Source organism: Falco punctatus, assembly GCF_963210335.1.
Source record: "Falco punctatus genome assembly, chromosome: 3".
NCBI lineage: Eukaryota > Metazoa > Chordata > Aves > Falconiformes > Falconidae > Falco > Falco punctatus.
Genome location: NC_137582.1, coordinates 81,783,691 through 81,927,869, shown reverse-complemented (window position 1 = coordinate 81,927,869; position 144,179 = coordinate 81,783,691). Strand labels below are relative to the sequence as shown.

The following is a 144,179-nucleotide window of genomic DNA, read 5'->3' as shown; positions in this document are numbered from 1 at the left end:
AAAAATAACGTTACCTGCTGGTTAAACCAGTCCAGGGTCTGTCCCAAGGAGTAACTGGAGATCATTATGCCCAGAACATAGCTCAGGCAAGGACCAAAGACCCAGGCTGAAGCTTAAATGAGGCCCCTGGACCTGTAGGGGGAATGAAGACAGTGGGTTGATTGACACTGATAATACGCAGCTATGGCCTTGCTTTGACAATGTGCAGCTGTGTTCCTACAGCAAAGTGGTTAAATAGCTCTCAGGAGTGTGAGAGAAAAATCCAGATGAAGCAGAGAAAAGGAACAGTGTGGTCTGATCTCTGGAAGATGGGGAAACAGCATAGACAGTAGAGTTTGACCAATGGCAGAGTTTTTTTGCTGCTTGCTATTTTGTTCATGTTATGTTATTTTCTGACAGCCATAACTCAATTGCAACATGGACCCACTGGCAGAAGAGATGAGTGAAGTCCCCAAGTGAGGCTGGTAAGGGCCATTAAGGCTTACTGATGCTCTTGGGGCCTTGAACATCCAAGAGGTCAGATCTTGTAGCAAGGAAAGTCATGTTTCCCCTTCAGTTTTAGGCAACATTTTCAGACAAAACTATTCTATGCAAACTTTTGGTTATGTTTAGGTCCCTCAAACATGCATATTTTAGCAAGTGAGCCATTTAAAATAACATTCAAAACTACTCAACTCTGCCCTGAATACAGATAGAACCTTTCGATGATGCTGAAATTAGCACAAAATTACCTTGTTTTAATTCAATGAGTTTTGACCACAACTCTTCAGAAACTGGAAGCTGTTAGTGAATGGCTCTACTTCACTCATAAGTTTGTTTCTTTTTAGAAGAGTCTATATGTAGTTGTTTGTGAAATCTTTACAATGAGTCTCCTGATTGCAGGTTGGGGGTCATATTTTTCAGCTCAGCCCCAACTGCTTGAAAATTGAAGTATTAATTTTCCATTCTCTGTAGCTGCGTAGACAGTAACTGAATGATGAAGAAAAAACTATTCCTTGTGACTTAATTTTCCAGGCATACATATCACCTACAGGGAAGCTTGTGATGAAGTGCAGTAAGGCTAAGTTATTTGTCTTATTTCAGGGACATACAAAAAACCTCACTGTGAGGGAATATCCGTTCATGAGATACTAACAAGTGCAGAAGCAATACACCAATGTGTGAATAATAAAAATTATCTATCAAGATAGACTGCATGATGTAAAGGCAATTTGTTATTCAAGACAGTTTAAAAAATCCAAATATTTTCTTTCCCTTTTTTACAGGTACTTTTGCAGAGTAAAATATACAAAAATCGACAAAGGAATCAGGTTTTTTCTTTATTATTATAATTTAAATTTTTGATTGGATTCTGTTCTGCTGAGCAATCCCATTCTTAGGCAAAATACTTTTTCAAGACAGTTTGCTAGCAAGATGGCATTGAAAATTTCTCTTCTAGTTCACAGACAATATACTGTGAGTACTTCAGGTATTTCACATCTGTTCACAGTTCTTCATCTCTATTACCCTCAACTCCTTCCTCTGTAGATATATGGTCCGAAAAATTTGTAAGCCCTGGATGATGCTTTCAAAAAAAATTTTATGGCTTATTTGGTTCTTCACCTTTCCTACTGCCTATATCCAAAATCATCACAAAGTGCAATTGCCTTTGGAACACACTCTAACTCTTTGCCAAGTAAATTTGTTGACTTTCATCCTTTTAAACATCTAGTTTTCCTTTTCTAGCACATTCTAGCTGATATGTTGATCAAATAAAGTCTCCTAACCTTTTCCATGAGAAGGTGGTAATGGAGAAACAAAGGCAACTGAGAATCTGGAACTATGAAGTTAATTCTTAACCCAAAGGCTGCTTCCAGTCAATCCAGCCATGAATGGATGGCATCAGAGACCACAAGAGGTAAGGCTACAGGTAACATTATGTAGACTTTGACTACAGAAACCAGATGTGTTTTGCCATGTTGATGCAAAGAGTCATCTGGGTTTGGATGTATCACTGGTTTGTTGACTAGCTCAAGGACTTTGGTAGACCTTCTTTATTCAGTGTCAAACAGGCAGTGGAGAGATACACATGCCCTGTATTTTAGATCCATAATGAGTAGAGAAGAAGTCCTGAGTGGATAATGAGGCAAGGCAAGGAAGCCACAATGATTGCCTTGGTATTTTCCATTTACCCACTGTTGGCTTCCCCGGGAGCATTACCTTGTCTCAGTGAAGATGCATTGCCCTCTGGGTGAAGTTCGCTTGGTTTTGCCAGGAGTGTTAGTCCTGATCTGAGTGTAGATGATGAAATTCAGTTCCCCTGGTTTGTAGTTTTGCTGTTTATTTACTTTTAAGGAGGATACCTCCTCAATAATTGAGCTCAACTTTTCTTGTTACTTGTGCCAGCTGGAAGAACCACTAGAATTTTACCACTTGTTAGCTCATTAGATTTCATTGCCAGATTTTCATTTTTCCCCACTGAAGAGGAGGAGGATGTGATCACTGTACTTGTTTCTTGAGGGCATAGTCTCTTATAGGAAAGGACTGCAATGTTAAGAATCTGTCATGTTTGATTCTGGCAACACCTGACTTTCCTGTGTGTGATAAATCTGGAATTCAGCAGTAGGATGCTTAAACATGCAAAAATGCCTCATTACTGAGTTCTGTCTTGTTGGAAGAGATGTCCTTCAGGATGCATAATTAGTAAATCTCTGGGGAAACTGATAAGTCTCGAGGTTTTTTGTGTTGCCAGTTACATAGATTTTCAGTTTGTACAAAGCTTTATGTCAGAATGTATACAAGAAAAAGAAATTACAGCATAAAATTAGACAAATCTTTTTAATTTGGTAATAGTTACATAAACACATGCTTAACTCTGGTTAATATTAGTCTCCAGCTTGTCATAACAAATGAAATTTTCAGATCACCTAGGAGTTGAAAACTAGCTGTGGATACATGCATGCCTGGTATGTACACTGGAGAGTGAAGCAAATGAATGGTTCCTTTTAATGTTGCTCCTTGTCATCTTTCCTACTGAACAGCAAAACCAAAAGGCTGTTGTGGTCCTTAATGAGTGGAATATTTTGTTTTAAAATTGAATAGTAGTTTTCAATGCTATTTTCAATGTTTATTGCTACACAATTTTTCATCTCCATCTGAATTTAAAAGTACAATTTTTCAGCTGACTATTAAAGTCTTACTTTGCTGCCAGTTTATTATATATAATCTCTTCCATCTATGTCATCTTCTTAACTGTTAGCATACATCTGGAATCCTTCAGAAAATTTAGGGAGAGTGTCAGAGTAGACACTGTTAAACACTGTCCTTATAATGAATAATAGCTCTTTCATCAGACATAAGAAATCATTTGTCCCTTGTGGATAAATAATAAAGATAGGCTAAGTCAATTTCTGAGCATTTTCTCTTTGTGAGATGAACAGTTGGACCACCTCAACTTAATAAAGTCATGGTTTATAAAGTCATACCAGCTGTAGTAAATTATTCAAGAGATACAGAAAACAGCAAATGGAGCAGTAATGGAAACGTATTCTAAATTTTAACCCCTCAAATGTGATTTCTCTTGAATGCGCACCAAGTTAATTTCTATTTTACATACATGTAAAACTTCAAGCTTAATCTGGGGTCTGGTTCCAATTCACTACAGAGATTTTAACCAGCTTTGCAGTCATTTAACAGACAATCCATGGAGAAATATTAATGATGTTGTCATTTCTTTCTTTATTTCCCTAATATAACTGCAAATTCTCCATCTGTATTGAATTTTAGGAGGAAAAAAAAAGGTGATTTCTATTTCACTTCCTGATGGATAACCTTCATGATGGTAAATATGATTTCTGTCTCTTCTAATGTGTCTTTAGCCTTGATAGTTAATAAAGCTACCTCCTCTTCAAGCTTCCTAAGGTCATTAAATTAAAAGTCTTGATTTTATAACCATCATCTGTCAAACTGATCATTCCTAAATAGACAAACATTTGGTAATAGCTTATCCCAGAAATAAATTGCCAGAATTAGTGATGCATGCACAAACCATCGTTAGAATTTCTCTGCCGTGTGTGTCATCTGCCTCCGGGATGCTCTTTGTCTTTCTGTACATCACTGTTACTCTCAGTACATCGTTTACAGGTCCCATTTGATAGCAGGAGTTTGTTACGCAGGACACTGCATGTACATGGGAAGACAGTGCCTCTGCCTCAGAGTCCACCCCATGGCCTGCTCTGCCCAGGCAGTGCAAAGGATGGCAGGAACTGTCCTTCCCAACACTCTTCCAGCAGGCTTGTCTCCACACATGCCTCCTCTCCTCCTGCTGCATATGGAGCTGGTACCCTTGGCATCATCCTGTGGAAGCAAGCTCAGGGACAGCCACATCGTTGCTCAAAGGAGGTATGGGTCCTTGTAGCTGTAACTGGAGTCCCAAACAGTGAAAAGCTGTCTGTCTGTCTGATGCTCTCCCACAGGGGAAGAGAGATCTGTCATGTCAAAGCGCCATCAGCCTTGTGCAAAGTGCTTGATATATGCACAGAAGTGAACAGAGTTCACTTAGTGAACACTATTTTGGATGGACACTAGCATATATGGAGGTGACAGAGGTGAATCAGAACTCTGGTGCCCTTTCCCCTACCCCTTCTACTCCCCACTCAACTCTAGAAAATTCCCAGTCTGTGAGCAGGTGACTGGGAGGTCAGCAGTAATCTCAGGCAGGAGTCAAAGAAAGTTGCCAAACTTACCTTGGGATAAGATGAACCCTGTTTGCTTCCTCAGATACATCTATATATAAAAGCAGGCTGGAAAAACACAGCAGAGAACTGCAGCACCACCTGCTCTCTCCTGCAGTCCGCTTGCTGCAGGCAATCACTGAGGCACTGCTTTTCTCCCCCAGGTCAGAGACCACTTGCACCAGCATTTTGTAGGCCATCGTGCCTGCAGATCTCCTCCAGGTAGTCCTCTTTGGACATGGTCTATAAAAGAGAAATAAAAAATCAGAAATAGATAGATACACCTAAGTGTACCTATCCTAAGGCAATCGTTTCCACCTTGAGGTTACAGAAGTTACAGCCCAACGCAAGGGCAGCATTAGTAAACTGCTTTTCAGGTATGACTGAATCTAGAAAACCCAAGAGGTTAATTTCTGTGGCTACCCTTCTAAATCAATGTTCCTCAAAGGTCTCAGATTTTGGAATTCAGGGCAGCCACAGATACCACTGTGATGGATGTGAGAAAAGAACCAGAAAAGAGAAATTTAGTTGTGGGGGGTTATCCAGTTCCTCACATTATATAATAAAATCAGATTTTTTGGAAGAAAAGCAATGCCTTAAAGAAACCAGTTTAAGAGTGCAGTTCAAGTTATGTGTTTTTTCACAGTAAGAATTTGGAGGCACATTTTCCCCCAAGTAGCATTTTTACAAACTACATTTCAGATCTTTCTTAAAGCATAGCAATACACTGTATGTAATGGTGTAAGACTGACAGATGCTGTACAGAAACTTAGCAAGCAAGATTTAAAATAGATCCCTGAGAATATGTGAAGAGGGAAATATCACAGTCATAAACACTGAACTAAGAATCTCCTCGGATGCAGAAATGTAAAATAATGAAATTTTCAGGAATTTGTTGCTTGTTCTCAACACATTATTGCAAGAGAAGATCTTTTCCTAGCAAAATACTTTGTGTAATATTTTTCATTTCTCTTTTGTGAAAGGCAGAAGGTTTTTGGAAGAACTTTGTGGTCATTGTCAACACCATGAAGGAGCAGTAGGTAAAGCTTTGCTTTTAACATGATCAGTGCCCATCACAGTAGTACACTGAGTCAGGCAGAGCTGTTCTGGTTTTATGAGAGCCCTATTGTGTTATCTTTTCTTTCCATAGACAGTGCTGGGACACTTTGCTCAGGTATGCTACATAAATTGCCAGTGTGATACAGTACTAAAAAATCCTCAAGAATAAAATTGTAAAATCTGTCAGAAGAGGTATTCCCAGTAGATGGAAAACTGCTCTTGTGAGCCATCATCTCAGTAGTGTATCCAAGTTTGACGACCTATACTCAAGAAAGATGAATCTTAAAAGGCGTATGGAAAAGGTCTACCTGAGAGATGTTTTTAGAGAAACGGTGAGAAAGTATTTGCTGTTTGGTTCCAAGCAATCCCCTTCTAAAAGGCAAACATCATTCTAGTATGTATACCTGTACATATAATAGCATATATTTGCATTAACACCAGGGAAGAAAATGCATAATTACTATGCATAAGAACAAATTACTCTTAATGAGCCATGAATGAATATCCATTTGAAATACAAAGAGGATAACTAGACCATCGACACAATTGTGTTCTGAAATGGGATTTTGAGAACAGTAGGATCAAAAACCTCAGTTTAAAAATGGGTCTTAGTAAGTTGGTGCCTGCAATACATCTGGGCTGATTTGGCCACCCAGGAGCTGTTTACAAGTTCCGTTGGATGGTGGCAACCACAGTTTGGGTAGGACCATAAGCATATTGCATGACTGTTCCCTACCTGTAAATTACTGTGAAGTTGACAATGAGATAATTTGAACCCGTAAGAATGGCCCTCATGAAGTGGCAAATGAAAGAGTTGTACTAAATAAAATACTCAGAAAATAGAGCCTTCTATTTGTATTTAAAAAACTATTTAATACCCTTATATGCAAAGTTTTATTCTATTTATAGGCATCTGCATCTAAATTCATATTAAAACTGAATCTCAAACAACTGCTAGTGATAATTTTCTATTCTTTGCCAGCCTCATCCTTGCTCTTAACTGTCAGATTTTTATTCAAGTCCACAACTAGGTGCAGCAGGCAGTCTCAGACCTTCCCAGCAGAGTCTCCTGAAGGTTAGGTCTTTAGTGAAAATTAATAGACTGACATGATATTGAAACATTCAAAGCCTATTGAAAAATACCTGTGAGAATAGTTCTTCCCATAGACAAAATGAAGAGTAAATACACAGTAGCTAAAAAGTACAGATAATCTGAAAGGCAATGAAAATGCAAACACTAGATAGCTCACCTGCATTCATCTTAACCTGGAGTATAACAAGGGCAAAAAGACACGAGAGAGATAACACAGGCAATTTGAACACTTGCACTAAAAGCACTATGAACCCATGGTCTCAAAAATAGTAGGGCAAGAACCTTCCCTCAGTGTACAGAGGTGAGATATTCTTCAGCCTGTAGGGAAGAAAAGGCTGAACTAAAAGCACTTCAGAGTGTTTATGCAGCCTAAGTACAGAAAGTACTTCTACAGCCAAATTGTGTCATTTGCTTCTTAAAGGGCTTGTGCTATATATGGTGTCTCCTGGAGCCTGCATCACAGCCATTAACAGGCTAGTTCACTGTGACTAGTGCAGCATCCAATATGTGATGATGTCAGTAGCCAACAAGTTACTATACTTCGGAACTCTTGCTTCATATGCATAGCTCACATGGGAGGAACAACAGCTCTGAAGACAGTTAACCAAGTCCCAGTTTACTAACTGATACAAATCTAGAAAATCCGGAATCGCATTGTTAATGGTTTGACTGTGTAGCCCTGAAATACAGTTCTGCCATGGCCAGTGACAGGCCATAAGCTTTGTTATGAATTTAAAAGGCACCAGACCTAAAGTTTCTCTGACCTGTTCTGTCCCAAGGTTCCTTGACCTGCCTGCAAGTTTGCTTTACTTGCGTGTTCTAAATTATTTGGTTACCACATATCCATGGATAATTTTTTTTACTTGTGGTTATCTTTGTGTTGTACAACCACAGCTTTATATAGACAACAGTAGTAATAATTATTCTATGTAGAATGATATATTTATGCCTCTAACATAATTATAAATTGTAGAGAATTATAGGCCTGGTAAGATAGCAGAACAATAATACATTTATTAAGAGTAATACGTACAAGACACCAGATATAGTAAATTTTGATGTAACAGAGCTGGAAACAAATGAAGAGCAAAGATGTAAAAGTGTGAAAGTGTGTAAGAAAACACACAGAAATGGCCCAAAATGGATCCTAGAGGAAGGCAAAATTATCAACGTGAACATCACATTCTTCCCGGCAAAAGTGCTGACAACTCACTGTTAACACTTACCACCACCACAATGAAACCACAGATGGTATGATCCAGAGGAGCAGTGAAAGGGTGACCATAACTTCAGGAAATGAAGTAATGAATTACCTGGGTCATAGGGCAGAGTGCTCCCTTGGTGAGTTTGCAGATGGCCCAAAGCTGGGAGAAGTGGCTAATAAGCCAGAGGGTCATGCTGCCATCCAGAGGGACATTAACAGGAAGGAGAAACAGGCTCATAGGAACCTCTCATGAAGTTCAGTAAGAGGAAATGTAGGATCCATCCTCCCTCGAGCTCTTCTCTGTCAATGGCTGGATTGAGGAGAAAGCCACCTGGGACTCCAGGTACTTGACCCTGAACACCAGAGGCATGCAGTTACTCTCGATACACTTGAGGTCTCCCCAGCAGTAGCACTGATGCCCACATGGAAAAGCAGCAGGGGGGACTAGTGTGAGTCCTTCTGCAACATCCTGGATCCAAGCCCCCAGACAAGCAGCAAACCTCCTTAGACAGCAAGCCAGGTCACAAATGGGGGCTTCTGTTTCCTGCAGGAGGGAGTCTCCTCCTGTTACCACAGGTCGCTGCCTCTTGGTGCTGTCATGTGGTTCAGGCTCGGCCATCTCCTGTACCTGGTGTCCAGCCCCTTGCCTGTTACCAGGGCACTGAACCTATTCTGTAGGTGCAGATCTGCAGCTGGAGAAGGAACTGCCTTCCCGCTGCCTGAAGTCAGGCCTCCAGCCTTCACAATCACAGGAGCCTTCATTTGCTCCCCCAGTGATCATTGGGGTCCGGCTGCTCCCACCAAGAGCACAGGCTCTTGTTTTTCCAGCGAATGGGTTCAGTCTGGATCCAGACAATCTGTTTCTCATCATCCCTAATGCTGTGCTATGTGCCACCCTCTTCCCACACTCCTTAACTTGATGGCACACCTCCTCAACCAGCACACACCTCCTGTAGGTATGGACATCATCTCCCTCTGCCCCAGCCTTAGCCAGCAGCACCAGGCACTCCCTGCAGCTCCACACCTGGAAAGTGGCAGCCTCCTCTGGAGCTGCATCTGAGCAGAGACTTCTGACGTTCCCGGGGTAGTTGCTCCAGCCTACTGGAGCTGGAGAGGACAGTGCACTGCGGCATCAAGTCTGTGATGTATGCCATCTCATTCTGGGATTAGTGAAAACTATGCCCTTGCAAGGGAACCACATGTCTGCTGTGTTCTAAATTCTGGGGCAGAGGTATGAGTAGTAACAATTTATCACACACAGTAAACTAACAACTAATAGGCAAAGTGGGGGAAGAAATCCAAAAACTCCTTGCTGATATTACCTGAAATAATCACCATAGTCTTTTTTTTCTTTCTTTCTCCTTTCCTATTAGTCTTTAAAGCCAACCCTGGATGGTATTGATAATATTTTATTAGCTTCTTGTTTATTAATTCTTGTTCCTTTCAGAAAGTGTATTTTTCAGCCATCCAATAACCACTGTAAATATTCTGGCCATTTAAAGATATTATGAACAGTTACAGCTGGTCTTTCAGTATGTTCTCTCAGCTAAGCCAAACTTAAGACATGAATTTTCCACTTGTAAGAAGAGAACCCTTTGTCAAGCCTAAGCCTCAAAAATCTAATGGGCTGGTTCCCTCCCCCACCTCTTTTCCCTGAAACTCTTTTGATGCCCACGGTGTCCAAACTAATAACCTTCCTTGTTTGCTTTTTTCTCTCTCAGTCTTCTCTGATGTTGCAGCCCAGGTATTCATCAATAGCAGAGCACCAGTTGTTTTCTGAACCTGTTTAAGCTCTTGACTTCATATTATGGCTCAAGGGAAAAAGATTCCACCGGCTAATGATACAAAAGAAATACTTCAATCATATCACAGATGTAACAAGCTGTCTTCAGAAACAGTCCTGATTTTTAAAAATAAAGTCCCATCAACTGTTTTGCATCCAGAGTAACCATATCAGGATATAAAAAAAGTCACAGTGGTGCAGAGAAAGGGGATACAGCATTCACCACACCTCAGAATGCTTAGGACAGGTGGAGGAGATTCATATACAAGAAGATAATCTCAAAGAGAAAACCAAAGTCAGCCTCCCAGGCTTTTTTTCACATTTATATGCAGGAAATTGGCAAGAAATATGGGGAGTATTCCTGATTACCTAAGCTAATTCCTTCCTTTCATGATCTGGGAAACATTTTCAAGAATGGCTGTAGAAGAAAGGCTCTGTAAGATGTCATTCTACAGGACAATAAACATTCCTACTAAGAGAATGAATTATTATAACAGGATCAAACTTTAAACCAATAGCTATTTTATAAATAGTAGGATTAAGAAACTAAAGGCAAATTATATTAATAAATATTATAACTGTTAAACAGGTGGGAACAGAGATGTTTAAGTCCCTTGAAACCCCTTGAGGAGAAACTGAAATACCAAAGCATGAACAGCTTTCTTCAGTTCAGCTCGCAGTGGTCGTGTTTTAACTGGAAGATTTTCCTTATGTCCCTTGAACTGCTGTGGGTGTAGGATGCAGTGTAGGAAAGGCTTCCCCCCAGGTATTACCAGTTGCTGTGATGGAGAGAAGCAAAAGTCATATCTATTTTTAATGTAAGCAAAATGAAGGGGAGGTTTGAGGGACCAGGAGGGGCAAAAATGTAAAAGCAATCTCCTGTTTATGCAATTCTCTGTATATTTCATGCAGCTATTTCATGAGGTCAAACAAATTGGACAGAAAAATAGAATCATAGAATAGCTCATATTGGAAGGGACTTCAGTCTCAGAAAGTCATCTAATACAACCTCCTGCTCAAAGCAGGATCAGCAAAACATTACTCAAGGTTTTATTCAACCTGGTCCTCAGAACTTCTAATAATGGAGACTACACAACCTCTCTGGATAGCCTGGTCCACCATTTGACTGTCATCATGCTTAAGAAGTGTCTTCTTACCACCAATCAGAACCTGTCACGTTTCCATTTATACCTGCTGGCTCCTATTGTTCCACCAGCTGCCACTGTGAAGAGCATGGCTCCACCTTCTTGATAACCTGTGGATTCTGGCAGCCCATCAGGTCACCCCAAACCCTTCTGTCCTCCATGCTGAGCCAGCCCCAGTCCCTCAGCCACTCCTTGCAGAGCACATGCTGCACAATCCCTGAGGTAACTCACTTTCTACAGCTTCCCTTAAAATCCACAGCTAGGTGAATGGGAAGCATGAGTACAGGAGCATCCTGACATCAAACCGCAGCCATACCTCAGAGGGTCTGCTGTCCCTACAGCCGTGGTCATCAGGAAAGCTAACAGCTCCAGGTTAGTTACAGGCTTCTGCCTAGTGGCAATACCACAGGAGACACGTGAGGCACTGGGATCGAGGGTAGGAGACAGAAACAATGAAGCCAGAAAGGACTGAAATTCATTAGTTCTGCTGCTCACAAACCAGTCTGCTTCTATTGGGTTTTGTTTTCTTCACATACACAATTCAATCAAACTCATTACGAAATATATGTATTTGCTGTAGCTCTCTGAGCATGTTGCTGCTTCATAGATATTAAGATCATATCTATTCATTGTTCTCCTCTTGGAATGTTAAAAATGGAGCATGAAGCAGATATCAGCTTGCATGATTTTATTCTGCATTATTTAACTCAATCCAAATCATCAATACATGACTTTTTCAGAATGATAACTGTTTGCCAGTTTTTGAGAACAAAAGTAACTTTTGAAAACTGAAAAGAATTTATCAAAGATGAAAATAGCTTCAATTATTTCCACTGAATGGATATACAGTAGTTATTCCTGGTAAATTACAATCCTGCGCGTGGACATTTTACTTTCTGGGACTCCCTGAGGTGAGCTATATTTTTTTTAAGACTATCATCTCAAATAGTGAACAACTTAATTAGCAGCAGGATTTACATTCTAAGAATACACAGAATGTACCTGCGGCAACAAAGGAGACAAATTTAATCAAAATGTTCTCTGCTTCCAAATCTTGATATCTGTCACACATGAAAAACTGTAGTTCAGTGGGATGCAAGACTGATGAATAGGTCTAGAAGACCATATTTTTAGGTAGAATTCCTAAGAAAATGAAGCTTATGCAATTCCATTTTCTAGCTGTCCCATCTACATGCCGTCAATTAAACCAGGGGTGCTCAAACTGTTTAACCAGGGGGCCGGCGCGCGGATGCAGTGGCAGGCAGCCATCTGCGGCTGCTTGGTTTCCCCCCCAACCCCCGGCGGGGGGGTCTGTAAATACCGGGGGCCGGATTGAGGACCCTGGGGGGCCGTATCCAGCCTGCAGGCAGTAGTTTGAGGGCCCCTGTTAAAAGGTTGGATTCTGCTGGCTAGCTTAAATCAGGTTTCAAAAGGGTGAATATCAGGAAGATGACTGAGTTACTCTGTCACACGACTGTTAGCAGCTTGGTAGAGCTGCAGAGGACACAATCACACCTGCGTACCTGAGGATGGAAATTTGCAGAATTCAGCTTCTACACCATTGATCAACCGCTGCAAATGCTGATATTTGAATCTTTTTATCACCCTCTCTGATTTTTATAAGCACTTATTAATTATTTTGGTATCTTACACTTCTCAAGACATTTTACAAACATTAAATCCTGCATTATATTAAAACTCTTGGGAGCACTTTCTAGCTGCTGTTGAATTCCACAGCGATACTCTGACACACACCAACAGAGGAAGCATTCCCACAGAAAATAAAGTAATACTGGACTGCAGCTTAGGAGAAAAGAATTACCCTGGTGCATTATACAGTCTGCCTAATCTATTTTTTATTTCCATATGGGGGCATACTAAATGCTTTTATAATGAAGTAATAAGAGTCATGTAGGTTTCATCTCACAAAGTCCATATATAAATGGAGTAATTATGGAGTAAAAATGGAGTAATTCCCCACATGTGACATCACTGGATTTTCAGGAAGGAAAGTGTTTTAGCGTTAGACATTGTTGAGATTAAGGATTAAGAGGATTCCTGCACAGTCCTGTTAAACACTGTGTAGTATGAATTACATACATAGAGAGGACATATTTAGATTAAAAACCTCTTCTAAAGTACAATCAAGGGATTTCCACACACGTTACGGCAGATCTCAGGCTGCCCTAACCTCTACCCAGCCAGAGCTTCCAATAATCCCACCACCAGGGAGCAGACCCAATAGGCAACACTCAGAAATTTGGTATGATTGAAATAATCAGGTACATATTACATACAAGAGGCTTCTGCATGTTACAGAAAGCTTAGTTTCATATGTACAAGTACATTAGCCTTACTAATAGTTACCACAGACCCTACTGGCCCGATCTCCTGCACAGGCAGGAGCAGAGCAGTGCTAGAAACAGCATCGGCCACAGAACAGAGCTTGGCAGCAACAGGCTGAGATAAGTCAGAGAAGTGGCAGATGGCAGAAAAGACAACCATAACTGGAGGCTCTAGTACCACACGGTGTTACGTGGTAGGTGGATGAGCAGTGCAGTACTGAGGCACAATGGACAAAGCAAGTAAATGGCTGCCAGTTTTCTCTCTTGTTTTATTCTTCCTCTTTTCTCTGACCCACCACAGGTCCCACTGATCTCTCCCTCCACTCCTCCTCTCTGGCAGCTCTGCGCAATTGGCTTACTCTTCATTTTCTCCCCACTCTAAAGCCCTTTACTGCTCTCCACTCCTCTGTATAGTTTGAGAAGCCGGTATCATCAGCCTTTTTTAATGCCATTTACTTTAATTTCATCTTATTATGCCTTTTCCCAGATCCCTTTCATTGCAGAAACTCCTTTTCACTTCTGTTCCTTTCCTCCTCCATACAAACCACTCTCAGCTTATCGAGACAGTTTACTTTATCCCAAAGCCTGCCAAAGCTCTGGAAACTGCTGCCTGCCTCTGAAGGGGGGTGAAAGAGAGATGTAGCAGGAGAGGTGCCTCCGCCTGGACCAAACAGGTCCCCTTTCCAAACCAACCCCTTTGCAGCTCTGATTGTTGCTTCTAGATCTCACATTTAATAGACCCAAATCAGCTTTTTGTCTTGGGATTTGTCCAACTGCTTTTTAAACTCATATAAGACTTCACGTACAAAATCTTTCAGGAAAAAATTCTGCAGCTGAACCAGGAATTACAAAATTTGTTCTCTTTGCTCCCTTTCAACCTGCACCTACATGATTTGTTTGATGTTGTTCAACTGTAACTAGAAAAACTGGCAACTATTTCCTTGCCTGATATTTTAGACCTTTCTCAAATCCATCTTCACGTATCTTTTGTCAAAGGTGAAAAGGCCTTATCTGTGCATTCTGTGTAGTTTTATATGGAAACGGTACAGTTTACATTACTCATGGCCTCTCTAAATCTGACCATACTTTGAATAGGTGGCTCAGATTCTTAAATTAATCTGAATTGAAGCATGCGTGTAATGACTGAGAGCTACGTAGAAGCAACTTACGTGGAAAAAAAGACATATGGGCTGGGCTGCATAGCTGAAAGCTTTTTATAAACGTATGTTGAATTCAAAGAAAGAAATACAACCACCACACCAGAAATCTAAAATATTTGATGAATCTCCAGCAGACCAAGTTTTGGCAAAACACAAAAGCTCTGATACACAGTAGTGACAAACCATGATTTTTTTCTGAAGGACTACTCATTATACAGCCTAGGAAGTAGCTGGAGTGAGAAACCGGCTCTAGGAAAGATCTCCTCTTGGAAGAAAATTCAAGACCATTCCACTACAGTAGAACAAATGCTTACTTCTGACAGCGAAAGCCAAGAAGCTCTGTAACTTCTTACAGTGTTAATATAAACAAAAGACAACGAAAGTCCTAGATGCTGTTACTGAATTTTAGTCTAAATGGAGGCAGCACCCCAACAAAAAGCTGTAAGATGAGAGATGTTAGTACCCTTATCTCCAGTAATGTCCAGGAAGAACTGGGGAGGATAGGAAAGAAAAGTTTGAGGGGTGGCAGGGGATGAACACACACAACCCCAAACACAGAACCAACATCCAAACCCAAAGTGAAATAACTCTAATTCTGGGGCAAAAATAAGATAACGTGAACAAATACAGTTGTGTATAGAAGCTCTTTAATTAAACATAAAAGCCTATTTAAATACAAGGTCTACTGATTCAGTCTTTCACTTGCAATTCCAGTTCCTCTCTAAAAGTGCAAAATTAACTCTTAAACAGATGACAACACAAACCTCCTGCATACAGCCTGAAATGCACAGAAGAACTGAATGAAGTCCTGGCTTGCACACGTCTTTGCTCTATGTTAGAAGTCCTATTCCTATTTATTCTTCCCCACGCACATTTAGTGAACACAAACTCATTTGCCATGGTAATCGCTGATATTATGTTACTGACTAAATATTTACTCTATCAGCTCTTTAACCTTTAGAAAATAGTATTAATGGTAAATTGACCACTGCGCTAAGGCTGGATAACACAAGGATCATTAGTACCTGTTTGCACAAATCAAAGAATCCCCAATCTGGATGATGTTTGGAGATATTTTCAAGCATGTCTTTTACATCCATGCTAAGTACACTCTTTTTTCAGCTGACATCTTAAAATTGAAGGGAAGAAAAAAAAAAGGAAACGGCCATTTCAGGCTAGCTAGAGAAAACCTGTCAGTGTCCCAGTTCCATTCTAAAGAGCATTTAGGAATATTTAGGAATAATAATAAAAAAAATATCTCTGCTGCATGCTAAAAGAATTAGGAGCTCATGCACCTGAGCTGGATGTGTGTAGTTAAGGGACCAAGAGACCCCCGAGAAGAAAACAATTAACATCTGGAAGTATGGTACGTGCTGCTATACAACTAGCATAATGACGCAAATCAAATGTAGGGTTTCCCAGGTATAGTTTTGACAGAAAAACAGCTACCTTGGTCAGTGCTCCATTAGTTATTAAAAATAAAGTGTTCCAAGTATTACCCATACGAAACAAAATGAAATTACGTTTAAAGCTGCCCTGTGTCTCCAGAAAGATTTTTTTAATCAAGGCAGCCCCACCTCCAAAGCAGAAGCGGGTGAGCTGTTTATGTCGCGATGGGACATAAGAGCGGTGCAAGAGCGCACCCTCTCTGCAATCAGCGCAAACTGAACTTAGCGGATTTCATTTACCTTACCAACAGCAGAAAATCTTGTAATAACCTGTGAGGAGACAAGTTAAAAAAAAAAAAAAATAAAATCCTCTAGTGAAATTAAAATCTTATTGCTAGATGAGCAATACTCAGTTCCAGGACTCCATGGGGACTTTCACTTAAGATAAAATAAATATTTTTTTTATCTTAAGAAAACACTTCTGCAAAATGCACTGGCATAAAGCTCTTTTTTCTTCAGATTCAATGTTAACCTAGAAAGAAATAAGGACAAGCTAATTGTGAAGTAACCACTGACAGCAATCTGCTTAAACAATGTTGAAAAAACTAATTCTTCTTCAGCACAATCCTTTTCATAAAACATCTTTAGAAAGATCCTGCTGAGCTCTTTCTACCTCACATGCATCAAAAGGGGCTCTGAAATTTAAATGCATAGTGAACAGTACGTTTTGCCTTGGTAATTTAGATAGCATCCATGCCTAGCAAATTACAGTCCTCTCAATCTCAGAGGCCTCTCCACCCCTCCTCCCCCACAGTCCTCTCTCCTCTCAGTTTATGAGAGCAAGAAAGCAGAGATATTTAACTCCTACAAAAGATTAAGGGGTATAGGGAAAAAGAGGAGACTTCCGTGAGATGAATGAACAGGTGGATGATTTTGAGAAGTGTTTATTAGCCTGTTCTTTCTTGGAGGTTTTGTTGATGTGACTGTTTATACCCTCAGATACTCCCAGCAGTACCCTACACCTTAGTGTCTGTTAGGGCATTTGAGTCTTCCAAGCAAACAATCATAGAGCGCTGCTCTGCAAAATGCCACCGTACACTTGGATGTCTCAATGGTTCCATAATGTTTGATGAAGGTACACATGGACATCCCATCTAGCTGTTCTGAACACGTTGGATATGCAGATGTTTCTGAGCAAAGCTCCGTGTGTGGCTTATGCCATGGCAGAACATGTGCTGATCACTAAGACTCGTCTTGTGTTACTGCATGAACACGTACCAGAGTCTTAACACAACCTAACATGCCCCATCAGCTTGAATGACAACTACTTACTCCAGGGTGGTCCCAGCATCTTGTCTGCTGTAGGTGCAGTACTGGGACTAAGGCTTAGTGCCATGAGCATTGCCTAGACATCAGGAAAACTTCAACAATTCCTCTGGCCTGGAAGCTTCTGATCTGAGAAGGTAAACCAATAAATCAATTTCCTAATCCAAAATGTACTTCAAAGAAAGCTGCATTGCCTGATGGAAAGGACTGAAAATAGTAAACTAGCAAGGGTACAGAGTCAATGAAGTCAGATCTGTCATTAAGTCCTGAACCTTGACTCTATCCAGGAGATGGGTAACAACCCCCAAAAATTCTGTTGTATAAAGCTGTAAAACCATGCTATAATCTAAGGGCATGTTCATGACAGAACTACTTTTTTTTTTTAAGCATCAAAGTTAGAGGGAAAAAACCAACTATATCCTGCATAAATCTGAGAACATTGGTATTAAGAATATTGCAGAACAAGTAACAGGTAAAATCAGCTTCATAGAGATAATTCTACCCTTTGGGATAGTCTAGACTATCCATACCAAGTTAAAGGAAATACACTAAAATAGTGGCGAAGAAAATTCTTTCCGGTCACTAAGATCTGACTGTAAGTAGACAGGAGAGGTACTTGGGGAGGGGACAAAGAAATTTATTCCATTTAGACTTAACAATCCTGTGGCAGATCTCTTTTTCCCTGTGGGAGGATTCTTCTAGCCTTTTTTCAAGCCATCACAGACAGCCAGGAGCCATGCAATGAGAATTTAAATAACTTTCATGCCTACAGGATTACATTCCTCACAATCTCAGATGCCTCCCCAACCCTCTTCTCCCATACTTTTGAGTTTGGACCTATCTGTATGAGTAGCTCAATGAACAGAAATGGGAAGCAGGAGCCATCAGGGACTGAGCTAGGTCTTGGATGCCAGGCTAGGTCAAAGGGTGTCATAAAATTCCAATCCCATTTTATCCACTGAAGTGCTCAGGGTTATTGGAGGGCTCTGTGATGTTGCGTGCCTTTTTATTCCAGAAACCACACAAGCATCTGACAGGAAACCCAGAGTAAAGCCACATGCATTTCTCCACCAGAACAGAAATAAAGGCTGGCTTCCTCAGTCATACCACATTCCCTAGACCGTTTACATCCAGTCAGACTTCCTACTTTGTCATCCATAGATCTGAAATGACAGTCTGCTAGTGTTCAGCATCCCCAGGAGGCAAGTCACTCCTGCATCAAAGCCAAAGATCAGAAGTTTGTCAATACAAGAACAGTGCAAACTGATGCAAAAAGCTGGGTTATGGTATTTGTCATCTCTAGTATTTCACATCATTTTGACATGACAACGTAAAAGCTAAAATGAGCTTTGATGAATCTCTAGATGAAGTAGGTCTTCAGGCGTCAAAAGATTCTTTAAACCTGTGTCTGTTGCTCCTGCCATGACTGAATAAAGAAAATTGCAGTTTTCTTTTTGTCTTTTTTTTTTCCCTGAAATGAAGAAAGGTATAGGTAATTTAACGAGTGAAACTCTGGACATCTGAAAAAAGAGAATCACTGACACTAGTGGAAATATTTCATCTGATATATCTTAGGTTCACATGACATCTTTGTGGCACGGTTTGGTGAATACAGTCATACTGTCAACAAATACACCCAGGTGTCTCTCCACTTTATCATTTCTAATCCACAAGCTTTCGCTGTTTGGAAGTAGCTAGAAATTCTTAATTTCCAGTCTTGTACTTAGTAGTTCATCCTACCTGTAATACTATAAAACTCTAACACAGTGTATTGGCCACACTTTCCACATTTGTCACATCATCAAACTTAGCTGGTGCATAGAGGTTTTCGTGTCAGGATCACTAGCAAACACAGTCAAAATAATCTGTTTCCAAAGCTAATCTTCAACTAACTGCACCACCTTGGCCCAAAAATTTGGACTCAGCGCCATCTATTGATGCCATTCCGGTTACATGGAAGGTAACACCCTAGTTCATTCACCATGTGGCACTGAACTGTACATATGCTTTACATTTAAAAAAAAAAAAAAATAGCAACCACACTGGGTTAGGCATTAGTGTTAATTTTTGCCTTAGTTTCTATTTAGCCCTATTCTGCTGTCCCACAGAAGTAAAGATGAAATACTGATACAACTTGTCCAGATAATGACTTCTGCCATCTCTTAGTGATACTAATATCTTAAGAGATCCTGAAGCTCTGCCCCATACATCATACTAACACTAGGGGGTTATTTCCTGGTGGGTTTAAGTCCTTATTAGTAGATCTGCAGCTTGGTATGTCACAATTCCCATTCTGCTGGGATGGTTATTTCATATTTCAAGATAAGGTTATTAAGTTCTTAGATTTTGCTTCCTTTTTCTTCATAGAATTTTCCTTTTCTATATGCCCACTCTTAATGAACATTCTTCTCTCTCTGATTTCTGTGATGCAAAGTAAGGGACAGCTCCAATCTAAAGGTATGATCTATAATTATTTAGGTAAAACTTGAGCTGATAGCAGCTTCCAAACCTTATCGCCACAAAAGCCTTTTTATGATGCTTTGAGCTCCCTCAGTGCTGTTTTGCTACCTTTCAGGTAGTATTTGTGTAAGTCACCTACCTACTCCTGTACTGCAGAAAAAATGCAAACAAGCACATTTTAATTACCAAAAGTTTCCATGCTGAATCTATTTAACTCTCATCACAAAAAAAAAAAAAAAAAAAGGTAAAGGCCTTTGCATCTTGAAGTATTTTGCTGATGTCCTACACGAACCACTACTCCTGCACATCTTCATCGTGTTACTGTTGCTAATGCAAGTTCTTGGCTCCTCAAATTAGCCAGATGTATCCAACAGTAATCTTGAAGGGGTAGATGCAGCCCATCAGAAGATTCAGCTTTGCCTCTTCGGAAAAAAGCAAGAAGCAAGGAATCTTGCAAAGATTTTCTCAACAGAATATCCCCAAGGGGATCAGTTTTCACTGACAGAAAGTGGTATTTTAGCACAGAAGTTATGGACTTCCAGTTTAAACACAGCTTTCATCCTCTCACACAGAAAATTCTGTAATACAGAGCTCCTAAATCCTGCTTGTCTTAGTTTAAAAGTAAGCCAGTGAAGCATTTATTTGGAACCAATTTTTTAGTAAGACAGTAACTAAATCAACCTACTGTTCAACTCTCCTAAGTTACTGAAGCAGGAAACAGCTTGCTGCACAGCTAACTCCTCACAACAGAAAAACATGTCACAGGTGGGTAACAGGAAAGCAGCTGGGGTCAGACAAGACGCCCTTTGCACCCACAATCCTAGCATGAGCAGCAGTGGCACAAAGGCCATTAGCAATAACAGAGCAGAAAATTTTCCTGATCTCAAACACAGACATGTGTATCACCAGTACGAGCATGCATATAAGCTACTCCTTGAAGAAAAAAAATCCTCCATTCATAATTCCTTTTGATGTTCACAATTCCTCAATATGAAAGGTTTATTTAAAAAGCAGGTGGTTGGAGAATGGCTAATCGATTTGAAACTGGAAGACTTGCTGTGCCATAAGCAACATTCTGTGCCAAAACTTTTGCAGTAGTGTAACAGTGAGAAGAAATGTGAAAAGAGCTTTAAGCAGCAGTTTTGCCTGTTTCAGGTACAAAGGTGTCTATAAGAGGCATCCCCTATTAGCCTTTCACCGAAACACAACCGTAGCCCTGTGACCATTACTTTTAACCAATAATAACAGAAATATATGGGTGATCTTCTATTAAGAATCCTTGGTTAAAAAGTTAAAAGCATTTTGTCCATAAATCTCTTGCAGACACAAGCTGTCCATAGGTTTCCCTAAGTGATCTTCTACTGCCAAGAACAAATAAAGGACCCAAAATAGGCAAGGCATCTGCAGGACTGAAACTTACGCGGTATGTTGCAAGATAAAAAAAACAACAACAACAAAAAAACACTACCCAAACAAGCCACATTTAATACAAGTTAATATTCTGGTTGGAAAGAAAGCCTAAAGCCATTGAAAGAAGGTTTGGGAAAAGGTGAGCTACAACAGTCTTCTGGCAGTGAACCTGAGGTTCAGTAACAGTCAGTATTGTCATTCTGACACCATTGTCTGTAACAGGTGAATTACCCACCTCTGCTGGGTCTGAATACTGGGGTTTGTTTGCAGACCAGCAAGACTAGAGCTTTTATCCCAGCTGATTATTACCCACACTCATCCACCCACTCCCCTAAAGCATTAGGTTTACTGGGGTGTCGACTGCCTTGCAGCAGGGTGGCTTGCTGCTGATGTGCAAAGGTCAGGCTGAAAACTGCGCCCCTTCATGCTAACGCAGCCATCCACAATTGCCAGTCCCAGGTGGCATCACCCAAGGTCATGGCACATTCCCTGGTGTTTTTCTCCATGAATCTTCCTCATCTCCAGGATCTTTTTTTTTCAGGCTTCCCTTCTTTCTAAGGCCACTTCCAAAATCCCTTTTTGCACCCCATCTCCTTTCCAAGAACACTCCAAGCCCAAATCAAAATAGTCTATGTGCAGAAGTACAAAACATGGTCAACCCCCTAGTTGATGGCTCTGTCATGTCTCGTAATTGGAGAAATCAGGACATAACTTTTAGTCCATGTGTTATTAAATTTATAACTAGACCATACTGGCCGCAGCCAACAAGTAGAAGGCTTGTTTTCCTTGAGCTCAGAAGCTGACACATACACCCACCCACCCCATACACGGAGTTATACATTGCCTGTTAGCATTCACAATTTAAGCTTTTTGCCCACAAATGATAGAAGAGGTCACATTGCTTGAAGGTATACTATATTTCAATGCTGCTCTCTGACAGGCATTCGTCACGTCCATTCTCAAGATGCTGTCCCACAGCTGTTCCTGTGGAAGGAAACACTGCTGAACCAGCAACACTGCACCAGCAGTAGCATTTGTCATCTTACGCTGCCCCAGTGCACTGGGGGATGGAGTTACAGCAAAAGGCCAATGCAACACCAGCACTGACACCTCTTGGAAATGGCAAGAGATAGCAAATGAGCTTTTTCTATGATGTACTTTGTGGGTCCTGTTGGCCCATTCAATTGCAGTCTCTTCCTTCCATGTCTGAAGTCCATGGCTAATTTTGCCTGTGAACAGTGTCCAAAATAACCAGTAGGGCTAGGAAAGATCAGGCGGATATCTGGGATTATTATCAGAGAACAAGGGTTCAAAAGAACACAGTCAGACTCCTAATGCATTAAAAGAAGATCGCTAACAAGGATAAATAGTCGGGCAGAATCTGTGGGATGAATAAAGCAGTCATCACCTGGGCAGAAAAGGTGGAGCCCGGGAAAACTGAAGTTCCAAGACCAATTTTGCTGCACTAAACCTTTGTGTCTGCAGAGATTACACATCCCTCTGTCAGCCACGTCCCACAGGCTGACCTTGACAGAAAAAATGTTATCCCAACTATTACTGAGTGCTTATTAATTTGCCTTCTATTCCCACCACTTCTGTTTTTTTCCAGTGGATACTCATTATTGGACTGACCAAGTACCACAGACCTCTAAGGTTCTGAATCTCTAGACCCACGTTACTGTATTGAAGATACATCAGTTCCCTTTCTTGGAGCTCACAGATTTACATAAATTCCTTTCAGAGACTCAATTTCCAAAATTTTGAATTCAAGTCAGATATTGACATTTCAGAGTCCTCTCAGAGGGTTAATTGAAATCAACAAAAAAGGACAAGATATGTCCAGTCTTTGAGGACGCTGAGAACTGGGCAAAGATTTTTGAAAGATATTTACAAACTACAGAGAGGGACTAAAAAATTACATGGAAAATTAAGGTATCCCAAGGGATCAGAAAGTCAGTCTCCTCTTAAGAATATTGTTGGGAACTACCTCCAGCTCCTTTTTTCTCTCATTATCAAGAGATCAAATCCACAACTACGAAACCAACAGCCATGTTCATTACTCCCCTTATAAACACATCACAAACGTCTGAGGAGAGCATCCATCCACCTTCCAAGCTCATTCTGAAGGTGTTCAGCATGAACAATTTAAAGCAGATGTTCAAAATCTACATCAAATAATGGGTTAAGGACAAGTATTACTTCAGCCATTAAATCTCCCATAAAAAAGTACAGAAGAGTGACTGGTCTCCAAAGTTTATTAAAAATCAAAGAATAGAAAACTTTACATAAAAATATGTCAATTTTAGCTTCCACATAGTTGTCCACACAAAAAACTTTAAACATGATTTTTTTTTTTAAACCTGTAGCACATAACCACAGTGATAGCCAGGCCAATTTATTTGGTTCACCATGACTGAAGTGTTACATGATACCACTTTTCAAATGAGTTTTGCTTCAAAATGGACGCTAGTATAAGACACCAACTAAAGCCTTTGAAGGCTCTTTAATGTAGTTATGCTCAATATTGCTAGTGTGTGAAGACTAAGCAGTACAGGCTCATGTAACAGCCCTTAGATATTATTTATGAATCAGCTCACAATTTTTAAAACTTTTTTTTTAAATTGTGATGAGTCTGGAGCATAAAGACAAACTTTTTGCAAACAGATATGCACTACTCTACTTTGGAATGTTGCCCTCTCTCCCCTCAAGGACCTGTGTTTAACAGATTCAGTAATAACATTAACTACTTCTGCTTCAAAGGCATACAGCGTATTAAAAAGCTTCATGCTTGAGACCTCATTTTAATATTCAGATACCAGTTTTAAAACCTTCTATATCTGTACACAGTATAGATGTCCTGTTAACAGGATTCTTCAGCTTTCTCTGCCAGTGGATTTATAGAACTGATCTGTAATTTTCTATACAGCTTAAGAACTCTCATTAAAAAAAATGGGAAGTCAGAGGGCATGAGATGTGACCTACTCCCAGGACAACTGTGGTGCTTTAAAAACTCAGGGTTAGGCAGGATGTACATTTTTCAAAAAGTTAAAGACAGTGTTTGTCATGGCAATACACACTTGCATAGTATACCTGTATGCATCTGTAAATTAAGTGCCAGCCACTCATACTGTGTACAACACTGGGCTGTGCTCTCCTGCAATACATTAAAAGATACTTCTCAATGCTTAGAGCAGCTGAAGTACTTTTTATATATTTGCTCTTAACAGAACTAATGCATACTGCTATACAGATTCCTTAATGGAATCAACATATTTCCTTTCTCCACATTCCTTAAGCCGGGTACCTCTGTTTAATAATGTTGTTTGAACCCAAACATTAACAGGTTACATTACTAAAATGCATCAAAGCATGTAGTTCACAGCTTTTTAATTTCACATCAGGACTTGAACCAACCTTTTTCCCCTCCCTCTCAAAAGTTTTATTTCTGGTACTACAAATGCTGGATTTGTCTAGTTAAAGGAATAAAATTAAAACTCATTGGTCAGAGCAAGACGACTGATAAGAGGCCAGACAATGAGCTAAAAAACACAGGGTCAAAATGCTTTGGAGCTTAATACCTTCTTAAAACCGTAAGCCAAATCGCACTTTCATTGTGAATCAAGAAGCCTCAAATATTACCAAATGTCATGTTTGTAACACTGCTCAGACAACCTGCCAAAACTATGAACCCAACTTAGACAATGCAACCTGGGAAAGGATCTGTAAATTAAAAAACCTCTTCCCCTTAAATATAACTTATGTGACAATATGAAATTAAATTAAAAATTCCAAGTTATTGCACAAATTATACTTCCAATATTTACAGAGCAAAAAATTCTGAACTTTGAAACAAAAACAGGAGAGCAGCAAATTTATTTTTATGAATTCCCAACTTGATTTGCTGCAAAGAAAAAAAAAAAGAATTCCAAGGGGCTGAAGTTTCCTTCACTTCTAAAATAAAAGAAAACAGAACCCACAAAGGAACAGATGTAGCCACAGCAAAAAAGCCACAGCATTTGTAAATGTCCTTGCAGTTCTATTGTCAGAGCTGCTTCGGCACTGTACGAACCATTGTGGGAAGGCAGAAAACAAACTTCCACATTTAATAAGGCTTCACAGATAAGCACAACTACTTCTTGAAGATGGACTGAACCACCACACAAAGAAACATGCAAAGAAGTCAGCTGCAGATATTTGGCAACACCAATAAAACGATGTGCTGGACGCTGGTCTCCATCCCTCAAGTTGAGTGGCACTCACTCAGTTTGTCTGAACAGGGAAGGTCATTTTGGCATCTGCCATTATCTGCTCAGACTAATAGGCAAACTGTCTCTGTGTTTTTTTCTTCTCCATATATTACGATTGTACTGGTGGTGTCCTCTGTTACCAACTGCTTGCCTCATGCCTCCACTGCTGACAGGGCTGTAGCCGTTGCCTTGGTTATGAGCTCCTTTCATGGAAAACTTCATTCCACTGTGCTGCTAGAAAACAGAAAATAAGCACTCAGTTTAGGCATACAAACAGCTGAAACAAAGCACACATTACTAATCGCATTTATTCAACATACAAGTCATTTCCACAGAACACTGCTTGAAACAACTGGTCTTCTCATGCTTGTCTGATTTTAGCTGTGCAAGTCCAATGGCACTAACAGTTTAAGGAGTGTCCTGCAAATGAAACTGTGTAGATTTCAAAGCATCCTTAAAACCCTTGGATCTCATATGCATCACCTTTATCAAAACAGAGACCTTCCACATTAAATACTAATTGTGACAGTCATGTCTGTTTTAGAGGATCTTAGCAAGAACATGACCAAGTGAGATACTCCGTAAGAGTTTCAGAAATGTCACTGATAATGCAAGGGCATGATCATATGAGTTGATACATACAAAGCACAAATCTGCTCTGCCCATAATCTCACTCAGCTACAGATAAACTAGCTACGGCTTACAAGGAGCCTGTAAATCCTACCAGTCTGATTATAAACCTACACAGCTTTTATACCACACCTCACATCCAGACCAATACAAAACAAATGATCAAGAACACAGCATGACACTTTGTGGGGCAATCTCCAACAACTTGGAACAGAAACTGCCCAAAAGTCATAGTGTCAGGATGAGTAAATCTACCACACCATAAAATACTACTTAAAGGCATACAGGAAGTTGGTTTAACATGTGTGTACTTAAAATAGGTACAAGAGTTACAAAAGATGAAACTGAAACAGACTTCCCAAATACTGATACTTTCAATGCAAGCAACCTTTTCTGATGTCTGACAGCAATAACTTTACAGACAACTGACTGCCTTTAATAAAAGTTAAAACATCATTTGTCTAACATAAGTGGCAAAAAAGGAACAACACAAAGTTAATATCTGAGGCAACTGCTCAGAACATGAAGTATCTGCAACTACTTTAGTAACCTCTATTTCCAAACAAGTTTGGAGTAGAAAGAAATGAGAACATCAAGACATCATTACAATTGTTTACACGAAAACAAACAGTTAAGGTATAATTCCATAAGCAGTATTTTACTGGAAAATTGCAAGTAGAAGAGACACTGAGCATACATAAAATCAAACTGGTGAAGACTAGTATTGTGGAGTAATTAAAGTTAACTACAGGGTGATAAAAAAAACCTTAAACTATTCTTTAATTTGTAAAGGGCATCCTACAGCAACCTAATCAACCTTCAACATGCAACTCTATTTCTGACAAGTGGTCCGTCAAGCAAACGTACCATCTTGCCACATTCTTGTGGGAAGTTTTCTAGTTCAGTAAGTGTACATCTGACTCAATTATATAATCAGACAATGAAGCATCCACATTAAATTATGTGGAAATACTAAAAGTGATCCTTCAACAGTCAAAACGCTAGAAACAGCCAGTTCACCAGTCACCCTCAACTACATGCTGAAAAAAAGAGCGCGCAAAACTTTAGTTTAGCTACTGTACAACCAAAACCAAGTCTGACCAAAGAGCATACAAAGTCTCAGCAAGCCTATCCTCATCAGCTGGAAATGTGAAAAATCTGGCAAATTCATCTTCACTTTGAGGATCCAGCTAAAATCTATTGGAGGCAGGAAGGCAGGTCACCACAAAATCAGACAAGCAGCACAGCAAGTATGACAATTAAGTCTATTACCTGTATCTTAAAAGAAGTCATATCTCCGGATTGTTCAAAAGGCAATCAAACTTCCAAAGAATGATTAATAAGGTAGCCAGAAAGCAACTCCTAGCTTGTCATGAAGCATTCTGCATTGTTTTTTAGGCCATCAAGATAAAAGACTGTCAAATTATCAGATCAGAATTTGAACATTTGAAGGTGCTTAAGGAAGTTGACTCGGGGACCTCTTAAGTCAGAGACGATGACTTTACATTTACTAGTTCTCAACTAGATATTATCTGCTAGTTTGTTCAGATTTTTGAAACCATAAGCTTTAAGCATCCTGCACTATGGCATTTCACAGCTTAAATGAGCACCATGTTTAATTTGAACTACTATCTGACGATTTTTCAGTTCTTGAATTAATTTCTTAGTCATTCTGCTCTCTCTTCCATGTACTGATGATGACTACACAGACATAGATCATGTACCTCCTCATTTTTTACTCCAGGTTAAAGAATCATTCATTCTTCAAACAGATTCAATTCCATACGTTCAACCACTCCTACCCATCTTTCCCTACTCTTCCATAACCTTCTGATGTAGAAGGCAAAACTGTACTCACTGGTCATGATGGCAGATGTACATTGATTTTTACATGATGTTTTCATTTCTGCTCTTTATTCCTAATAGTGTCTGAAATTTGGTTTGACACTCAAATTCTCAGTAGGAAATCAAGAAAGTTATCAAAGCAGTTTTCTGCAAAAAAAAAAAAATCAAGATCTCATCTTTGTAAGAAACTGTCAGCCCAGGGCCTACCACTCTCCACGAAGTTTGAAGTACTTCTCTCCCTCCTGGAAGGTCCTTTTGCACCCCTTTTCATTTGGCCCTTAAGGAGCTTAACACCACAAGCAAACCTCGCCACACCTCATCCATAGCCTTTCAGATGTTAGGCAGCACGAGATGCAGTACAAACTCCTGCAGGGCTTTCCTGGTAAACTCCACTTACTACAAAAATCAAATCTTTGCTTCTCATCTTCTAACTACTTAATTGTTTACAAGAGGACACACAACTTTCACTTAGTTTCTTTCAGAATATTTGCTAAAAAAAAAAAAATCTACTTCCTATCTTTTGGAAATCCCAAAAGGCTGTGTATCAAACAGCTTTGTCTTGTCCACACAATTCTGGATATTCACATGCTCAGGACTCGCATAATCACTGAGAAGTGGCATGTCTGTAAGCAGGTGGTAGCTGCAGAGAGATCAGACAAACACTGAATAAAGCTCTTCATCTGTGAAATAACAGACAAACCTTTAGTTTAGATGTTTTAACTTCCTGAGATCTATTCCTCTTGATAGAATAACCTCCCATCATAGGACTATTGATTCAACAACTGAATGACAGAACAGATTTGGTTTTCAGTTTTTGTGGTTTGGGCTTTTTTTGACAAGTCTGTTGAATTTGATCCTCTGCAAGTAAAAGCTGCTATGTCTGGAGAAAAATCCTAAAACATTGCATGTAAGGTAAGCTGGGGAAGAGGGGTGCACTGGAATTCTTTACCACATACCATGCTAAAACAGTTTCCACATTTTAACAGGAAATTAAGAAAATGTTCCTGGCCTTTACCCCAAACAATAGAAATCTGGTAGAAACCAAAATACCAAGTAATTATTTGCCAAGGAAATCAAACTTTTATTCTTAAATACTGGCAAATTTACTACACAAAACTGACATTCAAAGACTATCATTATTCAAAAAGAAAGAAAATTTATAGCCAAAACCAAATCACCTACACTTTGAAATAACAGAAGTAACATGGGGGGAAGTCTAAGCATAAACAGGGTTTCTGAACATTTTGCTGTTTGGGGTTTTTTTGCCTGTTAACATCCCTAAAGTAAGGGAAAAAAAAGCAGAGAAGTGTTAGCAATGAAAATGAGGTATCAGTACTCAGCTTTAGAAGAAGCGAGATTATATCTACAGCACTCAAAACTAATTGGTTAGAAACTACAAAGCTAAAGAAAAAGTTTAGAAAAGGCATAAGAGTTTAAAAAGATCACATATTTACTATGTTGTTAAGACTACAGGATTACTGGCCATGACTGAATCTAGCCTGCAGTTGATTGGAATTATAATCAAATTTGTACACTTCAAAACCATTCCACATAAAAATGTTAGTTGTATCCAGAAGAACTGTAAAGCACCAGTAACATTTTAATTATCCCCTTAAATAACTTAATACACATGTTCAGAAATTTCACATTCACAAAATTCTTTTCAATTTCTCATTGTATTTCCAAATTCTCTATTTTAGGCTTGCAGCACAAAAACCTACAAAGAACCCTTCTTTAAAGGATTATGTTCACTTTCCCACTTTGAGAAAAATAACATCCAGAAATATACCAGAAAATGCATGTAAGTAAAATTTAGCTTCTTGTTCTTTAGAAAATAAATCCACTGTTTTGCAGAGAAACAACAGGCAATGACCTAGCCAATATCTTAGTCATTACTGTGCAAGCAATAAATCAAGTATTAGGCAATGGTTCAACCTAGCCTTATTACTTAGCTGACAGGATTCTACAAGATGTTTGCACCAGCTACCTGTACGTACTCTTAAGCTGGCAAGATTTGTTAAGTGGTTTAGACTTCTAAGCTGAAGTACAGCAAAACAAAAATAAGTTCTTACTCAAGTTGTTTAGGACTGGCAATCTGGGGAAGTAAGACCCAAAGCACTGTGAATATCAAAGACACATCCACTCCTTTTGGGCCCCTCGTTTGGACCTACTGGCTGCTTCCAACTAGAACTGACAAGATCTTGAGTCCTGAACAGATTTTATAATATGGCCCAAACCCCATTTCTGCTCCTATTAAAAGGAGAAAACAGCATTTATGCAACCACCTGTGAGAGCAGCAAAGAAAAAAGTCAACATGGAGACTAGAAGGAGCTCAAAAGAAAGAAAAGTTTCAGTTGTTTCTTATCTTCTAACCCTCGAGAACTGGAAGACTCAAAGACACAAGGGAGCATATTGGGCTTTCATATCTTATTTTACTTTGTGTGGTAGCTCTGCCAGTAGCCTGTAACAAAAGGAAGCTTTTGGTTCTCTTCACCTTTAACAACAGATTAGGCAACTATTAGTATGACTAGTTCAACAATAAACTAGTGTTTGAGATGAGTGCCTAGGCCCCAGAATGAGTGACTGACAGTAGAAACTACCAACATAATCCGAACGTATTTTGAACTACCTTATGGTAAAGAAAGTAGAATATGACACACAAAATAAATACCCTTTTTGATCCTGTCACCAGCCAAGTTTCAAAAATGAGGGGCGAGAGTCAAGACAACATTACTAGAAGGCAACTTTGCTAGTGTTGTGACATGGGCCATGAAGTGTTATCTGCGTACTTGTCGTTAGAGAGAACAAGAGATAATAGCTTCTCTAGCATAAAGCTGACAATTTTAGACCTTAAAGAAAAATCTCACCTTACTAAGATTTCTCACCTTTTTATTTGGAATAAAAAGGTATTATTACAGTAAGCAGACCCAAAACAATTTCCAAATGATGAGCTGATACCAGACAGTACATGTGAAAAAGTCAGTAGAGGACATGCATATATGAATATTCAAATCAATCTCAGTTTGGGAGCAACAATCTGATTACAGTGACACTGGAAGATAAAGGTATACTATGCAAACAAAAATCAGGTATCACTTCTTTTAATTACTTCTAATTACAGACATTTCCATAAGCCTTTTTTATTTATGGTAGGTTTATTTATGCTCCTAGAAATGACTGTTTAGACTTTGTGCCTTTCCTGCAACTCAAAAAGCACTCAGGAAGCAAACACCAAGGTAGCCAGAGACTTTCATACAGTCATATAAACATCTAGGCTGGATGTTTATATAGAGATCTCTAGAGACCTGGATGTTTATACAGAGGCTGGACTTTCATATGGAGACCTCTGGAGATCATTTAATCCAACCTTCTATTGTAAACAGAGTCATATTAAGTTTATCCAAGGTCTAGTCCAACTGACTCAGTTTCCATACACAGAAGGGTATCACTACAAAGAATGTCCATACAAATATATGACAGTTTAAGACAAAAAGGTATCTTGAGTACTGTTTTCAGCTGACCAGCTTCTGAAAATCTGGTGCAGTTTTTCCTTTTCTCCATCCTTTAGGAAAGTAAAATATTATCTTTTCTAAATTTTGCATATATTAAATAAAAAAACACCAAGTGTTTTGTCATACACAGAAGAAGGGAGCCTGACATTTAGAATCAAAACTGTTTCCAAAGTAGACAGTACTATCCTCCTTCCTTTGCCTGAGAAAATGCATGGGCACCAAAGAAAGTATTGCACCCTAAATGAGAGCACTCTAAATAAAATGTAAGAAACACACAATTTGGTTGACTGAAGAAACCTTCAGTACCTAAACAGCTTAATAATAATGCCACTGAAGAAATTAGTTGGGTCACTTTTACACTGAAGTTAAAACTAAAAGCTCTGAAGCATCACACTATACTAAGGGAATTTAGCATATCTGCACATCTGACTAGTTTATGACACTTGCATTATCAGAAATTTTCGGTAAAGTGGACTAGAGCTCAGCCTTGACATGAATTAAAATATATCTTTACAAAAGTATCTTTCATTGAAGTAAACTACACTTAACTACTTGCACTCACGTAAAAACAAACCCCACAAGATTTTTGACTCAAGCCCCTGACCAATATTATTTCTGCTTCCAGTACTGCTAACCTTGCAGGAATCATTCTAGAGATACTAGCTGCATCAGCATTACTAGTGAGGCAAAGCAACACCATCAATAATTGTTCTGTTTAACAACAAACTTTGAAGCAAAGTATTTTAGCCAGTGAAATGCCTCTAAAGCAATATAAAGAAACAGTTTGTAAGTTTAAACGTCTGGCCTTATATGGCCAAACACAAAAGAATCTGAGAAATTACTACTGTAAGTTCTTCTAAGAGTCATTTGGACTGTGGTATTTCAGCACTGACATTAAGGTTTCATTACCTAATCATCTCCTGTGCTTCACAATTGAGCCAGTGAACACTAATTTTCGATGACCATATTCACAATCAGACAGCACTAATCCAAAAGGTCTTCAGTGGAGGTTTTCTTAGACACACTGGAAGCCAGCACAGAAGGACTGGTGCTTACTGGCTTTAGATACTTTTAGATACATCTGGGGAAAAGACTGCAACTTCAAAAGAAAAGAGTTCTTCTGGCCTAAGCAACATGAAATTTCTTCTGTCTTCACTGGTGACTGAGTGACCAGCAATTCAAGAAGGAACTGAACTTATTTCATCCTAAAACAACAAGAAAAGTACTCCTTCCTTCTCCATGGGAAGTCAGCAAGCAATTTCCACCCTGTCCATTCTTCTGGACACACATCCCAGTATCTGTTTTTCTGCTTATTCCAGTGGGCAGCACTGCTTCGTAAACTGTGATGCTCTGCCAAGTAAAATTTCAAACTGCTTGTCAGCAAAGTAGAAGAATGATTACCATGGAAAAATTCTGATCATTGTCCCAAAAAGCACACAGACCCATATCAGGATTAGTCCCTGAACTAACATGGAAATTCTCCAATTGATTATGCAGTATGAAAACAGAATCTGTAATTGCACCAAAGCTGTTTCAAAAAAGGAAGTATCAGGAAGCTCTAGTGGCACAGAAGTTGCTTAGAAGGCTGCAAGTTGTTCAGAGGAGTTAGTGCTCTTGACATTGGCACCTCCTGCTTTTGAGGGTAGTACTGGACACCTAGGTGTTCGGCTTCCAAGCCAAAACCCAACAGAGAAAGTTGCCAGGGAAGAGGCTGAAGGTACCATTCAGACAAATGAATCCCTTTCAAAGACTTTTTGAATAGGAAAGAACACTTGCTGTTAAGATCAAGGCTTGTACATGTTCAAGTCTATCAGAATAGGAGTCCTCTGAGCTAGTAAAATGTTCTTATTAAAAGTAATAAACTAGCATGGTCTGGAGCTGCATCGCGTCAACTGCAAAAGGAAAGTCATCAACCTAGCTCAGTCATGCTCCAGAAAGTTGCAAATTAAAAGACATTTACACTCTTCGGAGTAGAATGAATTCATTTCCCGCTTCTGACTTGGTCATAATCCTTATCAAAAAAGAACACTTCCTCTTCACAATACATAAGCTTTTGCTAAATTCAATGCAGAAAAAAACATCATCCCATTTCTGAACTGCAGATAGCAAAAAGTTCCTCTGATGTGAAATCAATCTTTGTCAAGCAAAAGCCACAGAAAATTTCCCAATTTTAAAACTTAAGTTATCACACAAACTACTAAAAGAACAGTTAACAAGTATTGCAAAGGACAGCCAAGTAACAGGAAGCCAGAAAAAGTGCTACAAAACAGTTGTTTCCCAAGATTCAAAATTCCAACAGAGATCCAAAATTCATGCAACACATTGCCTCTTCACAACTGAGGCAAAAACTCTAGATGCCAACTTGTTTTGTACTAACAACTGCATGCCTCAAAACTGGATTTTTTTTTGGTGCAATTCTGATGCAGTTAAGCTCCAGGGCACCTCTTCAGAAAAGCAGAGTTGTTAAGGAAAAGAATAAACTAGACAAAGTTTGTATTTTAGATGAAGTTTAACTTTAAAATAGCTTTCCAGTCTTATTTTAAGCAAACTTCAAAAGTTTGACTGTAAACTAGCATGAGAATACTCAGGTGCAGACACTAAAATTGCAGTATACTGTTCTGTTAGCTTGTCACTAATAGGCAAAACCAGCTTATCTAGGTAAAATTCAGCAGTAGGGAAGGACAGCATGAGAGTGGAATCTGTGTGATCATTTAGAAGGTTAAAACAAAAGGCAGAATACAACTGGGGCTTGGTAGATAACTGAGGATTGCAGAGGTAGCTGGGAAGAGCATGTGCTAACAGCTTTCAAAGATGGTCCCCCTTCTATGCTAACCTGCCTGCAAGGAAACCGGGGAACGCTTGTGGTATAAGAAAGGAAAGTAGTCTGGTCTGAGTGAAAAAAAAAAAAAAAAAAAACAAACCCCGAGGGTGAAAAACATTTCAGTGACATGCCTGAAACAAGCACTGGTATAGCGTGTACAAAGAATTTGAGCATCAAGCTATAAACGTGCCCTAACTCAATGCTGATACTACCGAACGTTGAAAATGCTGTCCAGATAAAATGTCTTCATTATTAATCAGAAAGTTTCAATGTACAAAGCACTACCTGATTATTTTTTTTTAATTCTGTAGGAAGTGGCAGTTACCATCTCTAGACATATAAACTCTCAAGCTGAATTGAGAAGTACTCCCTTACACACTAGGCTCAAAGTATTTTGATCAGGAGCACAAAGTCCAGCTGGAGGTCAGCAGCTAGTGGTATATCCCAAGATATACACTAGAGCTAATACTAATTAACATCTTTGTTAATGACCTGGATGATGTGCCAAGGGTCACTCTCTCCCAGTTGCAGATGATAAAAACCTGGAAAGAATGGCTGATACATAAAGATGGTTGTGCTGCAATAAAGAGGAACTTTGTCCAGCTGGAGAAATGGGCTCACAGGAGTCTCATGAAGTTTGGAAAAGGAAAATGCTAAACCCTGCCCTTGGGAAGGAATAATCCCATACACCAGTACACACTGGGCACTAACCAGCTGGAAAGCAACTTGGCATAAAATGACCAGGGATTACCAGCAGACAAGTTGAACATGAGCCAGCAATGTGCCATTACATCAGCGAAGGCCAACAGCACCCAGGGCTACATTAGGAAGTATATCTCCAGCAGGTCAAGGGAGGTGAGCATTTCCCCTCGAGTCAGCACTGGCGAGGCCACCCATGGAGTGCTGGGCCCAAGTCTGGGCTCCCCAGTACTAGAGAGACATGGACATACAGAATCGAGTCCAATGAAGGCCCATGAAGATAAATAAGGGACTGAAACATCTGCATACCGGGACACTATGACAGAAATAGGAGCACTCAGGAAGGATCTTATTGATGTGTCTGACTAATGAGAGGGTGTAAAGAATGTGGAGCCAGACTCTCCTCGCTGATGCCCAGCAAAAGGACAAACAGTAATGGTTATAAGTTGAAATACAGAAGACACCATTTAAATTTAAGAAAAAAAAAATTACTGGAACAAGTTGCCCAGAGCTGCTGGTGAGTCTCCTCAAAACCCTGACAGGAGAAGGCCTCAAACAACCTGCTATACCTGACCCTGTTTTGGGCAGGTAGCTTGGACTAGGTGACTTCCAGAGGCTCCTTCCAACCTCAACTTTTACGATTCTGCAAAAGACTTGAACAATCTCAAAGCAGAAACTGAAGCAAATATATCTTGTGTCATGTCCAAAGTGTCAAGAAAGTGCTGAATCAAAAAAAAAAAAAGACAAGGTCACTAAGCTGAAAATATCCTGGACCTAGACTCCCAAGAACTGTGATAGGACTGAGAGAAAGAGGAAAATATTGCAAGGGCCTCACCTAAAATTAGGTGTCAAAGACAACCTACAACTTGCATTAAAGCTCATGTGAGTCAGCTGTTTTGACTAATAGTTTTAATAATCAAGATTGAGGGAATGTTTTCCTACAGATAGAGGCACTGAGGCTATTAAGAAAAACTGAGAATTTTTCTTCCCTTTGTACTATAATGGATACATTAGCTAAAATACTTCAGGCTAGTTGAGTAAATCTCTGCACATTCACTTCCCAGCCCATTTAAGTACACATTTAATATTTTGGTAAAAATTCTTGTACACAATCAATTTTCTGTTATCTGTCTTTAAAATGTATTACAGAAAGTTACAAGTCAGATTTGTTCTAATAATTCAATAGCGAGACAACCAAACAAGCCTAGACAGATCTGTTTCTTCAGATTAAAAAACTAGTTTACAGATACACCACCTACATGAAGTTTCTGTTTTAAGAACAGGAACCTAAATACCCTAAAGATCTGCAAATATCCCACTGGTTTGGCAGCAGAAGTCTCAAACACAGCTTAAGGATTCAGACATCTGACTCCCTCCAACTTATTCTTAGGTGCCATTGTGCTGTGGAAGGGCTCCTATATTCAGAAATGCATTGCAAACAACTCACCCTTTCCCACCCATTCTTCTCCCCACGCTTCTGACACGGCAGATAAATACTTTTTACGATTACATGAAGTTTAGCACATGCTACATGAAGGGTCTCTTCAGAGGTTTTCAGACTACAGCACAGCGTATATGATCTACGCTTCTGATTTGATCACTGTCTCATGAAAAAGTCGCTCCATTTCGTTGGCTCATACCTGATTACTGGTGGCCATTATCAAGGTTCTCGTAGGCGCAGATTGGGGTTTACCACTTGGCATAGGCAATGCAGGTGGTAAACTGGCCATAAGCTGAGTCGGTGCTTGCAGACTGAACTGGTAAACATTAGGAGCTGTGCAAGGTGGTGTATCAGAATCCTTTTGGCAGAGAAAAAGGGGAAAAGAAAAGCAACTTTACAGAAAGTACAGTATATACAGGCTATGCATGTGAAAATGCACCCAAATATCAACTCATGTGAATACTGTAAAATTTAATGATTTTTTTTCAATGGTAAATAATTAAATACAAGCCAACACTATGTTTATTTTACACATCTAACACAAGCTTAATTGAACCTGCACAAAGGAGACAGTGTCAACAGGTCTATGGCAATCACAGGGCAGTTCCAGGCAGCACAATCTAAAGCCAGAGTTATACATCTACCAAATTTGAATTAAAAGATGGGAACTAAGGCTGGGGAAAAAAACGGAACAAGAACAGCGACACTGTTAGTGATACAAGGGCTAGAATTTTATGTGTCATGACAATCAGTCCTCTAAACAGTGTTCTGGATTGTATGTATCTGTACAGCAAAGTTATTCACTCTAATTGTTACAGTCTTCTTCCCTTCTACCCAGCAACAGCAAAGTTAGGGCTCCATCTACCAAGAAACAAGGAAACAATCTGCCATTCAAGACTACTATATGCATACCAGTCACCCACTTCACTGCTGATTAGAGTTCTATTTCCCTCACTTTCCATCAGATATCCGAGTGATAATTCTCAGGGGAAGCAAGATGGATGTAGGATTACAGAAAAAGATACTGTAATGGAACTGATATTACTGAGTACTACTACTCCTCCTGCCAGCCTGACCAACAACAATTACAGATGCATCACAAGCAGTCATAACAGTTGATGTTAAAACACTGTGTGCCTGGAGCACTTAACAGACAAGCAGCAAGGTGGTGAACAGACATGCAGGGCTTTACAGGAATTACTGAATTTGAAAACACCCAACTGCCTGCCTCAAATCGTAAATGACATTATTTTTTGAGAAAGTTGAAAAGCAAGCAACAGCCTTTTGAAACAAATTTGAACAGAGATCTTGAAACTTATTTTCCAGCCATAACACAGTGGCAACAGGTAATACATTTTACTGCTGCTTTTTATCTCTCCCTTAATTCTAAAGTATTCTGAATGTGAAAATATGGAAAACCCGATTCTTTATCCCAAACCACTAGTGGTTTTTTCCATTCACAGCTGTCTGGCTCAAAGTATATAGCAAGAGGGGCTTGGCCAATTAGTAGTTTAGGAATTACCATATTAAAAGAAATTTTTGGCACAAATCAAGGATCTTTAACAGTAATTACTGGAATATTCTATTACTCTTTCTCTAAAGATTAATTGCCTCAAAGCAACAACTTTTCAGTTAAATCAAGTAAACTTTAAATAGACCTCCAGTACTACTACTCGCCCTCATATGGCCTTGCTTTTCAAATTAGATTCTTCAGTTAAGAGACTAGGCTGTCTAGGAAAATAATTTCAAGAACAGAAACAAGAAAATATTTTAAAGCTTTTCTTGGGAAAAGGAGAAGATCCGTTAACAGAGACTGACAGTTGTGAATACTGAGCAGTGTAAGCAATGAACTACTAGAAGGCAAAAACTGCACCCCAGCTGAAGTTAATATCCACTGTAGAAATGGTCCTCAATAAAACAGTCAGCTATTAGAACAATTATTCCTTTATTGGTCCATATAAAGTTGTGCTTCCTAAAAAACAAGTTCTAGAAAGAAAGGAGCTGCTGTCCTACTAGACCAGAGGTCCTCAGACTGTTTAACCAGGGGGCCGGCACGCGGATGAAGTGGCAGGCAGCCATCTGCGGCTGCTTGGTTTCCCCCCCAACCCCCGGCGGGGGGGCAGGTCAGGGGGTTCTGTAAATACCAGGGGCCGGATTGAGGACCCTGGGGGGCCGTATCCAGCCCGTGGGCTGTAGTTTGAGGACCCCTGTAACTTGGTCAACTAGTGGTAAAAGTTACAGTATACTTTTGTGAAGCAGTTTCAGGTTATTTGCATCATGAATTCATAGAGACAAATCACACTGGTACCAAGAATCTGTGCACAAACTTATGTCTTATTTCTGAGATGTTTAGCATTTAATAAATATGTTCACAGTGGGGAACTACATTCTGTAGCACTGATCAAAAAATTAAGCTTAGTTGTATGCACATGCAAAGCCAACTGCCCAGATGAGATGGTGGTTTTTTAACTTTGCCCAGTCCTACAGTATTAGCCATGGGAACAGGCTAAGGTCTCTACAAAGATGAGGGTGACACATTCGGTAGAGTCAGGTACAGGGGCAAGAATTTGGATTTATAAACTGAAGTTTATTTAGATATTATTGACCATGGAATTATTCAAAAGATGGAAAAATAAGGAGGGCATAGTCATGTTTGAACAGACAACTTCTGAGCATGCTTACAAGTAATCATGAGCAGGCAGATGTGAGGGAAAAGGGGACCTCACTGTCTATCCAAACCAATGTGTCATCTTCTGCAATGCAACCTTCACAAACTTTCTCCTCTGCTTAGATACAATTAGATCCCCTGAAGATTCACATACCTAACCCAGATGGGACGCTTCCCATTTATAAGATTTCTAAGGGAGAGCTGAGCAACAAAAAGTTAACTCCAGTATGGAAGGAACAGCAGATGAAAGAAAGAATCATGTGGTTTAACTGAGACTAGATGAATTTCAGCACAAGAAAGCTTGTGTTACTTTCATTTTGTAACAGGTATGTTCATCTGCCTCTTTTTTTACTGATATGTCTCATACAAGCAGATTGTACCTCTCTTCTGAGGCAATCCTGAACTGCTATCAGGATTACTATATGGAGGTGATGGCCTGACTTCTCATCAGCATCAAAATGCATTTGTGAAGAGCAGCATTACTGTTCTTACTCAAATTGAAACATTAACCTCAGTGATGAGAAAATTGAGCTCCATGTGAACAAAATTATTTTCCCCAAGCACTGCCTACACTAAGAAACTGTGTCTTACTTAGTCTTCTGGACAGGATTCTTAAGTGTCATGTGAAAACTTGAAGCATTACAGAAGCTCAAAAGACCTACAATAAATGCATACAGGTAATACTGTCACTTTAGATCCATGTCTGGAAGACAAAAGCTTTGAGCCTTACTAGGGTAAGGGCTACAGAAGTCACACTGCAAAAAGATGAATTTAAAATAAAGGGCTAAGATACCTCAACTGATTTTAGCAAATAATCTAGGGATAAAGCCGCAATGACTGCACTAAGAGCCAAGATAAGTTCCTGATCTCTTGAATGCCAATCATACAGACCCTCATCCTGCAAGGAAAATACCTTCTAGAGAGATGTTTTTGGAAACAGACTGACACAGGCTTATCCTACTGCAAAGTATCCATTTTAATACATACTCTAAAGCAGTTTCAACTTTCTAAGAACTTAGTATCTGGAATGAGGATTTCTACTATTCATAGCTTTGATTACCGAGGACTCTTTAAATTTACCCTAACATTAGAAAGATGATAAAAGTCTGGAAGACACTTAGAAACTCAAGTGTTACTGATGAACTCTCACTTAACTACAAATTTTGCTTGAGGAATCTTATCTCCTAGCCTTCTGTCTAGACAGAAACAGTGAAACACTGCAGTCACGTGACAGATGAAGAGCTGAAGCAATCTTACAATCCAAGCTTCTCTTTCTGACATTGGAAGAGAACAAAAAAATCCCTTCCTGTTCCACAAAATGCGTCTCCCATTATAAAAAGGACCTAATCAGCAAAAAGTATTTTATTCGCCAGAAGCTCCTTACTATGTCTGACCATACAAGCTTATTTCAATTCCATTAATAACTCAAGGCTTAAGATACAAGGTAAACTGTAGTGGTACATCCATCCATCAAGACAACAGTACCCTTTCAGAAATTTCATGTGCATTCAATTATATTCATAAACTTCCTGTCCATTACTCTAAATGTATGAAGAAGCGGTGCCTTCTGCTTTGTTTCATGATGTAGTCAGTTGAGGAGTTTCAATTGACTAATGATAGCTACCATTTCAGAGTTTTCAATTTCCAAGACAGTTACTATTTTCAAAAGCTGGAGTGGCTTCAGAAGATTCATTCATGATCTCAGTCTAAGTTTTGTGGTAAAAGAATCTAACTATCCTAGAAGTCAGTATTCAGAAATCAAAACTTAAACAGAATGCAAGTTTCTTGCTAATGTGATAGATCTGCATTTCCATACCCCATTCCCCAGAAGTGAACTACAGAAGCCTTAGCAAAAAGGTTCCTACTGTTTCCATTCCCCAAACTTTTCCCACTGATTAAACAATTTTTTCTTTCCACAACATGCAGAAGCTGCAAGCTGTGACAGCAATGACCACTTCAGTAAAAGTTATGTTCCACCTTTGAAAGCAAAGAACTGAAAATAGTGAGAAAATCAGTGCTTATAGTTAGCACTTTACACTGTACAATTTTTTTTTCATGTGCTCCTCTCCCTTCTTACATATGAAGTGATTTAACAGGTAACTACTGCCAGCCTTACTCCTTTTGCCTCTTTTCCCATTCTGGCATTCTCCACTACACCTGCGTTAGCATTTCACATTATTATGAGCCAATTCATGGAGGTGAACCACAGAAACGGTAATCACCTTCTTACTAGCTTCAGCTTCTGAACTGGGTCACCACAGGATTAGATGAATACCAGTGTAGAAAAGGCAGCAGCTAGTAAACAGAAACATCCCTAGCAAGAATATCTAACTACTGGATTGGCTTAATAGAAGTATAAAACCATACTCTAGAACATAAAAGTAAATCCAGAAAATTTCAGACATTTCACAGTTTGGGGCCACATGCAGGAGCAGAAATCCATGCATGCTCCTGTTTCAATAGTTTTAGCCCCAGTGTACTTAACTCTGCTCGATAAATGAACATGCTTCCAAGGCAACTTTATGGATTACACCACCACCCCCATCTCATTTCTTCCGTATCAGCTTGTGCCATATCCCTTTTTGGAAGGTGGAGCCATAACTTTAACTATGGTGTAAACAAAGTAGATTTGAGGTGAATAAAATTTCTGCTTCTATGGGAGGTCACAGGGGAGAGAACTTGCATCAACATAGTTGCACTGTTTCTATTTGCCAGCCTATAAGCAATACAAAACAGTCTCTAGTAACACACAACTGGTTTATTTTTCTGTCTTTAGGTCAACTGCATTGCCAAAGGAAAATACCTTAGTCATTGTGCTTATGGGAATGGAAAAGTGAAAGAAGAAATATAGGATACACAAGCAAACTGAAAAATATGCATCCTCCAAAAGTGTTAGTGTTCATTTTACAAAGATAACAGAAAATGTAGTCTAATTAGTATCTACCAACACTAAATACGAGCACAGTACCCCTTTTTAACCTCACCTCATTATATCCTGCCAGGCCTGACTGTGGGCTTATTCCATGTTTTATCAATATTCACTGTATTTCATATAAAGCATCTTAAATAAAAAAAAGGTCCCCAAAGTGTGACATCCCAAATTTCCTTTGTTACCCCTAGTATTTTAATTTCACAGGCTTTCAACTGGTTTGTTATTGTTAACAGTACAGTAATATTTCAAGCTAGTGTTTTCCAAGTTAAACAATTATTGGACTCATTATGCAAGCTGAACATGCTAGAATATAAACACTGTATTTAGGTTTTCTTCCATCCTAAAATGGCTTAGGTACCTTTTGGGGTTTTTTCAGGGGAGGGAATGTTAAGATATGGCAAGAACATAACTAGCCTTTGGCATCACAAAGCAGTCAAAGCTTGACTTGTACAGAATTCCTTGCTTCCCTCCTTACTTCACTGACATCATAGCAGCAAAATCCAACTTCACTTGCTGATTTACACATTCTTTCTGTACCCTTTTCTGCTTATAATAACTTGTTATTAAATAAAATTACTTGATAACTTTGTGTTCAAAATTGTGCCTCCTTCAGCTTTGCAGAAATTTACTCTTACTTCAGGTGGACAAAGGACTGCTTAAAGCAACTAAGACAAGAACTGAAGAGCATGAGAATATAAAACAGCACTGGTCAGAGACACTGGTTAAAAAAGTCAAAACAAGTGTGGGACTATATAGTGAAAAAGGAAAATGAACAAAAGCAGCACTGGAAAAAATTGTTTCCCTTTGGGTCCACAGAAGCTGTCAGTAATCTGCAAAGGAAGAACGGGAGAAAACACTAACATTCTAAAGGATTTGGGCTTAATTGATTAGGGGCATTTAAGAGTTTATTTTTTTTCCCCTGGCAACATCAGGTTCTGTGTCTGCACACTCAGGGTTACCCATTGCTTTATTTGGAGACAAGCTGGCTGTAAGTCAGTACTCACATCTTTCTTTAAAGACTAAAGATTAAGAGCCTACTTTTTAGAGCACCTGCCTTCTATTTGTTCAGGAAGGAGAAAAAAGATCAAATCTGCATTCTTCTACAAAAAGACTATCAACTATACATACATATATTTGAATTGTTACTTTGGTTAGGACATGAGAGTATTCAGGCAGGTAGAAAGAAAGGAGAATATGTGTAGCTCTTGTCAGAATTTTGTGAGAATTTTGTTAGGCCACCCCCTTCTGTCCCCTCTTCCTACACACACAATTTCAACTGGAACTCTACAAATTAATCATAGTTGTTAACACAGATTTAACAAGACTACAAGAAGAGCTGTTACAGAAACTGTTCTGAAATGTCTGTCCCTCTACTGCAGATAAGCACATGCCTTACACCTGCAAATTTAATAGCTTTAAAAAAAGCAACATTTACCAGGACAGGGTACGTCACATATTCTTATCACCTCTACCTGTGAACAGGGAAGTACAAAAGTCCCTGCTAGTAAGCTGAAATTGAGAGTCTTTGACTAACAGGAAGGAAGGGGAGATGGTGATATCTTCATTAAGCATGTTGAGTTCAAGTACTAGGCCACCATTACCGCAGAGGAAGTAACAGTTCCAAAGTCTGCAGATCTTGCTTGCATTCAGCAGAACAATAGCAGTAATGACTATTAGTCTTACCAGTCATATTTATATACTACTCTCACAAATGTAAGCATCCAATCAAAGTACTGAAAAGGTTCCATGGAACACTTCGTATCCCCTAGCTGGTGGGGGCAGCATGGTGGGCAGATCAAACACTGACATTCTGAAGAAAGGTTATTATAAAGGCTGAACAGCAATGGCTACACCTAAAATTTCAAAAACAGTCTGAAAGAACATATTGTAAATGCTAAAAATTTAAATAGAGGCAAGGATTGTTCTCTTCCCCAAACTAGACTATACAGGCACCTTGTTCACAGAAACGTCAACTACCTTGACATGACTACATGGTCACAAGATGTCAGAACTTTTCACAAAATAATCTTGTTGTACAAGCCCAAGGAACATTAATACCAGAAACACTGAGATAAGGTACATGAAATTTCTTAGATCCAAACTTCTAACGGACAGCTTTGAGATTCTGTACTGGAATGGATATGAGATTATATATCCCTTAGGTAACAAAAAGGAGGTTTAAAAGTTTTGTGAGCCATTACATCTGTTACTGATACACAGGTATCACTATCCCATAAAATGCTATGCTTTATTTGGCACAACAGCATCAAATCTGCAAAGCATTCTTAGCACCAGGAATTATACCAGACCAAAATGAGACTGCAAAAACATACCTGGGATTATTTTTCACTTGGCAGAGACTGCTGATCAAGCAGCAGATATTCTCCAGCACTACTCTAGGACTTCCTGAGCTAATAAAAAGCAGCTTTCCACAATGCTTAAGCAACGAGAAATCCAGGTCACCAGCTACAGAGTGCAGGTCCAGAACAAAAGCACCCAGGAAAAAAAGGTGTTTCAAGAGGAATTTGGTCACTGCTTAGGTTCTCAGACTGACATCTACAACTAGCCAGATCAAGCAGAGAGCTGGGGGCAAACATAGCTCATTTCATCTGGTTTCAGATTCTCATAACAATCACTTAACTCAGTATGAAGGTTAAAGTAAGATTTCCTAATGCCAGAGACTTATTTTCTACCATGCAACAGTTTAACTCTTGCTCCCATACAGTAAACACTCATGCACTTTGTACTGCCCTTGATGGCAAAGATATTTATAAAGCATCTTCCATTATTCACTTCTACATTCGTTGGATCGTGTAGGAATGCGTGGTATTTTGCAACTTACCTGTTTGCACAACTGAAGAATACATACTGCCTTTTTGTCAGGGCAGCGTATGGTATTTTAAATACCTGCACAGTGGTATACTTCACTGAGAGAAGACTTACTACTCGGATCAGTTTCACAATTAACAGAATCCAGAAAAATATTTTGATGATCAGATTCCTTGTAGCCATAGGTTTATTTCCATGTGTTCCTCAGTTTGCTCCTTGTCACTAATATTTATATTCTTCACAGAGCTGAGGTAACACCGCAGGAACTTCAATACTCAGTATTTTGCAAGGAACTACATTAGAAATGCCAGTGAGAGTCAGAGCTCTGCACTAACATGTACAGTGAGACAAACACAAACTGAACAGCTACCTCACTAATAGTAATAGGGATACCAGAGGACAGATTTGTCTTCTACAGTCTTCAATCCAAAGTTTACTGGGCCTTATGAAAACTTGATGTTGTTACTAAGATGTCAGTTTGCTAGGACACTTACAAAAGACAGCACAACTAGAATTTCATCAGCCAGATTGTGCTAGCATAAGGCATTTTGTAAATAGCTTTACTGCCTTGGAAAAACCATAAAACCATACTTTCTGTACAAATTATTATATAGTCTCATTAGATCCAGTTCTTAAGTTTTGGGCTGTGTAGATAGTGGTCCAGAAGTGTGTTCCCCTGCAAGCTAGTCCTGGATGCACAGAGGTAAAAGCAATCATCCACCTGAATATGAGGCACCATACTGAGGAAAAGCACATACATATAAAATGTATATAAGGAAAGAGAAGGCTGCCCTTGGAGGCAGTTCTCTTGTTCCTCAGTGGTACACAAGTTCTCATCTTCAAAAGGTTACCATCCGTGTGGTCCCCAAAGGAAGAGAAGCAGTAGCAGGAATGGAAATAACTCAGGGTAGCAACTTTAAGCTGTTATATCCCCACACTTCCATTTTTCTGAGTACGTACAAAAGTTGAGAGGCTGACTTCTAAACGTTAGCTCTGGCTTATGCCAATCCAGTCTCCAGAAAAAACTGCTCCTTTTTGTTCTATTCTGAAACCTGTTCTCCTGCTGCTGGAACAAATCTAAAACCACTGCTATCTCAAGTGCCTGTAAGTCCAAGACACCAGGAGTCTTGTCTATTCCATAAATATGGCTCAGCAGCTGAATAAAAGGCAAGAATCTGTAATGTGAGAACTTTTTAAAGGAAACCTTTAAAAACCATACAGCATGCTGTATTACAACCTATTAAACTAACTACTGTTACAACCAACTATTAAACTTTTAAGGTTTAATAAAAAATGTTGGGATCCCTATGAGCAACACTGTACTGCTTTGGTAACACCTGATTACTTGATATATAGTGCCAACATTGCTTCCAGAACATACTGATGAATACATGCAAGGCCTCCAAGACTTACAGCTGGTGTACAGTGATGTGGCGACTTCAGAATGTAACTACATCTGTGCTAGAGTGGATGGCTGGAATACTTGGAACATCAGTAGACAAAGTTCAAAGAGGGGCAAAATGACCAAGTAAAGTCACAAGTTGCCAAGCCTACTTCTCTTCCTCAAAGCACACAAAAGTGACTTCTATTATACTGGTAGACAAATCTCAGAAAGGTCAAGGTACAGCTGATCCCTATTACCAGAGAAACTTTAGCAGTAAATTGAAAAGCAAATACATTACGAAGTTCCTCTAATTTGCCAGCAAGGCTCTTGTACTTGATACACAGCAAACGATTTTCTGCAGTCACACAACATACATCTCCAAAAAGTGTCTTGACACAGACCTTCTGCTTAAGGTTAGCAGTGACAGAGGGATGAATATATTTTATTAAACTAAAACCTTAATTATTGGGAAGAGATCAGCAAACTGTCAATCTAAGATCTCCCCATGTGCTCCATTTGCTTTATAATCTGTACCTAGCTTTCAGTATCAGAGTTCATAAGATTTAAGTTTAAATGAATACAGAATCACTCCTGAAGAACAATCTCTCCACAAGATCAGAGCAAACACTACATGCAACTAGTGATGAGATGCACCATATTCATACTCCTTTGTTCTGAAGCCGGTACCAAAGTTCACTGCGTCCTACTTATTTGAGCGCACCAGAAGTCTTGGCAGAAGTGCTAGTTGACACACACTAGATGCTCCTTTGCTGAAATCTGTACATAGCATTATCTGTATCATGCCATGGGTAGCATCTTCAAATCCAGCAGAATAGGTTTCTTTTCCTGAATCAGGTGCAGCTCAGGACTGCTCAACCAGAACTTGCTCATCCTCACATAGCCGAGTGTGAGTAGGATGAACTCAACTGTTTGTCAGAAACCTGCCATTCCATTCCAAATTAAAACAATATGCTGGTGGCCTACTAAAAACATAATAGCAATACATGACCGGGGCTTAAACTAGGGTCTGTCACAAGACATGGGCATAAGGGGTTTTATTTTGTTAAAAAGGGTACTATTTCCATTTATTTTGTGGATGCCCAACTGATTGCACATCTTTCTTGTTGAGAGCTTCCTTTCCACTTTTCATTAATTTGTCTGGCATCAGCCAATGAAGTTTCACCTTCAATGTTAAGCAAAAAGGAACTAAGGGGATATCATAACCACTCACCACCAACTATGCTGGGAATGCATAATATTAAGTAAATATTTGCATTTTCTCATAAAACTACTACAGAAAAATCCTTCCCACTGACATATTAAAACCAAGAGCATGGCTACTAGTATCACTGGCAAGCATCATGCTGTTCTTTTTCCATTAGCCAGATGGTGCAACTAAGCAATTTACCATATTTACTGGAGGTGGAGTGAAAAGACAATTCAACACAGAAAATTCAGTAATGTAGAGGAATTACAGAAAATAACCAAAACATACAAAGAAGGCGCTCGTCCCTCAAAAGTTATTAAACTTTTATTGAATAGATTTCCCAACTTTTAATTCCATATTTGACTAGTTTTTGAAAGCATTCAAGAAACAGGTACTTGGACCTCTCTTGGCATCATCCAGTTATGTGCTACTGTAGTTAACTGGATGTTACATCTTGTTCCAGTCAATACCTCTACCTAGCACAGAATGCTTCGGTAGATTTATGAGCACCTCATGCCATGCAATGTAATTTTGTGCTTTATAATCTGCACTGCCCGATCCCATGTTGATTTAACTCCATACCAAAACAAAAAGACCTTATAGAATCTTAAAGAGTCTGGGAACATACCTAAAGAGACTACAGCCTCCTCTTCCAGGAAGTTACAATGAAGCCCAGTGATCACTTTCAAATTGTACTTTCAAACAAGGAAGCTGACAGCGAGACTTTAAATGGGGCCCTATTACCATTAAAACATGAACTGACTGCTTGGCTGAACATTTCAAGGAGTATTACTCACCTTCACAACACAATATGATATTCATGTTCCACTTGAAATGAACAAAAGGGACCAGAACTTGACAATGAGAGGTTTTGTTTGATGGGAAGATTTACAAAGATTAATTAGCACTTCTTAATTAGCTACTGTTAACTTGGGGGTTTATATATATTACAACTAACTACTACCACAAAGAGTACCAAAGACTTAGAACAGAGTTAAGAAATTTATTTTAAAAATATTTGATTTTAGTATTTTTTCCTGGGCAAAGGAAGCTATTAATCTGCTACAGCAGCTTAGGGGTAGCACCACATTAACTGCTGTTGTATCAGCTGAGGCTTTGAAAAGTATGATAAACTCTGCTTCTTATTAGTTTAACCCATTAAAGAAAAAGCTTACAATGTCACTGCCGGAGAGTGATGATACAGAAGAGGCAGATGAGCCAGAGGATAACTGTTGCGTACTAGGCAATGATAAAGCCAAGCGTTGGTTGTAAGATGGTTCAGAGTCTCTGTTCTGTTGCTGTTCTCCATTGCATGGAGCTATCTGGTCTCTTATTTTCAACCTATTATCTGTTAAGAGAAAACACAGGTATCATTTAAGAACACAGAATATAAATACATGGGCCCTGAAGTCTAAGAAGAGCTGCAGTTTAACAACCTAATTGAAAAAGGCTCAGAGAAAAGCAGTCTTGGGCTAGAGTTACAAACTCCTTTTATTTTTTCCTACCTATCTGAAAGTAATTAATTTCAAGGCATGAGTATTTTCAATTAGATCAAATTCAAGAAAAGATTCCTGGTATACCTACCAAGTTCAGGTGATAAATTAATTTTGCTCCCCCACTTCTTTTTAATCCAGGCCCTGTAGTCAATCACTTCTTGGGTCACTTTGATGATTCTACCTAATGTGCTAAAAAAATTTTTCAATTAAGTATTAAACAAAGACTGTTGTTTACATACTTGCGACATTACAATAAGCAATCAAATTATTCTAAGTCGGTTTGAGATATCCCTAAGCAAAGAATCCTTTTTAACTTTCATTTCCTTAGCACACCATTTAATTCACTGAAGCACCGCAATTTTTCAAGTAGTGTATTACTTATCTTCTACCATACTAACATGCAAACACTGACACATGTGAGATTTTTACTCTATTTCAAAATGAAAATAATCTTAATTATCAAGAATGTACATGCAGATACCAGTGTACTTGATAAAAGCAATTTACAGGTTCTTGCATTTCTCCATATAACCAATATTTGTTCCACAGAATCTGGATTACAACGGTTATGGGACACACAGAAGACACTAATACCCCAGCCCTCCAACTGATCTTCACACTGAAGACAGAGACCTTCACCAGTCCTTGCTTACAGATTTTACAAGACAACTCAAAAGGTGTAAGACCTCCACAACTATAAAGGAAGTACCATGGATCGTGAGGTAGTGGAAACAAGAAACACAGACTGGCTCCAAAACCAGAACAAGTTAGAATTTAAGAAAATTCGTAACAGTAAGTGGTTCAGAGAAAAAGCCTACCTGGTCCTGCTGAACAGTGACCAGTTAACAACAAGTACAAAGCAGTATTTCTCCAACATACCTTCCCAACATTCAGCTATTTGAATTGTTCTTCTTGAGCAGGAGTTGTGTCCTTGTTTGAGAGCTAAGCTTTGAAGCTTTCCTTTCATCAGGGAATAGTAGCTGAAACACTAACTATAAACTCCATGCTCAAGATACATGAGGGACTGACTACTGTACAAAAATGGGCTGTGAGAAGTCACCATCTTGGAGAAGGTAGCATTATCATAGTTTTGAAAATCTCCAACAGATACAACAAAGCTTACTTTGCATCTCACATTGTAAAGGTACATTATACCTGTACAGGAATTTCTTTTGGTTTAGGTGTATAATGGGAAGGGAGGACATGCATAGCATAAGCATATTTAGACCACCTTTATTTTATTAGGTCATTTCATAGTAAGACTTCAAAAAGGAGCAATAGTTCTCCTACTGACTTAGGGATTACTATTTCATGCGAGACCAAATACCACATATTCCATGTTTAGTCTTCCAACTTTAAAGGCATGTCAGCATGTTAGTACTGCAAAAGGCAGTCCAGCATTTTAAGCAAATATTGAACCAAGTATCATCTAAGTTACAAGTTCAATAGCTGCAGAAGGACCTTACAGACAGAATTAATGTCATCCCCCATTCATGTATGTAATGTAGATAACATGATGCATGTTGGAAAATAAAATCTTGAATTTCACATGCAGAACTAAAGGCATGATTGGCACCACTCAGCAACTAGAGATGTGGGTTAAAATAGGTGATTCTTTGGAAACCACAGTTCAATAGCTAAGTAGAGCACATTAAGAAAGGAACAAATGACACTGAGGATAGTATTTTGTCAATGTACACTCCCATGACATAACAGCATTTCAAATACTCGATGCAGTTCTGGCTTCTCAATCTCAAACAGGAAGTCAAGTCAAAAGAGACATAATGAAGACAGGGATGACCAACACTGCAGAGAATCAGCTATGGCCCTTAAGTTGCAGTTCCCAAGACAGCAATGCCAATATCGGACTTAAACATACACATACTGGGTCAGAGAAGAAAATCTTGCAACTAAAGGTTTCATCTGAGAATACCTTCAGAAAGATCTGAGCTTTTACTCTAGGATAACCCATAAATTTCACAACTACTACCAGCTGTGTCAGAAACAGAAAATGAGTATGAACTGAATATAAGCTCTTGCGGAGAAAGAGTTCATCAAGTCTGAAGCTTCTTGGACTACCTTCCCAGAAGCAAATCAAGTCATGCCTTCATATACCAGAAGGAAAATGAATTACATACACTGGTATTTTTATCAGCATGGGCAACATATACCAAAAAATGCCTGCTGTCAAATAGGTGTAAAGGGTGGAACGACTGCTACACCAACAATTACGGTGGAGTTGCACATACAGAACCTGGGAACCTCCTCCCTCACTAGCTTCTTTGACAGAGAATAGATCAAAGGCCCAGACTCATTTTTGGTAGAAAGACAGCAAAAAAGAAATTCACTAAGTTATCAGGTCAGAAGTTCAAAGGCAAATCTATACTACACCACTCATACACCAAAATTAAAAACATTCATTCTGAGACATCAGAAACTGAAAGACAATTAAGGCTATACTATCATATACTTAATATAGCAGGAAAGAAAAAGGAAGCAAGTGTGATCAAAGTAGATAATGGAACACCATTTCATGTATGGGACAAGCACATCCATGGGGTCAGAGAATTTTTTTTAAGTAAACATCTAAAAACTATGTTTATATCTGTTTTTAACACTGAAAATAAGTAGGTTTTGCTGTTCCTAAGCATCTGCTATACTTTAGTATGAGGAAATTCCACACTTTTGGGTGTTTTTTTTGGCTGAGGACAGAATTTCTACAGATGAGACACTCCCACAATTCTTTGGAGATGCTTGTTTGGAAGGCATGGAATAGACACAGTTAACCAGTTAGTAAAATTAGACAGTTGTCCTATGAGATGCCCCTTTAGGGTTTTTCCCTTAATATTATTACATAGTAAAACCAAGAATAAGCTATTTACATACCTAGGTTATTTTATGATAAAAGCTTAGAAGCTCCTCTTTTTACACACTTCAAGCACTCAGTTCACAGGCATACTTTCTAGCTGTCATTAAAGCACAACTATGGTGTAAATAAATCTTACAATCACTCTTAAAAGGCTCAGGTTGCTGACATAAGATTCAGAAAAATCCAAGTATCTAAAGCTCCAGTCAAGCTCCACACGAACAAGTGAGTACCAGAGCAGGAAAAAGCATTGAGTCTGTGAAAGAACAGTCAAAATAACTGTTCAGGGCTCCTTAATTGAACTTATGAAATATCCTCCTGGTATTAAAAGGGCAATATAATCTAAAAGCGGAGTTTTAGAGGAGCACCTGAGAAGGATCTGCTTGCACATGAGCCTAAAAAAAACCCAAAATACTAAAACCTTGACTCAGACAAAAACTCTGTGGAGGAAAAGCTGATGTTGCTGACACCTCTTAAGAAACAGCATGCATCCTAGTGACAGCAACCCACCATTCAGGATGTGAAGCAAAGGACCACTTCAGATGCCACATTTCTCATTTGTCAGCAGATCTAGCAAGCAAGTTTAACATTCCCTCTGACAACTCCTAGAGTTCCCAAGGCTATCTTGGGCCAACCAGGGGCAACCCAAACCTAACAGACCCGTCAGCAGTTGGATCACTTGAACTGTACACTAGGAAAAGATCAAAGAGCTTTCAAGCACAGAGGAAAAGATCACTTCATATATAGCCCAGACTGCTGTTGTTTTGAAGATTACTACCTGTCAACGACAACTCCAGATATGCAGTAGCAAAACCCTGCCAAAGCTTTCTCAAACTCTGAATTCTAGCCTGTTAGCATGACAGTCCCTTTCCTCATCCACCTGTACCACATCTGGCACCAACAAGGAGGAGCCTGTTACCAATCTGCAACTCTGAAACCTTTCTTCAGTTCCTAGAAGTCTTAAGTTATACTGGAAGGGCACATCACAGCAGAACCAGTCTTCCATTCCTCATTTCATATGACCTTTTTGGTCTCCCAAATGCAGCTACACTGCTGTTTAGAGGCAGTCTGAGCACACATTCATATCTGAACCATGCAGCAGGCCCAATGCATAAGCCAACATCCTAATCTACAGACAAATGTATTAACCTAAGGATGACATCTTTGTCACATCTGGATCAGCATAACTTGCAGCTGTCAAATGGTACAATACTACTCTCCATCTTCCTCCAAATGTGAACTCCTCCTGCTTCTCTTGCTTCTCATCTGCCCATCACACAGTCATAACCTGGATCAACTTCTTGCTATAGCAGAAGTGTTGATGTATTTGTTTTCAGTTAGAACAGAACATTCTCATCTGACTCACCTTCTGACTGCAGGCCTACTAGATCTTATACAAGGCAAGAGTCAGGAATACACAGACTGAGAAGGAAGAAAGAGGGCCACTGACAGGAGACAGCCCACAGATAGTTAGGCTAGACAAGGTATAATGTGAATTTGAACCTTAATATATAGACCATGGACAAGGTAGTAACATATACTCCACTATTTCAAAGGATATGAATCAATGAGCAAGAGCTTGCTGCCAAACATCTGCTAAGGCTTCCTGTGGTTTATCAAGAAACAGAATAAAACTGGAAAAATGGTCACTAACTTGAAACTTCATATCCAAAGAAGAGCAATGAAGCTGGTGAAGGATCTGGAGAACAAGTCTAATGAGGAGCAGCTGAGGGAACTGGGGTTCTTTAGTCTGGAGAAAAGGAGGCTCTGGGGAAAACTTACTGTGCTTTACAACTACCTAAAAGGAGGTGGTTGTCGATCTCTTCTTCCAAGTAAAAAGTGAGAGGATGAGAGGAAATGGACTCAAGTTGTACCAGGGGAGGTTCAGATCAGGTATTAGAAAAAATCTCTTTACCAAAAGGGTTGTCAAGCATTGGAACAGGCTGCCCAGGGAAGTGATGGAGTCACCATCCCTGGAGGTGTTTAAAAGCTGTGTCAATGTGGCACTTACAGACATGGTTTAGTGATGGTCTTGGCAGTACTAGGTTAACAGTTGGACTTGATGGTCTTAAGGGTCTTTTCCAACCTAAATGATTCTAAGATTTTAAGAAAATATCACTCCTCACAGACTTCTTCAGTTAGCTCACTTGATGACATACTCTTCTTGAGAGACAGGATATGGCCAAAGACCATACTGAAGTTGTGCAAAGCACATACTGACACTGACCCTTAAACAGAAGCTATCCTGTCCATAACTGTATTTTACAGCTAGACTAATGTCCCTGTGACCCCAAATACTAAGAAATCAATTGTCATTTTTCAAACACCTCAGCTAAAGTTACAACACCAAACTTGACTTTGTGTACAAGTTACACAGATTCAAAGTGGATCAGTCTCCTTGTTTTATATTTAGGAAAACCCTTCCTTCCAAGATGATGATGGGAGTCTGCTTGCTCTAACAAAATCTACTGAATTATCTATGAACCTCTCCTGAGCCATTCTTGAAAGAGGACGGGTGAAAGACTGGGGACAAAACAGCATTAAGGTGATTTCTGTAGCTGTAAAAGATTAAAGATACCTTCAGGACTCAGCTGATTACTGTTTCCACTCAGAAGATAGCTTTCAACCCCCACTATACTCTAGATGTTATATCTGAAAGCTTGAATGAAGACTCTAAGAATGATTTGCATCTACCCCTCACTCTGTGGGATCTATTACTTACAGAACATGGACAAGAAAAAGGCCTATGCTAAAGGACAGAAATCTGACTTTTTTTCCACACCAGGAATATCAGAAGCAGCCACTGGCTAGAAAGCCTTATATTAACTTAGGCTTGTGTTCCTTTGAGTTGGACTGACCCAGAAAAAGAGCAGTAACAATCAGCCAAGAAAGGTCTGTAATCTACTGAGACTGTTATCCACAAAACCAGACTCTGTACACAGAGATTTTCATTGGGAAGAGCTGCCATGAATTCAAACCCACCAGGCAGCTCTTCTTCAAGCTAGATAAACCTGTATCAGCCCGTGGAGTTCAGCCTCCTGCAACCTTGTACCTTTTCAAGTGCTCTTCATTTAAACTCTGTTGATCCTTCTAGTAGACTGTCATATAGCTAGTCACTGCTCTTAAAGGAAGCCCACTGTTTACAGGTTAACTTACCACTAACAATCCTAGAAAAGATAAGGGAGCACAACAAAGGGCTCCTGGATGTCTGAGGCTTTAGGTCAGGCCACTAGAAAAGTCATTAGTGCCTCGACCACTCTGCCTAACAGGTGAAAGATCTGAAATACACCAGGACTGCCCAAGCACATCAGGTTTAACTAAAAACTAAGACTGAACATGGAATACTTTTGAGCTTCTGTAACAAACTTGTTATCAAACAACTCATCACCCACCTACAGGTCCTTTGGCATTCACAAGACTGGTGCTGGGGGAACTACTTGTGTACAGGACTTTGTTGAATGCTCTTGCACCAACCACTCCCTTTGACAGAATGGCAAGCCACCAGCCTGACAAGTCCCAAGACTCAAAAATCACTGATACAGACAGCCCAGAACTAGAAGACAGGTCACATGTATGACACCTGAACAATGCTGCTGGGACATCTCTGCAGGTCTGAAGCTGTGACAAAATTCAGATGTTCTCCCAAATACATTAAGTAGTATACATGTAAAGTGCACATACTGATGATATCCGAGGCTTCCACTAAATGTGTTTACAAAGACAGTTTTCGTTGCCTGTAATGAATACAGGTACCTGACTATATCCTTTGGAAAAGCACAGGCCCAGTGCTTTTGACCTTTGGAAGGTCAGGACCCAAGACAAGCAAAACTTCAGTAATCCCCAAGTTGTTCTATCAACACTTATATAATGATGGAGTTTCATTCAGCAACAGCAATTGTCAGCCAGTACACATTTACCTGATAAACATTTCATCTATCTTAAAAGAACATCTCAAATGTCAGCCTGTAACATTATGTACCACTCGTCCTATACATCTCCATCGCAGGCACAACTGCAGTCTCAACTTTTGTGAATTTAATACCACAGAAAACACTTTGAAAACTATTGAAACATTGTAGTTTTAAATCCACAAACAAAAGACTGCATCCACTTTGCGGTGAACTCACTACAAGAGAACTATTTTGCTTTCCAATGACATTAATGCTGGAAGTTAACAGCTTGATTAGAGTTTAGAATTGTTATCTGTATCATTTATGAGACTCGTTACAGCCATTCCTCCCTGTGATGAGCTGAGGAGCTCAAAGCTGTTGGGAATGTTGGGAAGTCCCAGGGAAAAAGTCTTCTGATCAAGCCCCAATTTGTACTGAGGATTAGAATAATAGATCCTAGAGTCAATAACGTGAATGAAAATACAACATTGCTGATACGCCTACATTTTCTTTCTCCTCCCCCTTTCAAAAAACAGAAAACTTGCAAAGGTGAGAGCTGAGAAAGTACTAGCTGTACAGTGTTTCTATGAAAGAAATCAAGAGCCGCATTAAAAATCGAACATCTAGAAGTATGCTACTTTTAATGGCAGTTCTGACATTACAGCCAAACTGAACTGGTTCTTTTAATAACCTAATGACATATCAAGCCCGTTAAAACAGCTTATGAGAGCATGTATTAAAGAACTAGGGAGATTTCTAGCCTTACTGTCTAGTTTTGTGTCTAAACAAGCAATTTGATCACATACATTTCTTTCTGCCATAGTACAGACACACATCATACCAAACATTAAACCAGCAGACCTTCCTTCAAAATACTTTAAGCAGAATATTTGAGAAAAGACTAATTATCTTCTGGCTCCCTTCCACACCAAGAGAACCTCACATTGGACTCATCCTGGGTTCTATCATGCTGTCTTCATTTCAACACTGCACATTGAGGTATTATACTCTCATACCACTGGGCAGCCTGAATTTCTGGGCAGATTTCAATACAGCCACAGTTAAACAATAAATAACAATATTCATTTTATTAATTTAGACCCAAGCATTCCTAATTAATTACACAAATAAATGGATATTCAAAAAGTGGACTAATTACCTCTCAGAATCTCTATTTGGATATGATCTTGCAAGTGGTGATACTGCATGGCTAAGAACAATGTAGGCATAATCAAAAACTTGTTTCACTTGCATGGCACCGTAAGAACTTCTGCCAACGTCGTTTCCTGAAATAATGTGACAGTCATCAGATCATCTTTTTTTAATATCAGTAACCAGCAAATTATTCACACTTAAAGCTCAGAAGCCTTAACAATATAGCATAACTATGTTTAAACTAGTTAGCCCATCCTACTTGTATCAGAAACAACTAAGTGTGCCTACCAATAAAAGAAGCTAACCTTACGAATGGCACGTAACATTATGCATTCAATTTACCACTTCTAAAATACTGACGTACCAGCGCCTGAAAGAAACAGAGATCAGCTTAAAGTTCTAATAGCTGACTTTTAAGAGGGAACCTATCTTAAAGCATCATACCTCACTTACCAGTAGAGTTTCTGCAGGCTAAATTCAGGATAAAATTCCACTTGTGCAACCACGTTATATTCACAGGCCAGGTATACTTACATCAACCCCTACTTAACCTTATCAAAACTACAGATTAATAAACCAGCTCATACAGATTATTTATCTCCACAGGATAAACCAGTTTGTCAAAATCTATCATAGATGATTCCGGAAGTTCGTACAGAATTGTTTTTAGATCACATTAACTGCAGAAGAACATGCTATGAAGCTGCTGTTTATCAGTGACGATGTACAAGCATTGGTCTCATTTACCACCTCGAAAGATGTTGCTATTACTAGCAAGAAGACATATTTGGGGTTTTTTTTGTAGATTATTTGGCACCAGACACCAAAGGTTCACTGTCACCACTCAATTTAACAAAGACAACTTCATTCAAATTGCATGTCTAAAATACAGACTAGATCTTGAGTGGGTAGAAGGCTGCTTACAGTAAAAGGTTCCCTCCTTTAGTATGATGCTTGGAATGCTGCGAGAACACTGGAAAGAGATGAATCACTGAATATGTTTATTTTAAGCTTGAAAAATCAGTTCAGGGCCCATGAACAGGTTCTAATGAAAAATGTGCTTTGAAAATTGATGGATAAAGGAGTCCTCCTTTGGAGGACTGAATCCAATGAGGCTGAATTTGACTTTAAAGGAACTCATTACTTGCTGAAGTATTTTGTCCAGCAAGTCATTATAGACAAACGTGCTGAGGTATGCCATTTGGGGGGTGGGGCGGGGAATAACACACCTTGACTTTACTACGTGACAACACGTTTTAGTCCTTCAGGATTCTCCAATCATAATGCCACTTTAACAGAAAAGCATAATCAATGAAAACAGACTGGGAAAATAAGAACATTCTGGGAACACAGAATTTCTTCAGCAATTTACACAGTCAAATAAAAAATGATCAAGAAATGCTGCCTGTTCCTGAAGTAACTGAGCATCTTGTTCTGAATGCACTGCTGCAATATCCAGCAATTACTAGGCTCAAAATGACAGAAGCCTCTCTAAATGGCATATTCACAGTTGGACTGTATCCTGAAGTAGAAGCAGAGGCCAATTTGGGCCTAGGACAGTGAACCTGGGAAGAAACACTGTAGTTAAGTTCAGAGCTGCACTACAAAGTAGCAGAGGACTTCACAAAGGACTTAGTCCAAAGGCCACTGAATAGAGGCCAAGGTATTTCAGTGGTCAAGAAATCAGAACAAAAAAATTTAATTCTACTAAAAAAACCTATTGATTCAGTAGAGATTTTCCAGGGGCGGGACATATTGTTGTGTCCTGCAACAATGCCATCTTCCACATAATGACATGCTAAACATATATACAAAAGGGAGTGAAACTGAGAAGCAATACAGAAATGGAATATATAAAAAGTGGCTAAACACACACAAATTGCACTTACTACTAGAGTCTATCTGTGGCTGAACTCTATTATCTTAAGGGTCTTTTCCAACCCAAATGATTCTTAAGAACCGTATGAAAGGAATGAAGAATACACACTGAAACAAAGTGCATTAGTTTAGTCTAATGTGGTCCTAAGGCATCCACATTTGACATGCATCCTGCATGGAGTTATACCAGAATGAAGACACTGCTGCTACAAACTGTTGATTACTCCTTTCTCCAGTTGTTGCCACCTCCACTGGTGCGCCAGCAAAAGAAACCATACGCCTTCCCTAATCCACTTACGGCAAACTCAGGCAGTTTAGTTTAAACCACCAACGAAGTTGTGTATGAGTCTTGATTGAAGCAGATTTGAGAACAGAGGCAGGATAGCTCATGCCATAGCATGCCTAGGTTCCTGGATTGCCTCATACTGCACCTGTAATTAGTTCATAAAAATGTCTGAATAAACAAGTCTTATGCAATTATACAGTCTGCAGAGCTGCTGACTTGCACTGCAGCTGAAAAGCAGGCATGGAAGCCAAAGCTACTGCACGACCTACTGTGAACTGTACCAGTCAGGTTTGTATAGGGGTGGTCCTACCTAATCCAGAAAGCAGCATATAAGAAGCCAGAAGATCACATATTTGCATTGCAGTCCTGAATAGATTTTCTTCTGAGAGATCATTCTCATTAGCAGATCACGTCTTACATACCTGAGCATCCTTCTTTTGTCACAATCTACAGACTGATCAGTTAAAGCATGTAACCCAAATGCTCTCACTCTTTAAAAAGAGAAATCATAAAGACTTCAATCCTCAGATGCGTATTAGTAGATAACAATGGTGCATGATTTCATGTGTAATTCAATCCTTATTCTTTCTTACAAAGCCTTCATCCCTAAAGGAGCATGTCTAAGACTTCCATCACTTGCTATCAGTATTACCACTCCATCACATAGTCCTCCATTAGCTGAAGCAGTTTTAAGAACATGGCCTGGAAAGGTAAAGGTGCAACCATGAGCTAGGACCGAAGCAGATCCATTTATGTTAAGCTATTATCTAGTAAGTACAATTTTGCAACATTCAGCATTAAAGGTGTTCTTTCAGGCGCTCACTTCAATGTATTTGTGTATTTTTGTAAGTGCATATATTTTATATATACACACATATTCACAGGTTCTAATAACAAATAGCAGGCATTGACAAGCTGCAATGAATAATCTTCAACAACTGTTGGGATGACATGTCCTAGCCTTAGTGGCTGCCCAATCTCAAATCTAATTACTTCCTGTATTTGTGACCTATCAAGGTGCAGAAGCAAGCAACATAAAGCATAATTAGTCCCACACATTAAAGAGACTCTTTTCAAAGAAAACACATTGAATTTACGATTTAGAACTTTTTGTCAGTGCCCACAGCAATTCAGAATGAAGAATAACCTTTCTCATGGAGGGAGCACCACAGGTGAAACTCCAAGTCTTAAACTGCAATTTAGCTACTCCTGCCACTGCCAATCTGAACCATTCCTGTTCTGAGCATCAGAAATTACAAAGGACCTTGATAATCACCTGATTCAAAGACATAAAATAAGTTTCCCTATCAATCTGCTAAATAAATGCCAAGTTTGTTTTACAGCCACAGATAAACGATTTGTCACCTGCAACCAGAGTCATGTCTTCCAAGACAGGATCCTACTAGACCAACTCTGCATAAACCTCTTCTAGCATGGTGTCATCTACCCTGCTCCAACACATTCCTGCAAACAGATTTCTGACTGCCTGACTTTGCAGTTCTCTGAAATGAATGCTTTCAGGTTTTTTACACATCAAAGAAAGGTCAACTGCTTTGAGAAACTGAAATGGTGGCAGCTACACAAGATGCTTATAGAAACTCCCTTCTTTGGATGGTGCTAAGGGAAAGATTTTCACCTCATTACCCTGGCCTAGGACACTAACTCAAGATGAAGGATCTTCGGCTATGTATGAAAATCAAGTATAAAGTACCACTTAAAAATGCATCACCAGCTAGATTAGTCTGATATCTCACATCCACATTTCAACATACTTCCCACTTCAAGTGTAGACTCCTGACATCTTTGTTGGAATCTCGGTTCTCAAATTAAAGAAATCATAATCCTCCAACACCCAATAATCAGTCTTTGAGAATCTCAGAGGAAACCCTACAGCACCTAGGAGAATAAGCAAAACCCACTACGACCAAAACAGCAACACAACAGGTTGATGCCTGTTCCTTCCAAATATAGGAACGAACAGAAGTTACTGAGCAGGTAGAAGTATCATGTTCTCCTGATGACCTCATTTATCTATTAGCCAGACATAACCATTTCACACTGAGGAAAACACAGTTCCCCCAGTTTAAAAGAATGAATCCCACTGAATTTTATCCTGCCCCCCATAAGACTGTCTAGAGATACTGTGAGTTATACCTTTCAGCATCCTATTGCTGAACAAGTGCATACACATACTACAGAATTCTAGACATTAACTACATACACTTTACAAGTACTTTTAGATACTGTAGGAATATATGATTAAGTCTAGATCTAAGGAGGCTGTATTCAGGAGATCCCAAAGACCCATCCTATATATTCTATATAATTTTCCTCCTAGTGTCATTAGGCAAGCTCTGAAGCTCTGTGGTAGCTGCCAGAAAGTACCCCTATGGGATACAACACAGTGGTCAGATAACTTGAAGTTATTGTCAGCTTTCACTTCCCCTGCTAAAACACCTTCACTCTTGTAAGAATTACATTAGCCTAGCCAATATAACCTCATCTAAAATTTAATTATCAATTATTTGCTAGCATATAACCAGGTATCTTTCTTCTAAACTACAGTTCTTTGCTTCTGCAAGATTTATGCTAGGAGGAACAGTTTAGAGCCCCTACTGGACTTGCAATTTATTTTTCTTCTCTAAGAGTCACTGAAGAAGAAAAAAGTCAAAAGCACTATTAGCAGTGATTAAAACATCGTACAGCATACATAATTTCTTCCTTCAGAACTGGAGAACAGCAAAGGTTTCCGACTCTGAAGTGTGGCTTATACTGCTACTCAAATGAGTCTTCAGGCAAGTAGACAGATACACAGCTACTGAAGTTCTGCACACAATGGAAGTTCTGCAAAATCACACCTATGCCTGGCCAAGTGCAAGAGTCACAAACTCAAGACATGTCAAGACAAACTCAGAGCTACACACATATCAGAGATGGGTTAGATAAATGAGTATCTTAGCTAGCAACCTGATCTAGAGCACTACAAATATCCAATGTATTGAGTATTTAGAAAGGTGCCAGACTTCAGCTCCTGATCCATGGTATTTGCTTTAAAAATGCTGTACATAAGCAGTCTACCCACAAGGCGTGACAGTATGGAGTTTGAGTGCCTATTACATTCTAGAAATACTAATGCTGAAGTCCAAATTAACTGAAAATTGACTTTGTTAAAACACGGATTTGGAATTTCAGCTACCTGTGACAGTCTAAAGCTGGAAATTTTTTCAGGAGCTCAACCAAAATTAATCTTTATTCCTTTGAAGGTTACTGAATTAAAACCAAACCTTAAATGAAGAAAATTTTAAGTTTCAGAAGTACATGCAACTATAACTGGCATTCTCTAAAGGTCCCTGTGCAGCACAGAAGCTAGTTATGCAAACTACTCATAACACCAACACCATAATACAGCTGCTCCCTTGCTACACATTAGTGGATATACACCCATGTTTCTGCCCCATAGAAAAAGCACCTCATCTGGGGCATTTCTTTCCAATATAGTATAATTTACCTCACATATGGCACCACAGACTGTGGCAGGAAAAGCTACACCTTCCGTTCTCATTCTCTCATAATAAACAATGCAGAGCTGTTCCTACTAACGAACCCTCTTCCAGGATTTCCTGGACCTCTTTCTTTCAGTACCCCTCAGCACTGTTAAAGAATTTTATTGTACATGCAACAGTTCTGAATCTCCAATGCATTATCTATCTGCATTGTCTGCATGCAATCCAATTTACTCAGGCCATGAACCCTGGGAGACTTCAGATCCTTATCCCTTAGCCCACCTCTGCAACTGTACCTCAACATCAGCAACAGTCTCTTCTCAGTGCAGCTTCTTAACTCATCTGACAGACTTCAGGGACCCTAACATAAACTGTGAGAGCACAAGCTGAGCCAGAAATCTGGAATACTGCAAGAAGTGTACAATCTTACCAGGCAGGAGAGGATCTTCAATACATAGCATGGATGGTCTGTATCCATTAGTCATGACTTTCATGATTTCTTCTTTGGCAATATAGGCACCTCCATTTTTTATTCTAATACCAGTTTTCAAGTAGTTAAAATTCCTTCCATAGAGTTCAAAAAATTCTATCAGAAGCATTCCAAGGTTTTCATCAGCTCTTCTGGCATCAATTCTTGGATGCAGCTGTGACACAGAACAGTTGTTTATTAAAAATTAATGCTCTTCAGATCATAACAGTGCAACAAAAAGCCATCTCATTTAAACAACTGAGTATAACTAAGTTTCAATTGAGCCAATTATGTACTTTCAAATAACCAAGAGGGGGCAGCACTTCAGCAGGATCTCGAAGCCAAAGAATTCTTTCTTCCCTCCTCTTCCAGCTTTTTGAGTATTAGTAAATTATTTTCCGTTAAGTGAAAAGCAATGAAGAAGTACTGCATACTAAATTACATCTTATTTAGTAACAGAGTAACATCTGATCTTTCACATAAAATCCACCAGTCAATGTTTGCAGAAGCAAGGTCAGAGGAGAATCTATTGACTCCAATTGAAATACAGTTCTTTCCTCAATCTCCCCATATTATATACAGTATGTAAATTTTATAATATTATTTCAATTAAACATTAACAGCAGCAGAATATGTAGGTTCTTCCATTATGACAGCTTCTGAAACATTAACGTTGTACCTCATCGTACTCATAAAAAGCTTACTGTCACAAAAATGTATTGGAAGAAGTTACAACTCATTAGCTATTTCATCAGTTATCTACAATATCTGGCAATTTTAAGTATGTCAAAACCTAACCAACATGATTAACAAACAGCTTGCTGACTTCATAATTTTAATAAACACTGAGATCAAGTAATCTGCACATTTATTGTGAGTAGTCTAGGGAGCAACATACTTAAAACTGCATCCTGACAGATTTACAGAACACCGGTTAAGATAACTCAGGTACTGCAATAGAAGCTGCCCAGGAAGGTTACATAATCCGTATCACAGGCCCTGATACACAAAGTAACTCACAAAGTTCCTGCTACTATTTCAGTTCACACAGTGAACAGAAGCTCTTAGATGTCTGAGAGGCAGTCCATAGGAGCTGCCAGTGATCAAACACCTACAGCCGTAACAGTATTGCTGTGCATTGCCAGGGGAGTCTAAAGAAACAGCACCACAACAGGGCATAAGTAAAGAAACCAAAATATTTTACAGCACACAGAAACGAGTAAGGAACAGACTTACCTGCAGAAAACTAATTGCCATTAAAATTAGGCTGTAAGAGCTAATTCCACCAGTAAAAACTTCATTCAAGTCCCTCTGAAGGAGGAACTGTTTTAATACTAAAATCAAGTAAGGCAGCAAAGAGTATTTCTGCAAAGCAAATTAAGTCTTATCAGTGACAACATCAGTATCCCAAAGATAAGAAAGAAATGAACAATCCTGACAAGAAGCTTCATCTTCTAAGACAAGAATGTTATTCAGCAGTGTTCTATACAGTGTTTCCATAGGAAGAACTGAAACACCTTTTTTATTCTAGAAACAGGTGAATACACTTCAACTCTTATTTGATCAAACAGCTTACATATCAAATTTATTTCCCCCTGAACAGAAGATTCTGTGAATCCCAGTGTCACTCATTATAGTCAAAACTGTCCATCTAAACAGTACTTTATTACATAGCATAAAAGTAAACTTGATTTTAAGTATGCAGCTACAGAAGAATTGGATTTAGACATTGTTTAGCAACACAGTATTCATAATCAAGTATCACTTAAATTCAAGGTAAGCAAAACCTGAACAGACTTGCTTTAGAAGCAAAGTTTAGTACCTACCTACAGATCTAGATATGATTGTAGAAGTCCTTTCAGTGTACAGGTTTATCCACACAAACATCTAGCACTCAAAGGTAACACTGAATAGATACCAGCAGAAAATAAAACTAAAATATCCATATTTAATTAGTATTAACAAAAATAATCTTCAGCAATAAGTTTTCAAGCCTTAAGCCATACCAAAATAGGTTAGCTAAGCATCTAGCACATCCACAGTAAGTAGTATAACGTTCATGATATGGCCGATACCTTCATGTATTCCTTGATAAATCGAGCTGCCTTCACACCAGTTTCTACATTAAAACTGATGTCAACTTTAACTTCTGTCTCCTGGTCAGTAAGTTTTATTATTGGTACCTGAAAAAATTAGAATAGGGTTTTATGAATCCCCAGAAATGCAACACTGGGTACTATATTCTGCAGCTTATTCACTTAAGACATATGGTTACTATTAGTCCAAATGAATGCCACTATCATGACAAGGAAACATGGTTTTGAGAAGAGGCAACAAACCTAACTTGGCTTAGAAGCAAACACTTTTTAGCGTGGTGATTAAACACACAGGCATGTATGATCACATTGACTTATGATCACTCACGTACTCTTCCATAGCTGTTAGAAATCTGCCTTCATGGCTGCAATATCACTGTTCGTACAACTAAGTTTATGTCTCACTATGTTAATAGGAAACATTCTACTCATAACCTGTGGGAACCACATTCATCTGACCCAACACTGCACCATTCACTCACTAAAATGACAGAAGTCTAGCCTAGCAGAAAAAAATAAAGCACTGTCTGTTGGTTTATCAAGCTGAACTGGTTCACTGCAGAGTCAAGCAAAAGCCAGAATGGATAAGTGCAAAGCACAAGTAGCAATATTTCCTCCCTGGCAGCAATAAATTATTGTAGAAATACTGAACATGTAGCTCAGTCTCACACTACCACCTAGAAGGCAGTATCCTACAAAACCATCTTACAATCATAACCTAAACTTCAGCTGATAACATTCATTTTAAATTTAACTTCTTCTATTTTTAATCTGAAATGGAAAACAAAAAAGAACAGAAGTATAGCATCACTTTATACAAACAGCAGAGGGAATAAAATAAGGCTAGTAAAATTGATAGGCCTAGCCTAGTGCCATTTTCCACCACTAACTGGTATCGCTGATTCTGAAAATCCCACTCTTTCTCAAGTAAACCAAAGACTAACAGAGCTACCATTATGTACTGCTACTGCAACAGAAGCCATAGGAATCTTCTGGACCTAAAAGTCACCCTATTCCAGAGACCACAAAATACAACAGCTTGCTAACAGAAGTCTGGAATATGCTTAGTCTCCTGGAGAAAAGAGCACTTGCTTAGTAAAGTAAAACTCTCATACTTAAAAGTTTTTAGCATATTCATTGTGATCTGTTAGGCTTACAAGACAGATGCAAGAAATACTACACATCAGTTTCAAAAATGAAATAAAGCTCTTAAGTAGTGTATTTTGGAAAGGAGAAACAAACATTAGATTTGAAACACTTCACTATGCCATCAGAAACAAGACAACCTGAAAAAACTGGGGTTTCAAGCTAGACAGCTCTAGTTACTCACCCCTGGCTAAAAAAAGTCCTCTCAAAGGTCAGCAGAAAAACATTACACAAATAGTCAACTTATTTTACTAGATATTTTGTGGATACTGACGTTCAGATTTTTATTGACAACATAAGCATGATGTATGGCCTTCCAGCAAATACAGTACACAATTACCACTGTCCACGTAAAAAACTGTGTGCTGTCACTAAGCACATACAGTTTCTACTAAAATTTTGCACAGAGCAAAACATCGTGTTTAAGACTATATTATTTGCTTCATGAATTGAGAACACTGTTTACCAACAACATCTAAGGGATCTGAAAGCTTTTCAGTTCAGTATACCAAAGACTATTACTTACTGTAGCTTTATCAAGTACTTTTATCGAGTATGGCTCAGCCACATTGTGTTTTCTTAGCGCTTGCTCCAACAGCTGTAAAGGGGGCCGTTCCCATTTCCCAAAAACAACTAGATCAATATCACTAGAAAAAAAAGACGACAGCATGAGATCCACTAAGTCAAAAGCATAATACTCCCCCCCCAAAAAATTGTAAAATTAGCATTATACATATTACAAGTCCTTCAGGGTAACCATTTTGCAACTTTTAATGTAGGTTCCAAGTAAGCTTCCTTTAGGAACGTTAAGAGATGGTCTAGCATGCTTTAGAACCCATAGTATTTCAGTTTCTTGCTTCCAGTTCTCCGATGAGTTCTTCAAGTTCCTCTCCCTTTTACTTTTCTTGCTCCCTTCCCCTCTGACTTCCACAGCCCAATCCCATCCCTCATCTATCCATGTTGACAGGCATATTAACAGTCCAAACGTTTTTTATCAGTGATTCACAGAAATTGAATTTTCAGTGCTTCCCTACTGAAAATTTAATTCATGTAAAGACAACACAGTCTTTAAGACACAACTACACAGGTTTTCCGCACAAATCTACTGAACCATCAAGCAACATGAAACACTGAAGCAAGGTATTTTGCTCTCAAAAAAATGAGAAAACAGTTGTGGTAACTTATCTGCATGCACAGAGAACTGACACACTCTCAGTAATTCACCTTACTTAACAAAACCCAATCTTTACACAGGAAATACTAAACGTTGAATTTCACTGCATCTTGAAAACAAAGAGCCAAAAACTAACCCCAGACAGAAGGACGAAAAGGTAATTCACCAACAGGTCAGTAAGTACCTAGAGCAGTACAATGATACATCAAATACTTATCTCAAATCTGTAACTTCAAAAGCTCTTCCCTTTGTCATGTGGGACATTAAGCAAAAATTTCAGTGAAACTTTGATAGGTTTACACACTCCAGTCTAAATTCCCCTTTGAAATTTACTATCGCTCTAAAAGACGACAAATTTTTATATAAAGTAAATTATTACTTACCTAGTTGGAAGATAAAGCCCTGTACTAAAGCTGCCAAATATCTGGACCTGAAAAATAAAAAACCCACACCAGTGAAATCTCTTGTAATTATGAATGCTCGCTTCATTTTACTTTCACAAGACTTGATATTTTTCTGGATCTGTTAAGAATTAACCCAGTAAAAAAGTTAGTGAACTTTATTACATATTGTCTTAAGACTGTACAAACACACTGTCTCCTATAGATGCGGCTTTAGAGGAAACTGGCTTTTTTCCACATGAAATGACTAGCAGTCCTGCTAGCAGCAGAGCACAAACTTTTGAAACAAGTCCTTTTCACTATATGTTTCCAGTTCAACAGAAGTATAAGCTATTATAAGTCTCCTTTCTTCCCGCTCCCTTCTTTCCTGATAGGACAGCTTTACTGAAATTGGGAAGAGTTTAAGGGAAACATTTTTCCAGATTTCCAGGTTTAAAAAACAGCAAGTGCATCTAAGCATACAATTCAGATAACCATGAATACTCAGATTTTACTGTAAGGATGGCTATGAAATTGTGATAGGTGTTTGTGTGTGGAAAAGGCATGCTGAAAAGACATTCATAGTCCACATTCAATACTTTTAGTATGCTTCCAATCTAGAGAATTGAGACATTCTTCCCCCTTTACTACAGCAGAGCACAATTTACAAGTCTTTTCTTTTCTTTGACCTCTGAAAAGGCTGGGCAACACTGGGCCACTGCCGTGTTTGTATCAGTTTCCACAAGCTAGAAAAATGTTATTGCTAAGGAAAATCACAGGTGAGGATTAAGTAGATGAGCTTTACAGTATCTTTAGCTCAGTACTGTGGCCACAGCCCTCACTCTTTTATCATGGAAAGCTATGAAATCACAGTGGTCTGAAAAGTTTTCCTGTTTGTTAATGACAACACTACTACCTGGTAATCACACAGGCAATGCTACAGATAGTTTACATTACATTCCTTTTGGATGTTTTTCATGTGGAGGAAACTTACTCTTTGGGTAATAAAGGGTTTGAAAAGTCAGTTCCAATTGAAGACTAATTTTCCCACTAAAGCAGGGCTAAAGTAATTCCATGAATGTCAAATTGCTAGAGAGGACTAAAAAATATCTGGGGTTTTTAACTGTTCTTTTGTAAAATATTTGTATTTACAAATATGCACAGAGTCCGAACTCACTGCAGAAATGTATACATAGGTAGTCAGTCTCAGTCTCACTACTATTCAAAATGAAGTTATGCAGAAACAATCAATTTAATAAGTTTTTACTTTAAGAAATGCATTTCTTAAAGTGGACAGTTCTTCACACCCCCAGTTCTCAAAATGGAAAAACAATCAGTAGCCTTCATTAAACTGAAATCTTGGTTTTACATTTCCTCAACTTTTTAAAATAAACTGTCAAGTACCACAGACCTGTGATATTAAGTCAACTGCCTTAAGTTTGATGTCTTATCTGCTCATTTCTAGAACACAGAAAGATAATAGCAAGGTTAAGTGAACTGAGCTCTACAATTTACTAGAGAAGCAAATCAACATTCAAGTGACACTCACATCAGCTGTAGGCCAAAGATCTTTGATAACTGTTTCTATTCTTTTCACCACTTCTCTTCTCATAGCTGCTTCTTCAGGACGAGGGGACATGAAGTCATAGAAGTCAATTATTTCTTCATGTAGTCTAAAGGAGAAAGTAGCATCGGTTATAATGGCAACTGAACTATTACAATAAATTTCAACAAAAACGGGCCATGGGCTTTACTTAACATCATCATTTAACCAAAACCAGCAGTACTTTCAAGAACTGTGAACTCCACAACAATTAAGCTTTCACAAGGGAAACTGGAAGGTTTGGTATCCGAGACAGATATATTCATACCTGATTTTCATGGCAGCACTTCACAATAATCTCAATACCTACACATTAGCCCTCACCACATTACCTAAATGCTAAAGATATCAAGACACAGAACACAAACACTAGTAGACATTTCCTAACCTTACTGCCTCAACAGTGAAGGTCAAATCCAATTTCTGATTCCCAAAGATTATTTTCTTTAAAAAACAAAGCATTCCTTGATGTAAAAACAACCACTCTGACAGTGATTCCTTTGACCACTCAAGCCCTTTATTAGCCATTCTTTCATATAGAAAGTAACCTTCCACCTGAACTACTCAAAGTGAGAAGCGTCAAATGTATTCTCAAGTGTAAAGTACATTAGTATCAGTGTTACATGAGGAGTTCTGACACTGGAACTTTATATACCTGCTAAGACCTTTTGTTTCCCATCTCCTGATAAAGAACAATCACTGCCAAATTTGAAAGAAGATCAATTTGAGTTTTCAGGTGAATGTTGCATTTACGTTCAAAGGAAAACTATCAAGCCATGCCAAACAAAAACAAAAAGGCAAATTAACTACTGCTGTAATATTTGACAAAAACATCTTTTTGACATTGACATATTTCTAAGATTTCTCTCTTAATTCAAGAAAGATAATTCAGCACTGTAGTGAAATCCAAACAGTGTCCTAAAAAACATCAGGTTCAATCCTTAGTTAACATACTTAGCCTTCCAAAAAGGAAAATTTTTATACATCTCTAGTAGAACTCCTAAATCTCTCCCTGAGATTTCTGCAACTCATTTTACTAGAGAATTCCCACTCTAACAGACAGCCTCCAACAGACCATATGCCCAGTTCTGGAAGTGTCAGGACTCCTTTCCATACACAAGAGATATTAGCAACAAAGCACAAAGACACTTCTAAAAAGCATACATATTTAGAATCACTGCCTGCCCTTTCTCTTACCTTAAACTGGGCCTGGATCAACAATGTAACATTCAACCACGCAGCAGACTTAACTAAACATTTCAATTTGTTGATGGATCTACTTGATTTCAAAACTCTCCAAAGCAAGACAGAAAATACAAACTAACATGTCCCTATTTTGTTTCTATAAAGTACACTTTTTTTTCTCCCTTTCCAGGATGACAAGATCAATGAAGAAAATACTTAAATAAACCTAACAGCAGTGGGGCCAAACTAAAGACTTCCCATTGTCCTGCTTATAAAAATCAGTAGTAGGTAGATATAGGATGAAAGCAAGAAAAGACAAAGCAGTTATCCTACTCCCTTGCAGCAATACTTCCAAGCCTTCACTAATTTCATGTGGCATACTTCCAGGGTGGTTCCCAACCATAACATGTATTAGCTCAAAGGACTTTTCCACTGATTTTTCCAGGTCTTCAGTCCATTTATTCTTTTGTCATTCATGGCATTTTGTAAGAAATTATGTATGCATCAGAATAAATTAGTGTTTTCTTTTAAACTGCTGCCTGTCAATGATTTCATCTGATGCTCTTTTTCTTGGAGGAAAATTATTGCTGGCAGTTCATCTCCAAACATAACATTTCTCAGGCTCTCAATTCGTATCCACTCATCTCTATCTACCAGCTCTTTTTCAAGCTAGCAATCCTCATCTGTTTTCCTCTCCTTACACAGGAACAGGTCCAAAGTTTGATCACTGCTAATCTTCTTCAGCTTCTTTTCAGTTGCGCCATGTTTTCCAGGTGGCCAGAAATGCACAGTCAATGCATAATTACACCATTCAGTTAATTTTACTGTCCCTATCTTTGCAATGACTGCTGCTAACTGATATCTGAGCATACAGCTGCTCTTTAAAAGAAACCATTATGAAGGAGCTTCAAGGTGTTTTTTGAACATTAACCACCAATATAAAGCCCACCCACTGGGTATATTCAGTCTGAATTGTTTTTCTTCATATTCATGATTCAATATTTACTAGAATTTAATTGTATCAGTGATTTTATAATTTAATGAACAATGAACTCCCACTGCAACTGTCTACAGTCAGCTCTAGCTTTCTATTATTCTTTATATCCATTTCTCATTCACTTCTTACCTCCAGGTATTTATGAACATATCAAACAACAAAGTTTTGAGCAATTCAGCTGTAACCTTCCTTTATTATAAAGTAAATGTTTTATTTTTTCCTCTGATTACTTCTAAGCAGTTAACCCATAAGCCCAGCAAACCTGTGACTGTTCAGGTTTTACAAAGTTTTCAGAAAAGAATTGCTGAAACACCCTTCTGAAAAAATTTAACAGTTCTGTGTTATCAGACTGACCACAGGAATAAGGATTAACAATGAATCCTTCACAGAAATGAGAACTAAGACACAACTACTTTTATCAAAGCATGCACTAGCCCCTTTCTGTGTGTTTACTCATGCAAGTCCATTTTTCTTATGGTACCAAGCCCATGCAACCACTCCAGGAGATCCAGACATTCCTAAAAAAATGCGTTTACAGTAGCCATCCCATATCAGGGAAGGAAGAGAATAAAAGGGGTCTCGGCTCCCCTGCGCACTGCAGCCTCTACCATACACAGCACAGTCTTTCAAAAGCAGACCCTAGTGTGTCAGCAAGGTCAGGAAGACAGCAAGCACACAGACAAGCACTCTCTCACTTCAATGCCCTGCTGAGCTTCTGTTCAGATGATTAACACTGACACAAGTCTTAACCTGATTGTGAAAGACTCAAAAGAATACTACCCATCACTAGTCTACATTTCCTTCCCTGATCTACTTTAAGAAGTCAGCTTCACACTTTCTACCTTGCACCAGCAAGGCAGCACTTCATTTAATGCTTCAGTTTGCATGGGACAACAGCACAAGAGTTAGATAATCAAAACTTATTTAATAATTTCAAACCATATACTATGGTTTCATGGTTAAGTTCTTCTGGAATTCTGCAGCATGTACCACCAGCCACGGCTGTACAACAGTTATTCTGCTGATTGATTTAAACACTCCTTATTGGAATTTAAAATGACAGCTGCCTGGAGTCAAAGTAAGTTCTGGTAAGAAGTCTCTTAAGCCCTTCTCTGACAAAAAACAATACAATTAGTTCACTTAGTTATTACTACATGATCTGCCTTCTCTTGGGTACCCTTTCATGTCTCCATGAGCCCTAGTGCCTCTGTCTGTCAAGTTTCTTGCTTTCAATGTGCAAGGTTTTCAGGTTTTAATGCACTTAGCAAACCAGTTCTCAAACCTTCTTAACAGACTACTCTTACTTGCTCTTCCCAATTTTCCTTAATTCAACAGCTTCTACTTCTCAGAGAACATCATCTTCCTGGTCTACATCCTTCTGGATAAGAACCAATGCTATCTTCACCATCAGCATATAATGACCCGATCAACTTAATGTAGCCATTTTCAAGCATTTTACCCTTTTGGCTTCCTCCTGAAGATGGTTCTCAAAGCTGAAATGCTTTTTTAAAATTTACTGTTACTGTAGTTTAAAGATGTTTTTCTAAACATCTTTGCTAAGACAAGGTTATCAGAAGCAGCTCTGATAAGCACCAAAAAAGCATCTCTGATATACATAAAACAAGATGCTGTATGCTGCTCAGGACTAATCTCAAGAGTAATTTCTCTACTAGCTATATAATTTGTGTCTGAAAACACAGATCAAAATGGGATATTCACCCAGCCAATACAGTGATAGTTTTCACTTAAGTATTTTGCCCATGTACCCTCCATGATCTTCACAAGAACTTAAGTCAGGACCGCAACAGTATCATATTAGGAACAGAATTTCAATTTGCAGCACATAATACATGCAGATAAGTAACAACTCTTTTTAAGAAACAGAACTTCCTTCAACATATAGTACAAGTCAATTTTCTCAATCTCCTTCTGGCTTTTTTGAAGCATTCTGGCTCCAACAGCATCCCAGCTATCCTCTATCACATTTTACAATGCCTATTATACTACTCTCCTAGCAAAGATAGGCATTTTAATTGACTTTTTCACAAGGCAGCTTCACTGTGTTTATAGAAACATTGGGGAAAAAACTTGGTGAAATAGAACTATACTCTTAACACAAAGTGGCAAAGATTACAAGGCAGGGATGCAAAAGAGAGGCTACTTTTACTTGCTACGCTATTCAGTTTGATAATTTTAACAGCCTGGAGGAACCTACCATTCACTAACACTATTACTGCCAATCACAGTAAACACTGGCTGCTTACAGGTTGAACTATGCAACAGAACTGACGTCTTATGTTTACCAAAAATTTATCCCTCTTACTGTTTTAGGAAAGGCAGACACATTTCTAGTCTTCAAGTTAAAATAACACTCAAGAGACACTGTCATACTTTCGTAATGTTCTTCCTTAAAGTCAGGTTTCTAAGGAAATCATCTACTTTACTCATCATTTACTGTATATACAACTATTATTACATATAAAATTGACTTGATACTTCAAGGGCTAACTTCAGTGCAGTGAAACAAAATTCTCAACATCAACAAACTAGAAGGTGAATGCAAAGCTACAGAGGCTTTGTTTCCTCAAGTAAGCATCCTGTTTCTTTTCAACATCATGTCTACACTACTAGGCACATTAATTCATTCTAAAGGAACAGATAGAAACATGACAGCATCACTTACACGGAACAACTGATTCTTTTTAAAAACATACTCACTCTAGTAAGTAAATAATATTTTTTTTTAACTGAAAAGTCTAACGTATCAGCCAAGAATTCTTATAAAGAACATATGCCACAGTTAAAGCGTGTGGGTGTAAGACTAGGGGTGAGTAGGAAAGGGAGTTAAAGAAATGGGAAGACATAGGCAGCATTTCAACAGAAGTTTTGTTTAAATAAAAGTTTACAAATAATAGAAAACGTTCTTTCAATGAAGCATGAACTCCAAAACATGCCTGAGGACTTCACTGTGCATATTTCAGAAATCTGTTGAATTACAACTACTGCAAAGCACAACTGCATTATCATGGAAATGCAGGTGAAATCTTGTAACAATCAAATGCATTCAGTAGTTGAAATCAGTGTTACAGTTCAAAACTCACAAACACAGTTTAGTGAAATAAAGGAGAATATATATATGACTGAAAGCAATAGCATATTCTGAGATACCGAATTTTCCCACTGTGATGTAGGATTAAGACATGTGCAGAAGTAGCAAAATTAGAACTATGCCCCAGAAGAGGAAATGAATTTACAATTCTTCTCTTCCCACCCCACTCACAACACCCATCAGGTACCTTTACTTTTTTATACCAGTCCTCCTCACTACCAGTAACACTCAGGTAATCGTACTCTATGCCCCATGCAATGTTCTAGGCTTATAGGTGGCGTATTAGTGCTACATTCACAGACTGTACCGCCACACTAAATCAGTCTCATCTTACTACACGATTCAGACAGCAATTATCTTTGTCACCATAACTGTACAGAAGGCAGCAAACTCAAAAGACTGGCAGAATAAAAATTTTCAAATATATAGAACTTTTCCATCAGAGCTGTGAAATGTCTTACAGGTAGATACCCTAAATACTAAGCTCAAATAAGAATCAAGCTTACTTTGCAAGTTAGCTAACAAGAGAATGGAAGAAAAAAATACCTTTGTTCTCATCCACAGAACAAAGTAGTTTATTGTACTTTTCCACAAGTGATCATCTTGTTCTTATTTCCTCTCTACGCTTTCTCTCTGCCCTACACTCTTGCAAGTCAGAGCCAGTCCTAATTTTACATTGAATTTCCTGAAAATTCATTTTACCTCTTAGGCACACTTTGACAGTTCACTCACTCAAGAAACTAAGCTTGTTGGACTGATTCATACTGCAAATTTCCAGACTTCAATATAACAGAATTTGTTAGCATTTTGGAAGAGAGAAAGAATTAAAAAGTAATCTATTTTTGCAAAGTATGTCAATCCAATAAAACTCAACGAATTACCTTATTAATGGCTGGATGTACTCTGAAAAACCTGCATTATGAAAATCTAGGAAAGAAAATGACACATCTCCAAGTTAATACATAGCAAAACAGATCTGCTACATAAGCTTCTGAACAGCTGTATATTACTCTTGACTGAGGCTGCCGGACTTCAACACAGCACCACGAAAACATCACACATTTTGTTGCATCAGTGAAGGAGCATACCGTATGTTAAACCTTGGAACTGAATCGGCAAGCTCACTATGCCAATAAATAGAACTGCTAAACACTGAAATTCCTGTCTTAATACTGTTCTTTTCCAAATGCCCAAAGATATCAAGCAATTAACATCCCAGACAAGTCAGAAAGGTTGCAACAGCAGAAATACATTAGTGATTAGAGACTAATTATGCCCATGTACATCAGGTATGCATTACACCAGGTCAGCCACTGAACATTTAAGAGAAGCACCTCTCAACATAATCTTGAGCAGCTGAGTAATTCAAAATGTATCCATCAAACCACCACTAGCAGCAAACCCTGCATATTCCGGGTCAGTCTCTCTGCAAAGCAATAGAAGCTAGAAAAGCCTTTTCTGGATTTAAATACTGCTGCAGTTCACCATATAAAAAGAGGAAGCTTCTCAATTTAAAATCTCAACCAAAAGAATTAGGTGTGTCAAAGACTATTAAAGATACCAAACCAGTTGTTTAACAAAAGCATGCATCACTAATCAGATTTTAGGGAGAAAAGAGCTTCTACTACCTTGTCACAGGATTTCATCAGAAGATGCCTTCAGAAACCCTGAAGTCATGTACAAAGCAGGAAAAGAGGATTGGAAGATTAAGGATATCAAAAAGGATTATGAGTAACAACTTAACAAGATGCAAACCTATGCTTGAGAAAAGATAAACTAGCTCAGGAGCCCAAAAACCTGCTTCTGTTAAGTGAATTAAGTGATCAGAACAGAGAAAGTTAAATGATCACAATGCATGGCAAATAAAAAAGCTAGGTTTTTTGGTGGGGTTTTTTGTTTGGTTTCGTTGGGTTTTTTTATCTCCAGAGGTTTCCTTAATCCCCGACTATGCAGGGAGAATTTGTTCCAAACCAATTTTTTCATAGAAAATACTTAATAGCAAAATCTATTCCTGATAATTTGGTATTCACCAAAAGCAGCACTCACTTGATACTACATTTGTATCAGAAGACCATTAAGCAATCTTTATTTTTTTAATTTAAGTGCATTAGTTTTGACATTCCTAATAGTCAAACTGGTCAAAAGTAGAATCAATGCAACACGTGAATAATTATGACTGTATCCAGATGTCAACATAGCTTTTGTAAATGGAAGTAATGTTTTAAAGAAAACCATTAGGAATTATTTGCAAGAATCTGTGAACCACAAAGGACACCCTGTTACCTACCCGGATTTCCAAATGGCATTTGTTAACAAGCCCACATGTCCTTATGAAGCCCCACGAAGAAACTAAGCTGTCATGGGATAAGAGGGAAGGCCTTCATGTTTTAAGCAGAAAACAAAGCAGCTGGAACTTAGTTTCCATATTAAAGGAAGGTCACTAGTGAAGCCTCAGGTGCCCTATGCTAGCCAACATCCTCATAAGTGATCTCCAAGGGGACCAACAGTATAGCTGAAAAGTCTGAGGCTGCAAGGTTATCTAGAATAAACCAGCTCAAAAACTGCAGATGGACATTAAAATACGGACTGCACAATGAAGCAGCAAGCAGAATTTGAGATAGGATAAATGTAAGCACAACAGAGGCATAGAAGAAAATTCTATCTTTCTAAAGATGCAATGAGGGGCTCTGCACTGGCTCTAAACACTGAGAATTCAAGATCTTGAAATATGAATTCTGTTAAAAGGTCTGTTCAATACTCAGTAGCCAAAAAGAACAGGCAAGTCCCACGTTAGTAATCGGGAAACAAAGTACAAGATAGAACAAGATAGCTAAAGATGTAGGAATACTGTGACACTATCGCACATCTGGTTCATCCAAGTCCCAAAGATAACAACAGAACTATATGGTACACAGAAGTGATAAACATCTAGAGGCAGGAAACAGCTTCAATAGAAGTGGTTAAATAGACAAGAAAACAGACAACTGTCAGGTGATTCAACTTTTCCCTTCCCTCTTTCAAGTCAGCTGAAAAAAGCAGTCATGGACTGCCTCATTAACACACTGAACTATGGCTGGCAGCAAATACAACCCCAGTGACAGCCTCAGGATAAAAAAACCCCACCCTGGATCTTTACATAATGCGTAGCTTAACTGAGGAACAACTTGCCACAGGACACTGCTTACCCCAGAAGCTCACATCAGTTTGAGATGAGACAAATTCATACGTAAAATCTACAATAAGCTTAACAATGCACTGCCTGTAGCCCAGAAATATCACCACAGGCTCATGTTGATATTTGCTTCTTGCAACATTTGGCACTGGTCTCTAATGGTCTAACCCAGTACAGCTGTTTATGTTCTTAGTGCCAATTATCTTTACTGCCAAAACCTAACAACTGTGAAAAGCATCACAAAGCTGATGCCAGGATTAAACTGCTCCAAACATGTCCCATTCTCCTTTACACAGATGTAAGCACCTGTCATGCAAAGTGTTCTCATGTTTTACTACTGTAGCTCAGCCCTTCTGACCTCTAGTACTACGTTCTCTCTCAAGTCTACTACTGCCAAAATATTCCTTTGATTCCATTACTGAAAACATCAGTCTCCAACTCTACACTAGGCATCCACTCTGCAGGGAAACTCTGAGCTTTACGTACTCTAGTCAACTTAGTCGACAGCAAAAAAGAGGTGTTCTGTTCTTTTGACAATTCATCCAGCAGCTACTCTTGAACTCTGCTGCATACCAACCTTTAGGCATGAAAACAATCTGTTCAATCACGTCCTGATGCTCTCTCAAGTCTGTCTCTGGAAATCTACTATGACTAACAGGCAACTACTCACGCCCTCCTCCTTACATATTACAGTATATACTGCCTAGTTCTGCCCTGATCCTAAAGCAGATGAAACGAGAATCGAGTGTACATTGCCAGCACTGCCTGTCTCTTACATTAAGACCTTCACTACAGGTATCCACATAACATTGCAGATAACAGACACTATTGATTCAACAGTAGTGTGGATAAAGCAGAGTCCACTGCGTTGATTCTTTATTAGAAGGTATTATAGCAAGACAGCACTGTTAAACACACAGAGGAGTCAGAATACTATCCTTGGGAATCCCTTAAAGCCCTTACAAGTGCTGGATGCCCCAGTGCAGACAGTAAAGGCTTCAGAGAGTTTCCAAAAATCTACATTTTCTTCAGCTCAACCAATGTACAAGAAAATAAAAATTTGCAAAAGGGCTGACACTGTGGCATCCTTACACATTAATCTGCATTGTCCAGTTCTGACAGAAGCATAGTAAACAGCAAGGGTTGACAATCATGGAACTAGAGCTATGGAAGGTCCTGAATAAGATGCATTTTTAATAGTGCGTTGCATGAAACCCTGTAATTACATTTGTCTCTGTCACCAAAGTTCAACAATGTATCACAAAAGCAAAAAAACACAGTAAGACTGGAACTAGAAACACTTCAGCATACAGGTGAAGAAATAAACAAAACCTAATATAGGCTTAGTATATAGTAACATCACATCTGAGTAGCTACAGAAATTAATCTCTGGACATCACTTGGCACACAGCATCCTTCAGCCGCAAACCGGCAAACACCGAAGCAAGTCTTCTAGGGATGCATCATCATAAACTTACCTTGCTTATGAGAACCCTCCCCAAATACCTACTATGGTCACCAGACAATGCTGGCCTGAATCTTTCTTCAACCTAAGCAAACACGGAGATGTCTGCATTCTTGTGCTCTATGACAGAACTTTTATGTCATTATCAAGAGATGGTTAAAAACCAACAGTTATGGAAGGGGGAAAATACATGCAGTAAATTATCAGGTGCTATGCAACACTAGTTAGTCCAGGCAGAGCACCACTCCAATGTATCGTAACACTACTGGTATCCCACTAATCCTCAAGAAGCTAGTTGTGTTGTTTCTGCACAGCACTGTAATGCACCAAGCAGATATGCCAGATATTTCAGCACTCATCTCATTCAACATCCACAGTTTATCTGAATACTTGGTTGAAAGAATTACATAGAACAGACTCATATTGTTTAAAATGCCTTATTTACTTAAATTTGTATTAAGAAGCAGAATAATTAAATCTAATATGATTTTATACTATTTATAAGCTATTAGCTACATAATAAGAGGAAGTGCCCTGCTAACTGTGTACCCAAGCAATGCAAACCTGGCAGTACAGTCTTTAGTAAAGTTTAGAATAGCTTGATTCCGTATTTTGAAGTAAAATTCCAACTCCTTTTAACTTTCTGGATGCTTAAATTACTCAGATATATTTAAAATACTGACTTTTCGAAACAGAAGGTATTATTTTGATGTACAAAGAATTGAGACTCTAAGATGCTAGATGCAGTTTAAAACCACTCAAAAGGCTACTTCACAGTAGCAAGAAACCACATGTAGTTTTGAACATCAGTCAACAGCTTGAGCTAACCTCATAATATTAAAGGACACTTAGCTGCATCATATCTAAATCATTTTGTCATCTGTACTCCCAACCTAAACCCAGGCATATAAGAATTTATATTGTTGCTATATTAACTGCTCTACTGAAGCACTGGAATAAATATGGCTTCATTCTCCTCACTCCTTAACTTTCCAAAAAACTGGAAAAAGATAACACAGGTCAATCTAGGGCATGCTAAAGCGTAGCTGTAGGATGAAATCTAATCAAGCATGGCTATTCACGATAGTGTTTTATGAGAGGGAGAATTTCCTTTACAACACAAAGACTGGCATGTTGCTGTCAGAAGGTGGTCAAAGTGATAGGTATAAGTCCACTGGAAAAAAGGAACATGTACATAGAGCGAAACACAGAAAGCATTCCTAAACATCACCACACCTACCATCTCAAAGCCACTGAATATGATCCATTTGAAAAAAAACTGTGACAACTTAAACCACTATAGACCATTCTCCAGCTCTGCAAGAGAAACTGGAGGGAGCATAGTAGTATTTCAAAGCATGCATGCATTCCATCAAAAGTACTACTGCAGCCTGGGAGAGGGCAACCAGAGCTTACCCTTAGTCTGTTACTGAAAGGCAATACAATAACACTGTGAGCTGCTGCATGTCACTTGGAAATTTCAGCACGTTGTAGAAAAATGTTCTGCAGAGAACAACATGCATGGTAAAGTAAGCTTTAACATTCATGCACAATATGAGCACAAGAGTATCCATGATCAAGTTGTCCCTCCTATAATCCACGTCCAAAGCAGACTGCAACTGCAGATTGTAAGGATCACATTTTTTGACAGTTGCATATACCAATTTGACACCACTGAAGATGCTCTGTCCATAGACCATCAAAGTTATGGAAGTGATGCTTCAAGACCAGGCTGACAGTTCCAAGTAACAAAAGGCAACAGATCAGCAACGTAAGGGATCCAGAAGAAAATACTGTAGGGATCTGTTCCCACCCCAGTCTTTCCAGTGCATTTTTACCTGAACAGCAAATAACACTAGCCTGTCTTCAGGAAAATTAAGTTAAACTCACCAGTAGTCAGGAATTACTGCAGAAGATAAACACCTAAAGCCACTCCCATCAGGCGACTATTTTTGTTATTTCAATCACAGAAATACTTCATCAAAAAATTCTAACACAAAACAGAAAACTGTTTTAGGATACACGCTTGTCCAAGACTCACCTTGGGTAACAGAACTCAAAGTTTAAGGCAGAAACTGCTTCTCATATTTAATTCTATGGTTCCAACCTCCATGCTCTCCTTCAGCACTAGTTCCCTGCTACTTTAAGGAAAAAAGCTGGAACTATGGGATCACACATGCTGTAGTTACTAGTGTCCCATTCCTAGCATCAGGTCTCACTGCAGTTACACAGAACATTGACAGATCAGGAAACACGGCTTCCACTTTCAAAGACATTTAGCCAAGAACTTGTCATTAACACATCAGCAAAAGAACAACCTGTATTATGTAACTGAATAGTGCAACTGAAGCTTGGCTAAACAATTTTCTTGTCTATGCATTCTCTATGAACTTGTACTTGAAGAGTGCCACAACCTTTATTGAAGGAAAGACAAAAGAAACCAAACAGGTAGAAGATGAAAATCGGCGTAGGTGCTACGTAACAGCTAGAGGACGGAACCTACAGTGCCTGGATTTGATCCCCAGGTTTGCCACAGACTTACTGGGTGACCTCAGGCAACTCCCTCTCCTGCCTGACTGGAGATCTACCTCAGTATCACTGACTTGTCTTGCACAAATTGTTAACTCTGTTCTACTGCATCTCTATAGAAATAAAACCAAGAAATTCAGACTATTTTTAAGATACTACTGGAATTCTAGACAGACATCTTATAAGTACAGAACTCAAAGCTCCTAGCATACAACATGTCTTAAACATCCAAATCTTAGCTTTCTGTAAGCAATTCTCATTTTCAGTGTCAGTCTGGAATTAAAAAGCAGTAGTCACAAGCCTCGTCCTCCTTAGGAGGGGCTACAGTGTGCAAAACCCAAAATTTTCAAAACATCTTTTAATACTTTTGGATGACTTCAAAGTACTCAGTGGCTGGCGGTATCACGCAAAACAGAAGAGACCATCCTTAAGTTAACTCTCTAAAACTTCTCCAGCTCTAAAAGTGTACCCTGTTATCTTTATCTCTTTCCCTCTACAATTATGCAGTGCCTTTACTCCACAAGCATCCAAGAGCCTTGGATTTTAGGAGTTCCAAGAAACTATTTTTGAAATGACATCAGAAATCTGCTATGATCAATCAATGCAGCTAACACTTTTCCCATTAATAACCTTAACATTAGAAAGCAACATTTCCCCTTGACTGAGTGAAATTTGACAGCTGAAATACAGAAATTTCATGGAGCACCCACAGGCGCTTTGCTCAAGTTCAGTCCCTTGTACATACCAATTGGACCAAAATGAATACTCAGCCTTACTTTACTGATGACCCATTTGTATGAGAAAGTTACAGCCACAGAGCAGGATAAGCTTCATAATAGTATTCTCTTTAGAAAACCAAGATTTCAGTTCAGATTACTGGCTGGCTCAATCTTGTTTAGAGCTCAAACACTTCCCTCAAAAATGTTCTAAGACCACACTGACTTTCGTGCTTCTTTCAGCCAGAACCGGGCACTTCCCTTTCAACTGATGTTCTTAATGCTCCCCAAAGTAACTAGTCTGCTAGAGCCTAAGCAGAGGTATTTGAAAATTAGCACATTTTCTTTGAGCTCCTTCCTAACTGAAGCCTTTTACTTCCCCCCTACCATCCAAATTGACCACCGAGAGCTCTGACAAGCACCCCCCCTCCATCTTTGCTTTAATTACTGTAGGTGCCATTTGATAGCAGCCTGACAACTTCAACTCTCGGCCCACATGGCAAGGCCTAACCCCCTGTACCTATGGGTTCCCAGGCCCTGCACGCATCACTGCTTGAGCCGGGAGCCACCCGGCCAGCACAGACAAGGTGTTTTACAGAAGACCGCGGTTTCCTGTCGTACCATCCCTACCAACCAACCCCGCTGCACAATCAGCTCCAGAGGAGTTTGTGTGACCCCCACCCACCGCCCCCGTGCCCAGAGCGGCCGCAGGAGAGGCTGCCGAGGCCCCCCCGTTCCTCTCGGGCTGCAGCAGCCCCAGGGGCCCCGGCTGCTCACCCCTGCACGCCCGGGCTGTATTTTCTGGTCTTCCAGGGTGTGCCGGGGCTTTGCAGTGCTGGCTGAGGCGGCTGCCGCTGCTGGTGGGGGGAGTTGTTGATGGCGACGCCCCGGCTGCCGGAGAGCAGGTAATTCATCCCATAGGTACTGGCTTTATTCTCCCGTTTCCTACGGCCCGGGTGGTACTGATGCTGCTGGGGAGACGCCGGCGGCGGCGGGTGGGGGCTGCGCGCCAGGTGCGACGGCTGGTGGTGCCCGTTCACACCGTTCACTTTGTTCTCGTGGAAGTTAAAAAACTCCCCGGGTCCGGCCCCGCTGCCCAGCAGCCCGGGAGGAGCCACCGCCGCCGCCCGGGGGCCGCAGGAGGAAGAGGAGGAGCCGCCGCCTCCGCCGCCGCTGCACGATCCCGAGGAGGAGAAGCCGGGGCTCTCGGTGCCGGACTCCACCGACGAGCAGGAGGACGAGGAAGACACGGAAGGCGACTTCTGCAGCCGCCGCCCCCCCTCGCCGCCGCCGTTCACTGCCGCGGGGCCGCCGGCGGCGGCGGGCACCAGTCCGGTCAGCAGGGCCGGAGGGGAAGGCGAAGGCGACGGCGGCGAGGAAGAGGAGCAGCAGGCACCGCCGCCGGGCGCCCCGAGCCGCACGCAGCTGTGGCCGCGGGGCGGGGAGGCGGCCGAGTCCAGCGCCGGGGAGTTAAGGCAGAGGTAGTGCGGGAAGCTGGCGCCGCCCCGGCCCCCCACGCCCTGCGAGGTCTCCCAGATCTGCATCCACAGCGCATTCGCGGGGCCTTTCTGCTCGGGCTGGATCCAGGCCACGCGGGGATCCATCCACGCCCGCCCGCCTCCGACCCTCACGGCCCGGCCAGAGCGCCGCGCCGCCGCCCCGCTCACCGCCCGCCGCGCACTCCCTCGCCTCAGCGCGCCGGGCCCGGCAGCGGCGCTAGACGCGGGCCGGGAGCAGAGGCATGTGTCGCGGCTCGGAGGGAGAGCGGCCGGAGGCGGGGGGCTGAGCCGGGCGAGGCGAGCGCGCCTCAGGAGGAGCGGAGGCGGCGCAAACTGTACCCGGCCCGGCGCTGCCCGGAGCGCTCCCCTCGCCGTTTCCAATGTGGCGTCCCCCTCGCCAGGGCCAGAACCGGCACTGCGCATGCCCCGCAGATTTTAAACCTTCACTGGAGACGGCCGCCCTGGCAACCGCACATGCGCGCTGGCCACCCCGGGGGGAGGGGCCAGGCCCGCCGAGACCGGGGGGAGGGGGAGGGGGAAGGACGTTGCGAAGGCTTCCCCCGCTCCGGTGCGCTCGCCCTCCTGCGCGTGCGCGCTCGGGGGGCGTCGGGAGGGTTCGGAAGGCGTCGGGTGGGAGGCGGGGCCCGGCGTGCAGCGCGCCTGCGCGGCCCCGCCCTCGCAGCGCCCCGCCCTCCCTCCTCTGGGCAGGGCCGCGCCGGGTCCAGGCGCCGCCGGGCAGGGGGGAGCGGTGCAACGCTGCAGGCTTGGCCGCGCTGGCAGCGGCCTGTGCGAGGCCGCGGCGGCCGGAGAACGGGGCGGGGCAGGGCAGGGCAGGGCAGGAATCAGCCGCGTCCCAGCGGCGGTTCTCCGCTAGCGCTGCGTTGTCTCCTCCGTGCCGGGGCTTATCCCTTTGGAGAGGTGTAGCCCTGCCCCCACAAAAATAAAAGGGTGAACTCGGGACTAACTGAGATGAGAAGTGAGTGCAGGCGGACCTGCTTCTGGAGGGGCTGAGCGGGGCTGGGCCGACCCCTGAGGGGGAGGGCGGCCCTCCCCAGAAGTGCGCAGGTTGTGCGGGCAGGCAGAAGCACACGACTCCTAAGCAAGGGGGGGGGCTCCGCTCGGCTTTCTAGCACCAGGAGAGCACCGTGAAACACCATCGTTTCCACTGGTTGTTATTGGGATGGACTCTGAAGGTGTTGGTGCCACTTCCAGGGGTTGTCTCTGTAATGGATGCGTTTCATGTGCAGCGATCACTGGGTAAAATGCATGTGGCTGTTGGAGTGTGAGCCACTGCAGATACACGGGGCTTGTTCTGTGGTCTAAAGATTGGCTTTAACAGCCAGCCTTCCAGAATGATGCTCCTAACCGTTCTCTTTCAAATCCAGTGATTTGGCCTTTTCCTTGAGCAGCTGCATCACGTGTATGGATCAAGCATCCTCTCCCCAAGTCTCCAGGAATCACCAGTCAGTTGGATACAGCCTTTACCTGACTGCAGAACAGCAGAGGGAAGGGTCATACATGCATAATGACATGACGAATACTATTAGAATCCCAGTGACAACAGCCCTCCAGTGCAGCTGCATGTTACATCTTAGGTGATCTAACAATATACTGCCTCAGAAGCAGCAGAAGGAGAGGTCCTACTCTCCATAATCCTGCTGTCTCCTTCCCAACTCCCTTGTACAAGCCCTGATACTGATCAAGTGAGCCAATTTAACTTACTAATTCAGAAGAAAACTCACTAGGAATAAAAGCAAGAGTTTTCAGCCATTCATTTTGAACGAGCTCACTTTGTGACCAGAGCTGACACTAAGGAGGGGGTGGAGAGAGGATGAAAGAACAGGACTGTCATTTGTTAGCAGAGGGCAGTTGTATTTGATGCAGCTGTATTCTCTAACTATACCCTCAGACCAGAGCAAGAGAAACTGATTTGAGGGTGACAGCCAAACATTTATTGTTGGAAGTAATTTAGAAAGAGCAAGTCATTCATTTGTTTTTGTTGAGAAACAGATCTGTTTTCAGGAATAACAGCCAAGCTATGCATAAAAGTACACAATAAACTAACCAAAACCATACCACATGAAAAAGCACTTAAGATTGTCTCATGGAAAAACACGTTCACCAGAATTTCCATGTGATGAAACCAAAGCACCCTTCTAAATGGCGTCATCTACTAGGTATACGGATCTTTGGCAAAGGTTTCAGCTGCTTGAGTTAGTGATTGGAGTCCTTGGGTTCAGAGTTCATCTTCCCAAAGAATTCTGGATATTTTTGTTTTGGTTTTAATTGAACTTGAATGGAGACAAATAAAGAGGACCCTCAAGTCTGTTCTTTTTATAGAAATGCCCTAAGAAATAAACCACAGAATTATACTGTCTCTTTCTTCTTTTAGCCCTAAATACTTTGCATTCTTGCCTCTATGAGGACCCAGGTTCAGCAAGGAGACACGAGGATGGCCAGTATTTCTGCAAGCCTAGCCAGTGTGGTATGCTGGTGGTTGGAATGATTGCTTTGTAGATCCACTTTGAAGTACTAAGGAGGCTGTAGAGCCCAGATCTCAACCTTTTTAGTTCCGTGTTCTCACTTTTCACACAACAGGTGAAGATCACATCTTAATCACACACATAAAAATCTTAATAAAGAAGTACTGATCAGAGAGTTGTGGGGTTGGTGGATTGTGGGATTTTTTTGGGGGGGCGGGGGTAGGGATAAAAAAGACACAAGTACCAATCTTGTAGAGGCAATTCCAAGCTCTGCAGTTTCATGACCTTTTTTATTTCCTTCCCTGCCCTGCTACCATCTATTAAAAGTCAGAGCTTTCAAGAGGGCCTGATTTCTCACGTTGCTGAAATTACCTCCAACTTCATTTTGAGGTCCAGCTGGTAGGGACCGCTGCACTGTAAGAGGCAATAACTCAAAAGTAGCTTTTGTTTGAGCAGAGACACGGTATTGCTGAGACTCTCATCAGTGGCAACACTGTCTTGGAAGGGGTCAGGCTCTTTCCTGAAGCAGCTACACTCTTCTCAGAAGGGGTTTCCTCTCACTGACTTAGACTGTGTTCCTGTAGACAGAATTTCTGAAGCTACAATGGTGCTTTGTCAGTTCTCTCTATGAGATCAGGGCAGCAAATACCACGAGTGAAATAGAGAGCATGGGACGGAAGTTTTGGGCACAGCTTACTCAGTGGTCAACATTTTAAGACAGGAGAAGGAAGTCTCCTCTGAGAAATCTATAAGCAATGGTTGGTTAATAGGCCAGTTGACTCATGTATCCCATGACAATTCATCAAAGCTTGCTGCAAGTCACTGGAATATCTCTGCAGAAAAGGAGACATTACATGTTACCTTTGTAAGTGTGTATAATATGAAGGAATAACACACAATGGCCTGTTGTAGCACAAGAAAAAATGTGGTCTTCTAAAATCAGCTCTTACACTCTGTTTCTAGCATCCCTATTAAGAAATCTAAACAAAGTTTGTTTCTAATCTTGTCTCCTTAAAGTGAGAATTTCCCTCTAGAGGTAGTAAGTGAGAATTTCCTTTGCAAGGATTGATTTTTAAAAAGACTGGTTGATTTCAATTCAGTTGTCTTTTACTGAATGAAACCACTCACTGAACGTAAGACTCAGAAAGTTTGAAAGTCAATATAGTTTTGATCATTAAAAAAATTTGCTTTCTTTTTGAAAGAGCTTCCTTCCCACTGGTGAACTTGTGAGGATGCAGACAATGAAAAGATCCTCACCTCAGGAGACACAATGCCTTGTTTGCCGTGGGGAAGTTCAAATGCTTGATTCATATCATTAACATCATATAAAAATGCGTCATACTAGCATTGTCTGTCTTATGGCGGTAAGGCGATGTCTTTGTATCTACTCTATTTTCATTACTTCACTTTCTTAAAGGTAACATTTAACTTTGAAGTTATAGAACTAATGACTAACAATCTATATTGTTATATTGTATATATATTGTTATCTCATTGCTTCTGAGGTCATTTAATTAATGTGTTATAAATTGTTTTAATCTGGCTGCTTGTCACAGAGAACACAGCCACAGCTCCCTTGTGGATGAAGATTATAATTCAGTTTCAACTTCAGGCAAACACCTCTTTAATTTGGCAACAGTGACAGTGCTGGAGTCTTTGGTAACCTTGTAGTTGGTGACCTGATGACTGCAATTCCAGCTCTGTGAATACATCACACGTTTTGGTAAATAATGGTAATTGAGTTGAATTGAGTGTTGCCCAATGGTTGCTATTATTCTTTGGGTTTTTTTTTAATGACCCCTCTGAACTCATTAATGCACATAAAGGCAGATAGTGTCTCATATCTTTAATATGCCTCAGTTTACACCCCTGGAAACAATGAGATGTAAATACAGCATACCTGTGTGATGCAACCCTAGTTTTGGGAATTACCAGCTGGGCATTGCCATGGGTGTGATTCCACCAGGGCGGCACAGTGGCTGAGGGGCAACCAACAGGTTCTCCAACAGTTCACGCTCTCCAGAACATCTCCAGGATTTTGTCCCATATGGCGTTCATTCTGGTCACCCACAATCTCTACAAGCCTCTGATGCATCACATCCTTCACACTCACCAGCTCCAATCTTCTTCATAGCCTTTGGTGGCCCATAAGCTGGATGGAGGTAGGGTTCAGCAGTATATTTGACCAGACTTATATCTGCTGAAGGCAGGAAGAAGAAAGAACTGAATAAATCACAGTCTCGAGCTGGATGAGGGTGTGAGAGAAAGGCTGTCCAACCAAGGAGGTGCATCTCTTAAGTGACCTTCGGCATTGCTAGTCACCAGGAGACTGTGTTGTGGAGGAGGTAAAAAGGAAACAGTTTCCTTAGCTGTGGTCTTGTCACTTTTTTTTCAGTAAATACATTCCTGAGCAGGACAGCAGAGATACACTTTTCATCTCTCCAATGGAGCTGATCACAATGGGGAGACAAGTAGAAATCCAGGACAGAAGTTTCTCGTTCTTACAGAGCATGATTTGGGGCGTTCTTGTAATCTGTCCTCTGGAAACATGGGCTTTTAGCTTCTTCAGAATGGCTTCTGTCCCCTATAAAAGAAGGCCTAGCGTGAGTAACCCTGAACAGGCTAAAATAATATTATCTTTGCCTCGTTAAATCTTCCACTTTGTTCAGTCCTTCCTCTCTTCATGGCTCTACATCTTCTTCTGGTGAACACTGAGCATCAGCCAAATTTAGGGTGCTGAGGCATATTCAGAGCCAGTTAAAGTGCAGAGGCTGAAACAGCTGTCAGCCACCAGCTGTCTCTTCTTCCCACTCCGTCTTCCCCCACTCTAACAAGGGTTGACAGCCCTGTGTCAGAGGAGCTGAACAGATGATAAATCAACAGCTGAACAGCTGCAGCTGCCAGCCAGGCATGTTCATACACATGAAAGTCCTTTTCTAGCTGCCTACATAAAATAGCTGGGTGGTAAATGGAGAAAGCGTGGGAGGCAGTTCACAAGCCGTTCAATTACGCTTGCAGTCAGGGTGGCAGGGTGGGGAGGAGAGGTTGCATGGACAGCCAGGTGTGATTCTTGCCTCATTGCTGGATGTTTGTCACCACTTCTGGCAGGAACTCTGTCTTGGAGACCTTTCATTACCGTGTACGTTGTATAGATATGCAGTAATACAACAGGAGCAAGATAAACGTGTCACCTTGATATACCCACGTTCTATTTCCGTTGATACATTTGGAGCTCTTGTAGGGTTTACTTTCAAAATGCTGCTTTATTATGAATATTTATTTTGGTTTATTACACAGCAATTAAACATTTAACACAGCATTTTTTACAGTATTCCGTATTCCGTGACATAAAATGAATCATTATTCAACTGTTCTATATCAGGGGTGATCTATGCAAATTTTTAAATAGTTCTTGTGTTCTATTTTGCTCCTCTTCCTCAGCTAGAGAAAGTTTGGAAGAATACAGGTTTAGGAAGGTTTGGGTTTTAACTCAGAGATTAGGAATTTCTGCCTTTAAGACTTTCCAGTTTTCTTTAAGAGACAATATGCTGCCAGAACTAACCTAACTGAAGACAATTAAATCTTACAGACTTTTTCTTCAAAGGCTTATTTAGATATGGAAATTAATTTGTGATAACAAGCACAAAGAGTGTTTTAGGAATAATTTTAGGAGCAGAAAATAACCTGAGAGAGATTATAAACGAGTGACCTTTATGTTAAATACATGTAAAGCTCTTGAAAGTATTTTTCTAAGTGGGATCTGAAGAGCTGCATGAAATCAGGTACTCTGTCTTCCTGCCCTAATTAATGCAGAACCCTGCAGAGTTGCTTTTGTAAGAAGGATCACTTGCCTTTGAGTGGCAGCTTGAAAGAACACATTAAGGAGACTCTTATGAAATTTCATGGGAGTAAACTGATCGGGGTTCCTCCCTTATTCATGTTTGCAATCTAGGAGATCTCAGGATCATCTTTAAGTTGTGATTCTCGAGGCTATTGTGTAGAAGACAGTTGAGTGCATACAGAACCTGCTGCGCGAATCCTGGCAAGAGGAAGGAATCCCAGCTGACAGTGTGGTTGCACATGCTTTAAAATGGAAGGAGAAGATAGTTCTGTCTAGACTGTCTGCTAGGAAAAGAATACATAAGTAATGCATTGTTCCTCCTAGGAACAGTATTACAACAAAAATGCTTTCCTTCAGATCTGTTGAATATAAACTTTCTGCTGAGGAGAGCAAGATACTATTAAAAAAAACAGGATAAAAAAGTGCTAAGACATACGGGACAAGCTGTGAGAGAGCTGATGTAAAATGTGCTTAGTGAGGAAGTGCCCTGGAGCCCTCATCTGCCGCGTTAGCATTGCATCAGATAGGGCACCAGCTGCTTCTGTGCTAAACCTGGAAGAATCATTTATGCATAGCAGAATAACTGTGGATAGATTTAAAGAAAAGTTACATCAGGTGTCAGCAAAGACTATCGTGGGGAAAGATGTAACTCACTTTTATTAGCTTCCAAGCTAGATCAAAGCCATATTTGATCTTGTGCAGATTTGTAGAAGCTAGTTTATCTTGCGTGGTCAGCTAAGTATTTTTCATTGGTTCATCCTGCCTACTGGTCCTCATTTATAGGCAGCATATGCACATACCTTTACGCATTAACTCTTTAAATAGAAACTGCACTCTGTTGCAATGTACTTCCCTCTCCTTAAGTACATCTCTGTCCTGCATCTCCACCTCAAATCTATTATTTTTAACTGTTCTTGGGCCACAACTATATCACTTGGATGTCTCTGGAACAGAAACAGCTTGATGCCAGTATAAAAGTGCTGACACGAGCCACATTCACATTGGCCCATGGATAAGTGAGCAGTGGAGTACAGAAGATCAAAGGAGAGCAATTTTTTTTTTTTTTTGGCAGCGTTTTTAGGTAGCATTAATGTTCAGCAGCTGTAGAATAGATTAGATAGGGACTGATAGGAAAGAGTAATATCGTTTATCAGGTCCTTCAGAATGAGGGTAGGAACAAGGATTGGGAAAGTGTGAGTCAGTAAGAGAGCATGGCTGGACATTTAAGCTGATGTAGAGAGAGACCTGGAAATAAGGAAAACAGAGGTGGAATGGACAAATGTAGGTGCTGGCCAGAGGGGACAGGAAAACTGGCAGAGCGCTGACTCATCCATTAGCACACATATTTGCCATTTGCTATTTGGAGGAGCTAAAGTGAAGGCCAAGGACCACCAGAACAGTATTCAGACACCTCTCCCCCAGACTTTCTACCAGCAGTCCAGCTTTCTTGCACTGAATCCTCCTAGCTCAATACTGGAACCATATAGCACTTTACAATTTCCTCTGTTTCCCTTGAGACATGATCAACAGCCTCACCGTCACTTCTTTCCAGTGCATGGACAGACTGTGGACAGAGATCAGCTGGGACTTCTGCAGGACGTCTTCGGTATGTCAGTACCATTTCATGTTGGGACCTTACGCACATGCAGTGAAACAGACACGTCTTTGGGATCCTGATGACTTTAGATTAACAGAACATACCTGAATATCCCAGAGCCCCCCTGTGATAGCAGTGCCTGTACCTCCTGTCTGTGGGCATCAGCAGCGAACATGATAGTTATCTGCAATGGCAGTCTCCACTTCACAGCCATGTGAACTGAGTTAAGGAGTCTGTTCATGATATCAGCATCCAATCTCACAAGTGTTGGCTCCACAGTAAGTCTATGCTTCAGCTCCTGGGCTGATGAGCACTTTAGGGACACATAGGTAACCTTGAAGAAAAAGCATTCATTTATTGTGGTGAGAGTGGAAGAGGTGTGACGAAGGAGGAGTGAATCTGTCTACAACTGCTGTCCTGAGGATGTGGAAGCTGCCGCTTTCACCTTTTGCCCTGTATTTCTTCCCACTGTTTTCTACTTTCTGCATCCTTCTGACAAGGAAAATCCTTCCCCTGCCCCCAGTGTGATATGTTTCTTGTGGACGACAGATTATGGTACATAATATGCTGCTTAGCCTGGTCGTAAGGATTCTATTGCCTTGTGCTGGCCTGGAAACGACCTCTTGTTAGTGCTCGCATAGCGATAGAAGGCAGGGTGGAAGTGGTTTGACCCTGATGGTGCCCTTTATGGGAAGAAGAGCTCTGCCTCAGCTTTCTGCACAGCTGCAGAGAACAATGACTTGACATTTGTACTGCATGGCCTAATTCTTTGCTGGGCCTGATTCAAATTCATTCATTTTGAACTCTCGTTTGGGCCACATGGAACCTAGCAAGGATTATGGATAAAATGTTTTGGTCTCACAGAAATCACATCTGCCGTTTCCACAAGGAAGAAGAAATGGTCTGTGATGTCTCAGGGCATATCTTACCAATCACCCAGGGAAGTTTCAAATCAGATCTGCTAGAACAAAATATTTACAGTATATATTAGGAAAGACAAAACCTTTTCTAGATCAAGTAGAGCTCTGGCTGAGTGCCCAGCCTTGTTGCCAAACAGCTGGCCTTGCTCTTGGAGCAGAAAGTAGAGAAAGGCAGTATGTTTCTCTGGAGGAATCTATACAGAGGTTAACAGAGGTAAGAGACATTGTTCCCACAGACCAAAATTACCTGAGAACTTCATTAATATCCATTCCAAATGCTTGCTGGAAAGCCTTTAAGAAAACTGATTTACTTAAAATGAAAGCCTATTCAAAGGCTGCCATTCAAAATGCCCTTGGAGGCATACATCCCTAGGCTGAAAAATATGTTATGGAAAACAACCTCTATCAACAATAGAACTGTGCTTTGTATTTTGCATTTTTCCCTACATTTTATGCTACATTCAATGTACTTTAGACATATTTAGGTTGCAAATCATTAATACATGTAGGACCAAAATCTGCTTCTGGTCACTACCAGCATTTCCATATCTGCTCCTTCTGTAAACAGTGCTTTGCCTAAAATTCACCAGCACAAACAATTCTATGTTAGAGTCTTGATATTATTTAAAAAAATAAAAATAAAAACCCCGCAACAGAGAAAAACCAACAAAGTAAAACTTTGCTTCAGTAACCAATCTTTTCTTCAGTTATTTTCCAGATAGAGACTAATACTGTCACACTAATGAGAATAGTGGTGACATACTAATAGAAAGTCATGTGAGTGACTTACAGAAGCTTGCTTTTTCCTAGCTGACCATGGTCTCACTTGCTTTGCTTTCTATTGCCGCTTGGAAGGCTCCTCTGCTCAGCCTGCACATATATGGGCCAGTATGCACCATAGTTATTTTTACGTACAAGTACTTCTGGGAAGTGGATAGGGAAGTTGAATTCCTTGCGTGAACATCAGACAGTAATTCTGTTTGTGCAAATGGTTGTGGAGTAGATTTTATATTTGTGTCACTATTTCAGATTGCTAAGGGAAATATATTTTGCTAAAGGAAAATTAATTCCGGGCAAAAAATATGTTGCAAAAGTTAGATCTCATTAGTCAAGAAACAGAAGGAGCATTAGAGATGACCATGCACAACAAATGATTTTCAAGTATTGGTATCCAGTAACCCATCTTGTGATCGTTTCATGAGATAGTCCATAAATTCACTACGTGCAAAACAACGTTACATGAATAAAACATTGAACAGTTTGGGGGATTTTTTTAAGTGAAGGTGTTCAGAGAACATCTGGGCAGAGAATAGACTAAATATACCAACAGCTGGGATGGAGCTGTGGGCCTCAGAGTTTTGCATGCCTAGGTGGTGTCAGCTGTGGAGAGTGAGAGTCCAGGGCCACTTGCTGGATGCCCTCCATGTCTAAGCACAGTTAATAGTGGATCCATACTGTGCCTCCATGCATGTATGTGTGTGCGCATGGCTGTGAGCAAGGGGGGGTCTGTACCAGCAGCTGCAGTGGGGCTGCAGCCTCAGGGGCTTGTATGTCCAGGTGCCAGTGACTGGGGAGACTGGGATGCCAGGGCAGCTGCTGGGCGGACTGGGTGCTTGAGCCCTGCTGCTGGAGGGATCTACCGTGTACATTTGTGTTGTGTGTATATATCTATTTTATATATATGTATACATATAGTACTGTATTTGGTGTATTTCCCACTAACAGACCTTCATTCTGGTCAGCCAGAGAGGGGAACAGGATGAGGCTGTTGGTGCTGTTTGAGTTTGTGTGTGTGCTGAGTGTGTCTGTCTGTGCTGATTTGTGTGGCCAGCATGTATATGTGTATATATGTGTTGTAGATGGGCGTTTGTATGTGTGCCTGCTGGGAATACATGCTCAGCCTGACTGCTGGTTGGACCTGGGAGCATGGAGCTGTGGGAGCCTCACCTCCCAGGCTGCTGGATTTGGCAACCCCTAACACCTAGAAATTACAAGTCTGTAATGCTTATACTTCATTGTACATCTGTGTGAACATTTAGGAAGAAACTGAATCCTTTATATTTGTTAACATTTATGTTACAACAGCTACAGCAGAGTGTCTGAAGCTTAACCCTCAGGGCAGTTACTAAAATGACAAAATATTGGGTGAAATAAGGTTGCATATGCTTTATTCTTGTTAGTTTCTTGTTCTTTGCTCCATCTGATAATGCTATCATTATTCTCATCTGCTGCAGAAGAAAAAAGTCTCTCTCCCTCCAAATCCTGCCCAGGAAAACTCAGTTTTCCTCTACTCTGCTAAGTCTTCAACACTGAAAAGGAATCCCTGATCAGCAAGCCACATCAAAAACTGTTGTCTCAAAACGAAGTGCTTTTAGAGAGCTCTGTGTGTACACCATGCAACATTTGGAGAGATCCCCAGTTCCCTACCTATCCCATGGGCCTTCAGGCCTGTTCGCCTGGATGTCTCTCTAATGCCAAACACAGGTTTTGCTCCCAGCACCTCTGCCCCATGCACAGTAAAGTAAAAAATTAAGTCCACTCTGGGCAAGAGAGCTCATTCCTGCTGGCCCCCTCTCCCCCAGCTCCACCCCTCCCCCCCCCCCAAAAAAAAAAAAACACCCAAAAAACAAACAACCCAAAAACAAAACCCCAAAAAACCAAACCCAAAATAACCACCAAAAAATTCCAAACCCAAACAAAAATTGTAAGGCTCTGAAAGGCTGAATTTAAAAATTCTCTCTGTGCGTTTCCACCTTTCCTGGCCTGCTTGGCTAAGCATCATGATAGCAGGTGAGGGTCTATGCCCTAAGTGCTGGCAAGGAACTGGTCTAGTTACCAGCAAGTTTGTAGAGGCTGGTGCACCTTACTGAGGGCTGCTATACTCGGGAGCCGGAGGAGAAAGAGGATCACGAGCAGGAAGGTTACCATCCCTGTATTGTTCTACACACGCAACATAGCCAAAGATGACTGGTGAAGACCTCTGCTGATCACATTTGGATGCTTGTTTTGGGGTATATTCTTATCTTCTTCTGTGGTCCACCTCTGGGAGAAGCATAATGCTGAACTAGAGGGGACTGTCCTTGGAATTGCCACCGTGACTAGCAATTTCTGCTGTAGGCAGTGCTTACTGGGGCCTGGAAGCTGTGATGCAATAGGTACCCTGCAAGCCCACGCCTGTGCAGTGCCACAGTAAGACAATTGAGAACTTTCTGGCTGGATTTTACATGTAACAAAATAAGTTAGATTATCAGTTCATGTTTCTAGTTAGCTTAGCGTTAATGCAGACACCAAGTGCTAGAAGATGACATTATTACTCGATAAATAAGGCATGGCTTGTGTTACTTCTGATTTACTTTTTTTGATCTGTATCAGAAAGGGGAATAGTCAAGAAAATCCCTTGAGATTTAGCCACAGTAGCAAACGGGGTTACATTTGCAAGAAGTTGCTTGTTTTGTCTACTTTGAATTGAAATTAAAAGCTGTTGCAATGGCATTTCATCTAGTATGAACAATTAGGAAACAAAGTACAATTACTTCACTTTTATGGACTTACTTTTGCTGGTAACCCTTTTATAAGTAGCAATTATGTCATATTATCCATTGAGGTTTGAAATGTCTATATTCCAAAACATTACATGACAGTTTCAGTTTAAGAAAACTGCTTAAAGCAATTGACAAAAGACTTCTGCCTACAAGCACCATGTAATTGCTTTATTTTGCAATTTTATAAAATAAAAATTTTTAGTGGGTTTGCATGGCAAGATTTTGGTAGTGGGGGAACTCAGGAGTGGCTTCTGTGAGAAGCTGCTAGAAGCTTCCCCCGTGTCTGATAGAGCCAGTGCCAGCCAAGGCTGAGCCCATCAGTGACAGTGGTAGCACCTCTGGGATAACATTTTTAGGAAGGGGAAAACTGATGCGCAACAGCAGGTGGAAGAAAGCAGTGAGTATGTGAGAGCACAACCCTGGAGACACCCAGGTCAGAGCAGAAGGAGGGCAGGAGGTGCTCCAGGCACCGGAGCAGAGGTTCCCCTGCAGCCCATGGTGAAGCCCATGCTGAGGCAGGCTGTCCCCCTCAGCCCATGGAGGTCCATGGTGGAGCAGATATCCACCTGCAGCCCATGGAGGGTCCCACACCGGAGCAGGTGGGTGCCCAAAGGAGGCTGCGATTCTGTGGGAAGCCCAGGCTGGAGCAGGCTCCTGGCAGGACCTGTGGAGAGAGTAGCCCCCACTGGAGCAGGTTTGCTGGCAGGACTTGTGACCCTGCAGGGGACCCACACTGGAGCCGGCTGTTCCTGAAGGACTGCACCCCATGGGAGAGACCCATGCTGGAGCAGCTTGTGGGAAGGATGCACCTTGGTGAAGTACATGGAAGACTGTCTCCTGTCAGTTACCCCATGCTGGAGCAGGGGACAAGTGTGAGGAGCCTCTCCCTGAGGGGGAAGGAGCAGCAGAGACAATGTGTGATGGACTGACCGCAGTCCCCATTCCCTGTTCCTCTGCATTGCTTGGGGGGAGGAGGTAGAGAAGTTGGGAGTGGAGTTTGGGAAGAAGGGGGGGGTGTGGGGAAGGTGTTTTATGATTTGTATTTCTTTCTCATTATCCTACTTTGATTTGATTGGTAATAAATTAAACTAATTTCCCCAAGTCAAGTCTGTTTTGCCCATGATGTTAACTGGTGAGTGATCTCTGCCTGTCCTTGATCGACCCAGAAGCCTTTCCTTGTTATTTTCTCTCCCCTGCTCAGCTGAGGAGGGGAGTGACAGAGCAGCTTTGATGGGCACCCAGCATCCAGCCAAGGTCAACCCACCACAAGGAAAAAGTAGGCACTTTTAACAAAGGTTTTAAAGGACAGCAAATCAACAAACCAGGAAGTCGCAGGGACTAAAGGGAAGAGAAATCAGAGGAAGAAACTCTTCCACCATCAATAGCCACATGATACCTAATGACGACTCCAGACCTCCATGAGCAAAGTAACAAGGTGAGAACTGACAGAATCACATATCATGGGTACAGAGATTTTGAATGGAACCTCACTTTTTTTATATTTAGTTTTATTAGAAATTGAACTGATCATTTTAAGAAACAAACCAAACCAAAACAAGGTAAACCTATGAATGAGTAAAACCAAAATAATACACATGCATATATAACTCAGTGGACTGCATAGTTAAAGAGATAAACCAGTTTCACAACCATGTTATTTTTGTCTGGTGAGATTTAGGGGGTGAAAGGCTGTGCTGTGTCCCAGGTGCTTCCATCCTATCACTCCAACAGTACCTCTTCAGAGTTGGGTTAGAGGTCTTTCCCCTCAGCAGGCCAAATGGCATCCCTTCTCAGAAACAGCTCTAATAGATCTAAGTGTATTTTCTTGGAGACATTGCTGGGAACACGCTAGAAAGCAGTGAGAAAGCTATGCTCAATTCAACAAGCGTGCCTCAGATAAGAAGAGCTGCTGACACATGCTCTGTGACACTCTCCTCTTTACCACTCTAAGCCATGGATCTAAAAACGATGTCCAGGAATAACACTACAGGAATCCTAGGGAACACTTAGTGGGAATTAAACTCTTAAAGCAGAAAAACTTTACCTTATTTATCTGCACCTAGAGATTGTGTTTCAAGGAGGGTTTTGAGTGTCTTCGGATGGTAACCTCTGGGTGAGTGCAGGTTCAATGCGTAGTGCCAGATTTTTCCCTTACTATTTTAATGATTCATATGAAATTATCACAGTCTAAGTAATCATATATATCTTACCTCAATGTAAAATTAATAAAAAATATATCCTGTTCATCAACAAACTAGTTCTCTTTTTGTCCATGAAAATATCCCAGCTCATCTTTTTTTGGTCATTTAGCTTTCTATTTATAAGACTACGCTGCTGTATGCCATCTGCGTAACTATTCATGTTTTCTAAACTGTTTTCCTAGTATTACTTTATTCTATCAATAATGATGATACAATATATTGGTTTATGCTAAATACTACAATTAATCTATGAGTCTTCAGTTCTGAGGCCTAGTAAAATTTTAAGGACTATCTGAAACATCCTAAAGACTATTACTATCATCTTTGGTTGCTGATGTTAGTATATATTAATGACTCTGTTTTAATGCTTGAACACTTTCAAAATGCTATTGGGGACCCTCAGGTCAGTTCCCCTGTTCTGACACAGCCACAATTTTCAAAGAAACATGCAGATAATGGAAAAGGAAACTTATTTGTCCTCCCAAAACTTAAGTCCTGCAGATCTGCATTAGTGCACTGGGCTTCTTTCTCACAGGGTTTTCTCCCAAGGCCAGTTGCATATTAGCAAAATCCTGGCTCCGCACAGCATCTGGTTCTTGGTCTCCTGTAGCAAACACACTTGGAGTGCGTGGGAGGCATAGCTGGAAGCCTCTCAGACAATTCACACTAATATGGATTAAAATGATTGGATCCCAGCAGCCAGCAGGCACCTGGGGTAGTTTCTGCTAGCTCATATTGGGCAGGCCTTTATTTAGTCTTGACAGTGTTGCTCAACAATTGAACCCTGGTTCATGGATACGATCGCATAGCTCTTTCTTTTCTGGTAGAGTTCATTTCTAAGTTTGTACTCGTTTTCCTTTTCAATAGCCCAGGAGAAATAGAGCATTCCCTCCCAGAGCAGCTAGAACACATGGCTTTGCTAGTGCTCCCTCTCTGGATCCAGCCACCCACATCCATTTCCAAAAAAACAGAGGCTAAAAATATTAAGGAGCAGGAACAAACATCATCACTGCAATATTCTTGCTAGCACATTGGTAATGCAGCATCTCTGGAGAAGGATTATACCAAATGCTGTACCAATTATTATACAGGTATTCTTTTATCTCTGTGAACAAATAACCTATTGCTTCCAGCATCCACTTGTACAAAATGTAATACAAATATGGTAAATCAAGCAATGGATGTACAAAAACATGTTCTTTTAAGAAGCTCAACAGCAAGTTGCAGTTGTGCAACTCTCTCAAACTCTGAGCTGCAAACCTTGTTTTAGGCTTATACCTTCAATTGTCCTGCAAAACAATTGCTTGCTCACATGCTTTTGTGTGGATACATACCTGCTGATAGATCCATTGCATCACTGCAAAACATGGTGCAATTTTACCCAGAGGCCTGTTTCCCTCACAAAGCTGACTGATGTATGTGTGAAAAGCTACCCTGACAAGTGCAACTGCCATGATAAAACTTAATAGCACACAACAGGCTGGGGCATTCTCATTATAAAATTATTAATTTAAATTAACAGGTGTTTGCTAGAAGTGTTTTTCCCAAACAGACTGTAAAAACTCTGCAGTAGGCATTCAGGATTTCTGGCCTGCTGAAAGAATACAGGTTCATGACAAGCCATTTTCCCCACTATCATCATTCCTCAAAAAGGCAACATGCTGCTGAACCACAATTAAAACTGTTGAAGTGGCAGCTGTTACAGTTGTTCTGAATGAAAAGTTGACCATGACCTAGCAGCAGCAGAGGAACGCAAATAAGTAGCCCCTGCTCCTGTTAATCTTTGTTCTAACGGCAAACATAGAACATTACATACTTTGTTTTACATAATTAAGAATCTATCACTAGACAAATATATCTTGTGGCTTTTAATAATTTCTTTGAATCCATTTTGTCAAGTTCACATATATCTAGGTTATTCTAATACAACCTTACTACTACAGTCCTCATTTGGAATAATGAAATTGCTGGTACAAAAGCCTTGGTCAACCCCTACAAGTTATAGCAAGGATTATTAACAGGAAAAAAGTATTCAAGCAAGACAGTGCAAACCATATTTTATTAGTAAGGGATTCCTGGGAAAGACGTAGGCAATCTGAATAGAAATGTCTCTGTTAAAAATTGCTACAGATATTACACAATAGCAAGCATACGTGTTTTCTCCTTCTGGAATCAGCAGAACAGAGTTCATTTTCATACAATGTATTCTCAAGAACAAAATTTCAGTATCAAATATTTTCAAATAGAGAAATTATGTCAAGGCTGCTTAAAGGGGAAGGGAGCACGAGTGAAGTATGACAAATAAATGGGATATTGTTTAAACAAAAGGCGGTTCTAGCATTTGACCAAGCTGATCATACGCTTTTCACCAGTGTACCTTGGCCTTGAAATGCAAGAATCAGAAACAGTTAGGTTGGAAAAGCCCCTTAAGATCATTGAGTCTAACTGTTAATCTAGCACTGCCAAGCCCACCACTAAACCATGTCTGTAAGTGCCACATCTACGCAGCTTTAAACACCTCCAGGGATGGTGACTCCATCACTTCCCTGGGCAGCCTGTTCCAATGCTTGACAACCCTTTTAGTAAAGAAATTTTTCCTAATATCTAATCTGAACCTCCTCTGGTGCAACTTGAGTCCATTCCCTCTCATCCTCTCACTTTTTACTTGGGAGAAGAGTGTGACTGACACTCACCTTTACAACCACCTCCTTTTAGGTAGTTGTAAAGCACAGTAAGTTTTCCCCAGAGCCTCCTTTTCTCCAGACTAAAGAACCCCAGTTCCCTCAGCTGCTCCTTATAAGATTTATTCTCTAATGAACATCCTCAAATTCTGTACTTAAGGTTCCAGCAGTATAAGAATATAAAATATGAACACACAAAGAACAGAAATCTCCTCTTTTTTTTTTTCAATAATCCAGTTAACTGAAATTCCTAAAGGCACTGACATTCACACTTTATAGACCTTTACTTTTCCTTTTCTGTAACAACAGAAAGAACACTGATAAGCTGTCAGAGCATCAAGCTTCAGACCCCTATCCTGCTATAGGTAAGCCATAAATTAACTTTATGTGAGCAAACCAGCTGAACTTTTATCACGATAAATATTTAGAAGCATAGCACAAGAGCGTAACTGAGGCATCAGTACAGATTTTCTGTAAACTATGATAAATACTACTGACTACAGAGAGCTACAGCTCTTGAATATAAGGAGACATACTGAACACTATGCATTCTTTCCCATTGTTTACTATTAAGAGAAGATTTGCCTTTTCATAAAAGGCCGAAAAATGTAAAAAGAGGTGGTGGACTACAGACTGAAGTGCTACAGCCAGATTTTTTTTTTTACTGGTTGGTTGTCCCATTAGTGATTTTTTAACAAGTATTCCTAAAGACACAAGATATTAATTCACCATAAGCTATGCAGGTATTTAAACACCTAGAGGAGGCAGTGCTCTTTGAACTGCGTATTTTTTTCCCCTAAAACAATTTTGATAGCTGGATGATTTTGATATCAAGATTTAAAAAACTGCCATGGGCATGTGAGAGGTTTGGGAGCATCTCAATATACAAGACTAGTTTCTAAAATTCTCTTCAGAATATGCTTTAAGTGGTCCTATTGAACTTTTATTGTCTACTAACTCCACTTTAGCATTGAAGAGTAAAACATCCTCCCCACTATCCTCTCCCCAGGGAACTTCATGACTGAGCGTTCATCAAAACAGCTAGGATCAAATGTCAAATTACAGCATGATAACTAAAACAACAGGAGAAGCTTCACTAAAGGAAGGATGCAAACACTAAAGAAATTATTAAACAATTTCAGAATCAAGTAAGGTGTCAAAGGAACGGGTATTCCTATGTTCTCCCAAAGCTGTTCTGTTTGAATATTGGCTGAGAGCAGGATCAATCATCCCGGTGAACATAAGGAGCAACCAGCAGTTGCTGGTTAGTTAGTATTGTAAGTTATCATCACTGCAGGACTGTCAGTTTCTCTCTCCACCTTCCTTTAACTAATTCAGTCAATAACAGATTTTTTTGTTACACTTATTTACACTACTGAATAAATCCTTACTGATAGCGAAGACTTCAGTGAAGAAAGTAGTGTATAAACATGGCAGGAAGAAGAAGAGGACAAAACAACTGTTAAGGAGAAGCTTGGGTCACAAAGTCCTTTTTTTCACAGCCCATTTCCCAAATGTGCTTTTTTTAACTAATATCTAAGATATTAAAGGTTAAGTTCATCAGATGCATTACTTTGATTACTACAGAAGAGTAACTCAACAGCGAAGACATAATTTTGAGCTTTAGACAAAGCTTACTGCGATACCATACAGGAAAAGTCTGCATCTGGCAAACATATTACCAATTTGTTCGGAAAAACTTAACCCAACATAGAAAGTGTAAACAGATCAGAAGACACTTGGTAAAAGTTTGATTTCCGAAGTATATTAACAGCAGTTTTGGCATTTTTTTTTTTGTTTGCTTTTGTAGTGGTTTTTGGTTTTTTTAATTATTATTCTTTGGTTCTTGGTTTGGGGTTTTGTCTGTGTTTGGTTTGGGTTTTTTTTTATTTTCTGTAGAATTAATTTCCTAGATTTCTTTTCTCAGCAATTCCAAAAAACTCTTTAATATCACAAGCAGAAAAGGACACAGATGTGCCTGAAACTCCAAAGTCAGTATGCTTGGGATCCTATTAAGTTTTTGAAACCCTTCTGGAGTCCTTTGGGACAAAAATGTAATGGTATGAGAGCTGACATTAATAAAATAAGCAGCACAGATTCCAGACTTTTGGATTACAAAATCATCTAAACCATTATCAACAGGAGAAGGAAGACACTTTTTTTTAAACAGAATAGTAAGAGAGTTTTGTAAAAATCTTAAGGTGTTTCTTCTTTATATACTAAGTTAGAAGACTTACACAATTGTTAACAGTGTTACACTGGCCTAAGTATCCCAAATAAAGAATGCCTCCCAAAAATAGTGTTGAGTGAGAAAACACATTGAATATTGAGATCGTTATCAGATGGTTATCAAGTTTGAGAGGTAGACAACAATCTTAATCTATTATTTGGGAAAGGTAGCACTACAGCTGTTTATGTAAATGGCATTAAGTATTATCTATACAGTGTCCATACCTGCATAAGAGCGCAAAGAGGAGGAACAACACTGTTTCTCACTTAACAGCAACTACATTCATCTAACATCCTTGGTCTGCACCCAGTTCTCCTGGAAATGCAGATGCGGGGAAGAAAATATTACGAAGGCAAGGAAAAAAAAAAAGTAAACCCTGTTTGTGTATGCAGGCAAATAACAGGCAGAACACACTACTCAGATTGCAGGGAGGATGATTTGGTTCACAGCATGATCCTCAGGACAGCGTGTCTAGATCAAGTGGACCTGCAGAGAAGGAAGTACCAGAAATCCTACACAGAAGGTTCCATGATGTGAATTCAAATACACTGCCTAATATGTATTTATGATGATGCTCCACTGCTGGAAAAGCATTTCTGTTCCTATTCACTGTGTCCATTAGATTCTGGGTTTACATTAAAAAGAAAAGTAGTAACTAATAGCAGCACTGATGCAAAGGCTTTGTCACAGCAATGATCAGACTATGTTGTTAACCTGCCAGTACCTGTAAAGTATTATCTGTTACAGAAAGCATCAATTTCAAAAACAGTATTAAAAACACAGCTCAGTACACAAAAGGGATCACAATTTTTCGGCCCTTTGGGTAGTCTTCAAATTTCTCAAGGTACCATCTGAAAAGCAAAGACAGAAATCCAATGAGTATTGAGTCTTAAAAATGCTGGCAAGGAAATTAAGTAATTGTACAACGTGTTCAATTTAATCCATATATTTTCTGGATACAAACTGAAAAAATGCCTTTAGAACCTACTCTGGATGGAAAACTGCCATTTACCACACTCATGCTAATGACATCTAATCACCAACTACGAACGAAACAGTTACTGCTGCCAGCAGTGGGAAATCAAACCAACAGATGTGGTGAAAGCAGACAGGAAAGGAATAGCCTGTTGTTTCAAAATGTATGTTGTTATGCATCCTGACTATTCGCATTTTAGCGGTCAAGGGGAAAAAATAATATAAAAAAAAACATCCAAGGGGCTAACATATCAAATTGTACAATGACTTCACATGGAAGCAGGGGATACTCCACATACTGGGATGACAGTCACTGTTCTAGATAGAAACATCTTCAGTTCTAGTCAGGATTTGGATAATCAAACTTAACATGGCAAATATTACACTAACCTTACTGCTAATCCCCCTCAAAGACCACCACTGCTTTCAAATCAGACAACGTTAAGAGAATAAATGCATAGCGCTACCAAATATTATTTGTCTGGTCACCTTATAAAACAATTTTACTCCCATTTTCAAGTATTTATTCCTCTGCTTCTTTAAAATATAATAAAAAAAAGAATGAACTTCATCTGGGCTCCTCCAAGGTACAGGTATTCATATTATTAATTAGCTAACTGCAAGAATAAAGCTGGAATAAGCAGAGAACAAAACATAAAATGCATGCTAACCTGCAGCTGTGGAATATCAGCATTAAAGTATTTATCCTTTTCAGTCCTTTATCTAAGTTTTTCAAACTAAACACACTACACCAAAATTATTTTTCACTTACACAGATTTGTTAGCGTGTTTCGGGTTTTTTGTTTAGTGGGTTTTTTCTGTACCCCTCTTCCATTTTTATGCATTTTTTCTTTAGCGCAAGTTACTTCCTTTAGTGAAGTATAGTTTTTTCATAATGCTTTCTAAGTCAAGAGTTCTGAAAGAGTGCTGTCAAGGCTTAACATAGACAGGAACCAGCAATGGAATTTGAGCCTGAAGAACAATATACAAGGAGAGGCTGAGGAACCTGACATTGCTTAGTCTGGCGAGGAAGGGACTAAGGGGCACTGTTACTGCTGCCTATGGGTACTGGAAGGGGAGACAATGGAGAAAACTATGAATGAAATGCAAACTCTTGCAGCTGGAATGCAATGGCCTCACGCAGAAGTGGAGACCAGGGACTGACTGGCTAGCTAGCAGTTCTACACGAAAGGACAGACATCCTGGTGGGCATTTTGAACATGAGTCAGTAATGGGTCTGTGCAACGATGAAGGCTAACTGCATATTGGCCTGCCTACAAGTATAGAGCATCGGTTCAAGGGAAGTGCTTATTCTGTGCTATTCAGCAGTTGAGAGCCTGCATCTGCCTTACTGCCTCCAGTTCTTGGCCTCCTGTGCAATAAAGATGTCCACAAGCTGGAGAAGAATCCAGCAGATGGTCATTAAGACAACTGCATAGCTGGAACATATGAGAAGTTGAGGGACCTAGGTTTGTTCAGCCTGGAAAAGAAGTTAAGAGGCAGATCCGACTGCAGTCTTCCACTGCCTACAGTGGTGTTGGAGAGAAGGCAGAACCATACCCCTCCTGGGAGCACACAGCAAGTGGACAAGTGGCAGGGGATAAAAGTTGCAACACGGAAAAAATCCAGCTGGACGTAAGGAAAAAAAAAACCTCTTCCCCATGGGAATGAGAAAATTCCTGTCCCAGTGCTTTGCCAGAGATGTGCTGAGGCCTCCACCCCCGGAGATAGACACTCAGCACTCAACTGGATGAGGCCCTGGGCAACCAGGTATGGCCTTGCGGTTAGCCCTGGTTGGAGCAGGTCACACCAGATGACTGCACAACCTTCAGATGCTACTCCCAACCCAAGATATCCTGTGACTCTTCTCAGTAATAGCTGGTGGTAAAACAAGGAAAGATGGTCACAGGCAACAGGCTTGGATGGTTCAGGTTGGATAGTAGGAAAAACTCGTTCACTGGTAGGGTAATGCAGACCTGGAACACACTACAAACAAGGTGCAGGAAAACCTCTGTTTCTGGAGGTTTTCAAGACTCCACTAGACATAGCCATGGCCACCCTGACAGACTGTTAGCAGTTGCATTTTTTTCAACTTACTTCCTCCATACATTCATGTTTATTTGCTTTTATACCCCTAAGTTTCAGCACAAGAATCTAAGCAGGAAACTGAAAGTAACTAGATTAAGATTAAGGTGATCAAATTCTTCTAAACATGCTATTCCTTAAAGGCAATTCTTTCAAGAAACAAGTTTTCTCAAATTATGATCCTTCTGTCTTCTGTAACTTCAAATTTTAGTATTATAGAAACAAGTTTGAGCTGCAAGGGGAAGTATAGTGTATTATCAATTAAAACAATTTTCCCAAACTTTTCTATAATCTTTACAGATCCAGAATGAACTATGGTCATTTAAACATTATTTTGACTACCTCATTGTACATACTGTGTGTTTATGCTCAGTATTCTCCCATTGAAATTCTGCAGTGCTTGATGCTACTCAAAGTATTCTCTATCATATTCTCCACTACAGTAGCAGCCTCACAAGACTTGCTCTGCAACATCCCTATGGAATGAGGCATAATTTGTTGAATGGAAATGAAGTGTACAGAAATTATAAGACACAAACACTTACTGATGGTGTTGTTTTGCCCTTGAACCCAAGATGAAAAGTGTACACAGCGCAAATGCAAGGCTTTCAATGGTGCAGCAGGCAAGGGCAAACCCAAACCATTCCAGGATCTCTCCAAAAAAGTTGGCTCCACTGACATACTCAAACATTCCTCCTGAAAGTAGGACAGAGTAATTTTAAAAGCACCTTAATCTAGGAGATGTGCAACGCTATCTTTCACTGTAAGTCAAATAAGACCTGTATCACTAATGTCAGATTTTTAAATCCAGTTTTTCAGTTCAAGCTATTCTATGAAGTATTACTTAATACCTCATTTTAAGACAGACCTTCCCCAGCTTCATTTTGCCTCTTCAAATCATGAAAGAAAAGCAGATTTATCAGTATCAGAAGTTAGCTCATGCCTCTAAATAATTACTGATATCAAACCAGCTCTTTGATCATAAACTAAACCTTTCTTAAATCCTATAAAAATAGAAAATATGCTCCCCTTCAAGAGTCCCAGAAAATATTCATAGGGTTAGTTAACATACATAATTAATTTAATTCTTTAAGTTCTTAGTTAATTTACAGTTCCAAAGTTATCCTCTAGTTTAAAATGTGTTGCCCTTTTGTTCCCCTTCACTTTCAGGTCTACTGCTCTGGCCCTGACACTCCATAAAAAAAGTAATTGGCAGTCCACATTAAATGTATTTTACAGCCAATTATGCATGAACAATCAGTACTCACCTGCTGGGAATTTTATGAAATAAGAACTTTCACCCTAATTCCAAAGTTAGTGTAAAAACTGGTAACATCTTGGTATGTGCTTTAGCAGCAGGCCTAAACAAACAAGTATTTGCCAAGTGTAATAAAAGACATGCTTTGACTTTGCTTTAATTTACTTCACCTTTGTGACAAAAGCAGAATTCTAGCACTTAAACTGGATAATCAATATCAACAACATCAACTCCTCCTGATCATGCAGCAAATATCTTATTTCCTTCCGATTTTTTTTGTACACTGAACATAATACAGTATGTTCATGTTCTTTTACTCATGGGCACTTGGATTTGCATCTGTTAAAAGTTACCTTTCTTGGTGACGAATAAGTCCACTGCCTTATATACCTAGTTCTACCAGTTTTATTAAGAAATCTCACTAAAAACTAAGAAAGCAACAGCTAAAGGAAAACACTTAGATAAACAGCAGAATTCAGAGGTAAGCTATTATTTTTACGCTCTCACTGAGTGTAATATACCTAGAAGAATCTAACATTTCCAGAAGTGTCAATAAACTTTAACACTTCAATAGGCTCCTTAAGAAGTCCTTTCACATTCTTCATTTTCCCAGGAAGGCCAGAATTTATAGTGCCTGACTTCCTTTGGGTTTCTGTCCTCTTTTCCCCATGTATCTCTTATTGCAGTAGTTGCTCTCCAGTTACCTAAGATCCCTCCCTCTTCATATGTGGGACAGCTTAAGATGGGCCAGCCACACATAGTTGCTGAGTACTTTCTGCCTTCCCTTCCTGCCCCCGCACTGGGATGATAATTCAGGTCATCTTTCTCCACCTACCTGCTGAGTCTCATGAAAGTTGTGGGATGCTATGTTACATTTTTAACACTTTCTAAAAATGCAGCCAAAGTTGGTCAAGAAATCGAATGACTTGCACAAGCCACATGATATCATGAAATAGATCCCTTACAATACTTGGCTTAAGGGCGGGGGGGGGGAAGTGTTTCCCACACTATGAAATCACTTCTCTGAATAGACCACTACTATTTCCAGTTTCCCCTTATATCACAAATTACTATCTTCCCTAAAAAAACCCAAGCTTTAAAAGGTCATCTTTACACAGAACCATTTTAGGTTGGAAGGGACCTCCTGAGATCACCTAGTCCAACCCCCTTGGCTCAAGCAGTGTCAGCTAGAGCAGGTTACCCAGGACCATGTCCAGTCCAGTTGTGAGTACCTCTGCAGATGGAGACTCCACAATTCCTCTGAGCAACCTGTTCCAGTTTTTGCTGTGAGGGTAGTCAAACACTGTGTTCAGATATGATTTCAGGTCTTCTGAATTTTTTGCCCAGTGACTCTGCTCTTGTCACCAGGCACCACTGAGAAGAGCCTGGGTCCCTCCTCTTCATTCTCTCCCATCAAGTACTTATACACATTGATAAGAACTCGCTGAACCTTCTCGTCTCCAGGCTGAACAGTCCCAGCTCTCTCCACCTCTCCTCACGAGAGATATTTTATTGCTACAGAAATTTCTGTAACATTTTTACTCACCTCTTGGTATCTTGTAACCAGTTTCTCCTGGCTTTCTCAGATTTCTGAGAATATGATCAGAATGAATATTGATTGCCATGCCCATCAGCCACCCTATAAAACCTGAAGAGAAATATTTAAAATACTATCTTTAATATACTGAGCCAAAGTGCTTGTTCAGAAAACAAGCCACAGTCATATATCACATGTTAGGCACGTTATCTCAAAGCAGTAGTAATGCAAGCAGCTTAAGCAATTCTGGTGACATCCTGCACAATCCCAGTCCCACACTGAGCTCTTAAATCAGCAGAGTTCACAGTAATCAACAGGTTTGTAGATAAGAATATACTCACAGTACTATCCCTGTGTTGCTAGACTTATATAAATGTATGCATGTGTATATATACAGATGTAATGTGTCTATTTCCCTAACTTCCACATAGAAAACCAAATACACTAAAATCTTAAACAGCCAAAGAAACAGCCAATCTCATTCCTGCCAGAGGGACACATCTTAGTTCCCTTTTTTTTTTTGTACTGAAAATATACCAGAGTTTCCACAGCAGACTTCCATGCAATAAAAGGAATAATAGAATTGGAAGGAATTCACACACTATTTACTTATGTCATTCAACAAAATGGTTTCATGATTTATACCAGGCTTTCATAGAAACTGAAATTATTGTTGCATTCAACATCCTTAATTGTATGGGATAAATCAAAAAAGAATTTAGGATTGAAATTCAGTATTTTCACCCTTCCATTCTCAGTCTTTGGCTACATGTTACCTATGTAATCTTCCTCTGAAGGCAGTGTTCCTTGTTACTATGAGCAGACAAGATTCAGGTTTTCAGGGTAGATCCATTATGTTGTTTTGAAACCACTTCTAAAGTTATCAATTTTTATTTAAATTACCAAGAAAATGCCAATGATGATCTTCTAGAACATGCCAGATATAGAAAGTTTTGCTTTTTTGCACCCATCACTCAAGTCTTTCAGATGGCTTGCTCTCAATTCAGAGAAATCCAGTAGTACGACCATCTCAGCAAAGACATGAAGTAGACATCCAGAGGTATAAGGCCATCTTGCAAGTTGTCAGAGCACACTTTACCAAAACTTAAGCCAATTTCAAAGGGAAACTGCAGATGTAAGTGGATCTTGCCTCTCAAACAAGTTCTTAGACAGCTTTCTTCTCTCAGCCCTTTGTGGGCTGTGTTTACTTTAAAGGACTTAGCTGTCTGCTTCTACATGGATCAGGAGGAAATAAACGACTGCTCTGCATAGAAATAGAGGTTTCTGCATGAAAGCTTTCTCCATATTTACCTATATACATAAAAACATTGTTCAATTAGCTTCTTACAATCTGCTGACATTACAAAACTAGTAGCAGAATTTAGTTCTGCAGAAAAAGCACGTTTCTTAACTTTTTGTTTATACAGCACAGTGCCAGAAGCTTCAATTAGCAATCAAGGTGTGTATATGCCACAAAGTGTTTTCCGTAGGAAATCTACCATAATACTTTCAACTATATAATCAATGTAATTATACCATCATGAGACAGATTAGATCAACGTAATGAGGATTTTACAAACCAATTCATGTAATGACAGCATTCCGAAACTGAGAGAATAATTCAAATCCTGTTGAATTCTACTTTGAGGAAGAGGTAATTTTTAACTTCTTTTCCCTGCGAAAGAGATCTTTATCCCAATAGAGAATATTGGATCCCCACTGCATCCAGCAACAAAAATAGTTTGTTTCTCTCAGCATTAGTAATTATGTATCAGTTTGCAAATTGCCAGAGAAGATTGAGACTACCTTGGAAAACAAGGGATGTTATTCATACAACTAAATAAGCAAGTTATGTCTATCCATAAGACCATTTGAAAGGAAATTTCTGAAAAGATTAATGCTACTTGAATATAAACAATGTTTCTACTAATTTACTTCAGTATTGGCATGAAGAAAAATCTATCCTGAAAGGTAGTAGCAGTTCTAGAAAGAACACAATTTCCTTCTGAGGAAATTAGAGACCCTTTGATTTCCCTGAAATGCCACTGTAGTTTTGGACAATGTTAGTGTACTCTAAATTGGTATCTGTTTGTAAAATATATATGAGCTACTAAGAACTTTCCAGATAATGCAAAAAAGACCGGAGCTTGCTTTAGGAGTGCCCAATTACTACATAAGATCAGTTGATTCTGTGCATTTTTACTCCTCTTACTTGAAAACTACCACATGTCAGAAGAAAACAAATCTCTCTTCGTGGACAACAAGCTGATGAACATGGGCTATTTTTAAAGCACTCCTCTTCAGTTTGAAGACCCACTTCCCCCTGAAGCACTGCATTCCCAGTTCCCCGAGCCTGTTCTCTCTGGGCATTGTACTTCACTGTCCTCATCCTCAGATTCCCACCACGGCAGAGTCCCAGGACTGCACTCTACAAAGCCAAGCAAGAGCTGGTTACGCACCATGACCTGCATGACTTGGCTTCCACCACAGGGAAACAGATATGTAAACAGGGAGGGAGCCACAGGATGCACCACACGACGTAGATGACCTCATGAGGCTATTAAACTCAACAGGCTTTTTTCCTTCATCAGGATAAAACTGGAGATTAAGTCCTGGGTTTGTACCAGAACATTTGCATAAGAAGGACAGTAACTAGGTCTGTATTACCAAACAAACTAGTGCAACAGAAAAGCACAGGTGCGTTGTTGCACCAGTGTCCTCTTTACCCTGGCCCATATAAAAATCTCATACAAAATGAGCCTGCTCTTGTTCTGCAGGCTCTTTCAGAGCGACAGTATGGGAACTGCTGTCTGGCTGACCTCCCCACTCTGGGTTTCGAAAATACATAGTGCCAGATGCTGTATAGAAACATCAGGAGGCCAGTTTCTACAGCTGCACTGAAGGTGCCTGGTAGACACCTCAGGTGAACCAGTGCCTCATGTCATATTGTGTAGTTAGTCTTTCCAAGAAGGTACAGAATCATTTGGATCATCCAGATGCCTGTAGATATTAGGAGAGATACTGACTAACCCCCATCCCTCGGTCACAAGACCATATCCAGATATGGACAATGCCCATGCTCCCTCCATGTCTGTTCCGTGTAGAAAGCAGAAATGCCGTGTGTGCCTGGTTGCCAGACTGACAGATAAAGTGCTTCACGCAACAGACTAGGTTCTGATGTTCCATCACCTGCACCTTCCGAGTTATAGGTACTGCTCTGCTTTGCACAGCTCCTGCGAAGAAAAGTGGTTTGATGCACAGAAGGGTTAGCCATCAACATTAGAAGAAAGTAGTTGAATGGGGATTTAAAGGAGTAAGAAAAGACATACAACATACTGCCAAGAGATTGATGAAGCTAAAGCAAGCAAAGGAAGGAGTTTCCAGTTAGAGATGCAGACAGATTAGGAAAAAACACAGGGGTGGAACATGCAGGTACTCTTGGTAAGTTCACAAGCTTTTTATTGGCACATACATGTAAAGGTACACGCTGCAAGATTATGAAGTTGTTCTCACATTGGTTTGCAAGCTTATGGTTTTATCAACCATTGTACTGCATTTGAAACTGAACATTTCCATTTCTTCTGAAAACAGAAGAGTTCAGTGTTCTGAACTAAATCAATACTGTCTAGAGAAACCATGAAAGAACCACATCAAAACTGTATTGCTGCTCCAAATTAATTGCTAGTGTAGATATAAGTTATTACTTTCCCAGAATTAACTCCTAAACATCTGAAAACAGTCAATCTGTATAACTAAGGTTCCACAGACCAAATGCATCCATTGTTTGAACACACACACCCACACACTCATGATGGTTAATCAGCCTAATTTCTCCAAATTTCTGTTTTCACTGCAAATTTATCTCCTTTCAGCTTCCAACTACTGAACTTTGTTTGGCTGCTACTTGTAGACACCCTCCCATTTCCCTTCCATATATAACTTCATATAGATTGAAGAAATATCTTTCTAGCCCTCAGCAAATATGCTTTCTTACTATTGTTATTTTCTAGTCTTCTACTCAATTATTTTTTATTTTAGTCACTTCAAACAGAGGCTTAAAGGCACTGCCAGATGTTTCTGAAGAACTAGAACATAATAGTCCAGTTGTTCAGGGAGCATCCACTTCTGCATGTCAGTTGACCAAAGCTACAAGCATAAATTGCAGATATTTTGAGGTACCTAGCTGGGATAAATACCAAATAGCAATTATATCTATCCACTATGTTCCAATTACGTTGATGTCCACTACAAAACAAAAATAAAAAAGCCCAAAAGATATTCTAGTTACAGGAATAAAGGAAACAAGTCTTAGGTTTGCCTGTTTCATAGCCACACCAAACTTTATGGAAAGATTTATGTAATAACAGTGTCAAAAAAGCCAGTGAGTGATACTATTGAAATGGTTGCTATGTATACCAAGAATCTTTCTTAGTTTTCAGGATAACTTTTATAAGTCAAAGTATTGCTTTAAATCATCATGAAAGCAACACTCTGCTTATGATTAGCAGGACTGGAAAAAAATACATTTAAGTAGATATTGCAAACTAGCATTAGGGGGGGGGTGGGGCGGTGGGGAGAGGAAAACCACAACCCACAATGCAAAACTTAAACGCAAGCCAGACTAATTCATACACGGAAGTATTCATAACTGAAGGCATATGAACCTAACCATTTTCATTCATCCCTTTCAGAAATGCTTGAAAATAAAAAACAAAACAAACCACAAAAAAACCTAGAACACCCAAGGAAACCTGAGCAACATTCTTATTACCTTAATTTAAGATCTTTCAGTAAGAAGGAATTGATGTATGGCTCCTGACTCATTACTTGTTTACAACACCGTATTGAGATATTTTTTGATTAAGATGCTAAATTAGGACACTGGAAACAAAGTTTGCATTGCATCAGAGTCTTCAATTTTGATCAACAGATCACGTAAGAAGTTTTTTGTTGGATCAAAGTTTAAGGAGACTGGAATTTCAAAAGTATATCCAATTTCCCAGTGCCCACTGAAGTCATTCCCTTGTACTTTCAATTTTTCCATTTTTAGAGCACAAGCAGTACTGCCTCCTAATCTTGGCAGGCAAGAATCTATTTCAATTTAAATTTCTTCAATCTTACATTCATGACAGCATTTAGCACAGTGGCCCTCTATTGTCATCTGCTATAACACCATAATACAGATAAAAACTTATTCTTGCTGTAAAAGGCTTAGGAAATCTGGAAGAAACACTAACTTTCTCTGGCTCCAGAATAACAACAAGAATTGTACTGGGTGTGCTGGGTTTGGCTGGGATAGAGGTAATTGTCTTCATAGTAGCTAGTATGGGGCTGGGTACTAGACTTGTGATGAAAATACCACGTATAATGCAGAGATGTTTTCATTACTGCTGAGCTGTGCTCACACAGAGCCAAAGCCTTTTCTGCTCCTCACCCACCAGCAAGCAGGCTGGGGGGGGGGGACACACGGACGACGGACACACAAGAAGCTGGGAGGGGACACAGTTGGGACAGCTGAGCCCAACTGACTGAAGGGATATTCCATACCATGACACCGTGCTCAGCATATAAAGCCGAGAGAAGAAGGAAGGGGTGGGGGAATGTTCAGAGTGATGGCGTTTGTCTGCCCAGCTGCTAACATGTTGGAGCCCTGCTGTCCTGGGGATGGCCGAGCACCTGCCTGGCCATGGGAAGTGGTGAATGAATTCCTTGCTTTGCTTGCGTGGACGGCTTTTGCTTTACCTACTAAACCGTCTTTATCTCAGCCCATGAGTTCTCACTTTTCCAATTCTCTCCCTCATCCCATTGGAGCGAAGCAAGCAAGCAGCTGCATAGTGCTCAGTTGCCAGCTGGGGTTAAATCCTGACATTGGTTCAGATCAGGGATCTACACAGCTCAGTATTATACCTTTGACTGACAAGGCCAAACATTCTGGTTTATCTTCAGATCAAAGTGATCTTTCAGTAAAGATTTCCTTGGGAAAGGATACTATGTTTTTGACAGTAGGCAGAAGTAGATGCCTACAAAACAAAAGAATAGAGCAAAGACAATAATTTGTCACTTAAAATCTTAGCTTTTTAATCCATAAGCATGGTTTCAAGTATAAATGTAACCTCACTTCCCAATAGAGGTGAATGTTCAATCCCTCCATGCCCTTCCTTGTAGGGCAGTTTTGTTCTTGGACAAAGCCCAGTCCTATCACAAGGGTGGGTGGGTTGGTGTCTGTGTGCACGCACGTGCAAATATCCCAACATCAAAGACTTTTGGCACCAGAAGTGTTATCTTGGTATTTAGCAGCTACCCTTACTGGATTTTTACTCCATTAATTTGTTCACTTCTGTTTGACCACATACAAACCTGCAGTACATATGACATCAAGAAACAAGGGATTTCCATTTAATCTACATGTAATGTGGATAACCTGCTTTGTTCTAAACCGGTATGCGGCTGGTTCCGTTTAAAGCCTCATGGTTTAACCCCAGCCAGCAACCAAGCCCCACACTTGAGAATCTGAAAGTAATGTAAAACTCATGGGTTGAGATAAGAACGATTTAATAGGTAAAGCAAAAGCCGCACACACAAGCAAAGCAAAGCAAGGAATTCATTCCCCACTTCCCATGGGCAGGCAGGTGTTCAGCCATCCCCAGGACAGCAGGGCTCCAGCACACGTAACAGTTACTTGGGCAGACAAACGCCATAATGCCAAATGTTCCCCTCTTCCTTCTTCTTCCCCCAGTTTATATACTCAGCATGACGTCATATGACATGGAATATCCCTTTGGTTAGCTTGGGTCACCTGTCCTGCCTGTGTCCCCTCCCAGTTTCCCATGCCCCTCCAGCCCTCTCGCTGGCAGGGCCCAAGGAACTGACAAGTCCTTGATTTAGTATAAACATCACCGAGCAACAACTGAAAGCATCAGTGTCCTATCAACTTGTTCTCACATCAGAGCCAAAACACAGCACCGTACTAACTACTAAGAAGGAAATTAACTCTATCCCAGCTGTAACCAGGACAGGCTTTAAGCTCCTATACCAAAAAAAAATAAAATATGCATGACCCATATTTACTTTGGTGTTAATGAATAAAGATGATAGTCAGCTCATCCAGCACTGACATTGTGGGAAGTGTCAGTTCACAGTTCTAAAATAAAGGTTAAAAGGCTTACAGCTACAGCAAACAAGATAATTAATGATGACAAAAGCCATAAAATAGGATTGAAGAGACCATAAGATTACAGTAAAAAATAAAAAGCTGTGAAGACAAAGGAAAATTACACCTAATGTTCTCATAACATGTTTTAACTCACCTGTAATGAAACATGGATCTTTTAACCAGCCTGAAGGGTATTTTGCGTAGTTGCTCAAGCTGCGGCCTTGCAAGTATCCATTGTAAACACAGAACAGAAGCGCTAGCACAAAAGTGAAAAATGGTGTTGGTTTTCCTTCCCGAATCAGAAGAGGAAATATGAGTGCCCTATAGCAAATAAGAAAAGAAAAAATTGTTGCATTAACAAACAGAAAAGATACTTTTGATGTCCTAAACTGTAATCCGTATTCCACATTATCCTGCTCACCAAGTTGTCAGTGGAGTTTTTGATCCCAGTTCAAAGGTTATGCTTGCTTTAACACCTAAATGTTGATTTTGCTGCCTCATCAGAATGACAAGATCAGTCCTCTCTCCCCTATGACACAAGTTTTGAACTTCATATCCAAGGCAATTACTTTGACCAGAGTAGCAAAGGCAGCTGAGGTTAAGCACAGTATATTTTTGTCTTCCTTTGTTCCTAAACCCTCAGTAGTATCACCAGGGTTTCTGGTATGAGCCAGCTCTCGCAATCTCTACTCCAAATGCACCAGCACTTCCAGGAGGAAAGTCAATCCCCTTGAAATTAACCTAATTGAGCTCAGTTTCCTCCTTACCTTAAAAGTCACTTAAAAACATTAATTGCTTTGCCTTGATAATCTTGGTCTTCCCTATGACACCTGTGCAAGATGCGATAAATCTACAACTGCCATCCCATTTGGGAAAGGAATCTCAATCACTTTTCCCAGGGGATTACATGAGTAAATAAACAAGCTCCAAACAAGAAAAACAGGTGAAGGTTTTTATGGTCTGTCTGGTGTAACTAGCCAACTCCCAATCACCTATTGATTTTATTAGAATCTATAACAATACAGGCACAGGACTACTAAAGCCTGAACATTCTTCCATGTATTTTCCAGCTAACCAAGGACTACTGCTTTAAAGGAGCCTTTCCAAAGGAAACAAAACCGTAACAGCTTTCAAGAAAGAGTGATAAATTCATTAACATGATTATTTAAAGCCCGCTACATTACGGTAAACAGAATTGGATAAGAGAGGTCTACTTCCAGTCTGCATTCACCTTCAGAACAGTCCCTCAGTCTGGCAACAGCAATAAGCAGCTGGAAAAAAGGAACCGCAGTACAGCTCTGCTTTCTGTACAAACCTTCACCTCAGATTTCTAGCTTTTGCCCAGACATCAAAGATGAGTTAATCACCAAAGCTGATCTCTTTACTCTCAAGAGTGGAAAAAAGAGGGAGTAAAGACACACTCCTGCGTTTGGCAAAGCCTGTCAGCCACCAGGCCAGCCATATGTTGCATCTCTCTTGGCTGTGAGGACGTGGAATATTCACGGTCAAAAGCAACAGCCTCTTGCAACAAACACTGAAAGACAACCGTATCACCTGCCACACACCCCGCTTAAAATTAGCCAGACAAATCTCCCTCTGCTGTATTAGTATGGTGGCAAAATACCTGTGGAGTATTGCCAGTAGCTATTGTCAGAGACCTGAAGGCAACAGCAAAAACGTATCTGAGCTGCAGCTAAACGCCTTCTCCCAAGTAGTTTTACAAAATACCATTGACTACAGGGCAACGCAGGACACACTGCTTAAGCTTCACTAGTATTTTAGTGAACATCCTGAACTGGAACGGACCCACAAAGATCATTGAGTCCAACTCACGAAACAAGCCCTGCATTGAAAAACATCATTGGAAGGAAAATAGCTACTGTTTCACAACTTTAAAATAAGAATCATAGAACCATGGAGATAACAGAGGTAATCACAGGACAGAATCATAAAATCACAGGGATATCCGGCTTGTGGCGGCCAAGCATTCATAGCGACGTCGCTTTTTGACCCTTTAGCATCACCACTTCCTATCATATTAAAACTATATCTGCATCCAGCGCTGAACTCCCCTTATTGGGACACGGGGTCCTTTAAAACTACCTGGTCAAGTCATTGCTTAAAGGGAGGCCACCGCCAAGAGCTGCAGCAACGGGGCAGGACGGTGCACCCCGCCGGGAGCGCGCCCCGCGCCCCCCCGCCTGTGACACGGCCGACAGTCACCGCAGCAGCGCCGCAAGCACCGGCACGGAGCTCCCTGACTCAAGGGGCACAAAAGGCTCCACTGATTATTGCATTCCTTAAAAAACATTAGTTTGCATCAGAATTCCAGTTCCTGCAGCCGGAAAGCAGTAGCCGGGCGCGTCCATCAAGACGGACCCTGACCCGCGCTTCGCCCGCCCCCCGCCACCCCCCACCCCCCGGGCGGGCCCGAGCAGGAGCACCCGAGGGCGGCCCCCGCCCCGGCCGAAGGGCCGCACCTGTGTGCGTAGTGCACGGCGAAGCAGCCTAGCAGCAGGCGGTTGGGCCAGGCGGCGGCGACCGCCCCGCCGCAGGCGGCCAGCCCCAGGGGGACGAGGAGTGAGGGAAGCTCCTGCAGCGCCCAGGCGGGGCGGGCGGGCAGCAGCCAGCCGAAGCGCCGCGAGGAGTACCGGCCGTAGGGCATAGGGATAAAGCAGAGCAGCACGGCGGAGGCGGCGCCCAGGGCCACCAGCCCATAGGAGAGGAGCTCCAGCAGCCGCTGCTCCTCCGGGCCCGACACCCGCCGCCAGAACTCGCACGCGTTGCCGGCCCCCATCCCGCGCCACCGGCACGAGCCCGCCCGCGCCGCGGTGCTTCCATTCACCGGCCGGCGGGAGCCACGCCCACCGACACCGCGAACCAATCGGCGCGGGGGTGGGCGTGGCCTACACCGCCCCCTCCCGCCCCCGGCCGGCGGTTGGTGGGGCCGCCGCGTGCGGGAGGGGCGCCTGAGAGCGGAAGTCCCGCCGGGGCGGCGGCGGCGCGACGTGCTGCCGCCCGGAAAGAGCGCTGGGGGCGGGCCCGCGCATGCGCGCGACGCCGGGAGCACGCGGCGCCGCAGCCTGGGTCCCGCGGTGCTGCAGGCCGGGAAGGACGGAGGGGGCCGCCGCGACGAGGGTGCTCTGCCGCTGCCTGGCCGCCATGGGCCGCCGGGCGCGCGACCGCAGGCGGCAGCAGCAGCAGCAGCGGCAGGAGCGGGGCGGCGGCGGCGGGGACCAAGCGGTGAGAGCCGGGGCGGGGTGGGGCGGGCCGGGGCGCGGCAGGGCCGCCGGGCTGACGGCGGCGGCGTGTTTCAGGGCTGGGCCGGTGGCTACCCCGAGATCGTGAAGGAGAACGAGCTGTTCGAGCGGTACTACCGGGAGCTGAGCATCGTGCCCGCCGGCGAGTGGGACGCCTTCATGGCGGCGCTGAGGGAGCCGCTGCCCGCCACGCTGCGCATCACCGGCTACCGGAGGTAGGGCCGCGGGGCGGGGCGGGCGGGGGCCCCGGCGCACCGCTGCCCTGGGTCCCGGGGCGGGCCGGTGCCGGCTGGCGGGGGAAGGCGCGTCCCCAGCCGGCCGCCTGGTGCGCGTCTCTGCCCTGCAGCCACGCCAGGGAGATCCTGCACTGCCTGAGGGAGAAGTACTTCAGAGAGCTGCAGGACCTGGAGGTGGATGGCCAGAAAGTCGAAATGCCGCAGCCGCTGAGCTGGTAGGTGAGCTGGCCGTGGAGTAAGGCGCGCTGCGTGTCCCCGGTGTCGAGGGGTTGGGTTCTTCAACTTCTGCCCTTTCTCCGTCTTTTTTTCCCCCCAGGTATCCAGAAGAGTTAGCCTGGCACACCAACTTGAGTAGAAAAATCTTACGCAAGTCGCCACAGCTGGAAAAGTTTCATCAGTTTCTGGTTAGCGAGACAGAATGTGTAAGTTTTGGATAGATCTTACTTTCTTTTTTTTTTTTTCTTCTCTCCTGTCCTGAGCAGTGTTTTATTCAAATGCATTATGAGAAACTGAGACTGTACCTTTTCTCTCAGAAGTTGAGTAGCTCAGGAGAATCTGGATTTTATGTTGATGTTGACAGTGATTTATCCCATGGTTCCAGCATGTAACTGCAGTTACAAATTTTTATCCTAAACAAACTGCAATTTTTTTTTTCTTTGGGAATGTGAAAATGAGTCCCTGTAAAATAGTTGGTGTTTGAAAACAGATGTTTCAATTTGGTAAAAATGTGTGTGCGTATGTAATGAGAGTTATCTTTAGTGATAGATGTTTCTCACTTGGTTGAAACCAGTTTCTCATTTCTGTTGAGCGGAAACTATATCAATAGAATTAACAAAAATTGGAGTAAGTATGCAATCATCAGAAATTTCAGTTGGGTAAAATACTGTGATTTTTTTGTTAAATGTTAATAAAATTTAATCCTAAGGTGATAATAGTGTTTGATAAAATGCTTTATTGTTTTACTACATAGAGTTTTAAAAATTTATTGCAAAAGTAATGCATTCTTCTGTGATATAAAAAAGTTTGGGTTTGTTGTTTTGTTTTTTTTTTTCCTTTCAAGGGAAATATCAGTCGTCAAGAGGCTGTTAGTATGATCCCACCTCTGCTGCTTAACGTTAACCCTCATCATAAGGTAACTGGAATATACTGCGTACTAGAGGTTTTTTCCTAGAAGATAGTTCGATTAAACTGTAAATTACAACAGTAGTATCAATGCTGATACACAATTCTGTTTTGTGTTGGTATGTTTTATGCTTTCTGTACATAAACAACAGTCAACTAGTGTTCAGATCACAAATACGCTGTCAGAGGAACATCTGCTTTTTCAGCTATATAATACCCTGTAAAAAACATTTAGGTTAGTAGTTGCATAATCATAGTTTCAAAGTCTGAATGTATTTAGTTGCATCTAAGTTATGTATTCATGTTTCAACCTCCTTTTAAAGTAAGATGACTGTTTTTAACTACTTGCTATCCATCACACTGTGAGCAGATGTAGTTTTCCAGATCCAAACGATAATGTTCTCTACCAGGTAGTTTTTACCCCTCTATGCCTTTTGAAAAAGTTGCAAACTTCTGCTCTATAAACGTTAGGCAGAATAATTCGGGTGAGCTGAAACATGCTGTTGGTGTTGGCTAAATAGGTTGCTGACTTTAACCAAGGTGTCTGAGGAATGTCTGTGATATTTTCTAATGGCAAATTGTGGAATATGGTAGCAAGCTGCTTCTTCTAACCCTAGTGATGTTTTCATGTTCTGTGCGTGTTTGCAGAATGAATCTGTCAGGTGGCCTTACTCTCTTAATCTGTTAAGTTAACGAGCTAGTTACAAGCGCCTTGCTATCTCAAGCAGCTATGTTGTGCATCTTGAAATTTAAAGTTTTTCAAACTTTTAACCTATGTTTTAAAGACTTGTTTGTACATACTTGGTTTTGAATTAACATCAGTTAGCATACATAACTTCTCAGTTTGTTTTCTTCTGTTCTCACCCCAACCCAATGTATGACACGGGGCTGATGGATATTGTACATGAGGCAAGATCTTCTCATCTCTCTTGAATGAACAATGAATTGGGTGGTATATTCAGTACTAATGTGTCACATGTACGTTTTGAGTTTTATCTGGGGTTGAACGGGTAGTGAATGCGTTCTACTTAATGTAAGACACAAATTGTGTGAATATTTTTGTACACACCTTATGTTGCATATATTAAGCTAACTGTATGGTTTTTTGCATTGAATGTTTAACTTTGGTGACTGTATTTCAGCAAACACTTTGCAGAAATGCATGTAAGATTTCACAAATTTGCTTATAAGTGAGACCCAGAATAGGTTCTTTATCCTCTCTTGTGACAAGATAGCGAATAGCTGTTGTAACAGTTCCTTGGCTGTTGTCATGTAGGACCTTTTATGGTCTTTAGTGCCTTATTTTCTGAGCTGCTGGTTTTGACCAGAATTGCAGGTTACTTTAGTGCTTAACTGGCGTGTTCTGTATACATGTTTGATGTCTTACATGATGATTCTTGCACAAGGATAAACTTGATGACTGTCAAACCTTTCTGTAGTTGTGTGCGGTTTTAATCTGTCCTTCACAGTTTAGTTTTCATTCGCCATTAGTTTGCTGGGCAAGTTTAGAGCATGTTTAGGCTTGCTTATTCTTCATTATCTTTTGCATTACCTACAAAGTAAGTAGCAACCGGTATCATCACAACTGTCACTTTTAACAGCAGATGTGACACTGTTTTACTGAGTGTGTTTCACGATGCATTAACACTGCTGTGTGGCAGCACCTATCACATGCTCTCTGAAGCTCTCAGTAAATGCTCTTTGCATTTCTCTGGGGTCTGAGCCGATCCATCCCCATCTTTTACCCTGTTGCGTGACTTCAGCTAACTTTTTCGGGAGCTAAAGGTCCAGAAGTTAGTCATATGTTTCTGAAAAGTTTGTAAATAGGCAAGAGGAAAGATTTTAAGCTTCCTTAAGAAAGCAGTGTTAGCTGTCAGATGGTTTGCTGTGAAAGTGACTCTTGATCACAAACCAAGTTCGTGATGAACCATGAGGGAGAACTATGCTAGAAATCTGGTGGTGGTGTCTATGCTGTTCTGTTCTGCCTGAGGGTGATTTCGAAGACTTCCAAGTGCTGCTTCCAGGATATAGCAACAAGCAATTTATGCTGCCCCAATTTTTTGCATTAAAATGAAAATGTGTGGGGAGGGATAGCAGTCCATTTTTATAAAACCTATTTAATCAACTGTGTTGGATAGTCTCTGATTAATTTATTGATAGATAAAGAAAAGTACTACTTGCTTTTGAATGTAACTTTGCCCTTGACGTGTGTGTATATGTGAAGTTCCAGTTAACTTCAGTCGGAATTGCCTGTGAGCTGATACAAGGACCATATCCCTGTATCTAGATTCAGATTTTTCTTTCGGATTTTTTTCAGCTGATGTATTTGTGCCCTACAAACAAAAGTCCTTTTTATATTTTAGACCTTCAGAGATAAAGCATACAAAGAACGAAACTGTACTTTATGTTTTTACAAATCAGTGTTCAGGACAATCATAGTTGTGCAAGTGTATTCAAACATATTTAGTTTAAAATTTCTGAAGTAGTTAAAAAAATATGAGGTAGGAGGTGGGTTTTTTTAATTTTCTGGTGTTTGTAGATTCTAGATATGTGTGCTGCACCTGGATCTAAGACTGCACAACTCATTGAAATGTTGCACGCAGACATGAATGTTCCTTTTCCCAGTAAGTCTGGAAAAACTACCAAAAACTTCTATGACTTTGAATTTCTGCTTTTTCTTGAGGATTATTTTTAGTATCTCAGATAAGTAACTACATTTAACTACATACTGAATTTCCAGAGTGGTTGAGGGATATGAGATAGGAAGTACCCCACCTTTTCCTTACAATTTTGTGGGCTTCCTCGGCTTGAAGGAGAGACGTGAATCTATATATATGTATGTAGGTATATCTCTATATCTTCACAGTTCAGACTGTGGTAGATGTGATTAGAGCTTAATTTTTGTATATAAATCAGGTTTACTTAGTAGATGGTGGCCCGTCAGCCCTTTGTTTTAGTGGTATCCTGCAACACTGGATTAATCTGCTGTAGCCTTAAAATGGTCGTGATATTTATCTTTTTTCTTTAAGCTTCAAAATCTTTACTTTCAGTTAGATGCTTCCAGAAAATACTGCTCGTAGAAGGTATCAAGTTAGGGGGAGTGGATTCTTTCTACATTCTACTGAAAATCTGCTTATGTACAGCAATCAGTGGCAGTGGAGGATTTTTCTGTTACAAGGGTTTTATTTTGAAAAGTTGAAAGGCCCTTGGTTGTGTTTTATTGTTACTGTATGGAAGCTAGTGCTCTTGAGACTATATTTGACACATCAGTTAAACCTAGACATACTTTATGTTATTTCACATTCATTAAGGGGTCCTCTATTCATAAGCAGTCTTGTAAGTAGAAATCTGTAGTGAAAGGTTTACGAAGCTTTGAAGATAAGGTAATAAACTATGTACAATTATTTAGCTGTTGAATAGTAAAGCATCTTCCCACTATTTTATGTTCCCAGAGGGTTTTGTAATTGCTAATGATGTCGACAACAAGCGCTGCTATTTGCTGGTTCATCAGGCTAAAAGATTAAACAGTCCGTGCATCATGGTGGTAAATCATGATGCCTCCAGTATTCCTAATCTACAAATAGATGTTGATGGAAGAAAAGAAGTCCTCTTCTATGACAGGATTTTATGTGACGTCCCTTGCAGGTATCTAGCATGTAATCTTCAATACACAGATTTTATTGCACTAAGTGCAGTGCTAGAATTTTAGTGTTGCTGAGTTACACTTTTTGCGTTGCTTGGTTATCATTTATAGTAACTTCCAAAACAGGTGAATGCCTTAAACTGTCTCAGGTGAGGGGATACTAAATTAGAATGAACATTTTTCATTCCAAGTGGTACTTCAGTTTGGTCAGCTGAAGGGCTTCAAGTTTTGAACTTACACTGGGGATACTCAAGTACAAAGATAGTGTAGAAACAAACAGTACAGCATAGGAGAACTAGTTAATATGGGAGGGGGGCTGTTACTTATTTTCTGCTATGAATGACTTGGATATGAAATGAGTCTTACCCACAAATAATAGAAATCTGTTCAATCTGTTACAGTGGAGATGGAACCATGAGGAAAAACATTGATGTATGGAAAAAGTGGACAACACAAAACAGTTTGCAGCTCCATGGGTAAAAATGCTTGTTACACATCTGCACTTCTTCATTTCTCTCTCCTCCTTTTCCCACATCTCTAACATCTGCATGCATTCACATGTTAATATGTGACAAAGCAGAGACTTCTAAGAAGTGTTGCTTTTCTCTCAAATGAAGAGCTTGTGTGCTATTCAGAAAGTGTAGCGTTCCAGAAGCGAGTAGTGGATCTAAATTGCTTATATTGTTATGAATATCTAACGTATGAATGTTCATTGAATTAATTTAGGCAAGGTAGCTAATAAAACAGGAAATAAATCATTTGGTTGGGATTCCTAGCATTTAGCTGGTAAAATACTGTTGGAAAATGCAGAAACTTGTAAGATTGATAGTAATATTTTAAAGTCTTTAGAATACTAGCGATCATACATAAATGGTTTTGGTTACTTAAGACTGATTTATGTTACATGGTGGTAGATAAGTGTTTAGGCTAGTGCAGGCTCATGATACACAGATGAAAAAGTTTAGAACGCTTTGCTGTGTGTTTGTAACAAGCTGGGTATGCCATCAGTTACTGTAACTCAGCTGACCTGCGGTGACTTGTTATTGTTCGGTAACTCATAATTACAGGTTTTATTTTTTAGTTGTGAGTTTGCAGGTGGGGTATAAGCTGGTGGTTTGTCTCAGTGAAGCTTTTCTCAGAAGGCCAATGTTTAGCTAAGCTGTATTGTCCATAATATTTGTAATAGTCAGATTGCTCCTCATTTTAACTAGATTTCTGAGAAGAAAAGTCAGGTTTTGGGGTGTTACTTGTCTAGTGTTGAGTACTTTACTATAAACTTGATGGGACACTAGAAAGAACAAATTACTGCATGCTATGTTGAAAGTGATGCAGTGTTAACGTTTAACCTAATTGCTGTTTTAACAGGTGTAATTGTAAATGTGTCTGCAGTATAGACTGCACTAAGCTGACTTAGTTTAAAACTGACTTTAAATTGTGTACTTGTGACAGCTGTGGAACCTAGTCAGTGCTGGTTTAGTCCATGGAGAGTTGTGTGTCTGCAATATAGCTTTACCTGCAAAAACTTTGATGGTAAACCTTTCTGGTTCCTGAATGATACCTGGCTAGATCAAGAGTGTTCTGTTAGATTGCAGTTAAGAATTGCAACCCGTGGTGTTGAACAGCTGGCGGAAGGTGGGAGAATGGTATATTCTACGTGTTCGTTGAATCCCATTGAGAACGAAGCTGTGATCGCATCTCTGCTGGAGAAGAGTCAAGGTGAGAATGCGAGCTTGGATGGAGTGGAGAAACCTTTTTTTTCCTCAGCCCAAAAAAGGATACACACATGATAGTACTAGTAATAAGCTTAGTGTGGGTAACGTGCTCCTAGTATGCAAACTGCAGCAATTTTTTTATACCAGTAGGATTTCATTGGTGTTGATCTGGGCAGCCTTCTTGAATGGGCCTAAATCAGGTGCAAATATAAAGCCTGAAGAAGTTGGGTTAGTGGTACACAAAAGACTTCTGCAGATCAGTGGAATTCAGTCTGTGTTATCTGGCTTCTGCTAACCCATTCCACTGGTTGGAGTTCATGTCTGACATTCGTATTTCCTTTGGAAGACACGGCACGGGACATTACTGCTGTATGCTATAGGAGTAAGAAGTCCAAAGTGTACTTAAAACAGTTAGAGAAATGTTGTGCACCAGTAGGTGGGAGTCTGATACTTTTAGCATCCTTTGACCCAAATTTTGAGATGTTTGGAATTTTCATGTCGTTAAGCTCATGGGGTTTTTTACTCTTCTGACTTGCATATGAAAGCTTACTTAAGTGTCCATCACGTCAAGTAACGAGGTGAAAAAACTGAGCTGAGAAAGCTGCACTGCATCAGTTTGTGATAGTTGAGTTAGTAGCCCAAATTGCTAGTCTTGAGCTGTCGAACACTGTTTTTTCTATGTCAGTAACCTGAAGTTTGGAGACATCTTAATTGAATTTTGCATTAAAAGTTCCCCAGACCTTGTTAAGTTGATCCTTGTACAGAGCAGCTGTATTGCCCCTGGAGCTGAGCTGGTTCTGGGAGTAGAATGGCCTGTTTTGTCTAATGTTTTCTTTGTGCCAGTCACTATTCTGGCCCCAAATTGTGCATGAAATTTCATTGTCTCAGAAACAGCAGTTTAGCTTAAATGCCTGCAGATAATTAGGAATTATATTTAATTTCCAAAGGACATTTTTATTTAGAGGAAGTTTCTTTGGCAGACTGAGTGAAAGAGCAGCATAGACATGTTTCCAGTACATTGTGGTATGCTTGGCTTGTTGAAGGCTGTGGAACACCAGAGTTAAGTTTTAACGATGACAAGGTTGGAAAGAAGTAAGGACTAGTTTGGCTAGGAGCATGAAGCAATACGGATGTTCATGGAGGCCAACAACTGCAGCATCCGGGGCAAATTCAGTACTTGGAAGTAAGGATCTTGACTGGCTGTGGCATGTGAAAATACCTCAAAAAAAAAAAAAAAAAAAAGGTATTTTGAGGCTTACTTGGAGGCTGCAGTGTGTCCCAGCAAGTGAACGTTATCCTTGGGGCTTGAACATATGTGTAACTAAAGAAGGGTGAGGTAGTGCAGTGGTCTGCAAGGGGCATTGGACATCAAGGATTTCCTCAGGTTAGTCCAGGTTTGTTGGTTCTTTGGTGTTAACTTGGTTCCTCTCACTGTGTTACACTGCTACTTGTGGAGCAGGTCGGAGATTGGTTTCCCCTTAGGGCTGAGAGAGTAAGGAAAAGGCACTTTTGTACCATGTTTCTCTACGGGGAATTGTAGTACTTCTGGTGGACTGTTTAGTGCCTGATCAGTCTGGTGTAGTCCTGAGGCATCAGTTGAAGTCGCTGTAGGTAGGCAAGAATATTCGAAGGACAGATGCAGACATTCAAGTTGAATCAGATTTGAAATGTCATTTTGGAATTTGTCCATGAATTCATGTATCACTTTCTCATTTATTTAAAAGACTTGCTTAAACTGTCACTTAAGAGTAAATGGTTAGTCATGTAGAACAGGCTGATAAATTCTGTACGACAGGAGGGAAAGCCTACCTAACTTAAATAAGTAAGTATTCACAAAAAAGAAATTTAAAGGGTATTCTTTGCTAGAGAGATCACCTATTTAAACAGTATATTTTTATATTATTCTTTCTGGACTTCAGGAACCTTAAAGGTTTTATTCTGTAGATTAAGCTAAACTCTGTTGATGTTTCTTACAGCAATCTGACATTTTGGGTACATAGTCTTTTGTTCTGTTAGGTTGATAGTACTTACCTTACGGTTAAACATTTTGGAATTTTTCTTTTCATTCAAAAAATAACAATTTTTTTTTCCTCTCACGCTGGAATATATTAAGACTAAGTCCATAAAATGAGAATGTATCAAGCATTTTAAAAGACTTTGTCATCCCAGAAGAGTATTTCTCTGAAAAATACTTAACCAGTGTAGTAAATCCAAATGCTAAGTAAGTGAGAATAAAATCTTCTATGACTGCATCCTGGAACATTAATGTTTAATGATACAAGTTGTAGAGCATTCTTCTCTGCAGCTGCTACAAAAAGTATCTAACCATTATATTTTGTTTAATTTAGAGGTGAACAGTTAATTTATTATGAACAGTTCTTACCATCTTTCTTGTTAGTTTACAGTAAATTATACAGTAATTGTATAATATTTTGTTCCTTGACATTTTTAAAAAGCAGTGTGGTCTTAAAACTTGAAGAAAAACTATTTTTGTAGAAGTTAATTAGGAACATGACTCTCAAATTCTGTTTTCAAAAATCTTTATATTCTTGGGATTTCAGGTGCCTTAGAACTTGCTGATGTCTCTTCTGAGTTACCAGGCTTGAAGAGGATGCCAGGAATTACAAAATGGAAGGTACTTAACCTGATATTTCTGTGAAGTTCTTGGTCTGTGGTAGAACATTAGATGAGGGAAATTTTGCAGAATAGCATTTCAAAACATTAGATTAAGCTGAAGTGATGATAGTGATTTGCTGTTTAGAGTTTTAGACGGTATGGCATTGTAGAGGAAAGGGCTAAAGATCTTTCTGGTGGTAAGTTCTTGTCTCTTCATCTGCTGTCCTCATTTTCCTCCAGCTTTCTTTGCTCTGTCTCTCATGCTTTCTTAATTCCCTTTTCTACTGTGTGCATGTGGCCTGTAGATGGCAATATAATTTCAGCCACTTTTGAAAGTTATCCCTCCTCCACTGTCCTTTACAGTCTGTGAGTGTTAGATACTATAGTTCTTTAGCTGGTTCATTTAAATTATTTGGAAGTAAAAGCTGTTAAACCCTTTCTGGAAATAAGCTGTAAAACTTGCAGGGATGTGAGTAATTCTAGAATATTAATAGAATCTTGTATTTTGTTCCAAATCTTATGTGATTCCAAGTCTGGAAACAGACTAGTAGGGAGCAGCAAAAAAAATCCCAAAGCTGTTTTAGTATCCTGTTATGGGTATAATCAAGAAAGGGTAGAAAGCCATCCTGGTAGTAAGGAAAGAAGCTCTGATTAAATTTTAATTATGAGCATGTGCCTTTGCAACGCCATTGGTTGTTCTGTCTTCTCTCACCATTTCACTAGTCTCTTGAAATGGTCTGCAGGTTTATGCCTGTGTATAAGCTAATGAACAAGACGCATGGAATAAACATTTGCTTATGTTCTGCCATTGGAAATCCAGCTTAGAAACTAGCTGATTTCTTTCTTCTTACAGTTCCAAAAGTTTAAATGGTATGCTTGTACCTGAGGTATAAATGTAAAATGCATAACTGTGGCTCTATGATCTCAATCTTACTTTTTTTTAACTGTATAAAGCTACTATATATATATGTATGAAGATCAGTAAGTCTGTTATATTCCCTGTAACATTTATTTCTGTGTTTGCAGTTGAAATATAAATCTCCCTAATAGGTATTTTTAAAAGTAGGCTAATAAAATCTCTTAAAAGTTTGCCAGACGTTCTTCAGCCCTTATTCACTGCTACTGTATTTTTTAAAGCCTCGTTGTCTAGCTCATCAGTGAATATATTTGCTTGCTTTGGTGCTGATTTTACTTGGTGTCGTCTTCTGTTTCCTTGTGAAACGTTTGTTCAGTGGGAGCTCTGCAACTTAGTGATTACATTGAATATTCCTGAGCCTCAGTTGACTGTAGATCTCTGGAAACAGCAAAATAAAAATAAGGTTTTGTTCAAGGGGATGCATAGGTGCTTGGAAGTAGCATTCAGTACTCTCTCCTTAAGCTAGACGACGAGTGAACTTCAATGAATTATTTCAGAGTCTTGAAGGAAGAAATCTTTTTACCTCCAGATCTGGTAATCTACTTCTGCAACACTCTTAGTCTTAATTCTGCCCTAACAAGAGGCTAGTGAAATGGGCAGTAGAGAAGAGTTCGGCACATTTCTTTGATGCTTTGTCATTCTACCAGTTACATTGTGTGGTTAGGCTGGTAAACCAAAACTGAACAGAGCAGTACTGTTAGGCAGTTACTCTAGTACATCCAAAATAGTTCCAGAGTTGTTTGTGCTTCCAGTTATTTATCAGTCCCATTGTTTGTTTCTCTCAAGCTGAACTCATGACTTCCAAAGAAGAGCAGTTCAGAACCACAGTCTGTCTTGCCTCCATCTAGCAGCATGACGTAGCATATTTGGACTTGAAATACTAATTCTAGAAGTACAGTCATTTCTATTTTAGGAATACGCAAAGGCACAATATTTTAAGTGTGATCTGATCAGTGACTGAGAAATGCCAGACTTCATGATGCTGAAATCTGGGTTCTAACATTCTCAGTCAAATTGTAATCTAGATAAACGTTATGTTTCAGTTTTCAGTAGAACACTTAATTAAACCTTCAAGTCAATCACAGCAAGATCTATGAAAGCATTTCATCGAACGTGCTGGTCCTGAAGTCACCATTGCTGTGATTTATCTATTTTGTTGACTTAACCACAAAAACAGGACTTCATTTCAGTCATTAATATTATGCATTTGTCCCACAGATGTGGATGTGACCTTTCTTACAGTGCTAGTGGCCAGTATAGAATGAGGCATCTAGAGCTCTGAAGTCAAATTTTCCCGGTTTGGTGGTTTGTTTGTTTGGGTTTTTTCCTTTGGTATTCTTGCTTAAAGAGCATTCAAAATGCCTTGCTGCAAGAGTTGGGGCTCTAACCTGCTTGTATGTTAAGAGTTCATCAAAAGCTTTGACTCTTAGAGTGATGTGATGTTATGTCCACACAGTATCTTAGAGTGGATTTATATATTGTTCTGAGTCCTGGATAAAGATACTTACACTAGAAAATTCATGGGGATGTGATTCTTCAGTAACTTTCCTTGAAAGCATCTCTGTGTGTGACCTGTGTATGCCTATATCATGGCGCTCTGTGCTTACCAAGCTGTTGTGTTGCACTCTTGCACCTTATGTAATGAAATTTGGATTCCTCATTTCTAGTCTCTGTTAGACTGCAGTAGCCCTTTTCCTTTGTATACTGCTTCGAAGCTGCCTACAGCAGGATGCTTCACAGCCAGTCCAATGGAGAAAAAATAGTGTATCCTAAATCTGATGGCTTACTAATCTTCTTTATATATTCCACCGCTGTCCTTCCTTTGGATTTTGGTGTTCTGTATGTTCTAGCAGGTTACCAGAGATCACTGCAGTTGATCTTTACTTGACTGCACACTTTTTGAAGCATACAAAGTGGAGCAAAGAGGTACAGCTGGCAAGAATCTCATAAGTGTACCTATACAATGCACAAAGGAACCATACACTTCAAAGAACTTAACTTACTATACCAGAAAATAACTTCTCTTTTTGGCATCGGAACCTTGGTTTGAACTTATTTAAATTAAAATTTGTAAAATAGTGACCTGTATTCTTCACACTATTTATATTTATTCCTATGAAGGTAATGCTGAAAGATGGACAGTGGTTTGAAGAGTGGAAAGATGTGCCTTCAAATAGACAAACACAAATACGTCCCACTATGTTTCCAATAAAAGATGAAGAGAAGCTAAAGGCAATGAATCTAGAGCGTTGGTAAGTTTTGCCAGAGTAGATTTTATGAGGCTTTGATTATCACCCCGTATGGTGGTGGGCAAATTATAATTAGGTTAGGTTGAGAACGTGTGGCAGTACAGACCTGTGCTTGTGTAGGTCTGAGTATTTTGATTGCTTCATATGTAATGGCGGTACGCAATATTTAAGTTCCAGTGAAGTGAGAGAAATTACTGAAAGTTGCTTACAAGGAATAAGTACTCACAGGTAGGTCAAATTCTTTGACCAATAGAGATACATAGCCAAAATTACTGAAAAACTATGTAAAGCTTTAACATTCTAGCAGTGTGACTTATTTGCTATGAAAGACTTCCCATAGCTATTCTAAAAATAATGTTTAGAAATGAGTCTTAAAGCTCAGATGTGAATGGTTAAGTGAATGCATTGCACTGATGCAAGTTATTTTACCAGAATGCTCTAGTTTAGATCCTTTTTTTAGCTTGATAAATCTGCACAATCCTACTAGGAATACTTGGTTTACCCTCCAAGTAAATATAAATGTTACACTTTTAGTACTTTGTGAGAGCCTGAGTGCTGGTGATGAATATACTGCAACATTTTTATTTTCTTTTTTCCCCCTAGTCTTAGGATATTGCCACATCACCAGAACACAGGAGGTTTCTTTGTGGCTGTGTTAGTGAAAAAGTCTCCAATGCCATGGAATAAACGCCAGCCTAAGGTAACATTTTTTAAGAGAGCTAAAATGTTAACTTTTAATAACATTTTTTTTAAAAGCTCACAGAATTGAAAACATCCTGTAACTTTCTGCCCTTTGGTTATAGTTCAGTGTGTCAATTAAAAATAAATTCCTAAATCCCTTAAGAACTTTAAAAGAAAGTCTCCTTTTAAAATAGAAGGAAAAAAAAAGAGGGGGGGGGTTTAAAATCATAGTAAAATAGCAAGATAAAACTTGAAGTTAAAGTTCAGGCTTTGAAAGACTTACAGAAGCAGATTAGATTGGGTAGCTAAAGCTGTCAGTTCCTTGAGCTGTGTGTGGTCCCTCTGCTGAAGGCTTTTTTCTGCTGTGTTGTAAGCTAATTCTGATTTCAGTTTATCTTACTCTGGTTGCTCAGGAGTGATTCACTAGCAGATTAGTCTAGCAGATCAGCAGCAGTGGGAATGGATATAAAACTGTTAGGAGCAGTAGCAGCTTCAGCCATTTGACTTTAATCCATTTGTTGTCAATTGTCTTAAAATCCTGTCGACACGATTTTAAATTGACATGATTTGTTTGATCTCTTAAGATTGTCTCTTTGAGAGAAACTTCCTGTGTGAATCCCTTTTAGCTGCTACTATTTGATTTGCTTCATTAGAACACCTTATGAGTAACATGTATGTGGCAAGAAGGAATAAGCATTTATTCAGAAGCGTCATCCAAATAGCTTCTGCTGTTCGAAGTTTAATGTTGTAGCACTCTTACAGAAAGCGTGCAGCAGCTGAATGTGTGTGTCACTGAGTTCTAGGAGGAAAACAACAGATCGTGATTTAAAATAGTCTTCTCTGTGAGTGCTAGGACATGATTTTGTGAATGGTACAAAAATAACTTTCTTGGACAGTTCGTAAGAAATTTTTCAGATCGGTACTAGAGGTAAATGCAATTTACAATGGTATCTTGACTTAGTAATGAGATTTGCTCCCTAAATGGATATGTTTAAGCACTGACATACAAATTGATAAGAATTAAGCACATGCAAAGAGAGAACACAGACAAATTAGATACTACTTTAGCTTTATTGAAAATACTATAATCTGAAATAGGTTCACCAGAAATTACTGCAACAAACAGGAGATACTGAAGTAACAGCAGCAAATTCAGATAATGGTTCTGAATGTATTACTGAAGAACCAGCGCTTGCTGAAGATGAAGAGTCTAAGAAAATGCAAGAATTGCAGAATTCAGACACTGAACAAAGCAAAAAGGAAGGAGTGTGTGGGTAAGAGAACCAAGCCTATGAATTTGTCCTGTAACAGCTTCGTAGTTGCTTCTACAGAATTCTTTAGTTACTGGACTCATTTAGAAGTTGTTCAAGAAAAATTAACGATTTTGCTCAGTTGTCCTACGTTTCCACATTTTCTATCTTGTGTTTCAGCAGGTTAGGAAAATAACCACTTTTCTTATTAGCATTTGCAAAGTCTGTTAGTCCTTTATCCTCTGTTGAAGAAAAAAGTACTTCCAGAAGTTAATTTATGGAAGATCTTTACTGTCTTCACAATTGCTCCCTCAGAAATCTCTATTTGTTTTTGTGGTTTCTGTTTTCAAGCATTGCTTTCACTTCCTCATTGTAAGAAGTTAAATTGTGGGTAGTGTTGTCTTAGTGAAGCACAGAAAAATGTCAGTATTCTGTTTGGCATACTGTCGTTACCATAAGGCAAGCGTTGACTAAATGAACTGAATATACTGATTTCAAACCAAGCACTCTTACTAAAATTGACAATGTAATGATACTTTCTTTTTAGACCACCACCATCTAAAAAAATGAAGTTGTTTGGTTTTAAAGAAGACCCTTTTGTGTTTCTCCCTGAAGATGATCCATTATTCCTTCCTATCCAGTAAGAAAAAAAATGTTTCTCTTTTGGCAGTAAGATTCCTAGTAGTTTAGGAATATTAGTAGTTCAGTTCATTATGAAAGGTGGGTCTGGTTGGCCATACGTAAAAATTTTTCCCTAACTTTGCAGCAGGTGTCCCTCTCCCCAATAATTAAACTCTTCTTAAATGAAAAGAATCAATGATAGTTTGCTGCACTGGAAGTTTGAAAGTGTATCTTGGTGTCTATGACAGCTTGTCTTTTCTGATGTCACGCATCTTAGAAAGTCTGATCTTTGTGTTTGGGAGCCCAGAGTGTTTGCAGAGATGGCTTAAGGAAGTGGGTCAACCCCCTGCATTTTGAGTATGTAATTTCATTGTTCAGTTAATCAAAACCAATATTATGGCCACAGGAAGTTTTATGCATTGGACCCATCGTTTCCCAAGATGAATTTACTAACTCGAACTCAAGAAGGAAAGAAAAGACAGCTGTACATGGTTTCTAAGGAGCTAAGGAATGTGCTTCTGAACAACAGTGAGAAGATGAAGGTATGGTTCATCTCTTCGGTTTTTTGCAGCAGAGATCGTAAGCATCACTGGATGTCTCCTTGAACTTTATTGCTGAGTTTATTGTTTATATAGAGGATTATAGCAAGCTGATAGGCCTTTTTTGTTTTCAGTTAGAATAAACATTTTCCTCTCTGTCCCTCTGTTAAAGAAATGAAGAGTTGTCTCAGGGAGAGAAATAACAGTCTCCGAGATTAAAATAAGTATGTTTTTTGGCACATAGAAGGGAACTTAGAAGTAGAGGAAGGGAATATCTAACTGCTGTGTGTGTATGAGGATTTTCACCCTATTTTCAGGTACCTTCACAAGTTTACATTGACACTGTTGTATTTATGAGCCCCTTAATTATGAGAGTATTAAGAATTTTAAATACCAAAAATAACAGATAACCTCAGCTGAATTATTAGCTGGCTGTGTTATGTGGGGACATTGTTTCAAAGTGATTTCAACAACTGATCATTCTGAAAAGTTGCTAGGCTGAATGATAATGGTGTAAGAAGTAGTTTTTGTGAGTTTGAAAATATTTTTTTTATATGAATCCCCATGGAAAATGCCTTGCAAACACTAAAGATTTGTCTTAAAAGTCATTGAATAATTTAAGTTAGAATTAGATCATCTATTCTAGCTTCCTTCCTGCCCCAAGCAGGTCTGACTTCAAAGCTAGGTCAGATACAGTTCCGGGTCTCATCCAGTCAAATCTTGAAAATCTCCAAGGCTATTAATTACATCTTTGCAACATATCTTTGAGATGGATAAATAATTATCCTTTTATCCCACATGCAGGAAATGGCTACATAAATTGACAAAATTTTAAGAAACGGGTGCATTATATTAGGTAGTGAGACTTTGGGTACTACAAAGGATATAGTGTCCTAGTATCAAGCGCTTTTTCATTTTTGAAATTGCATCCTTGATTGACTTTCCTGGAATCACCCAGAAAATTCTTACTCAAACTAAAATTAAAATTTGATCTTTGTAGTTAATTGCCCTCATTTTAAGACAGTAGCTTCCTCACTGTGTTCAGTTTTCAATATGGAAAGGAGTAAAAAGCATTTCCATTGAAAAAGAGCTATGCTTTGGTAGTGGGGATTCCTTTTTCTCTTGAATGAATTTTCACATGAATTTAATTCAGTGTTCAGTGCAAATGAGCAAATGTTATGGCAGAATTATCCTTTCTTCCTCCATTTAGTCAAACACTTGAGAAAAAAACAAAGTTCAGAGTGGTAATTTAGAATTTATACTCTTTAATAATGATGCTTATTGGCTTTGCCTTTTGCAGGTTATTAACACAGGGATAAAAGTCTGGTCTCGCAACAGTGATGGTGAACAGTTCGGATGCGCATTCAGATTAGCACAAGAGGTAACTACTTAGAATTGTATTTTCAAAGGAGATAATTTGGTTTCCTTAGAGCCTATGGCACAGCTGCCATTAACTTTGTCAGATTAACGGCAATTTTCATTTTCGGTATGGATTAAAATGTGAAAATTGTTTTCTGGTATTAACTAAAAGACATACCATTGTTAACATTTACCCGTCAGAAAGTAGAGATTGTATTTTGAAATAATTGTATTTATTTATTAAACAGGGAATTTATACTCTATACCCATTCATTCATGCAAGGATTATAAATGTCTGCATAGAAGATGTTAAAATCCTGCTAACCCAGGAAAATCCATTCTTAAGTAAATTTAGCAGTGAAACACAGAAGAAAGTCAAAGACATGGGTAAGCCTTCTAATTTGTGATATGATAAAATTATTATTATACAGTACACAGAAGACTATGAAAATCCTGTCACATAAACGGCGCTAAAAATTTTGACTAAATTTATCTTAAATATGTTTGTTAATTAAGTAAGCGTTACTGAAACCCACTGTGCTACGAGAAACTGTAGTCCTTTCTGATCACAGCCTTTAAGGTTTATGAATTCCAGCAAACAGAAGAGTTGCCAAACCTGTGACTTCTGTGAAGCAGTGCTGTGATGCAGCATTTAAAGTATCTGATTAACAAAGATTTTATATATGCTAATGATGGTTATGCCTGTTAGTGCTCCAGCTGAAATTGTTTGTCATTTGAAATTGTCATCTGCAGTTGGTTTTCATTATTTGATGTAGCAAATACAGTTACTCAGATTTTATTTTCTTAAATATGGGGAGCAATGTCTACTTACATTAAATTTTATTTTCTCTATGCTGGATGCTTGAAGAAATGTAGAGTGGCTTGAAAGGACTGAAGTCCTTTTGTTTATGTTGTTTTTATTTCCAAGTGATCACTGGTCCTTGTATTTCAGTGTTTGATGAGACAAAATTGGAAGAAAAGATTTGGGCTGGCATACTCTTATGTTCATTTTATTTAAGTAAAAGTTCCTTGCTAGATTCACTGATTAGATTAATCCATCATGTGGTTTTGCAATTAGATTTTTTTTGTTTGGGGTTTGGGAGGGGACAGGCTTGGCAGTTGCTCTTGTAACTATATAAATGTTTTGGTTTGGAGGAAAAAAAAAAAAAAAAAAACAACAGTAAAGCCTGATACTGTCTGTAGTTTACTATCCTGATGTAGATAACTGCAAGTCAGCCCATGCTGTGTGGCTGTCTAAAAACCTTGTTTTCATTAACATTTTTAGATTACAGTCATTTTAACATTGTGCCAAATAACACATCTGTTTTGTTTTTGTTCTCCCCACCCCCCTTCCCTGTAGCAATGGGAAGTATAGTTCTGAAGTATGACCCAGACCCTGAGTAAGTAGATGTGTTGCTTTCCATTTACAGAGTTCTAAAACTTGGGCAAGAATTTATTTTCACTCAGCAAAACCAGAAGTGGAAGCACAGAGATACAGTGAGGTCAACAGTAAAGCCAGACAGGATACAAAGAATATAGCAGGGAAAGAAGCTGTCTTGCCTGTGTATTCCTAAAACAATTGTAGAATTTAGCTTTGTAAAGGAGAGCCAGTAGTTCTGCCAGAGGTCCACAGGATCACTGCATGTGATTTATTTGTTTGTTTCCCTGTGAAGTCCAGGATTTGGAACAGAAAAAGTTAAACTTTTTCATTGTTCATTTTTGTTGACAAAGTAGTATTAGAAGCTCTTTCGAACTTTTTAAATGCAAACTTCCATCTTGCTGTTGCTTACATTAGTTTTGAAACCAAAGCCAGAAAATTTTCCCCGTTGCAGAAATTTAGTAGCACCGAGCTTTATTTTTTCTTGCTTGCTTGGTTGTAGACAAGCAGGTACCTGTTTAGATATTGAAGTTATATCTATATACTTGCATCTTCTACCAATAGTTATAAAATGCATTCACTGTTAAAGATTGTGCACTTATTTATAGCATATGGCTATAAAATTAAGTTTTGAAGATTAACTTTCTCATAGTTGACGAAACACAACTGCTTTTTTGTAGGAAACCTGATGATCTTCAGTGTCCTATAGTGCTGTGTGGTTGGCAAGGAAAGACATCACTCCGTGCCTTCGTGCCCAAGAATGAGAGACTTCATTACCTGAGGATGATGGGAGTTGAAGTGTTTAAAGCAAAGAGGAAAGAGGAGGAATTGGAAAGTAAAACGGAGGAAGAAGTTCAACATAGGTTGGCACAAACAGAGGAAGGAATGGATGTGGAAGATAAAGAACATGATTTAGTCACAAAAATGGAAGCAGAAATAGGTGAGGAATCTTCCCACAGTCCTGTAGAAAGCAGTGCTATGGAAGTAGAAAATAAAATAGAGAATTTAGATCAATCTAGTAAAAATACCAAGAATTATGTAAGCCAGGACAACAAAGACACTGTTACGAGTAATGTGAAAGATTAGGTTCTTTCTCTATTACTTGGCAGCTTCCATGGGGCTTACATCCAGACTTCTGCTTTTAGCATGGAAGTGTATTTTAAAATTTCTGTTGGAATGGGAGGTTCCTCTTTTAAAGTTTTGCCTATTTTATTTTTTAAATGAAAACTATAAAGAGATTGCTCTTCATGTGTGTTGTCTTTTTATCATTTTAAGCTCCATATTACTGGTGAGTTTCTGCGTCTGTTGCTGGCAATGGACCATGCACCAGTAAAATGTAAAGCCCGTATTTGAAATGGAATGATGGTTTGTACAAATGAACTGCCTGTGTAACTGGTCAAGAATTGTGTCAGAAGAAAAAACTGGGGTTTCATTTAAAGCACATAAGTTCTAGAAAAACGTCTTTTCCTCTTCAGATTGCTTACCCCACCCATCACCCAGTCCGATTACTACTTACGCAGGTTCTTTAATGGATAAGGGAATCAGTATGAGTGTGCTTACAAATGTATATATAGGATATCTAACTAACAGCCTGGTTAACATTTATTCAAAATAAAACTCTGCACAGCATCCTGGAAAAAAAAATACAGAATGCATTTTGCCAGAGACTGATGCCTGAGGTTCCTTTTCAGAATGATAAATTGCTTCACAGGCGCAGCTGGTGAATGCCATTAAGTACATTATCAGGTATGCTGAGTGTACCTCAAACTCGTATCTTGAAATGTGCCTGTTTAAGAGTCTGTGACTGTCCCTCAAATCTGTTGCGGTCATCTGTTTCTTTGTCATTTCTTCAAGTGGGAGTAATCTTTAATTTTTGCAAGGTACTTGTTTATAGCTGAAATAATAGTTAAAAAAAAGAAGTGTGGTGGTACATATATTGTTGTATAGTAGATGTTTAAAAGAGGTTATTATGGTCCAGAAGGGTAATTTCCTTAATCTGACTTTAAAAAAAAAAAAAATTAGTTGGCTACCTCAGAAACTTACAATATAAAATCCAGCATTTGTGTCTTAGTTTCAGCAATACTCTTTGTACTTCTGTCAACTTGACCTGAAAGGAAAGTGACCACTGGTACAAGGTATTGCCCTCCTCTGGGACCACGGTGATGCAAATAATTTGTGTTGTTTGTCAAACTGAATTTTACCATGTGTGTTTTTACTGAAGTCCTCATGTGGCTTGGATCCATTTGCTGTGCCTTGGTACAAATTTTTCTAATGGCTGCCCTTGAACTACTTCATCAAAGGGAGTATTCTTGAGGAAGAGATGTAAAAGTGAAATAATGCCACATCCTCTGATAAGATACTAGTCCCATGGAATGAAGAACCATTGACAGGACTCATTTTCCTCTTGAGAGTCCATAAAGTAGGTTAATAAAAAAATCAGGTTTTGCCCTTGTATTTTGCTAATGTTTGAGTTTGTTCTTTGGGTCGGGGGCTGTGATTGGACAGGGGCTTTTTTGGCAGCCTGTAGGCTGAAAAGCAGCATAGCAGAATTTTCTCTTGAATGGAGGTGTATGCAAAGTATAATTTTTAATTCTTTAAGTATAAGAGGGAAAAAAATTAGCAACTTGAAGCATGAAACTTAACATTGGTTTTCATATCTTTATATTTGTTCTGACATACTGGGCATTTGAAATGAAAGAAGGGTGGAAGACAATGTCATTTTTTAAGTCCTCATCACCATCACAGTTTGCAGTACTCAAACCTGAGGATGACTGATTTTAATCCATCTAATCTTTTTATGCTCTGATGATCTCCGTAAATTAGCAGAAGGTCAAGTGTTTAAAATTTAAGTGAAGAAACCAGAATTTGTTTTGAATTATGCCTGCTTTTACTGTATCTGCTGACATCCCCTGAGCAGCAGCAGTTCAAGCTTCTTTTCAGTCAGTGACTGCTAAAAATGCAAGCTTATGACAAGTTACGCTGATAAGAATACTTGTTGATACAGACAATCCAGACAAATCAGCAAAAAGCTAACAGTATAGAAAATGAACAGTCCTGGTTATTTTTTTGGCCTGAGCTTACCAGTGGCATGCTAAGATGAGTGTATGGGAGCTGAAGTGGGTTGTTGGATCATAAACTGACTGAAATTGGGTACACCTTAGACTTGTAATAGAGTAAGAGCCCGCATCTACATCATTTTAAGTCCTTTGAGTATTCTCATTTTCCCGCATTATCTATGAAATTGCTTTGCTCTTGGCATTTTGGAGTTTTGTGGGGTTTGTTTTTTTTCTGTCAAGTGCAAGTGGGAGATTTCAGCCAAGAAACTGGCTGTCTTAATTTTCTTGTGCTGAACAGCAGTTTTACTCTGTATCTCCAGAAAACCCCAGAGATGGCAGATTATTTACATTTTTTTAAAAACTGCAAGTTTCCTTAACACCAGTTGCTCTGTCCTAGTTACTCTTTCCTTGATTGCCAGAAAGGAAGATGTCCAAAACTCCAGGCAGTGGCTGAAAACACTGTCCCTAGCTTCTCAGGCAGGGGGCCTGATGAAATGGGGTGTGTTTTGTTTGTCTGCTGAGCTGTGCCCTACTGGGGCTCTGAAAGTCAGGTGGCCAAACCTCCTATTTGGGTGGTTTTGAAATATGGGTTGCTGCAGACAGTTTAATAAGGAAGATGAGGAAGTAATATGTAATTGTGTTAAGTATGAAAATGTGATGTCTTAAAAATTACTAGGTTTGAAGCTCACAAATTAAGTCCATCCTTCCAAGCAGTCCATATTAAATGTGAGATTTCTCTAGTTAACTGCTGGGTTTTTAGAAACACAGGACTGTAGATTTTCGCACTGATGGCAGGAGTTTTATATGTGATAGACGGGAAATAGGAAAAAGTTTCTTGCATCTGAATTAATAGTCTGATTATGTTCTGCTGGAGCCTTCAGAAAATAATCTTGAATGAAAAACCTAGAAAGAAAACTAGGGGAAAACACCACATCGGCTACTCCTTTGTAGCATTTTTCGGTATTTACCTAACATTAGTCATTGCTTTGGAAGTTTGTTAGAATTTTCATACTTTGCCACAAAATTAATATACCATAATCTTGTGCCACCAGGGGTGTTAGATTTTTTTTCCTAACTGTCTGAATCCTATTAAAAGTCAATAAGATTTCTCAAAGTATACAGACCCCTTGAAAAATTCCTGTCTGTAAACTTCAGACGTAGCAGTAAAAGGAAGCAGTTTCTCCTGTAATGACCCCTATCCAAGGCCACAGCGAAGGGAAATCGGTGCATGCGTCAGGTGTCGGTGTGCTTGTGCCACGTTGCTGCCCGAGCTGAGCTTGGCCTGCAGTCCTACCCTGCTGTCTCCAGGACAAATCTTGTAAACAACCCCTAGTAAAGCAGCACAGATACAACAGCAGTTCTGTTATTCACAACAAACAGCCTGATAAAGTCGGCTGGCGTGCTGGTAGCACCGCATGGCCTTGCCACTCCGCTTTGCAGCGGTTGGTGTGAGGGGACCTGCCGCACACACAAGGGTGCGAGGCACCTCGCTGCCCGTGCTGGGTGCCAGCAAGGGCCCGTTTTGGAGGGACCGAGGGCTGCGTGTATTCTCAAGGTGTGTTGCTCGTGGGGTGTCTGCATCTTTGTCAGTCCAGGTGGATTTTCCACACCTACTGCTGAAACTTGTATCAAGCACATGGTTGTATTTAATTATTTTATTTGTTGCTCTGTGTTTCTTAAATCTGAGTTTGGTTTGGGGTTTTTTTACTAAAATCTGGGTTGCTTCTTATGGTGTGGCTGCTAGCGTTAGAAATTTAAGTTTCTTAATTCTGCGCTTGGTATTCCTATTTAGTTATATTTAAGCAGGCTGTTGGCTACATAGGTATTGGCCAATAATAATCTTTTTTTTTCTTCTGAATGAGTTACCCATATGTGGCTTTGGCAGGATGGGTAACTAGGCACTCCATCACTGAACCATCCCTCAGGAATGTGCCTGTACACTCCTGCCTCACCTGTATACCTCTGTGGTTCTAATGCTTTGCATCTTCCACTCCCATTTTCCATTTGTCATCCCTTGAAAGTATTGACTCCTCCCCAGTTTTCTTTTCTTGTGGCTTAACGGCTTTCAAGTGTGTTAGCAATGGACTTTTGCCTTTTCCTAAATGGAAAATCCCTATGAACAGTAGCCAAACAAATTCTTAGAATTTATGTAAGAACAAGGCAAATGTACAATGTTCCTTGCCCAGAATATTGTCCCAGACTTCAAGGGTCTCTCGGACAAGAGATACTGTCTTTGGATTTAATGGTCCTTTGTATATTTCTTCCCCGTTAATTTGCCAGTTGCTCCCTAAGAGCATGTGGACTTTTAGTGCTAATAACATCCTGTGGCAGGGAGCCCCAGGATCCTACCTGTTGTGTGAAATATTACCTCCTTTTGCTTATTTTGGCTGCTAATAGATCCGCACTTGCATTGATCTGCACTTGCATTGGAAGAGACAATGATCGCTGACTGGTTTTTTCAGGATGCTTGTGATTTCATTGTTGTCTTGTCATATCCCTCATCAGTCATCTTTTTACCAAGCTGAAGAGTCATAGCTTACTTGTTTGTTCCCTGTATGGATGCTGCTCCAGACCTTCCACCATCTTTTTCAAACATTACTGAAATTTTCTGGTTTTATGTGCTTTTCTAGGTGGGGGAACCAGAACTGCACATGGTGCTTAGGATGTGATGTTTGTGCAAGTCTGCTTTGTCCTCCAGTTGTCTGGTTGGCTTTTTAAATGCTACTAAATATCAAGTTTGTGTTTCAGTGGAATTAAAATGATAGAGTGGTTTGGGTTGGAAGGGACCTTTAAAGATCATGTAGTTCCAGTCTTCTATCATAATCTCATGATCACGTTCTGAGCAACAGTTAAGAACCTGTTGTTCTACATATGATGTTAGCATTATTTTTCCCCACATAAATCACTTTTATCTGTATTGAATTTCATTTGCTGTTCTATCACCCAGTTGCTCAGTCTTGTAAGGTCCTTCTGCAGTTCTTTGTAGCTGGACCTAAACAGATAGCTGCTGATTGCGTTGTGTCCCAGCCAGAATAGTTTTCTGGAAGTCTGCAGGTCCTTGGCAGCTCTGAAGGGATCCTGAGCTATTTGTTTCATTACAGCAAGATCATAGGAGCAGAATTTC

General features: G+C 39.9%; 3 protein-coding genes across 7 annotated transcripts; 1 reads left to right on the top strand and 2 right to left on the bottom strand.

Moving 5' to 3' along the window:
- Positions 1-23,322: 23,322 nt before the first annotated feature.
- On the bottom strand, positions 23,323-92,217 carry TENT4A (terminal nucleotidyltransferase 4A). Of its 5 annotated transcripts, none has more exons than XM_080379029.1 (12): positions 83,193-92,216; positions 69,189-69,312; positions 67,643-67,689; positions 66,612-66,732; positions 64,919-65,026; positions 64,080-64,208; positions 62,805-63,018; positions 56,712-56,838; positions 48,885-48,985; positions 48,476-48,648; positions 36,480-36,638; positions 23,323-25,566 (listed from the first exon to the last, which is right to left on the bottom strand). In XM_080379029.1, the coding sequence occupies exons 1-12, from the start codon at positions 84,335-84,337 to the stop codon at positions 25,387-25,389; spliced, it is 2,628 nt and encodes an 875-aa protein (XP_080235155.1). In that variant the 5' UTR covers positions 84,338-92,216; the 3' UTR covers positions 23,323-25,386. The 5 variants fall into 5 exon arrangements, with proteins under 5 accessions (XP_080235155.1, XP_080235156.1, XP_080235159.1 ...); XM_080379030.1 differs by having other exon boundaries at positions 23,323-25,563; XM_080379031.1 differs by lacking the exon at positions 23,323-25,566 and adding an exon at positions 25,573-28,447 and having other exon boundaries at positions 83,193-92,217.
- An 8,321-nt stretch (positions 92,218-100,538) lies between these two features.
- SRD5A1 (steroid 5 alpha-reductase 1) lies at positions 100,539-119,357 on the bottom strand. The gene is made up of 5 exons (XM_080379069.1): positions 118,898-119,357; positions 116,572-116,738; positions 109,274-109,375; positions 107,015-107,165; positions 100,539-104,260 (listed from the first exon to the last, which is right to left on the bottom strand). The coding sequence occupies exons 1-5, from the start codon at positions 119,212-119,214 to the stop codon at positions 104,194-104,196; spliced, it is 804 nt and encodes a 267-aa protein (XP_080235195.1). The 5' UTR covers positions 119,215-119,357; the 3' UTR covers positions 100,539-104,193.
- Positions 119,358-119,450: 93 nt separating this feature from the next.
- On the top strand, positions 119,451-139,247 carry NSUN2 (NOP2/Sun RNA methyltransferase 2). Its single transcript, XM_080379034.1, has 19 exons — positions 119,451-119,660; positions 119,735-119,892; positions 120,024-120,128; positions 120,230-120,335; positions 120,974-121,045; positions 123,575-123,659; positions 124,488-124,680; positions 125,080-125,154; positions 126,264-126,394; positions 128,952-129,025; positions 132,044-132,174; positions 132,775-132,871; positions 133,951-134,126; positions 134,650-134,742; positions 135,130-135,265; positions 136,563-136,643; positions 136,870-137,008; positions 137,982-138,021; positions 138,680-139,247. The coding sequence occupies exons 1-19, from the start codon at positions 119,466-119,468 to the stop codon at positions 139,083-139,085; spliced, it is 2,493 nt and encodes an 830-aa protein (XP_080235160.1). The 5' UTR covers positions 119,451-119,465; the 3' UTR covers positions 139,086-139,247.
- The last annotated feature ends 4,932 nt before the right edge of the window (positions 139,248-144,179 follow it).

Coding starts and splice junctions, on each gene's coding strand:
- TENT4A (XM_080379029.1), bottom strand. CDS start 84,337: ATGCGCAGTGCCGGTTCTGGCCCTGGCGAGGGGGACGCCACATTGGAA. Junction 48,649..48,884: donor TAATTTATCACCTGAACTTG/GTAGGTATACCA, acceptor TTCTCTTAACAG/ATAATAGGTTGAAAATAAGA. Junction 25,567..36,479: donor TAATGGCCACCAGTAATCAG/GTATGAGCCAAC, acceptor TCTGTTTTCTAG/CAGCACAGTGGAATGAAGTT.
- NSUN2 (XM_080379034.1), top strand. CDS start 119,466: ATGCGCGCGACGCCGGGAGCACGCGGCGCCGCAGCCTGGGTCCCGCGG. Junction 129,026..132,043: donor CAGGAATTACAAAATGGAAG/GTACTTAACCTG, acceptor ATTCCTATGAAG/GTAATGCTGAAAGATGGACA. Junction 134,743..135,129: donor CCATTATTCCTTCCTATCCA/GTAAGAAAAAAA, acceptor TTATGGCCACAG/GAAGTTTTATGCATTGGACC.
- SRD5A1 (XM_080379069.1), bottom strand. CDS start 119,214: ATGGGGGCCGGCAACGCGTGCGAGTTCTGGCGGCGGGTGTCGGGCCCG. Junction 116,739..118,897: donor GCCGTGCACTACGCACACAG/GTGCGGCCCTTC, acceptor TATTTGCTATAG/GGCACTCATATTTCCTCTTC. Junction 107,166..109,273: donor TGGTTACAAGATACCAAGAG/GTGAGTAAAAAT, acceptor TCCTACTTTCAG/GAGGAATGTTTGAGTATGTC.